The sequence below is a fragment of the Lathamus discolor genome, chromosome 5 (assembly GCF_037157495.1).
Source record: "Lathamus discolor isolate bLatDis1 chromosome 5, bLatDis1.hap1, whole genome shotgun sequence".
NCBI lineage: Eukaryota > Metazoa > Chordata > Aves > Psittaciformes > Psittacidae > Lathamus > Lathamus discolor.
In genome coordinates, this window is record NC_088888.1 from 61,398,215 (window position 1) to 61,542,393 (window position 144,179).

The following is a 144,179-nucleotide window of genomic DNA, read 5'->3' on the forward strand; positions in this document are numbered from 1 at the left end:
AAGAGCAGGTAATGTCCCACTGCTAGTTTTTGCATAATTTGGTCAACTGGATCAGAAGAGGCAGATGTGCTTCAACAAAACGTTTTGGAAAATACAGGAGATAAGCTAAGCAAAGAAGATAGTGGTGACAGAATTTGCCTTTCCTAACCAGGCTGAAGTCCAACTGTTGTTCCTGGCATCAACAACCAGGACTCAGTCAAACCCAGGTGCAGAATCAGCCAGCTTGGAGGAGAAGTGTGTTTACATCTGCCCTTTTCTGACTCTAGGGCTCTGCTCAGAGAGAGGAACATGCTGTTGGGAGATAAATTTCCCTCCTTCTAATTATAGGTCTTGCCATCTTCTGCCCACTTCAAGTGTAAATCGCCTAATCATAAACAATTCCTCTTCAAAGCTAAACACAGATTGGATGTAATTCCCTGACAGCACCAATCTGTTCACAGTATTGCATGCAAAGGCCAGAATAATATTAAACATCTTCCAGCCTGCTGAAGGAGAAAGGATTGAAGAAAGAAAATTAAAAAATACACCAATAAACTAAAAAAGACGTTACTCTTGCCACCTTTTAGCAAGGAAGAGAGCTAATAACACTGGATTAACAAATATTGACAACTGGATAAATCAGAAGACAGAAAAAACCTTCCTTTTCTACTGGTAAAAAATCTCCACCTGGTCAAACACACTTTTCATTCTAGCCCCTAAGTAAAGAAAGTAGAAGGCAGATGGAGACTGCTGATAATGATTTATTTACATCAGAAAGCTTCAATTATTCAGAATGACCAAGTCATTCTCACTACTAAACTGTACAAAGAGTGATCACATTACTGCCACATTTTCCTCTGTTTTTTCCTCCTCTCTCCTTGTTTTCTCATGTGGTATCTCACCATAAATGAGGTTCTTAATCTTGTTAGAGAGTTGTCTATCCAAGTAATGTACTGCCCATTACTGTCCTGCAGAACTGTTCCATAGAACTGGAATTGCAGACTGGCAAGACAAATTACCAAAGCATTACTGACAGGAGACAGTACATTTTCCAAAAGGTTAGGATAATGGCATATACAGTACATGGTTTATACAGTAGTATGTCAATCCTGTCATTGCTTTTTTGGGAAATATCAAAATAACAATATCAAGTTGCAACAATAGTAATAAAGCAGTGTTATTGGTATTGTTTTTGAAGTGACGGTTGATGTCAGGACATCATGATGCAATTTTACATTGATGTATCTCCACTGAATGAAACAGCATTCTTCCTGATTTATGCCAGTATAGGGGGAGAACAAAATTAGGCCTTAAATTTCATACCTGTCTTGAACTCCTGGAAAGAAGGCGAAAACGATCATCGTATTTTAAAAATGCCAAATTGCTGAGTCTAAAAGTAATAATACTCCAAAATGATCCAACCATATCTCATAACTCAACTTTGCAAAGTTTCCGCATACTGTTACTTGACAGTAAATAAGCATGAGGAGGAGTTAGAAGTCTGTGTGCGGGCTAAAGGTTATGATCTAGTGGCGATTACAGAGACATGGTGGGACAGTTCACATGACTGGAATGTGGTCATGGATGGCTATGTCCTTTTTAGGAAAGATAGGTCAGCAAAGCGAGGTGGTGGAGTTGCTCTTTATGTCAGAGAGCAACTAGAATGTATTGAGTTCTGTCCGGGGTCGGATGAGGAGCAAGTGGAATGTCTGTGGGTACGAATCAAGGGGCAGACTGGCACGGGTGATACAGTTGTGGGGGTCTATTACAGACCTCCTGATCAGGATGAAGGAGTTGATGAGGCTTTCTACAGGCAACTGGAAGTAGCCTCGCGACTACATGCCTTAGTCGTCGTGGGGGACTTTAACTACCCCGATATTTGCTGGAAGACTCACACAGCCAGTCATTCACAGTCTAGGAGGTTCCTCGAGTGCATTGATGATAATTTCTTAATGCAAATGGTGGACGTACCAACTAGGAGAGCAGCACTGCTAGATTTAGTACTCGCCAACAAGGAGGGTTTGGTCGAAGTGGTGACGGTCAATGGCAGCCTTGGCTGCAGTGACCATGAGATGGTGGAGTTTAGGATCCTGTGTGGGAGGAATAGAATATCTAGCAAAGCCACAGTTCTGGATTTCCGAAGGGCCAACTTTGGCCTCTTCAGTCAACTGCTAAGGGAAGTCTCATGGGAAAGTGTACTAGGCGGTAAAGGGGCTCAAGATAGTTGGTTAGCATTCAAGGACCGCTTCTTCCAAGCTCAGGATCGGAGCGTCCCAATGAGTAGGAAATCAAGTAAGGGATCTAGGAGACCGGCGTGGTTAAACAAGGAGCTGCTGGGCAAACTCAAGTGGAAAAGGAGAATCTATGGATTATGTAAGGAGGGGCTGGCCGCTTGGGAGGAATATAGGACAGTTGTTAGAGGATGTAGGGAGGCAATTAGGACAGCTAAGGCCTCCTTGGAACTCAATCTTGCTAGTCGGGTTAAAGACAATAGAAAGGGCTTCTTCAAATACATAGCAAATAAAACTAACACAAGAGGCAATATAGGCCCACTGCTGAACGAAGTGGGTACCCTGGAGACAGAGGATATAAAGAAGGCAGAGGTGCTGAATGCCTTCTTTGCCTCTGTCTTTACTCCTGCAGACTCTCCCCGAGGGCCCCGGATTTCTATAGCCCCAGAAGGAGTCAGGACAAAGGAGGAGTTTGCTTTGGTAGATGAGGATTGGGTTAGGGATCAGCTATGCAAACTGGACATCTGTAAATCGATGGGTCCGGATGGAATGCACCCACGGGTGCTGAGGGAGCTGGCGGAGGTCATTGCTAGGCCACTTTCCATCATCTTTGGTAAGTCGTGGGAAACGGGCGAGGTGCCTGAGGATTGGCGGATGGCAAAGGTCACACCAATCTATAAGAAGGGCAAGAAGGAGGACCCGGGTAATTATGGACCGGTCAGCCTTACCTCCATCCCTGGAAAGATGATGGAACAACTTATTCTTGACTCCATCACTAGGCATATCAAGGATGAGGGGGTCATTAAGAACAGCCAACATGGTTTTATGAGGGGGAAGTCATGTATGACCAACCTTATAGCCTTCTATGAGGAAGTGACTAGGTGGAGGGATGATGGTAGAGCGGTAGATGTAGTTTTTCTTGATTTCAGTAAGGCATTTGATACTGTCTCCCACAGCATCCTCATAGATAAGCTAAAGAAGTGTGGGCTTGACGATCAAGTAGTGAGGTGGATCGAGAACTGGTTGAAAGGAAGAAGGCAGAGAGTTGTGGTCAATGGCGCAGAATCTAGCTGGAGGTCTGTGACTAGTGGAGTTCCTCAGGGGTCGGTGCTGGGACCGGTGCTGTTTAATATTTTCATCAATGACCTGGATGAGGGAACTGAGTGCACCCTCAGCAAGTTTGCTGATGACACAAAACTGGGAGGAGTGGCTGACACACCAGAGGACTGTGCTGCCATTCAGCGAGACCTGGACAGGCTGGAGAGTTGGGCGGGGAGAAACTTGATGAAATTTAACAAGGGCAAGTGTAGAGGCTTGCATCTGGGGAAGAACAACCCCATGTACCAGTACAGGTTGGGGGTTGACCTGCTGGAAAGTAGCGAAGGGGAAAGGGACCTGGGGGTCCTAGTGGATAGGAGGATGACCATGAGCCAGCAATGTGCTCTTGTGGCCAAGAAGGCAAATGGCATCTTAGGGTGCATTACAAAGGGAGTGGTTAGTAGGTCAAGAGAGGTTCTCCTCCCCCTCTACTCAGCCTTGGTGAGGCCGCATCTGGAATATTGCGTCCAGTTCTGGGCCCCTCTGTTCAAGAAGGACAGGGAATTGCTTGAAGGAGTCCAGCGCAGAGCCACAAAGATGATTAAGGGAGTGGAACATCTCCCTTATGAGGAGAGGCTGAGGGAGCTGGGTCTCTTTAGCTTGGAGAAGAGGAGACTGCGGGGTGACCTCATCAATGTTTACAAATATGTAAAGGGTAGGTGTCAGGATGATGGAGCTAGGCTTTTTTCAGTGATATCCAGTGATAGGACAAGGGGCAATGGGTGTAAACTGGAGCTTAGGAAGTTCCACGTTAACATCAGGAAGAACTTCTTTACTGTAAGAGTGACAGAGCACTGGAACAGGTTGCCCAGGGGGGTTGTGGAGTCTCCTACACTGGAGATATTCAAGGCCCGCCTGGACAAGTTCCTGCGTGATGTACTGTAGGTTACCCTGCTCTTGCAGGGGGGTTGGACTAGATGATCTTTTGAGGTCCCTTCCAACCCTTGGGATTCTGTGATTCTGTGATTCTATGAGGAGTTATTTATTTATATATTTAGTGGGCTGACTGATCTAGAGAGAAGAATTTGAGACAAATGTTCCTCCCATTGTTTTTAGATTCAGAGAATATACTAACTTCATATCTATCACATCAAATGGGCTAAATGTATTTAGTGCTAAATAATTACCACTTTTTTATATTTGTGAAAAAATGACAATGAACTTTGAATAACAAACTCCAAAATTTAAAAAGTACAAGAAATAGAAGAGAAAAATGATAGCCCAGAGAATCAACCCACAGTTACCTAGGGCAGGCGGTTCTATAGTTATTATACACATAGGGAAATTCATTGGCTTTGCTTATTTGCACTGGGAGGTCAATTGAAACCTCTATACAAAGAATATGAAATAGCTATATCTCAGAATATAAATATTGTAGTGATTTGTATATACACAAAGTAAAAAATGCCTTTGTTAGTTATCAGAGTAGCAGATGTACGTGTGTGTACATGCAGAGAGCACTTTAATATGGGCGATTTTAAATAAAAAAATTCTTTCCTAATATTGACATTATTATTTTATACCAAAAATATTATATCATGGAAAAGTGGTTTAATGAAGACAGTCTGAACAAACTGTATTTTATCAAAAAAAAAAAAAAAAGTGAACCATTTCCTCTCCTGGCAGAAGATTTTGCTCCTAATATTGCAAAAGCTTTATATACAATTTTTTTGTCATTGTTAGAATAGTTATTCATAAACTGGGAGGGAAAACGTACTTATTTTTCACAGCACCATCTAGTTTGTGTCTGATTATTTAGCTGATCTGCTGAAGTGTTTTCTGAATGATCATTGTTTTAGCTTGTACTGTTGCATGTCATCCAAAGGTCCAGCATAGGCAGATGAGGCTGTAATATAAAACCGAGCTGCTGCAATAAAACATACTTTCTCTCCCTGCCTCCAAACACCCTTCCCCATTTACATTAGGTGGTCCATTACTGAATTTACTGGATGTGATTTCATTGTTTACACACTGTACAAACATTACAAAGGGAACAAAAAAGACAGTAATGATGTAAGCCACACTGCAGAACCACGTGGCATTCACTAATTAACACCATGTGAAGGAGAAGTAAGAGAATAGTGACTTTTCCCCAGTGCTATACAGTTCAGAAGGAATACATACATCACACAAATATTTCAGGAAGACATGCTTTCTGTCTAGTGGAAAAGTGTGAAAATATGTTCTCTAAGGAGGAGGGAGGGTGAAGAAGAACTAACCTCTGGAACCTTTAGGTACAAATAAGGAAAGGATCCCTGTGTAAAGTACTTTATAATCTACATTCATAGCTAGAAATTAGACTATTAATTATTGGAAATACCTGCATTTTTGGAACTTTTAATATGAACAGAGAATTTCAGTATAGGAATCAAATAGTTGCTCAACAGGATTTTAATAGATAAGCATCTGTAAATATGAAGTATGGATGGGGAAGCACGCAAGCCTGGATTCATCTCATCTACATTTCAGATTTAGCTTAGTTGAAATGTTGAAGGGTAGGAGCTTAGTTAAGCTCTTAGTTAAGGGATGACGCAGTCTCAGTAATTAGGATAGAAGGTATTAGTGTCAGGTGTCTTTGGATTCTACACCTAAGGCAGGTGCCCAGTGTCCCCCTTGCCAAGTGAGAGGAAAGTTACTTTTAACACCCAGTTTTAGCATCCAGCACCTGTGCCATGTGTCCAATTTGTCCTGTTTAGAATCTACTTTGAGATGAATGAAAGTCCCTATTTTTATTTTTTTTTTTAACATGGTCAATACAAAGAATTTTGACAACTAGATCAGATGTTGGTTTGTGATTCTATGAGTCTATGGAACTCATAGATATAGGTGCCCCAACTTCTGATCAAAGGAACTCCATCCTTTGCCTCTGAACTGCAGAATGGGATTCTGATTTTAAGAACAGGATGAAATGCCTTTCTAAAACGCTTATCTCCCTCCATTGACTGCAAAGGGAATTTCAATACCTAAATTGAATTACACTTAGCACATAGGAGATGGGGACAGGGAAATTAATTGAGAATACGGTATCTAGAAATATTTTATTTGCACACTATTGCAGTAGAGGTGTTTAAAATAAAAAAAAAAAAAAAAAAAAGTGACTCAGTGGCTTGAAGAAACAAGGAACTGACTCCAACCAGAATGATTTTGCTATTAGACTATACAGCAAATACCAGTACAGTACCTTCTTTCAGCTTCCCTACAAGTACTTATTTAAAATAGAAGGCTTTATCTTATATCAGAACAATGGTTTTAAATATCTTTCATTTTTAGATGCATTTAATAGACTGTATTGTCCCAAAATATATGCTTGGATTTGGATCTCTTAGTAGAATTAATTCCTGGAGATGTGACAAGCCATCAAATGCAGTAACAACAACAACAACAACAACAAAGCAGAGTAGTGCTTACTTATGTAAAATGCTGCTAGAGTATAAACAGACACAGTTTAAACATGCATTGGGCATGTCTATACTATATGACTGCAGAGATCCTGTGCTTGCACACACCATAGTGGCATGCAGAGAGTCTAACTTGCCTCTGGATTTGGGATAGCTGAATTTAGTGAGTTAATAAGCCATGCATGTCTCCATTGGGCTTATCACTCCAGGGTGATTCTTGGCCTGGTATGCCTGCACTATATCAAGGCTCAGCTGGCATTAGTTTGGTGGTATCTGCATTTTGCAGGTGTACCAATTTTCTTACCACTTTTTATTGCTACATTAAATAGATATTCTTCCCAAACAGTTGTGATTCCTCCATCTGGCATGCATCTCAAAGCTTACTGACTAGTTTTTATTCAGTTTCAAGATACATGTTCTCAATTGAGATCCTGAACATATTCCAAATGCACTCAGGCATTGCTCCATATAACAGCAGATAATCTTCATCTAACAAAATGCAGGGTCCCAGGCAAATGAATTCTGCTCACAGCCTAGAACAGCAAGTTGTGTTCCTGTAGAACTTAAGTTCGAGTTACATTTTGGGCAGAAACACTTAAAATCACTTACAAATTAATGCAAGAGATTCCAGCAGTCTCACAAAAATTAATCAAAAGGGGAAAAGCACTAAGCTAAGAATAACAAAATGTAAAGAAACAGTGAAATATTGACTGTGTACCATGGAAGGATAAAGACAAGAGCAAAGAAATAGTTGCTGTAAAGAAGGGATAGATAAGAGCAAAAGCAGATATTACACTTGATTTTCAGACTGTAAGCCAGTAATGGATTTCCCATTATTTTTAACAGCTACAGTGCACAAACCAATAAGAACCTAAGAAGCCCATCTTTGAGAAGAAATATGTTGTTTTACTAGATACGTAAATAATGAGTTGCAGCCCAGTCATTACTGTGCATTTTTCACAATGCACATTCTTTACACAGATACACACCCCTGGAACTGGCCATTAGTGTCTTGATGCCTAAATGGTAAGACACTGAGGAAATGGACTGTCCCCAAAGTAGCTTTTGCCTTTCTCTGTGAGAGAACACCTGTACAAGGATGTTAATATTTCTAGATCATGATAAATGATCAGTACTTTTGGTTCTGTTACCTCCCAGTTTTGAAAGGGAATAGTGAGACAAACAAGAGACAATAAGTCTTCGTAATCATCCAGAGTTAAAAGAAAGCTATTTTAAAGGTGCATATTCGTGTACTGTGGCATTTATACAGGTTAAAAAGTCTCCCTCATGCTAACTGCACTCAACCTCTTAAGAGGATTTGAAAGTATAAGTAATTTTAATTCCTTTTCAAGTTTTATATCATAGTATTATCCCAATAAAATGAATTCTTATATGTATATATAAGCTCTGTCTTGAATTTGATTTTTAAGAGCATCTGTGACTGCAGCTATATTTTATATAGTTACATAATATATTACAGCCTGAGAGAAGTAGTGAGCATACCTCAGCTGAAGGACATGTTGATGATTTATGGAGCTGAAAGCCCATACACCCTAAATTAGGTTTTAGAACTGCAGTGTAATTTTTATCACATAACAAGGAAATTCATTTACAAAGACTACCCCGCAGTTTTGAAAGTCACTGTAAAGATTAAGTTCTGTTTGACAGAAGGTGGGAGATTTAATTTTGATTTTTTCATTTTTTTAAAGCAGATTATCAATCATCTCTAGGAATGCTAAACATGTTAGGAATGCTGCTTTTGTTTTTCATTGGTTTCACAAAGAATTTATCAGGCATACATTATTTTACATAGATTCTTACACTATTGTAATTATCGCAAGGATAAAACCACAGTAATCTTCTTTTAGGTGGTCAGTTTTGTATCAGTGACAAAATAAGCAAGAAAGACCTGCTACAAGCAAGGGCACTGGAGGGGCTGGATTGCAGCAAAAGAGATGCTGAGGGGAAAAGGGGCACCTACCTCTCTGTTGCCTCTCGGCTTTGAAAGCACTGAAGGGGCCAAGGGTGCAGGAAGAAGGTCTAAGGGGAGGGCAATTGCAGACATAAGACTAGGGTAAAGAAAGTATTAGAGTTTCACTTTCACTCAGGCAGAATGCATTTCAAGACTAAGAAACCTACCTACTGTAGTTTTCTGTTTTCAAGTTCCCCTTATAACCAGTAGAAAACTTATCAATGCAGACAATGTAATACAAACAGCAATTCAGTTGGGTGGATAGGTGCCTGTCTTAGTGTAACTAATCAGTCTGTATCCTTCATAGTTTGCACTGATTAGGGACTTATTTCAGTTGGCCATATACTATTTGAGATACCCTAGGATCTCCAGTCTTCCACATCTAGCACTAGTCCTTAATACACAAGCGCCTGTTTCTACATTTGCCTTACCATGGGAAAAACCCCAAAATATTATTGTCTGATACCAAACTCAGATGTGAATGCTAGTAGAAAGAAATCTGAACCTCTGTGTTGGACTGGGCTACACTGAAAATTACACAAACAGGAAGGATATTTACTCTGAAGTATCCTAAAAGGAACAGATTATAGGTTATAGATGCTTTATGGCTTCAGGAAAAAAGTGACAAAAATGAGATGATCCAGAATCTATTAATCTTAACTTCATTTTGGGACAAAAATAGTCTTCAGAGGCAGGACATAACTATAAAGTTGCAAAGAGATTCACTCAAAGAGAGACTGAAAGTACAGGTTCAAATGAAGGCTTTAAAGTGTAGTACAACAAATTTCTATGCAACACACGCTTTTCAATAAATTTGCTTTGGCCATATTTGCAACACTGTTTACATCCTGCAGATATTTGCAGAATGGAATTGCACTAGCTTGTTGTTTATAGAAAGCAATTTTAAAAGTTCCATTAGTATTCAGAAGAAGCAAATGATATTTTCAAACATGTAATTATAAACCACTGGTCGTCTCTCTTACAGCCCTTAATTATAAACTCACCCTATCTTCCATCTTTTGTTTGCCACTGAGTCAAGTTGAATGCACCAGCAAATGCCAACCACCATGCATCACCCATCGAGCCAATTTTCTTTCAGATATCTGTGTGCTTTCTTCCATGATACTGGAACAACTTTGTCTAAGACTGTGCTGTGTCACTGCATTAATCACCTTCAGATGTCAGACTAAAAATCTCTCCTATACAATCTAAAACCAGGGTAAGTAACTAATATGTTGTGACTACACTTGTGTGAATCAAATAAATTCATCACTTTCACCTCATATTTCCCTTATTTCCTCAACTCTTAGGCTCATAAGGCAAGATATTGATGACTGGGAAACTTCTGAATTAATATCAGGATAATGAATAATTTTAAAGAATCAAATTTATCACAGGATGCCACCACTGTCCAACCACAAACACCTAAATCAGTTCTGAGGTCTTGAAATAGAGAAAATTTCATGTTTCGCTCCATGAAAAACAGAAATGCAGAGGAAACAGAGCATTATTAAAATTATTAAACAAGGTTCTCATTCTTCTTTTTTTAGCTGTAGGATTTGCAAATGAAAGTTCATCCCCCTTTTATGACATATTAAAATGATACTAATTGTACACTAAAGAGTGTCAGTTGTTGGGAGGAGATGAGATGAATCAAGGTGTGATTCATATAAAAAAAGTCTGGGAGGTATACTAGAAGACATAAAAGATAGCTATGCAAATAGAAATACAGCCTGACCTTACAGTCATGTACTGGAATAGCCTCAAAATTGAGGTCCACTTTTGTTCACCAAACTGCGATAAATCTGAAAAATAAAGTGGACAGTGTGGAACTGAAGGAGGAGAAGAAGAATCACTTTCAAGTCTGGAAGTACGTTAGTTAAGCTAAAAGAAATGTCCGTCCTGCAAAGAAGGACAACATAATCTGTATCTTCCTTTGTAGCACAGATTTAAGATGATGCAAGGAAGAGCATAAGTAGCCTATGGATTGCCTAGGAATTAGTGAGGTCCTCTGTTACTGGATGTCTTTCATCCTGCAGGGAGAAAACCAATGAAGAAATTACTTTGGAGAAAACAATGCAAATGGATTTTCTGCTGTGATTCACACTGTTAGGTAAAAGGGTGTCTTTGATTTTAGATACCATTCAAAACCTCTCAGAAACTCCTAGCAATCCCTCTGGAGATCTGGAAAGTGCAATCAATCAAAGAGTTAAATTTCTGGTTTTCTTTTTTTGTGTAGCAGTTCCTATTCCTTATAGTTATTCACATAATGTGGGATAGTCAGTGAGATTTGGAAATACAGTTCAAAGGACAGAAGTCCAGGTTGTCAATTTACAGAGCAGAAATGACATAAACCCCCAGTTACAGCTCAAAGCACAGTAGATTTATTTTTTTTTCTCTCATTTTAATGGCAGAACCAGAATTTTCAATTACTTTAGGAATATCCTATGGCTTTGAAAGTCACTAAAACCACGAAGTCCTGTTCAACAGAAGGTAGGGAGGGAATTTAATTTGAATTTGAGAGAAAAATCAGATTATTAATAATCTTGAAAAAAATATGGAAGAGTCAAACACATGGAAACAAAACATAAGGGAGTTTACAGTAAAGCTAGGGGGGGTTATGTGTCTCTTTACAGGACATTAAGTTTTTCTCAGTATTCTTACCAGAATTTTTATTTTTTACTTCTGATTTTTTCTTTCTTTGAGATGTGCATAGCATCATTTTCAAAAGAACACTTGGCAAATATGCACTAAAAGATGTTACAGCAACTATTGATTCAATAACTTTGAATATTCACCACAGACCCACGTGTAGCTTTAGGGGGAGAGAGTGGGAATCCACTCATCAGCAAAATAATATAACCCAGGTTTAGGACTGAGTTATGTGTTGAGAAACAGCTTTGTATAATAGTATAAGAAACTCCCTGTACACAAGGCAGTTATAAGAGGTTTCTGTGTTTGCTATTTCTATCTTCAGTATTAGCATAGTACAAGAATTCTGATAAGCATAAATTGATCAAATCTGCAATTTATTAATAAAGTCTAAGTATCACTGGTCTGAGTTAAAAGTAATTCTTAACTACATCTGCTTTTTCTGGGGGTTAACCCAGTTTGTTAAGGCATCATCATTTCTGCAATTTATCTGTATATGTGCTTATGTATATCTGTCCATCTTGTCTATCCCTATCCTGACAAGAGACTATAATACTTTAGCTAAGATCAATCACATTTAAAGAAAGTGAACATTTCTGAGACTTTGGTTTTGGAACTAGCCAGCTGAGTACAGGAGAGAGAAACCAGTTGTACACACACTAAGGGAAAGAGTGTTGCATGAGTACCAGTTAGCAGACACCACAAAATCCATGCCAGTGCAACTTAACATAAAAGCCCTTATTAAATGACAGAACTCAGCTGCAATTGTTTTGTAGTAGATACCAGAGGGTCCAAATAAAGATGCACCTTTATAAGAGTTGAGCCTTTGCTTGTTACAGAGTCACAGATTTCATAGTCTTTGGAGCATGTCATCTGCTCTTTCTTGAGGTTAATGACTCCATTTTCTTTCTTTTCTCCTTAATCCATTCACTTACGATGCATTGTTGAGGTCCAAAAGCAACCCAGCACTCTTTATTGCAAAGAGATCATAGTAGCTATACTACAGATTGTCACATTACCTTCCTTCTGCTTTCAATGCTATACTTGTTAGAGGAAAGATTAGTAAATCACCACATAATTCATACCAAGCAACTGCAGTATCTCCAGTGTTAATATATGAGGAGAATTCTTTGAGCTTGGTTAAACTCAGACAGAGAGTGAATAACATCTCAAATATAACAAAAATCATAACAGAAAGTTATGTCTTACCATAGTGATAGAAAGCTCTCATTATGAACCAGCAACACACTAGATAGGCACAGCTTCAGAAAAGATAATCACTGGCTTGAAAAGGTTGCCAGTAAGGCAATGTTAAACATCAGACTAGATACAAGTATATCTTGATCCATATCACAACTGGGATTAAAAACCCTGTGACATCCAAAAGGAATCAACAAGGATATGAGAGTTTAATAGTTCTTAAATGTCCTTAGTCCTATAATACTCTATCAACTTGGACTAGTTTAGAATGCATAACATAGAATGATAGAATCAAGGAACAGTTTGGGTTAGAAGGGTCCTCTAAACGTCATCTAGAGTAACTTCCCCGCAACGATCAGCAGCATCTTCAAACAGTTCAGGTTCCTCAGAGTTCTGTTAAACACAACCTTGAAATTTTCCATTTCTCTGGGCAACCTTTTTGAGTGTTTTACCATCCTCACTGTAAAAAGTATCCTCCTTATATCTGGTCTAAATCTCCCCTCTTTTCGTATGAAGCCATTACCTCCTTCCCTATCACAACAGGCCCTGCTAAAATGTCCCTATCTCTCTTATAAGTCACCTTTAAGTACTGATAACCCTCAAGAAGATCTCCCTGTATTTTTTTTCCTCTGATTTAGAATACTTCTGTTTTGATTTGCTAATATTCACTTGCCATACTTAACAAAAGCCATAAAAAATAGAAATGCAAATGCAAAATCAGGATTTTTCATGTTTGTAGTTTAGGGCGTTTCACAGATATGACTTGTGCTCAAGAACATTGTTAAACTTTATATTTCACCTAAGTGATCAAGAAGAATGTGTGAGCTAACAGTGTGGTCTTAGGCAAATAATTAATTACAGTTAGTAAGTATATCCTTCATCACAGAAATACTACTTATTTGCTGCAAATGTCTTGACCAGTTATCCCTCAAGCCCTTGGGAAGAGGGTTGGATTAGACACTACTGTTATAGTTCATAAAATCGTAGAATAAGGTTGGAAAGGACCCTAAGATCACTTAGTTCCAAGCCCCCTGCCATGGGCAGGAACACCTCACAGTAGACCATGTTGCCTAAGGCTCTATCCAATTTTTTTATGAAACTCATGAGAACTGCTGTGATATTCATACTAATAATGATTATTACCAATCACAAGTTGCCAGCAATAGTTAAAGGGATAGCAGAATATGTCAAGCTGTCAGCTGAAATATCTGTTTTGGCTACTTGTTTAGTGTATGAAACAGTCAATTTAGTGATTGGGTGTAAATGGCAGAGATCACAAGGTTAAGTGAAACTGGAAATCTGTGTTACATGTCACAATGCCAATCTAAAAATGAGAAGCTCTTCATTTTCTCTCACATGTTTTTTCTTTAAATATTTCCATGGCAAGTTAACCTTTCTTGTGTTTTCTCTGATTTTATCCAACGTGCCATACCATGCTGCAGGGTGTCTGACACTTCCTCCCATACGTACATATAAGCAGTAGGCTGCAGAATATCAACTGCAGGTAATTGAAATAAGAAAGTCTTATAACTTCATTTTTGGTTCAAAATAGTCAATGAAGTGTGCAACATGCAGGGTGTAAATAACGGCAGAATTAGAAGCCCTTAATATCCAATTACATTATGTGAAGTTGTATATGAATAAAACATAACGATGTGACATAATTTGCTGTAGATATTAATTGCTCTCAAGTGGATGTTCAACTCTGCAATTTTTGAAGGGTTAATTAATTAAAGCAAACTAGATCATACTGCTTAGACACTACTGAATTTAGATTGCTCAATGTACAATTTGGTTTTATCCAGCAGTGCTATTGCAAGTCCTCTGCTAGAACTGAGAAATAATTTTCATTCGAAGTAATTAATTTCTTACAACCTGCAAATTATAAACCATTTACAAACTGCACATAATATTCAAGATTGGATACAAATTTTTACCACGGGGTCCAAGAAAAGTGGCAGTCAGAACTATAAGACTTCAAAGTGCTTTATATTCTTCAGCATCTATTCCCTTCAAAGACCTACCATCAATCTGAAGTACAGAGGCATGCTAAAAAGGCTTCCAATGGTTGTGTTTAATCTGGCTGGGGGGTTTTGTTGCAGGGTTTTTTTGTTGTTGTTTGGTTTGTTTTTATGGGGTTTTCTTTGTTTGTTTTTATTTTATGACAGTAAATTCCTAGTCCTGCTATTGAATTTAATGTCAATATATTATTTGTACTTTTTTTTTTTTTTTTTTTCAGCTAGGGGAATATGCAGCAAGGACACCTATTTCTGTGTTGCAGTTTGCAGAGCATCTTTATACTTTTCTTTTGCTTTCTCATTTTCCATCACTGACACTATTTCTCTAAACAACAAAACTCAGCATGGTTTGCACATATTTTGGTAGGATTTCACTGGTAAAGGAGCTTAGAATCGATTGACCCATGTTCAACTGCTCTTCACATGGAACCCCGCTCCACTTCAGCCTTCAAAGTTCTCATTTGAATATTTGGTACTACCACCAGTTTGGAAAACCGAAATATGAATTAAAAATCATGGCTTTAGATGGAACATTTTAAATCTGACTTAGCAAAGCTGAATTCTCCAAGCTATATTTAAACACACACATGGAAAACTCTTGATTTTTTAAGAAATGTGAGCAGTTATAAATCCTTTCAAAAGTTAAGCTACAAAAATCTCAGATTTTTTTTCTTAAAATTGGACTCCTGAATATGTATTTAGAGATTACATAGTATTAACTGTAAAGTCAGTGCTTTCCTTTTGATTAGCATTTCTTTCTAGCTGTGCTTCTTTATTTCATCAATTTTTAAAATAACTATCCTTAGAGGTATTAGTTTCAGGTATAGAAAAATATTTAAATAAATAAAAGCGTGACCTATTTTCACACATTTCTTATGTTTCTGAATTAACAAATAAAACGGATATTAATCTAAATGTTAATATAAACCAAGACTCTCAGTTGGTTAATTCAACTAAAATACACTTAAAGTTTAATATTTTTTCAGTGAACTCAATGCTATTCAATGATTTTGAAGAGAAATTGACAGAATGTACCCATAGATAAAACTTCTTCAAACATTTTTAAGAATGAAGTAAAGTAGCAATTGTAAGAACTAGAGCTTGAGGAAAACATAAATTTACATGAGTTTTCCAGAACTTTATGTTGTAGCCATCTTTGACTGAAGATGTCACAAGATTAAAAATTTTGTTTGTTGATTAAGATTTATGTAAATTTTCCAGGTATGTGTTCTGAGGTAAATTTTCTTGAGTAAACAATAGCTTGGTAAAAATGTATTATATAATCTGAAATATTACATCTGGTTAAATATTACATCTGGTTATGATTTTACTTAGTAAAGTGGTACAAAATTGCAGAAAAATCACCCAAAGAATTAGACATTCCTAGGGAAGTAGGCTTTATCTTTGAAGCAGAGGACTAGATTTTATAGGATCACTGCACTGATAATTAGGCTAGTGTTGGAAACCTTATATAATTTCCATGACCGCCCTCAACAGCTGTATATAGGCATCATTAGCGGATATTAAAGGCTTTTCTGCCCATCATCAAATGTTAATTGAACTGGGAAACACTAGTGGTAGAGAATATGTTTTCAGTTTTCTGGAGATGCAATGCTGTGACACCAGCAAGAATAGCTGAAATGTAGTATTCTGTGGACATGATTTTAACTGAAGATGCTTCAATAGTTGATTATTTCTAATTTTGGACAGCTGTGTTATCTTTGCAAAGAACTCTACAGTGAACTAATAGAACTCTCGGTTCAAAATAATGGCAATCACTTTTCTTTTCCAATAACTGTATCTGACTAGAATACAGAATAATTTTCCCTCCTGAAATACAGTCCATTTAAAAAAAATAGCATTTGAGAATGCAGAAATGGTCCTTTATATAGTTTTAAAAATTTGAAACAGTATTTTGAGTGATTTCTTTTTAATTATTATTTTTCATATCCACAGTTTCGACAGCATAGAGAAGAGAAGACATCTGCTTTAACAGGCAACAAAGTGGCTGAAAAATCCCTAATTTTATTTGGAAGTCTCAAAGTCAGATGCATGTTCAGTATCCTTGAAGTGACATTGAGGATCTTAGACTACTGAATCCAAATAAAACCCTTTGGAGTTAAACTTTTCCATAAAATAAAAAATTTCACTCTGCAGCACATATCCTTCACTTTACGTAGTTCAGCAGTACTAAATCAAAATTAATTGTCTTTGAAATGCATACGCTTTACATCTTGAAGGCTAATTATTATCATTAGAAGAAATGTCTGCTATATAATTAATAAATTCAAGATAGAATGAAAGAGTCTTTCTTTTTCATGTTCTCTGATTGTAATTTGGTAGTCTAACATTAATCTATGAAAAGACAAAATTCTTAGACAAATAACTGAGAATTAGTTATGACTCAATTACTAACTTGTTACGTCACCTTGATAAAGTTAGAGAAACATTATATTCCTACTGTGCTAAAAAACCACAAGCTACTTACAAACTCTGTTTTCATTCAGTCTTCTTCTGAGACTAAAGTGCCTTTATGATAAAAGACATCCACAAGATAACTTTGAAATACTGTGGATAGCTGCACTCTATCGTCATGAGCTAGTTGATGTCTGTGCTCTTCTGAAACATTGGAGATGCATTTGCCTGAGTTAGCTTTCCAGACACCCAGATCCTACACAATAGATAGACACCACAAACCACAAGCAGCAGTGTTAACTGGAACCCAAAACTGATACAGGCACTCTACTTTTGTCCCCACATTTTAGTGGAAGATGTTGTCACCTACATATGTGTCCTGGTTTGAGCAGCAGCAGTCAGTTTTCTCCTTCTTAAGAGCTAGTACAGTGCTGTGTTTTGATCTTTTGGCCTGGGAACAGTGCTGATAACGCCGATGTTTTCAGTTGCTGCTCGAATGTTTGGTCTGGCCAAGGACTTTGTGAGCCTCATGCTCTGCCAGGGAGGAGGGGAGGCTGGGAGGAAGCAGAGACAGGACACCTGACCCAAACTAGCCAAAGAGGTATTCCATACCACAGCACGTCATGCCCAGGATGTAACTTAGAGTGACCCGGAAGGGGTAGAGGGACTGCAGGGTTGGAGGAGGTATCGGTCAGTGCTTGGCTGGGGGGAGTGGGGTGAGTTATTGGTCGGCTGGTGTTGAGGTGTTGTATTCTTTACTCTTGTTATTTCCTTTAGCACTATTATTATTGGTGGTAGCAGCAGTGATTTGTGTTATACCTTAGTTACTGGGCTGTTCTTATCTCAACCCGTGGGAGTTGCATTCTTTTTGATTCTCCTCTCCGTCCCTCCAGAAGCAGGGGGAGGGCAAGAAGGGGGGGAGTGAGTAAAAGAGGTTTGTGGTTGGGTTTAAACCACGACAATATGTTAAACAGGCTCTCCCCTTGAGCTTAGATTTCGTGTATGAACAATGTGGAAGTCATACTGTTAAACATCAATCTGCAGCTCTTGTAACATTTGCTGGCACTGCATATTAAACTTCACCACTTGTTTACAGACACTAATCTTCATTGTTGTCTATTTCCAAGTTTTATCTGAACACCATGAAAGAAGTAGAAGCAGCAAACAGTTTGTAACATCATGATCCAAAACCTCCTAGCCCTGGCAGAAATCTGAACAGCAGAAATAATAGTGGTGGAGCTCTGCTCTAGTGCATCCTGGGACTGCCGACACCTTGCTCCAGCAAAACCACTGCAGCTTGGTCAGCCAAAGGCATAGCATACGACAGCTTTTCCCTATGAACGGCATTGACAGCCTGCTGTCAACTTCAAAGATGACATAGCTGCCCTGGAAAAAAGCTTGGGTAATTTCTCCCATGCTTGCAGCATACCTGGAGTTTTTATGTTCTCTGGTTTATGGGATATCATTCACAAACAGTAGGGCTATCATCCATGGTGGGAATACTGAAGCTCTGTTCATATGAAGGAAGGTTGCATGAACAGTAACTCAGTTGTAAGCAGACAACTCACATTGCAGGGCAGACGCTAAAGAGAACTTTACAACAGCTTAATCTGATGTGGAAAAAAAGTACCAGAAAATAGTCCCAATATTATTTTTGTTACTTCTTGCTAATGGAGAGTTCTTTTAAATAACTGGTGAGGGCAAAGCTAGTGAATGAGTACAGTTGGGAACAAATGCAGCTCTAGTGCTCGAGGGTTTGGTATGGCAAATGCTGTGTGCTGACACAGACATGCGCACTCACACAGAGTAGTGTAGAAGATCTTTGGCACATATGTACAGTTAGATCTAATCTCAGCACATTGCTGGTGTGAAAGCATATAGAAAAAAGCTCAGGACATGAGGAGCCAGAAACTACCTTGTTATTCATCACTGAAGTATGGCAACATTCAACAGAATAATAATATTATGTATCTTCAGCCTATGAAGTACTGCAAGAAAAGCCTGTTGTGAGTGCAGCAGAGAAATAAAGCATAATGTATATGACAACTCAGGAGGAGACAGATTACGGGAAGACAATAGTGCATGAGTAACTAATGGGTTGTCTATTATGATAATGCAGCAGCTTCAGCAGGGGAAGTTAGATATAGATAAGCACAAGGAAGCCTGTACAGCAAATAAGTTGATATTTTAAACAAATATTTCCCTATGTATGTCAGATTTTCATTTAGAAGCCAACAGACAGAGAAATAAGCAGTTTATTGAAGTGTAGCATTTGAGAGCTCAGTGAATATACGTATTGTATAACAAAACCTGTCAAAAAAGTCAGCTTTTTGAAACAGGGATTTTCCTTGTTTTGGTCACTTAGTCTACTATTTAATCTAAATAAATTCTTTTGTGAATGTATTATTATTTCAAAAGTAAATAGATGAAGCATTAACTATTAGTTTTTCTGGCTTTTACTGAGGTTTTGGGGTATTGTTGGTTTGTTTCAATACTATATTTATTGAGCCATATATTGCTTGTATGCTTGTTTTCTTGAAATACTCAAAAATGCTTGCTTTAGCTGCAGTTTCTCTTTCTCTAAGGTTCAGACATTAAATTGAAAAAAACATCAAATAAAATTATATCTTTTTTATATAGCCAGTGTAGGTGGATGGCAGGCCAGCATAATTCCTAAAGGGGAAGGGAGCTCCTATGAGCTTTCTAAATAGAATACTTTTCTGCAAGAGTCTCAGATTCAGCTTTGTTACTTATATTGAATAGTTTACTCAGTGAGTCATCCTAGTTAATCAATGCCATTATGCTCACAGAATAGTATTAATCAACACGACTAACCAGATCACAACATGGCTTAAACTTGGCAACAATGACATTGAAAAACAAAGATAACTAAATGGTTGTTTTTATAAATGTGATTATGCTAACAAGTCTCATGTCATAACAGCTTCTAATTGTGTTACTTTGGGAATTTATTTTAATTAGCAGCTTAAAGCAGTAGCAATTATTTATTTGTGTGCTGTTCTATCTGCTATGCAAAAAGATTTTGGAGTAGCTTATGATGACTTAGACTTCACAATTGTTATTATCTAAAAAAATATTCAAACTAAACCAGCTAGTAGTCATGCCTTCGTTCTTCATTCTACAATGTTCCTCAACTTTGGGGGAATGAGATTGCTAGAGATGTTAAAGATTCTAGCAGACCCTCTTGTATCATGCCTTTTTTCCAAATATGGCTTCAATTTAATAAGAGATTGTCTCTTTAAATGTGTCAACACTTCCACGAAATGTAAAAAGGAAATTGATACTTTTACAGACATTAGCCTACTGAAGCATTAGCCCCTTGGAGTTAAACTTTTCCATAAAATAAAAAATTCACTCTGCAGCACATATCCTTCACCTTACGCAGTTGAGTAGTATTGAATCAAAATTTATTCTCTTTGAAATACATATTTACGGACATATTCATATATATCCAGTGAATAGCTCACCCAATTAATTTCTATGTGTACCTAAATCATGGCCTTGTGGATTACTGTTCTCAGGGAGCTGAGGCTGTGGTCAGACACACTGCTCCATTGGAAGTCTAGCAATTTAAGAAGCTAAGATTCCCTTTCCATCCACAAGGGTTTAACATTGACTCCCTCACAACAGGTACCTTCCCCTCAGCTATTGTGGAATAACTGTCCATGTAATTATGCCATAAATCCAGTCCCATCAAAATAATGTGGGTTAGAAACCCCTATCATTATAAGCGCGTAAGGTAGCTGTGCTTATTCTGACAGAACTAGGTTAGGTGTTACTCATGCAGTTTCATTGACAGACCCGAGGCCTGGGTAATCATTGGCAGGCAACAGGCAATTGTTTGTTTTAGCTCAAATATAACCAGAACAGAATTTCTGATGACGGCTTTATTTTCTGTTTGTTTTCTCATTTTAAAACTGCAAGTATCTAATTACTTCAGAAAGCTGCTGTTAAGATTTAACTAATGTCAAAAAAGGGATCTGAGAACTTCAAATGAACTTACAAAAAGTTACAGGAATAACATTAATGTCAAATCACTGTGAGTCAGACCAGCAAGAGTCTGCTTGTGAAGAAGCACAATAGCCAGCCCTATGTCTTCAGGAGAAATATTGACATATATTTTGAGAGAACAACATCAAAGTGCCAGGGCTTTGCATGACATGGCAAGTCAGAAATTAAAGACATTTTAGTCATCATAACAGTTATCAACTGCAATAATAATTCATAAGCTTTGAAACCTTGCCATTATGTAGATTTCAGCCTGGCTGCTCAGGAAATTTAGGTTCACACAGTCATGCCTTTGATCAATATTTATATTTATATAGATCTTTTTTTCTTCCCTTAACTTTGAGATCTTGGCCAATATCAGGCAGGAGTAGAAATCTCTGAGGAAATTAAATGATTCATAAAAAGAGCTAGCCAGATAAAGGAAAGAAACCCTATACATATATGACTAAAGGGTTTCTCAGTTTACCAAACCTAAGAAATTATCATGACTCTATCAAATTTAAAGAAATAATAAGAGAAGCAGCAGCTTGAAAATTAATCCTGAAGAGATGAACTCAAGACATGATGAGAACCAGGAGTACACACGTTATTTGGCATCAGGTATTTTACACTGCCACAATGAGTTGCAAATGTTCCAGCTGCAGGAAAAGATTCAGCTGGATATTTGGGAAGGCATATTGCACTTCATTATTCCTCCTTTTAATTTTGATATAAGAAACCAATCACCATGTTGGTGTAAGATCTGAGAGCACTTCAATAGTGGCACCTGCAGATTAAGACTCTTTCTACCTAAACCATATTTTTGGTGTTCTTCTGAGCCATGCAATACATCACTCTTCTGCTCTGCTTTACAAACTTACTGAAGTGTCTACTCTCCTCACTGAGGAGAGTAACCATTGCAGACATATTAATATGTCTATAGCAGCCTTCTCATGCAGGTCTCTTCATTTTACCAGGCTTGAGCGACTTCTGATGACTAAAAGAGTTAGCAGAAGAATCAGAGGAGCAACAACCTGCAATTTATCTGCAAGTGCTGGAGCAGCCAGTGGCATTGCTGCAAGTCAAGCCAAGGTATGATGAGAACCAGCTGGACAGCTGGAGTTTTTTCTACGGAAAATTTCCCTATGATTCTTTTCTGGGGTATTTTTTATGTTTGTTTGGTTTTTGATTGTCAGTTTGTTTGTTGGGTATTTTTTTGTGGGGAAGGTGTTTGTGTCTTATTTTTTATGTATTTTTTGTGACATTCCGCTGTATAAATGAAATACAAAGAGATACAAACAATAGCATAGCTATTTTTAGGCAAAAATGAATCTCTAAGTATTAGCTCAGGAGACTGGGGAAAGGGAAATTAATATTCTCTAAATTTTTGTCTAATTTCCCTATTTTGTAGAATTTATTAATGAAAAGATAATAGCAGATGTTTGCTTTCCTAGCAAACAATTTTCTTCTCTGTTTCATTAAACCATCATTTTTGTTACAGAAAACAATTGTAATGGCTTTCCAAGCAGTTGAGATATGTTATTAGGTAGTTGTCCAAACTGGGAACTAATCTGTAAATGTTTACTTCTGTTTTCCTTTCAAACACAATGCTGAATCATATTTATACACCTTGATACTACAAAGTATTAACACAGGCAATTTTTATTAAGAAGTTGTGAAAAACTGCGTGGGATTTTTTTGGCAACATTGCTTAGTCCAAATGTGGATAGCCAGATAGAAAGAGTGGTAACTCTGTGGAAAACTGCAGTAACACTGACAAATGAAACTTGTCACAATGCCCAAGAATTAGCACTTGTTAACAGTGAAAGAACATGATGTCTATCACTGCTTTCAACAACAAGGCTTACAAATGAATAGATTAATCATTGCTCATTTAAAAGGATTATTAAGGGTTTAATGAAATTGTTGGAACAGTGGGATACCTAGGCTAGAAGAGCCAATGATATTTCACACTCTGTATTGAAGGCGCCATTACAAATGGCATTTAAAAGATGAGTTGGCTATAGACAATTATTGGCACAGTCATTTAGGCATTTCTAGTTGAAGATCACATCACACAGCTTCTTGCATTGATGACTGTCTCAGGGTTATAGCTAGGCAGCAGGAAATCTCATACTTCAGCATGCTGACTTCTGGATATTAAACACATGAAATCGTTCTCAGTCAGGAACAAATGGTAAAAACACGGGCTTGGTGATCTAGAGTGAAATAAAGGCTCTTATATTTTCAGCAGGTTGCTGCAGCTGCTGTGTTGCATCTCAGTGGATTCTAGACCCCTTCTGCTCAGGACCTAACCTCGCCCTGGGCCCAAAGGAAAGCTCAGAACCTTTTTCTTCCCCAACAGCTAAACAACAAGCTGTTTACAGCTTTAAACAGGGATCCAACAGGAAAACAGAAGTGTTTGAAATCCTGTTTTCTTCTATGATTTTGGAGCCTATAAAAAAAAACAATGAAAAGAAATCTTATCCCTTGGGATTTGGCATTCAAAACCACACTGGAAGAGCGATACAATGTCTTTACTAAAACAGAGCACACCTGAATGTTGTTTTAAAATGATAGTGTAGTAGAAGTGATGTCCCCTTTTATATAGCAGACACGTAGGAAATAAAAGTTCTAACATTTCCCACCTATTAGAAGCCAATCTTAGAGCTAATCTACATGGGGCCAGGTGCTCTTCTCTCTTCCCGTTGAATCTGGTGATAAAACCTTCCAAACAACAGGGAAAGAAAGAGAGAGTGAGCACCACTCTCAAACATTAGTATGTACAGTATCAGGGAATGTTGAAGGAAGGAAAGAACATTGTTCTACAGTCGACTCCTCCAGCATTTTAATCAGAGCCAATCTAATATAAAGATAAGGCAGTGGCCTGCTGGTCTGAGAACTAGGAAGATATATTCTGGGAGTAAGCCCTTTTTTCAGCTTTTGTATTTCAGTTTTCTAAATATGGATGTATATAAGAAAGAATATATTTGCCTTTATAGTTGCAATTTTGTTCCCTGGAGGGCATTTTTTGGCAGCTTCAGGAGTAGCATCTAGACTATTCCCTGATGTCTTCTACATCAGAAATTAATGTGCATTCTTCTTTCACTGCAGTGTATAGTTTAACTCATCTGGAAATTGTCCTGTGTAGAATAACTCTTTTATCTGTTACACTGAATATCTTGCTCTGTGCATCTGGTGGAGGAGCTTGAAAAGATCACTCTGGAAAGGGCAATTATTTTTAAACCTGCAAAATTACCTAAATTAAAGTCAGCTGTATGCCTGACATTGTCCTGAAAGTAATTCTTTCCTTTAAGATTCTGATTTTGCTTGGTATGTATACAAGTTGGTATATGTAAACAGTAACATGCTAAAATGATTAGTAAAACCCCAGTTTCGTAAAATATACAGAAGAATGAGACGAAGAAGAATTCAGATAAGATAACCATGTTTAGGACAGCAGCTAACTATTTGGAATGATCTTCACTAAATGAAGTGCTAACATCAGTCCTTGCAAAAGACAGATAAATATATTTAATGGTCTTTTTTAGTGTAATTTATAAAGTACACTTTATAAAGTGTAATTTTTTTCATGGAAATCTATTTTAAAATTGCTCAGAAGCAGGGAGATGTGGAGTTATATTTTTTTTTTATGCACACACTTCCACACTCTCACACTAGACTAATAATTTCTTAGAGCACCTTAATAAAGAGTTTCTTTAACACTGAGATAAAAGAAAAGAAAATAACATTAATACTTCAGTACCTAAAAAAGGACACTATGACTTGTCAGGTTAAGTTTGAAGAAGATGACTCTAAAATAACCACTGTAGGAGGAATTTAGGGGCTAACTGTAGAGGAGTACTGAGTTAAACTGAATTTATCAACTTATTTTCCACAGTCCTTTATTCCTTATAAAAATCATTCCCTATATAAGAATGCTTATATTGCACCTGCTGTGTGGAATCTGTATTCAGAGATGAATGTATGCAGCTGTATGTTTGCGTGCGCACACTGAGGTCTATAAAGAAAACTAACAGCAAATAGATTCATTTGGGATTCAAGATTGAAAAAAGTGGAGAATTATATAAAAGGAGCATGAAAATTAGCATTCACACAAAAAATATTGCAACAAATCTTATTTATAATTTTTGTTCCCATCTTTCACAATAATTCAAAATGACTACTGAAAGCCAGCAGAATGGTCTCATAAATGATACAAAATTACACAGCAAAAAAAAAGGGATTGCACAAATTTTCTTCCTCAATAGATACTCTTTGTGGACAGAAATTTGCATTTTATACACCTACATGGTGTTTGGACATGTAAATACACCCTGCTGCAAAAGACATATATTGTAGCAGTCCATGTTTATCAATATACAAATTCATATAAAATTGAACAAAACATGCTACTTAGAATTCATAAACAAATTACATTAACACTTTCCCCCATGGGTCATTATTATTTAGAACATGTTGCAGTCAGACATAACAACTATAGAGAGGAGACGGAGTCACTGACAGGTATATGAAGAAAAATATTTTTGGCAGTCTTTATCAAGTCTGTGTTACAGCTTCACAGCAGCAGATGAGATCACAATGTGCTAATGTCTGTACCAACCAATGATTTCCCATCTTAATCCCCTCCTCCTAGCACCTGACCTACTTTATATCCCTTTACCCTGACGGGCTGTATAAAGCACATGAAATCCTTCAAACTGTGGAGATGTGGTAATACTCCAGATACAGATCCTCAGTTATTACTGTCCATCACATATATGCTAGAAACATCTCAATGGCCATTCACAGGCATAAATTATCATTCTGTGTCAGGCAACAGTTTCAGTCCCAGAAGCACTGCACTGTTAGGGGACTTCCTGCTGTCCTGTTCCATTAGTTGCAGATGAGAGTTTCAGTAAAGACTTTTAAGTAACTCTCTCCTCCTCTCTGCTTAGTGTTTTCTGAGCTGCTACTGCCCTCTAAGAGATATTATTATTGTACAAAGGAGAGCTATACAATTCCTCCCATAAACTAGTGGTATAAAAGACTTCTAAAATAAAATGTAATAAGCTACATTGTTCTTAACTAACTCATTTTAATTGTCAAAGAGTTTGTCTAAAGGAATACGTACATAATCTTTGCCTCTTATTAGTACAAAATAGAAAATGTAAATTGATAGAAAAATTTAAAAATGATAAAAGCTTTGGAAATTATGTCTGCTTTTCAGGAAGCCAAGTGCTTCAAATGATATAAATGTGTAATTATAAACAAATATCTTCACAAAAATGTTGTGAAACAGTTAAAAAAATCCACACAGTATACATTCACCAAAGCACAAACACACAAAATCAAAAAGCTGTCAAATGAATAGTTATTATCTACATTATGTTCCCACTGCTCCTTCACCCATGGGCATTGTACCATTATTGCAATTATTGTATATCACAAACTACAGACCAGGTCCAATATTTGCTACCTTGTCTAGGGAAGTGCCAAGTTGCCTTCCATCATCATTCAGGACGCTACTTTTGCAAGGACAACCACACAAACCAAAGCAGGCAATCAACAATGTGGAAAAACTGCAGAGAATTATACTGTAAAATTTGCCGATTCCAAGGTGTTATAAAATCCAAACCTGTACTTATACATTATGTAGTTTCAGGTTCCTAGGTGTGAATAGCCCACAGCGCTGAGAGGCACACCTAAGGGTACATTTATAGGTCCTCATGGCAGGCATGCTTGAGCTCACTTTACACTCCAAAGCTACATGATCAAGGTAGAGCTTCTATACCCTGCTTGAAATCTTCCCTTTAGAGCAGTACACACCCAGTCACACTCTTTTATTCTTCGTTGGAGTGGTGGTGAGAAGTCATGAAGTCTGGAAGGTCTCTGTGCCCTGGGAGCAGTGAGGAAGTGAATTGGGTCCCAGAGAAGGGAAAAGTAGGCAAGGCAAGGCAAGGCAAGATGTGGTTATTAAGCAGAAAACTATTTTAGCTTACTGGTAAGTAAACTTGGGGAAGTTTGGAGGAAAAGGGCTATTTTCTTCAAAGCCTTTAAGTATCAAAATTAATGGTTTCATCCAGCAGAGGCCATTTTGGAATGCACCTACAGAATGATGCAAAGTACTATTGTGATGCAGAGTGTGTTTTCCTGTGAAGCAGCAGTCCAGGATTTCTTTCATGTACATCTTGCACACAGAGTGAGAGAGAGAGGAAAGAGGCACTACACAACGACAGATAGGTGGTATTGGAAACCTGTTACAGAGCTAGGAATAGCCTGTGATTTTGCCCTTTACCTCTTATGCAGCAAATTTCATAAGAAATCTATGTAGTACATTGCTATACTTCAAATCAATAAAGAACTCTATATTTTTGTGGTGTGTTCTGTCTAAAAATTATTGGAAGATAGAGTGGGGGTTTGCTTTCCCTAGAAATGAGGAGAACAATTTCTTTCTAATTTTTGTTACCATTGTCACAAACTACAGTATTACGAAATACCTATTCTGGATAGTGGAATGAAAACAAGAAATATTCCCCCTCTGAAAGTAATGGTTGCTATTAAACCCCAAACCCCAGAACAGTGTGAATGTCTAGGGCAATTATGTAATATGATCACTTTATCTCTCCCAGTGTCCAAGGAATGATTTTCATGTGTTCGAACAAGCCCTGATTTTTTCCAGTGTCTGCCATATTAATATGTTTTGGACAACTTCATACTTAGTGATCAAGCCTGTGACTTGTAATTTATATCTCTTTACTACCTGTAGGTGGGATTGAACTGCCTCAAGGTAGGTACACATATCTATTTATAAGTGACTAAGTATTATGTAGATTTATCTTGCCATTCCACTCTTCCTCCATACCCAAAGCTTATTTAATGTTTAAATTCATGTGTAGAATTGAGATGTAAGGTCTTATGTACTGCTTATTGTGAGGGTTCCGCTTCTAAAGTGCAGCATGCTGAATACACAGAGGTCACATAGCTACCAAGGAAAAGTCATTAAAAGGAATATGGTGATTTGAATTTCTGCTACTGAGTTTCACACTCAGCAAAGATTATTTTAACATTCACAGTCAACTGCATATTTAGGACATTTCTGCTGTCCAACAGTGATTTGATGAATTTCTCGGGCTCTGTAAGGGATGATTATTTTGCTGGAGTTTGGCCACTTTTTCCTAAAATTTCACTCACGCACACACAAAAAAAAAAAAAAAAAAAAAGAAAAAAAAGAAGAAAACAAAAAAAAGAACCCTCATGTCTGATTAGAGTATATATGCAAGTGAAAACCTAAGTTGTCTTTTCATTCCCTGCATACATTTGGAATCAGTAGGCTCAGATCCTTCTTTCACATGACGCGTAATTAACAATTGTTAACAAAATACTAGAAAGTCAGGATCCAGGAATTTGGCTTCTGAAGCCAATGGCATTTTTGCCATTAGCTCCTAAAAGGCACAGTTTTTTTTGCTACTCAACTGAATGTTGAGTGCCTTCCTGAACATAGTGATGCAATTCCACACCACATTATAGTGGAGGGTTTGGAGCAGAGCCCCACCTATACAGCTCACATGTTCCTGGGAGTCTGAATGAATCAGCAGGAGGAAAACTGAACTGTCTTTGACTTTCAAATCATTATGCTTACCTCCAGGACATGTGCCTGTGACTGAGGGAATGATGACTATTCCAACCTATGTTCCCTGAGTTGAACTTCTTTTCAGATTTCAGTCTGTGATTAGTAGCTACTGTGCTGTGTTTCAAGTCCACCTTTCTGAAGGCAATTTTTGTGAATTCTTCTGGAATTTCCTTGCTATACATCAAATTTGGTGAGGAATTTCCTCACTGAGAAGCAAAAGCTGAAGATATTGGTGCTCCAAAATTAGCTTACATCAAAGGTGTAAAGTACTCAGGCACAGTCATAAACTAGGTGGAAAATCCTTCTGAAGAAGAGGAATAGGTTTTCTGAGATACTTGGTTCAAGTTCATGCTTATGGAGCTTCACAATGCTTAATGTAGAGTGAAAAATCCAGACATATATCAGCTATTTACTCTTGCACTAAACTTTGCTTTCTGTGGTGATGTAGTCCTGGCATTTTCAGTGTTCCAGTAGGTATACTTCCAAATTTTGCTACCCAACCCTAACTGTTAGGGTAGCAGGATACCCTATTTGATCAGTGCACCCATGCAACAGGGCAGCCATGATGAGTTGCTACTCTGGAATTTGTAACAAAAGGAAGAATCATAGAAGTAGGTCTTCTTCCTCTGGTGCTCATGCACTGAATAATAACAGTTGCAATCCAAAACTAGCTCCTTATTTTATGCTACATTTAACAGCCTAATGTTGAAAAATAAACTGGTCCAAGACACTTCTCCTTTTACTTATAACACCCCCTACCCCAAACCAAACCAAACCAAAAAAACCCCAAAAACCCAAACAAAAAAAGAAACACGCAAACACAACAGTAGAAAAAAAGAAATACCCCAAAACAATAATAATAAAAAATAAAGGCAAAAAAGCCCACCTTGGTCTCTATTGTTTTGTTTGTAAAAAAAGTCTTTCTGCCTGGCCTTTGTCCCAAAATTTTACCATTTGAAAGCTGTCAGGTAGCAAATAGGACTACCCTAAATGCTGAATTAATTTTCTATGTATATGAAAGATCATATCATGTCTGAAAAGGGCTGTTGAGCAAGTATATTATTTTCGACATTCTGTTGGTCCTGGGTAACATTTTGTTAATAAACAAACATAACAGTCAAATTTACTTGAGTCAGCTGTTTGATCAACCATCTTTTAGAGAAGAAAAAAAAAAAAAACAACACAACAATCCAAAACCTTTACATAAGAGCAATAGTTTATTAAAATTAGAGGAAAAAATATAGTGCTACAAATAGGGTATCTAAAAGAAAATTAGGTACTGCCTTCTGTAGTGATGCAGCACTCAGGTGTAATAAAATTGATGAGCCCATATAATAAAATTTATGGAACTAACCTGAATTCAATTTATTTGAATATGCTCAGTTATGTTTTTGTTTATTCCCATAGCAGATGTTTAATTTACAAACCAGGCAACTACTACAGCTCTTCCAAACAAATAGGAACAGATTAGTCAAACGTTCGCATCAGTTTTTATGTTTATCATTAGTTTTATGATGCATCATGAATATTCAGTGTTAAGAAAAAAATATCATTATCATACCTGGAAAACCTTAAAATTATGTTTTTCATTTCCAAATGATGCTTCATCCTGTTTGAAAAGCTGTTAATGTGTACTACTATGAGCTGTGCTTATATGTTAATAGGGATTGCACAAATATCTTCTTGATGTTTCACACAGATTAGCTTTGCATTCACAGTATTTTAGTATGGATGTGCTCAACTTTGTTATATTTTTCTTACATAAATAAAGGAATTTTGGTTTCCCTTTCAGAGAGAATTATTTTCAACGAGACAAAGCAAAACTACAAAAACAAAACAAAACAAAACAAAACCTTTTCCTCTTCCAAAACAAATAACTACCTAGATATTTGTCTTGGAGTTTCAGGCATAATCATGTCATAAGAAAACCCTAGTGTCTATCTATCATGGAAGGTGTGTGTGTGCCTGAGCCTGGCACTTGTATTGGAGGGAGCCAGTGATACTGCTTGTGTTCGCTGTGAGCAAATAAATGACCTGCTCAGGCAGGTGGCTGAACTGAGGGAGGAGGTAGAAAGGTTGAGAGCCATTAGAGAGTGTGAAAGTGAAATAGATTGGTGGAACCACACCCTAAGGCAAGGGCAGAGGGAAGTGGTTCAACAAGATATGGATCCCCTTCCCTCCTACCATCAGACAGAAGGAGAGAGCTTAATGGACAAGGATGGGTGGAGGGAGGTTCCTCCTCAGAGAGGTAAGCGAAAACCCTCACAATCCCTTCCTCCCTCCCAGTTGCCCTTGAATAACAGGTACGAGGTCTTGGAAATTCAGGGCCAGGTGAATGGAGATGGTGAGGCAAATCTATCTAGTGAGTCACCCAGGGCTAGTCACTCACCCACATACCTCAGAACTTCCCCAACCAAGAAGAAAAGAAGAGTAATTGTGGTGGGTGACTCCCTTCTGAGGGGAACAGAAGGGCCCATTTGTCGACCGGATCCACCCCACAGGGAGGTCTGCTGCCTGCCTGGGGCTCGGATTAGAGATGTTAAAAAGAAGCTCTCTGAACTGGTGCAGCCATCTGACTACTACCCACTGCTGGTTTTTCAGGTTGGCAGTGACGAAATTATTACGAGGAACATAAGGGCAATGAAGAGAGACTACAGGGCCCTGGGACGGCTGGTTAAAGGGTCTGGAGCGCAAGTGGTGTTTGCCTCCATACCTGTTGCAAGCGAGGGTGAAGGGATATATAAGAAGACTCTGCAGGTTAATGTATGGCTACGTGACTGGTGCCAAAGGCAGGGGTTTGGGTTTTTCAGTCACGGGCTGCTGTATGGGACACCTGGTTTGCTGGTGACAGGCGGGATACACCAGTCCCAGAGAAGAAAAAGGGTTTTGGGGCAGGAGTTAGCAGGGCTTATTGACAGGGCTTTAAACTAGTTAGGAAGGGGGGAGGGGATTTAACTGGGCCTGTTGGGGACAAGCCCAAGAGGAACATGCTAGGGATTGAAGGATGGCGGGCTAAGGAGGACTATCAATCTTTTGTTTCACTTGTGGGAAAGGATAGCTTTTTAGACCCTGTCCCGCAGGGGAAAAAGGGTACTAGGACTGGCTCCCTGAAATGCCTGTACACCAATGCACGCAACATGGGGAATAAACAGGAGGAGTTAGAAGTCTGTGTGCAGGCAAAAGGTTATGATCTAGTGGCGATTACAGAGACATGGTGGGACAGTTCACATGACTGGAATGTGGTCATGGATGGCTATGTCCTTTTTAGGAAAGATAGGTCAGCAAAGCGAGGTGGTGGAGTTGCTCTTTATGTCAGAGAGCAACTAGAATGTATTGAGTTCTGTCCGGGGTCGGATGAGGAGCAAGTGGAATGTCTGTGGGTACGAATCAAGGGGCTGACTGGCACGGGTGATACAGTTGTGGGGGTCTATTACAGACCTCCTGATCAGGACGAAGGAGTTGATGAGGCTTTCTACAGGCAACTAGAAGTAGCCTCGCGACTACATGCCTTAGTCGTCGTGGGGGACTTTAACTACCCCGATATTTGCTGGAAGACTCACACAGCCAGTCATTCACAGTCTAGGAGGTTCCTCGAGTGCATTGATGATGATTTCTTAATGCAAATGGTGGACGTACCAACTAGGGGAGCAGCGCTGCTAGATTTAGTACTCGCCAACAAGGAGGGTTTGGTCGAAGTGGTGACGGTCAATGGCAGCCTTGGCTGCAGTGACCATGAGATGGTGGAGTTTAGGATCCTGTGTGGGAGGAATAGAATACCTAGCAAAGCCACAGTTCTGGATTTCCGAAGGGCCAACTTTGGCCTCTTCAGTCAACTGCTAAGGGAAGTCTCATGGGAAAGTGTACTAGGCGGTAAAGGGGCTCAAGATAGTTGGTTAGCATTCAAGGACCGCTTCTTCCAAGCTCAGGATCGGAGCGTCCCAATGAGTAGGAAATCAAGTAAGGGATCTAGGAGACCGGCGTGGTTAAACAAGGAGCTGCTGGGCAAACTCAAGTGGAAAAGGAGAATCTATGGATTATGTAAGGAGGGGCTGGCCGCTTGGGAGGAATATAGGACAGTTGTTAGAGGATGTAGGGAGGCAATTAGGACAGCTAAGGCCTCCTTGGAACTCAATCTTGCTAGTCGGGTTAAAGACAATAGAAAGGGCTTCTTCAAATACATAGCAAATAAAACGAAAACAAGAGGCAATATAGGCCCACTGCTGAACGAAGTGGGTACCCTGGAGACAGAGGATATAAAGAAGGCAGAGGTGCTGAATGCCTTCTTTGCCTCTGTCTTTACTCCTGCAGACTCTCCCCGAGGGCCCCGGATTTCTATAGCCCCAGAAGGAGTCAGGACAAAGGAGGAGTTTGCTTTGGTAGATGAGGATTGGGTTAGGGATCAGCTATGCAAACTGGACATCTGTAAATCGATGGGTCCGGATGGAATGCACCCACGGGTGCTGAGGGAGCTGGCGGAGGTCATTGCTAGGCCACTTTCCATCATCTTTGGTAAGTCGTGGGAAACGGGCGAGGTGCCTGAGGATTGGCGGATGGCAAAGGTCACACCAATCTATAAGAAGGGCAAGAAGGAGGACCCGGGTAATTATGGACCGGTCAGCCTTACCTCCATCCCTGGAAAGATGATGGAACAACTTATTCTTGACTCCATCACTAGGCATATCAAGGATGAGGGGGTCATTAAGAACAGCCAACATGGTTTTATGAGGGGGAAGTCATGTATGACCAACCTTATAGCCTTCTATGAGGAAGTGACTAGGTGGAGGGATGATGGTAGAGCGGTAGATGTAGTTTTTCTTGATTTCAGTAAGGCATTTGATACTGTCTCCCACAGCATCCTCATAGATAAGCTAAAGAAGTGTGGGCTTGACGATCAAGTAGTGAGGTGGATCGAGAACTGGTTGAAAGGAAGAAGGCAGAGAGTTGTGGTCAATGGCGCAGAATCTAGCTGGAGGTCTGTGACTAGTGGAGTTCCTCAGGGGTCGGTGCTGGGACCGGTGCTGTTTAATATTTTCATCAATGACCTGGATGAGGGAACTGAGTGCACCCTCAGCAAGTTTGCTGATGACACAAAACTGGGAGGAGTGGCTGACACACCAGAGGACTGTGCTGCCATTCAGCGAGACCTGGACAGGCTGGAGAGTTGGGCGGGGAGAAACTTGATGAAATTTAACAAGGGCAAGTGTAGAGCCTTGCATCTGGGGAAGAACAACCCCATGTACCAGTACAGGTTGGGGGTTGACCTGCTGGAAAGTAGCGAAGGGGAAAGGGACCTGGGGGTCCTAGTGGATAGGAGGATGACCATGAGCCAGCAATGTGCTTTTGTGGCCAAGAAGGTAAATGGCATCTTAGGGTGCATTACAAAGGGAGTGGTTAGTAGGTCAAGAGAGGTTCTCCTCCCCCTCTACTCAGCCTTGGTGAGGCCGCATCTGGAATATTGCGTCCAGTTCTGGGCCCCTCTGTTCAAGAAGGACAGGGAATTGCTTGAAGGAGTCCAGCGCAGAGCCACAAAGATGATTAAGGGAGTGGAACATCTCCCTTACGAGGAGAGGCTGAGGGAGCTGGGTCTCTTTAGCTTGGAGAAGAGGAGACTGAGGGGTGACCTCATCAATGTTTACAAATATGTAAAGGGTAGGTGTCAGGATGATGGAGCTAGGCTTTTTTTCAGTGATATCCAGTGATAGGACAAGGGGCAATGGGTGTAAACTGGAGCTTAGGAAGTTCCACGTTAACATCAGGAAGAACTTCTTTACTGTAAGAGTGACAGAGCACTGGAACAGGTTGCCCAGGGGGGTTGTGGAGTCTCCTACACTGGAGATATTCAAGGCCCGCCTGGACAAGTTCCTGCGTGATGTACTGTAGGTTACCCTGCTCTTGCAGGGGGGTTGGACTAGATGATCTTTTGAGGTCCCTTCCAACCCTTGGGATTCTGTGATTCTGTGATTCTGTGTACATGTACACGTGTGCATAAGCACAGACATGCCTTAAAAAAAGAAGTTGTCTCTTTTCTCGTCTTCTTTAAATGAACTACAGTCTGCTGAGTTTTACATTGGAGGAACAGCAAACGAGTCTGTCTCCTCTCCAAATTCCTATAAATACATTATTAGATTCAACTATTTTGACAATGTGTCATTTTCATTAATTGCCAAGCTAAGAGAAGGTTTTAGGGTTAGATCAATTTGCTAAGCTGAATTCTTGTGGGAATCTTCTCAGTAGGAATATGCTTTGCCCACAAGATGTGTAAAATGTTGTAAAAGATTTCAGTGGAAAACAAGCATCTATTGTTAAAGGTGATTGCTATTGTAAAAAAAATCGGTCTCTGCCCACTTTGTTGACAACAACACTCTTCGTTGAAAACATGTCTTTTGACAACAACAAAATAACATCTGCTTCCTCTTCATTAGTTACAGTACAAATTTGATTAGAAACTGTCTTTAAAAATAGTTTCAGAATAAAGTTGTTATATGCTCTTTGGACATATAACATTACAGGATTTTTTGGATGTGAAAATTATGTTTTTTGGTCTTTTCTTACATCCCAGGTTAGAAGTAGAGTTTCTAATATCTTTGCCATTACAAAAATACAAATAAAAAGGTGTTTCCTGCATCAGAAGCATTGGAACAGGTTGCCTAAGCACTGGAATAGGCTGCCTGTGGAAGTCACCATCACTGGGAGTATTTAAAAGATGCACAGGTATGGCGTTTAGGGACATGGTTTAGTGGTAGACTCGGTCATGCCAGATTAATGGTTGGACTGGTGATCTTAAAGGTCTTTTCCAACATAAACAAGTCTGTGATTTATATAACACACCTTGAGCATAGCTACACCATGTATTGCTTGCATATTTTTCTTGGAGCAAATATAGTTGGTTGAAGAGATTTTCTTTCTTAAATTGAAACCTGAGGATTTATAGGATAACAGACTCTTGACAATTCATACTGAAACCCTTCTCCTTTCTTCCCTGAAAGTTCCAACAAACACAGTTTCTCAGTTTTTGCAGCGAATTTCAGTGAGGAAGGTATATTATTAATAATATATCATGATGTTGAACTGGAGATCTGGAACACTTGGAAGGAACACATAATGCAAATAGCCATAACATCAAAAAGGAGGAACTGTGATGATAAACAAGTGCAAATAACTTTTGGATTTCCTCTGGAACAAATCAAAACATTCTAATGAGAAACAGTTCATTGGAAATTTAATTTTCAATAAGTAGTAGTGTGTGAGTATATTTACATCACAGTATATGTTTTCTGAGAGTACATATACTATATGCAAAAAATGTATGTGCAGATACTGGCAAATGGGAACATGTACAGGTTTACAATAAGAACACAGACAAATATCACACCACAAATAATGCCAAGTCACAGTGTGAGACTGAACTGGGAGGGATAAACATTGATCAGCAGCTTTGTTACACAACTCACTGATGATTATCCTAATATTACAATCACTCCCACAGTTTCAGTGTGTTTCCATGGTGTCTGAGCCTCTGAACATTATAAAGACCTCATAGCAGCCCTCCAGTATCTGAAGGGGGCCTATAAGGATGCTGGGGAAGGACTCTTTGTTAAGGACTGCTGTGATAGGACAAGGGGTAACGGGTTCAAACTTAAACAGGGAAAGTTTAGATTGGATATAAGGAGGAAGTTCTTTACTGTAAGGGTGGTGAGGCACTGGAATCGGTTGCCCAAGGAAGTTGTGAATGCTCCATCCCTGGTGGTGTTCAAGGCCAATCTGGACAGAGCCCTGGGTGACAAGGTTTAGTGTGAGGTGTCCCTGCCCATAACAGGGGGTTTGGAACTAGATGATCCTAAGGTCCTTTCCAACTGTAACTATTCTATGATTCTATGATAATTACTTAGTATGTCTTAATGAAGAAAACGCAAAGGTTGGGAAGCTAAGCACTCCAGTAAAGAAATTAAGAGCCGAGGCTGCTTAAACAATCTTAACTCTTTCCCTTTATAAATATATATTATACTTTTCACCTGCAGACTGCTTCTTAATGTATTTCACACTTTTCTTTGGGTTCTATATTTTATAGAGTTCGGATAATATGCTATCCATTAAATAAGCTATTTTTGTTTTGTTATTTATGCAACCCAGCTTTGACAGGAACACATTATTTTAGAATCTCAGCAGCTGTTTCTGGTACAAATACCACTACTAACATAATTGTTAGCACTCTTCTTTCAAAGTAGCATGTTTGGTTTTATTTTTCCCGGTGATTTGCCTTGAGTATTCTTCCTTTTAAGATTTGTATATTTCCATTAAAGCACTGGGCTGTGTTATATACACAAATCTTTTTATTATTTTTTTTTTAATTATTTATTAAAAACAATAAATCTTTCTTTAAAATGCAAACAGCAGATTTATCTGTGGAATTCCATCAATGCAGTGGTCAGAGTTAACACCACTTCTTTTTTCCTATTTAACATCCATCTGCTCATACACCTAAAGAACATGCTAGTCACTGCAGCATGACATTGCCAGGAAGCAAAGAGGTTATTCTCTTGCAGCAAATACATTCTATAGAGTGTATCAGCAATGAAAAGAGGAAGAAAGAATAAAACCACAAAACCATATTCTGGTCAATATAGAGGTTTCTGTCCTCTCCAAAGAAAGAAGTCTGATTTAATTTTATGTATATCGAATTTTATCTCAGAATACTGAAATTGGTGAAAGATTTTTTTAATTGAATGGGTCAGCTGCACGGTTAACTCTTTTGGGAAAGACTGAAGTCTCTAAAATGCATAGAAAAAAAATATGCGTTTCATTAAAAAAGCTTAATGAGCTGTACAACCTCAAATCTCTTTGATTTGTACACTGGTTCCATCTAACCCCCTTCACAGTGTGGAGTTTGATACTGCAGCGATAGTACTTGATGTTTTTCTCTGGTTGTCATGCTCTGCAGGACTCATCAGACAAGGATGGACATACAAAGCCAGTTTCTAGAGAGTGCTAGTCGGTGTAGTCCCTTAAAGTATGTGAAGCTATAATGAATGCCATCAGCTGTTCCATAATGTCTGTTTTTTTCCTCTGGAGATTAGAAAAATTATCTCATTGCTGTAGTGCTCACTGGAGGATGTTTGCAATGTTATTACTCCTGTAGCTAATTTTATACTGGGTAATGTGTTAGCTTTCCTTGCCTGAAGATCTAAATACAGACCATGGTGCTCAAAATCAGAATTGTTTAATGACTGGGCAATGTGAGTAAGGAAATTTCATTCCAGTATTGCTCAAGAGATGCTTGAACTAGCACAGTTCTTTAGCAGTGATGACCATCATGTATGCTTATTTGTAAAGACCTTGTTGAAAATGACTGTAGGGAAATTTATAAGACTGCGACCCAGGTTTCCCCTTCATCACCAACAGCACTTTGGAGAAGCTGAGTTTCATCTTTCCCGTTAAACAATGTGAGCAGTTGTAAGGGAACAGAGAAAAAGCAAACAGCCCTTTCCATAGGTCTGTGTAGCAAGGGCTCTTGACAAGCTGGCCCCCGAGCAACTGCCAGGTACCCAGCCTGGCTGCTGCCCATCCACCTGCTCTTAGCTCTGCACCAGGCTCCTGCTGGCTGGTTCACAAAGAAATGGCCAGGTGTTTGCTGCCTGCTGGCCTGGGCACATGTTGGCTGCCCGTTACTAGCCTCCTGCTGGCACCAGGCTGTTTTCCTCATGTCCCAAATCCCCTGCTGAGTGGCAGGTGGTATCCTTTCACCTTGTTCACCTTCCTGTACATTTCTTTTCTAAATGTATGACTTTGCTTCTATATATAAATACACACACGCATACAGTCTCATTCATGCCCCTCTGCATGCTTTTGTCCTGCCCATGAATCTGCTTTAATAAGCTGGTGTGGAGCAGCAGATTCCATTTAAGATCCCAGCAGCACACTGACATTATCACTGGTGTCAGTTTGCAAGCACATCTACAGTAATCGTTGCTGAGACAGCAGGTTTTGCTGTGAGATTCAGCAAGCCCTGTGATTCATTCCACAGCAGAGCTTCAGAAGCCGTGCTTTGAGTACTCGCAATTTTTGGATTCCCTGTAGAACAGAAAAGGTAGCTTTGGGATTTTTCTATTCTGTGTACCTCAGGGTGGAGATTTCTCCTACAAACACAACTATTTAGAAAGGAAATTAAAGCAAACTAGAACAGATCTCACTGAACAAACAGTCATTGCACTTTTTTTTTTTTTTATTGCTGACAAAATGAGAAAACAGAACAAAACACACACAGCATGCTGTGTTCTACACACCAGTTGAGTTTATGAAGTTGAATGGCCTTTATCTGGAGAAACTGTATCTTACTGTGAAAACAGGAGTAGATTTAGACTTCTCTGCCCATGGACACAGTTGCAGGTGAAGCAATAAAGTGAAAAGGAGCAAGATAATGTTAATGTAAGGTATGCAGTTTGAACATGAGTATTAACATTAGACTGTCCTTCCTTGCACAAATCTAAGTCAGTCATCTTTGCTGGAGCAACAACATGTTGTATGGTACGCTGTGGATACAATGAATCCCGTTCACACTCTAAATTTACTGTACCACCTATGTTGTAGGACATCCTACAGGAACCAAAGACAAACTTGCTTCAGGTGATACATCCATAACTGCACAATATATTTTGTGGAAATCTATGGGGATGTTTGCAAAATGAAATTCATGACAGAGTGAGTCCTGAGATCCAAATTCAAAAGCTAGATATGGTAGGGTACTTAACACTAGACTGCAGTATGTATAATATTTCAGGCTGCTTGCAAATATGATTGATTTTTAGATACAAAGCTTAAGCTGCACATTGGGAGATTAGTATTTTAGCTAGCTGCCCATTTACTGTAATTTCTGATAAGAACTAGCTTAATAAGCCTTTGAGATTTCTAGTGTATCTAAAGCCACAGGAATGGTTAGGAAAGCTTTAAATGGCACAGCAAGCACAAGGAAAAAAAAAAAATACTAGTCCAAATTTAAGGTTCGAAGTATCTGATTCTATTTGTTAGGGGTGGAGGATGTATTGTGGGGGGGTTTATTAGTGTTGTGTTGTTTGCTTGATTTTTCTATGACCAGTTGAGTGAAGAGGTTTTATAGGTATTAAATTTATTTGGTCCTCAAATAGAATTTCTTAGGTGTTAAATTAAATTCGGTTCTCAAATAGAATTGTTCACATACTGCAAGCTCCTGCCAAGCCTGGCGAGATATCCAGCCTTGTGGAATTTTGTAGTATGGACACTGGTAAGAATTACAGCATTGATTTGGCTGTTAGGCTGTAAGGGTCAAATTCATAATGATCTCAGAGCAAATATCAAGTAATATCAAGTAGCTGTTGCACAAAGAGATATCATTATGTGCAAATAGTCCATGAAGAGGGTCTTCTATTCTTGATCAGAAAAAAAAAGACTGAAGTGCAAGATTGCAAACATCACAGCTGCTCTCGATCTCTTCAAGTGCAGTGACATTATGGCTGTGGCCTGAAGATGCCCTGTTGTGGATGTAGATGGGACCATTTAAACCCCTGGTAGTTTAAAAATGGGAAGTTCTGTAACCTCTCTGAATTGCTATCTGTCTGACAGGTTTGTTTACAGGTGTTTTACAAGCTAAAAGTCACCTACCGTGCAGAAACAGCTGCTTTAATCAGGTAGAGACAGATGACTGCTTTAATGACTAGGGCAATAGAAACTACAAGAAGCTTGTAGGGCATTTTATTTTATTATTCACTGTTTTATTCTACATCCAGAGAAGTGTTTTTTTTTAAATATCAGTAAGAGAATAAATATGCTTTATACTGTATGGTGTGATAGGAATTAATGTTTTCTTAAACATGGTCTCTGAAAATTACTTTCTATAAGACATCCCTGACTAAGCATTTTTTGACAGTTCATTTAACCTTTACAAATAAATATCAAATAGAATTTTGGCAAACTGTAACATCACCCCTAACTAAACTTGATATTTGTCACATTTAAAAAAAACAGGAGATAAGAATCTTGCCTGAATAATTTATAAATCTTTAAACAGCTATTATCATGTAAAATGCAAACAGTGCTGCTGTCTATGAGGAAACCCCAAATAGCCACAACACTGTAGGTTTTATTTCTAACGTAATGAATCTTATGAATCTATAATTTTCTTTCACAGCAAATTTGGGGTTTTGTGAATTATGTCATTCCTTTTATAAAGCTGTGCTAAGAGACTAACACTTGTTTTTTCAGCCACTTTAGGAAATAATAAAGCTAGAACAAGGAATCATAGAATTATGGGATCACAGAATAGTTTGGGTTGAAAGGAACCTTTAAAGGTCATCTAGTCCAACCTCCCTGCAATAAGCAGGGGCATCTTCAATTAGATGAGGCTGCTCAGATTGTTGGTTGGTTGATTGTTGCTCAATGGTTGGTCATTCCAGCCTCACCTTGAACATCTCCAGGTATGGCACAACTGCCATTTCTCTGGGCAATTTGTTTCAGTGTTTCACGACCCTAATTGTAAAAAATTTCTCCCTTATGCTTGGTCTAAATCTACCCTCTTTTAGTGTAAAACCATTAACTCTTGCCTTATTGCAAAAGCCCTGCTAAAATGTTTACTCCCATCTTTGCTATAAGACCCCTGGAAATACTGAAAGGCCTCAATAAGGCCTCCCCAGAGCCTTCTCTTATTCAGGCTGAACAACCCCAACTTTCTCAGCCTTTCTCCATAGGAGAGGTGCTCCAGCCTTCTGATCATCTTCGTAGCCTCCTCTGCACTTGCTCCAACAGCTCCGTGTCCTTTTGATGTTGGGGCCCCACAACTGAACACAGTACTCCAGATGGGGTCTCACAGGAGTGGAGAAGAGGGCAAGAATCACCTCCCTTGACATGCTGGTCACGCTTTTTTAGATGTGGGCCAGGACACCATTGTCTTTCTGGGCTGTGAGCACACATTGCCAGGTCATGTCTAACCTTTCATCCACAAGTTCCCCCAAGTCCTTCTCTGCAGGGCTGCTCAATCTCTTCATCCCCCCCAGCCTGTACTGATACCAGGATTTGCCCCAGCCCATGTGGAGGACCTTGCACTAGACCTTGTTCAACTTCACGTTATTCAAAAGGGCTCATGTCTTGAGTTTGTTCAGCTCCCTCTGTATGACTTTTATCCCTCAGGCAAATGAAGAGACCACACACCTATGTCCTGTGTAGTGTTTTGATGCCTGTACAAAATGTTTATGGTTTATTAAGTGTTAGGGATAAATTAAATTTCCAATCAGTAATTTAAAAAGGAAAAATAACTCCAAGCTTCTATTATCTGTATTATATGTAAAAGAAGTCTTCTTTTCTGAGTTTTTGTGACAGAGGGAATTCAGAGACAGACTTCAACCATCTGTCGTTTGAATCTCAAATTTTCACAAGCAATGGCTACTTGTATATGCTGGACACTTTTCATTCATATTGACTGATATTGAAGAAAGATTACAGGCTGTTTAGAATGGATGTAATTAATGACTGCATCCTAACTTATGACTGCAAACTTTAAGGGAAAAAAACTGAAATAAATCCTCAGTAAATGGCCTTTAACTGTGCATATGGCGTGCATGTATATGCAGATAGTAAAGACTAGGTAGCCTGATCTTGCTTCTGTTAAAGCCCACTATTGAATGTATATTGGTGATTCTGTACACAACAGAAATATGCAATAGATCCTCAAATATTAATGAGAACTAGCTCCTTTTGTATCTTGCTGCAGTACCTCTCACTAGCTCCACAGGCGCAGAGAGGTATTTGATTTGAAAACAGATTTGAGCTAATGAAAGCAAAACAATCCCTCCAAGCGGCCCCTAACTTTAGTGAAATATCTACTTGTAATATGTCATTCTATATTTTTAATTTCCCCAAGCTAAGCATGCAATTTTACTTATTGATTGCCAATAACACTTGACATTTTTTCTTTTCAACTGTGAAATAACAAAAAATATTAAAACAAACAAAAAAAAAAACTAAAGACTTTCATAGTGGTTCAGAATTCATATCTCTGTTCATGCTCATGTTCCCTGCTCACCTCTGTGAACCTTACAATAGTCATAAACACCTTATTCATATCTCCACTAGTTTTCCTTATGTAAAGGCTTTAAATATTGACTGATGCTCTTTTACTCCTAATCCTCTAGATTACCTGTACACCATTTCTCTCTGTGGAATTTCCTTACTAAGTAAGTTATTTTGGCAGAGATTTAGGGTTTTTCCATGAAAAAAGAATGTATTTCTTATATGATACCTGAGAGACAGAATTTCATATCACAGGGATGTTATAGTTACAGTTGAGCAGCACTTAAGAGTTGAGGCCTTTTCTGCTCCTCACACCTCCCCATCAGGGAGTAGGCTGGGGGTACACAAGAAGTTGGAAGGGGACACAGCCAGGACAGCTGACCCCAACTGACCAAAGGGATATGCCATACCATATAATGTCATGTTCAGTGTATAAAGCTGGGGGAAGAAGAAGGAAGTGGGGACATTTGGAGTTCTGGCATTTGTCTTTCCAAGTAACTATCACCGGTAATGAAGCCCTTCTGTCCTGGAGATGGCTGAACAATTGCCTGACCATGTGTCATGGTTTAAACCGATCCACAGAGCTTATTCACTCACTCCCCAACCTTTCTTCTTTTCCCCTCTTTCTTTCCTCCCCCATCCACCTCCCCACTCCCGGAGCGATGGGGAGGAAAATTGAGAGACTGTAACTCCCATGGGTTGAGATAAGAACAGTCCAGTAACTAAGGCATAACATAAATCACTACTGCTACCACCAATGATAATAATGATAAGAGAAAATAACAAGAGAAAAGAATACGATACCACTGCTGAACAAGTTCAACCCCCCTGAAGAGAGACCGTGCCCTTCCAGGTAACTCCCAGTTACCTCCCTGGGCATGATGTACTGTAGTATGGAATACCTCTTTGGCTAGCTTGGGTCAGGTGTCCTGTCTCTGCTTCCACCTAGACTCCCCTCGTCCCTGGCAGAGCATGAGACTCATAAAGTCCTTATCCAGAATAAACATTACTTAACAACAATTGAAAACAATCGGTGTCATCAGCTCTGTTCCCAGGCTGGAAGTCAAAACACAGAGCTTGCACCAGCTACTAAGAAGGAGAAAAACAGCTACTGGTGAACCCAGGACACCATGGGAATGAGTGAATGAATTCCTTGCTTTGCTTTGCTTCCGTGCGTGGTTTTTGCTTTACCTGTTAAACTGTCTCTGTCCTAACACAAATTTTCTCACTTTTATTCTCTGACACTCTCCTCCATTCCAGCAGGTGGGGAGCAAGCAAACGGCTCTGTGGGGCTTAGTTGTTAACTGGGGTTAAACAATGACAATATATTGTGCTTGGCTTCTGGGCTTGTAATGAAAAGAGCTTTGTGCGAGCACAATTTAGATTAGAATCACCTTTATTTCCCTGAAAGTATTTGGAGTCATTGTTTCAGCAGAAAGTGAGCCTAAACTCAAGTTTGTAATAAAAGCACAAAAATACTGTATTTGATAACAAAGATAGTGATGGTATTGAAATGTAGTTTTGGTAAAAAGGAGCATTTTCTTTACCCATCACACACAATGAAAGATGTGCCTTCCCTTTAATGCTCCCCATTCTTTCACACTCCTAGCCATGGAGGCTCTATTCTACACTATCTAGAAATCTGTAATGATAAGTGGAAGGTCAAAACTTGCATCACTGAGAATACAAAAAGACAATCTTTTATCTGTGGGTTAACATTCACACTCTCTACATTGTTTTTCACCTTATAAAATGGGAAACTCATTGTATCCTGAGAGTTTCTTTAATGAATTTTTCTGGCACTGAGACCCTCCTATGCTTGAAGGCTTTTTCTTTTCGTGACTCCCAGGGTATAGACACAAGTTTTAAACAGGCTGTAATGACATGGTATACTCAGCTCTTATTAAATGACAAGTATTGTGCAGGCTGAGGAACTGAGGAGGGTGATTCCTGATGGAAGTAGTGTCACCTCTTTCCCTACTTCCCTCTTTGTAGCAGTTCCATTGCATGTCCTGGGGTCTACTATTCCACTCCCCAGATGTCTCTGTGAAGTGCTGGCCTTCAGGACACTTAACAGACAGACCAGTAACGAGTGGTGTCCCTCAGGGATCCGTGTTGCTACCGGTCCTGTTTAACATCTTCATCACTGACATGGACAGTGGGATTGAGTGCGCCCTCAGCAAGTTTGCCGATGACACTGAGCTGTGTGGTCCGGTTGATACGCTGGAGGGAAGAGATGCCATCTAGAGGGACGTCAACATGCTTGTGAGGTGGGCTGATGCCAACCAACCTCATGAAGTTTAACCATGATAAGTGCAAGGTCCTACACCTGGGTCGGAGCAATCCCAGGCACAGCTACAGGTTGGACAAAGACGAGACTCAGAGCAGCCCTGCAGAGAAGGACTTGGGGGTGCGGGTCGATGAGAAAATGACCATGAGCCGGCAGTGTGTGCTTGCAGCCCAGAAAGCCAACCGTATCCTGGGCTGCATCAAAAGGAGCGTGACCAGCAGGTCAAAGGGGGTGATCCTGCCCCTCTACTCTGCTCTTGTGAGACCTCACCTGGAGTATTGTGTGCAGTTCTGGTGTCCTCAGCATTAAAAGGACATGGAACTGCTGGAACAAGTCCAGAGGAGGGCCACGAGGATGATCAGGGGGCAGGAACACCTCCCATATGACGATAGTCTGAGCAAGTTGGGGCTGTTCAGCCTGGAGAAGAGAAGGCTGTGTGGAGACCTCATAGCAGCCTTTCAGTACCTGAAGGGGACCTATAGGGATGCTGGGGAGGGACTCTTCATTAGGGACTGTAGTGACAGGACAAGGGGTAACAGGTTCAAACTTAAACAGGGGAAGTTTAGATTGGATATAAGGAAGAAGTTCTTTCCTATTAGGGTGGTGAGGCACTGGAATCGGTTGCCCAGGGGGGCTGTGAATCCCTGGCAGTGTTCAAGGCCAGGTTGCATGAAGCCTTGGGTGACATGGTTTAGTGTGAGGTGTCCCTGTCCATGGCACGGGGGTTGGAACTAGATGATCTTAAGGTCCTTTCCAATCCTAACTATTCTATGATTCTATTTGGGCTGGTCACACACCAGTCAACCTCCACCCAGAAAGTGAATGGTTGTACAGTGGTGCTGCAAATGTGGAAATGCACCCCTTTAAAATGCAGGCAGCCCAAACTGGCACTTTGCTGTCTTGTAGATACTGTGCACTGTCTCATGATGACCTTCAGGGACTAAAAATAGGAAGTCCTATTAAAAAAAAAAAACAACAAAAGACAGAGAAAATCCTTCTTCCTGGACTTAAACTTTCATAAACTAAAAGCTAGGTGCAGAGAGCAAAGCAATTTTTATGTTGGAATTTTGAAAGATTGATTGTCTTATTTACTTGCACAGTTATGAGGATTGAGTTATAACACCTGTATTTACCTGACCTCTAACAATACATATTCTCACTATACACTTAACAGTTCATTTACTGCTGTTACTGTTCGCCTGTAAATGTACCCACTCTTTTGGTGGCTACTGGAATATGAAGAAAAGTGTGAATTCTACAGTTAAAACCTTTTTAAGCTTTTAGCTTAAATGTATCCAGGATAGTCTAAGCTCATTTGCTTTTACACCAAAATTATCTATTTGCTTAAATATCGCTCTTCCAGAATTTACCCTCTGTTTTGTTTAAAAACAGCAGTTATACCTCATTTAGACCTCTTTCTAGGCTAGGTAAAAGAGTATATTTTAATCTCCTTACAAAACAAACTCTCCTCCCCAGGACCCTTCTAGTGTTTCCCTACTAGTCTTCCCATCAGAGTTCATCTTGATTAAAAATGTTTCTGATCATGTCAGTTCACAGAATCATACAGCCATAGAACAGCTCAGGTTGGAAGGGACCTTGAAAGATCATCTGGTAAAATCTTTCATGGGTAAAAGATTCCAGATGAGGTTATCTGGTTACCCTGCGCAGTTGCATCTTGAAAACCACTGGTGATGGGGACACTACCACATCCCTGCAATGTTGGTCCAGTGAATGTTTGTTCTTGCTATAAAAAAAAATCTTTTTTACATCAAAATGAAAGATCTCCTGGCGCAACTTTTACCCATTGTTCCTTGTATTCTCCATGTGGTTCCTCCATCTCTTTGTAGCTGTCCTTTAAGTATTGGACTGGAAAACTGCGATGAGGTCCCCCTCAATTATCTTTCTCTTCTCCAAGGAGAAAAGACCTAACTCCTTCAGTTGATAGATTTAATTTGCAAACGGATGATTAGAATGTGTTCAGCTACTTATATTTGTTTATTTATGGTTAGGAAAATCCATCTTTTGCTTTATTAGTTCTTTTCATTCTTCACAGAAGGTTTTATATCAGGATCCCTGACTGCTATAACAAATGCAAAAAGAATAAATTTTAAAGAAAATCTACACTTCTTATTCTCAACACTGAAAAGATAAAATAGACCTTGAACCTAGATTATAATGGTTTACATATATTCAAAGAATGCTCTGTTTTCCCCAAGAAGTTTCCAGAAATCAATTTTTGAGTCCAAAAAACATGAGTCTCCTGTGCATATAAGGAGAAATTATCATCTTGAGATATTTCTTACTGCTAATTTTCCTTGATCATATTGATTGCCACCTTTTTTCACCTAAGCTTTCTACATGAAATATTAAATCCGAAGACATTGTTTGAGCATGCAGAGATATACCTACTGCTCTGATAGTTATTTTCAACATATGGAATGTAACCAGTATATAATTCCAATGAATCTATTTGAATTTGTATTAATATACTGAACAATATTTGCCAGGTTTATTTTGGCTATAAAGACATGACAATAGGATTTGGAGGACATGCTCTTTAATATTAAATGGAAATAAAGAAATATTAACGTAACATTTAGTTGAGTAATCAAGCATACACAAGTCAGAAGATTCAAAATACGGCAACATACCGTGCTAGCTCAATTTAAATTGCCCATCCTGTAATTTTATGTCATGCATTATTCAGATTCATACTTAACAATGAAAGCAACAATGTGAAACACAATTGTTCAAATAGGCTATGTACACAGAGACATTTTGCTTCACAACCTAGATGAGATCTAAAAAAGCAGTGCTCAAATCCAAAAGGTTAAATTCAGATTAGGGAATAGAGTTTAAAATCACTGTAGGAATTAGAGTTTATGACACTGAGATGTCTGGATCATTCCTAGGAGGTTTCTGTCCAACCTGTCAGACAGCTTATATTTATAAAGCTCCTATGCAAAATCTGAAAACAAAGAAAGTGTGTTTTTAGATATGAGCTTTCTCAAATATCTTTGGATTTAGTATGCAAGGTGAAATGTAGCCTATAGCGACTTAGAAAACATTGCAATATCACCTTATTTTATGCTTTAGAAGTAATTACTCAAGAATATTAACTTGTCAAATGAAAAAGTTGATTTCAGTAAAGCCAAACCTTCTTTGAACATTACCGTGTCAAAAATCAAATCAAAATTACCTTTGTGCAAAAAATACCAAATGTATAAAACTTAGTCAACAGAGGTAGGGTTTCAATTGCCCATATATAAACAATTAACAGCAAGTTAGATGCCCTGGGATATTTTCCTTCCTTCTCAGCTGATTCTTTGCAGCAGCATGAGTCTTTCATAGGTCCTTGATCATATCTGTCAGCCCTCTGGAACATATTTGATACACTGCGACATGTAAAGAGATTTCTTCACACTAACACAGGATGAATCTTTCTCTGGAGATTAAACTTTTCTCAGGACAAATTCATGCAACCAGCCTTCATTGTTTCAGACATCAGAATTTTAACTTATATCTTAGAATGAGATTCATATCACCTGTTTCAGAAGCTGTCGATGTACATCTTAGACCCTACATTTCTCAACTTGAAAAGAAGACAAGATGATTGGAACAAGCTTGAACTTTTCCATACCACATTATTTCTCACACAGCAACATGAATACAGAAAGTATTGATAATTTCCTAGACACTTTTGGTCTGTGTACTCAATAAAGTCAATGTAGCCTTAGCCACTCTTCAGGCTTATTTAAGGCTTAATACCATGATGTTGCTCTCCTTTTATGTCCTCTTTCCCCGTACATAATCAGTAACTGAATTCTGGAGCTGAAAGGACACTGAAAAAGACCATAGTAGAGCTAAATTCTCTGCCCTCACAAATGGATTCAACCTGATTAATTTCAGGGAAATTGCTTCACTGATTTTAGCTGTTATTCTGGAATTATATTGATATGTATGAGACCAACATGTAATCCAGTATTTGTTGTTTGTGCACATACTGCAGCAAATAGAATGGAAATGTTACTGCTCTGTATGAAGGCACCATAGAATATTAAGCTACCTAATAGTCCAGTAGCTTCATGATCTGAAGACTATTTAGATAACAGCTAATAATTTTCTTGAAATCAAAGTGCTACTGCCTGCTTTTACAGTTTTATACTTGTCATCTACTCTTCTCATTCAAGGAAACATAATTTTCCACAGTGTGATCATTTATAAAATTCTAGTATGTGCTATAACATTTGTTGTTGATTCACACTTAGCCTGAGACAGAAAGTCTGCTGCCTTACAGGGGAAAATTGAGTTTAAGCTGTAATCTATGATGAAGTTACTATTCCTTCAAGGAACAACTCAGTAATGGGCAACTTCAAGAGCCTTTGGGTTATTTCAGCATTCCTGGACATCTGAAGTGATAGAGGTTTTCAAGAAACTTCTGCCGGAGACATGAACTAAATAAATATATTTTCCTCCCAGACAAAAAGTTTAGTTAGGTGGGTTTAGGAAACCCTGGAATGACACTCACCGTTCTAACTCATAAGAGTTGTGTTGAAATGTATCCCTAAAACAATTTAATAAGATAGATTGCCTGGTTATGCTAGAAATATATTAGAGTACTTTACAGAGATTTTTTTTTACATTCATTGTAATTTGTAATATTATTTTATCATAAGTGGAAACGTTAGACACATTGGTGTCATGGGCAGTTTGGTAAGAGAAAAAGGAAAGTTATTTCAGCCTAGCCTGTCTTAAGGCATGGAATACCATAACTTCATTAAGACAATGATATTTATACTTATATATCAAAGACTGCACCTGTATTACAGCGATCTCCTGATTACCCTTTTCTCACTGTCATGCTTGTTATTGATCTGTTATTGTATATTCTCTTTTATGAAAAGCAATGCAAATATTACATAAAAATTAAATTTGCCTGAAACTTCAGCAATATTTCAATTTTGATTGAAATAAGTCAGTGTTGAAACACTTCATAGCTGAAAAAAACATTTTGCTGACATGCTGTTAATAGTTAATGCTGAAACACTTCACAGAGAGTCTTCAAGTTTTATTAAAACCTCCCTCCGAAGGATTCAATCCTATACTCTTTTTCACATGTTCCATACCTGATGATGCAGGTACTGACCTGAGGTACATATATATTTAAAGCTGTTACTATTGAATTAGGGGAATCTAATCTCAAAATGTTTTGAAGCATAGTAACAACTTCAACAGATATGTCCCAACACTCAAGCCAGTGCCTCCACCGATAAAAAAATATACTCCTGAAATTAGAGAAGCTGTGATCTAATAGCTTTCTTCTATGAAGAGATGTGAATTTATTTCTGAAGTTACTCATTTAATCATGATTCCTTTTTTAAATAGGGGAAAAAAGTGCCCAGCAGTAACAAAAAATACTTTTAACTTTCATTCCAATGCAAAATCACATGCATTGATAACCTTGATAACTGATGCGGAATTCAGTACTTGATCTCTGGCCATCTGCAATAACAATCACAACAGGTTAACAAAATAACATAAAAATTGCTTTGGCTGCAAGTCACATTAGTTAGCCTTATCCCTCAAAGACAAGAGGTTTTCATGTTGGGGAAAATTTACAGAACTACTCACATTTTTAGATCAATGGACATGTCTTCTTTGAATCAGCTGTGTAGCTGTGTAGTATCTGTGTAGCACCTATGGTGGATCTGCAATTTGCAGCCAGTGCTTGATATTCTTGCTATTGTTCACTGTATTTTGGCTATTTGTGTTACTTAAATCTGTGAATTAGCAAGCTTGAAATCATGCTAGGTGTTCTCAGAGATATGGTCAGCTTCATAGCTCTTTACAGGTTACTTCTGCCCCTCTGATGTGTGGCCCTAGGCCTCAAGATATACATAAATATTACCCCAGTTTGAAAATTTTAGATTTCAGAGAAAAAGTGATACGTCCTGCAGTTTTTGCCATAGTAAGATAGTCTTTCTACCTGTTCCAAGATCTCCGAACAAGCCATGTAATATCATTAAAAAGGCTGTATATCAATTAATCAATTAATGTCTTTGGCTATTAGGTGTTAATTTTGAGTATAATGAATACCAATCTCCAGTTTTGAAAAGTATCCATTTCCATTTTTACTGTGTCTCTAATAGTGGCTAATTAATGGGTAACTTCTGATTTTTGCTGACCCTCACATAATGTGTTCCCCATCCTCAGAGTACACTGCAGTACACTGTGCTCTGTATCGGAGTAGAGTGCACACACACTCTGTATTCTTCAGGGAGTGCAATTAAATGGAAACAAATGGATCTTCTGAATCCAAGAAGAGGAAAAATTAACATCAAGATAGGATTAAAAAGCTGCATGAAAACAGAAACACTTTAAGTGACTTGTTTAATTAATTTGTCTAGTTTTCATGACAACAGCATTGATCATAAAGGATTAATTCGATATTAACGCAGATGTCACATTGGATGTCATGTCTGTTGGACCTCCTCTGTAATTCAGTATTAGCTAAATGTGCTATTAAAAGAAAGTGTTACTTGTAAAAAAGGTTGGGTTAGAGAATTTGAGTTTACATTATATTCTTTTGCCATTATAGAATATTTACAGCTGGAATGAAAATGAAAGGCTTAAAGCTGTTAAGAAGGCATAAAATGTATCCATTTGCAAATGTAATATTCCTTAAATGGTGAGATTATGTTCTTTTATAATCTAAATCTCAGAGAATAGCTAAACTATCTTGTATTTAGAACAATCAAAGCAATAAAAGAAGTGCATTAACTTGCTGTAATATGTTATCAGCATTGAATTTTGTATCATAACTGTGTTCTCTAGCCAGCTTTTTTCCTGCTGAAATAGGGACATACTTTTGTGTCCTTTCTCTAAAAGCATTAAGAAAAAAATGTACATTTACTAAAAATAGATGTATGGAATTATCACTACCATACTTCACAGTTGAAACAAATTCCCATTATATGGGAATTGCAATAACAATAGTCTTTTCCAGTAACTAAAGCCAGAACCTGGAGTGATGTAACTCAGCTTCTTTCCAGTGCCTTCAGTGGAACTGTGCTAATATACAAATCACTTCTTTAGTGCTTTTAGTGTTCAAAGTGTTAAAACTCATATTAGCTGAATACTTATACTTGCATGGCCTCAATCTCATATCCTATTAGCATGTATAAAGGGAATATCTTAAATCCTGCAAGAATTTGGGACACACCTGCTAAAGTCAATGTTGGAATAATTCTTAAAAATCTGTTTTCTTTTTCATTGCAGGAAGTACGACCTTATATGAAAAATGACCAGTTATTATGACATTTAAAAGACTAAGGCTTTGGTCTTGTTTGTTACTTGAAGGTTTTATCATATACTTTCCATTGAAGAGTTAGTGGATGGTGTATACATAAGTAAAAGACATCGGATGTAAAAGACATCGGATGCTGAGCCCAGAAGCTGTGAGATCTCAGGGGAACTTAAGTAGGCTCAATACTCTAAATCCCAAATGGACCACTATCCTGGGGCCAGTCACAGATCTATTCAGGAATACTCTTACACACACCATTTTCTGATAGCTAGTTTTACTTTCCTTTCCACTGGTTAGAGCACTGCTTTAAGGGGTTGACTATGAAGGTAACAGTGTATTTGAATAAGTATTTGAATAATACAATACAGAGCATACTGTACTATGTCCACTGAAATCACCCTTCAAGGACACTCTCTGCTGAGAGACTTGGCTTGAGGGAAGGATTTTGCATCCAGCCAGTAGGGTTCTGTGTAGGCCAAAAGGCAAGGAGAAGGAATTGGGCTAAAGGAAGAAACAGGATTTGTTTATATTTGCATTTAACATGTTACCCCTTGCTAATTCATGGGATCGTCTTTTGCAGAAGGATTATTTTACCACATACTTTCCACATTTGCAAACAAGTGGCCCAGGCAACCACATGTAAAATATGTATGTCAGTCACTATCTGTTTATTGAAATGGTACTGACTACAGTGATTTCACTCAGCTATTTCCTATGTGTTTTCAAAGACTCACATATGTTTTTTCCTAAGAAAAATCTGTGTGAATAATGCCATGCTGCAAAACAACTACTCAAAACAGCAGTTCCTAAAAAAGAGGTTGCCAAGTGTCACAGTAGCAAACTCTTTGAACTGTACCTGCAGAAAGGAATGCACGGGAGTATTTTTGTAGTCCTCCGCAAAAGTCTCCACTTTGGGTTTCGCATTCGACAAATATCATAAAAGTGCAAACATCTGAGTTTTAAGTGCTTAGTTTAAAACAATTATCTTGTTTTAAATAACACCTTATTTGACTTAAGTTCTGTTTATAATTTGGAATTGAGAGAGGTTAGCCGAGCTGATTTACTGTGATGGAGGGTGGGCTCAGAACACACATATTCAAACCACACAAATAACAGGTGTATAAAATACATTCCATTGAGCTCACATCGGGATGAACTGCCTCTGTGAGCTGCCTTTCTCTTCTGTTTGGTAGTGAAATACTGATTTGGGGTCAGATGAATTATGACTTCACATGTAAATATTTTACACATTAAGATAAATTGAAACATTATGACCACAATGAGCATTTTTTTTTTATTAAGGTGAGCAATTCTGAGCTAATTAAGACTACTTTCTATGTAGTAAATGAACACTATTGAGAGAAAAATAATTCTCCAAATAGCCAATGACAAAGAAAATAAAAAGATTCCAAACTTACTTTAAATTTAAAACTATTTTGCTTAAATTCATCATTTGACATTAACATTCTGAAAGTTAGCTGTCTAGTCCATGCTGTCACCTCTCCTTTAGCTCTCACCTGATGAGGAGAGTCAAGCATCTCCAGGGGGTGATTCATCCCACCTATCCAGGTTACTGTACAAGTGAGGATGATTCATTACTACAGTTCCTGCAGCTTGCAGCCTCGTTATGGCAACAGCAGTGCAGAAACCCATTATGAAGGCAGACACTGATCCAGAGAATTTGCCCTGTCTACATAGTCTCTAGACTATTCTGCATTGAAAACATAGAGAACTTCCAATACAACAGATAACTGTTCATATAGAGAAAACTAAATCCTCTTTAAAATAGGGTATAACTGTGAATAAGGAATCTATCCAAGGAGCATTGAAATGTATTTCCAGAAAGAAAATAACCAGAAAAATTAGGAGCAACTATCAAAGATATTGTTACAAATTCTTTCCCCAGCATTCTTTGGGGGCTTCTGAGTATCTCTGCTAATTTGTTTTGAAGAGCTTTTACCAGTGTTCAATTCCCAACAGATAGAGAAAAAACTTTAAACATATATGCATATGAAAAAAAAAATTACTAGTACTGTTCCATATACTTGTGCAGGAAAGACAAAAATATATCAAAAGATTTGCAGAAGCCATTTCCTCTTTTGTATATAGGGGTTTGCAAGACTGCAATGAAATATGAGTGCATCGATACTTTCTTATAAAGACTTGGATCTCAAACAGTACAGCTATCTGAACTTTTACAAATGCTTGTAGGTGTTTGAATCCATGAGCTGAAATTTCTCAAGAAAAGGTCATTGTAAAACATTTTGGATAATCTCTAATTGATCGTGTCCTTAAATTTCATAGCCTACCCTAAAGTCTGCATCATGAAACTGAACAATTGGACTGGATTTCAAGAAGATTGAACTGTACATCTAAGGTTTGTTTTTATTCTACCTAAATCACACAACTTCTTATTGTATTTCTTCTTGTGTGAAGGTTTCTTTAATACTATCTAGGTTATGAAATTATAAATATCATTTAGCATGACCATTTAAAATACTACTGCAAATTATATCCCTTGAAATATCATGTTAAGTAAGTCTCTTTAAATGAGGAAAACTATTACATCTATTTAGAAATGGCAAGCAAAATATGATGAAATTTAAATAACCCCAACAGCTGCTCATCACACAGAGTTTAATGCTTGCTGCAAAACTACCTTAAAAAAAGCTGTTATATTCACGTTTGGTAAGAAAGAGCTCAGAGCTTCATTGGTCAAAACCCTTCCAGGTAAGGAAATGTTTCCTTATATTTGATTTCACTTTTTTTCTGTTGCCTTATCCGTTTTCTTTAGATCTTAAATACCAATCAGATGATACAGTATTCAAAAGCCTGCCTGCATGTCTTGGGGCATCTCTGTCATATAAGTGGAGCCACTCTGAATACATATTCTAGAATATATTGAGGGATCCTTAAAAATGAAGTGAACCTCCTTTTTCAGCAATGCACCTGTAAGTGTGATTAATATTAATACATTTTAAGAATGCATACTCAGTATGTTATATATTCCCTGAAGCAAAACTATGCCTTCAGTGCTGTTGGAATAGCCATGTATCTCACAAACAAGCATTCTGGCTACAGCAAGAGAGGCCATCTGCATGCCTTTGTAACTGGTGCTGAGCAACTAATTCAGTGAGCAAATAATATACTCAAGTCATTTAGGTTCTTTTCCAGAATCACAGGCTTCCCGTTATTAACTTGAATAATCAGGCTTATTATTTAGCAAATTTTATATTCAGACTTCACTCCTCTGATATCTTAATCATGTTCATTATTTGTCTTTGTATACTGACAACCGTGCTGTTTCTGCATCCTACTTGGCTCATCTAAACAGAAAATAAGTTATGAGGAAACTTAAGAAAATAGCTGAATCTTTAAGTGTTTTGGAGAGGGATAGTGAAAGTAAGTAAATAGACTGGAAGAAATCAAATGAAAATGAGGGAGGAACTAAAAGGGTAATAAATAATTTCTTTCTCTTGTACAGACCACTCGCACAACAATCTTTCGTGAAAAATAACCAAAACCAAAACCTAAAACTTAATTAACTTTATATACATTGGGGTTTTTTTCCCAATTCACAGAAATACCACATGTTTACCAACTTTAACAATGCTTGAAAACAGAGACTGCCTGGTTTACTAGCTTTTCTTGTTAGGATGAAAACACAGGAAGGGAGGAAATCTATTGCTTGAATCTTTCAGCAGTGGTTTATCTCATAATAAATAAATATTTTTAAAGGTACATCACTGAAATTGCTACAAGAAAATACAGGAAGGATGGAATAAAAGAAAAAGGGACTTGCTCAATATTTGCAAGAAGTTTGAATATTGTCTTACATCTCAGGAAATCAAATCATGAATGTCAATCATGTGGAAACAGGAAACAGTAGAGCACACATGTACACAGGCCTAGAGCTTCAGTTTGTATAAACTCAGCAAAACTCCATTGATCTTAATGGAGTTTATTCAGTTTATACTGGATGGTAATCTTCACTGAAATACTGAATGAATAACTTTTAGTAGCAAAACCAGAAACAGAAAAAGTCAGAAGATTTTCTTACACAGACTTTTTTAGACGAATGCAGCGTGACTGAAGAATACTGAACCCAGTGAAATAAGCACTTGCAGACTGCAGTCAATAGTGTTCCATTGGTTTGCACTAACCAATGATGTAGATTAGTGAGTTTAATTCCTGCTGCACTTCTATATCTCTACATGTACTGGAATAAAAGATTGCTTTTTCTAAACCCTTTGCCTTGAAGTTGTTTAATGGAAAGGCAATGAAAACTCAATATGTAACAAATGAATTAAAGGCAGTTTGGGTAGATGTGGGTATTTCCATTATTTCATTATATGCTCAACTACTGGTCCATGAATAAAAGTTTATTTATAAAGGTCTGAATTGTGCAATACCAACTTGAACTGAAATATTAAATATAGTTACTATTAAATACTTACTTTTAAGCTTATTGAACTCTCTCCTTAAGAACTATATGAAATGCAACAGTAGAATTTTATTTTTGTCAGGAAAGATATTTCTCAGGAAGAATCTACTTACTAAAATCATCTAAAAAAATTAGGTTTGCCATTTTCTTGTGCAATTGCCAAGTGTTTTTATTTATTTATTTTTTTAAAGATATCACTATTTCACATTTTGCTTTTTTTATGACTACAGGAAGGTTGACTTTAATATAATGGAGCAGCTGTCAAACAAATGACCTAATATTTAATTTTCAAATATATTGCTCCTTACAAAAAGGGAGGAATCAAATTTCATTTCAAACTATATTACCAACTTTATTAAGGCAGAGATGATTACTCACCTGCGCAAAGCTGCAGGTTTACAACAGATGAAACATCCCTAGATACAGGATTTTGAAGATTAATGATTTAGTCCTGTGTCCTGGGAGCTGTTTTCCTTTGAGACTGTGAAGAGTCTTAAGAGATGAGAAAATCAGATCACAGGATTTAAACAATGAAACTCAAAATGAGAAATGTTTCAAATTAAATCTGAAAGCCTTCTGTTGATTTTGACTTTTGTGAAGTCAAGACAGATCAGCTTTACATTGAAGGGGAAAAATAAAAGATCAAAAAGGCCAGATACACAGCAACAGCAAAGCTGAAAGTTAATACTGCAAGGGGCAATGGGTTAAAACTTAAACAGGGGAAGTTTAAATTGGATATAAGGAAGAAATTCTTTCCTGTTAGGGTGGTGAGACACTGGAATCGGTTGCCCAGGGAGGTTGTGAGTGCTCCATCCCTGGCGGTGTTCAAGGCCAGGTTGGATGAAGCCTTGTGTTGGATGGCTTAGTGAGAGGTGTCCCTGTCCATGGCAGGGGGGTTGGAACTAGATGATCTTGAGGTCCTTTCCAACCCTAACTATTCTATGATTCTATGATTTTCAAAAGGGTACAGTAGTTCTCTGTATAGATGAGTTTAGTGGGAATTTCAACTTTATATACTTGCAGAGAATATACAGAGTTGTGCCTGATTTTACAGGCACCAACCCAGAAGAATTTTCCAGTTTCTCTTTCCTGTGTCCTAAGGTCATGTTTTTGTTGCAGTCAACTTTGTCATCAGGCAACGAGAGCAACATTCCTGTTCCACCAGTTCTTCTCCTACTGCCTCCTCTTCCTTCCCCAGGAAGGAGAGTATGGAAAGCAAATTGGAGTAATGCTTCTTCCTGGGAACTCTCTAGGTAGCCCAGAGGGTTTGAGCAGGACCAGATGTGGATGCAACACTGGTGAGGGCAGATGTCTCCTGGAAACTCAAGTTTGTGCTACCCAAATACTTGAGAGCTTCCCTTCACAGAGGTAATATTTTTGGTGCCAAACCACTCTGCCTGACTGATTCTTTCTTTTATAACACCAGAGAGATCAAAGTTAGTTCTTCTGCATATGCGAGAAGTACTTCTCTGAAAGTTTGTTTCCACCAGTCTTCATTAGAGTGCAAAAGCTGTGTTTGAACACAAGAGTTGCATCAGATGGAAGAGTGTATTCTCAGATTCTTCAGTACGAGACATTACACTGATTCTCATTCATCTGTTTTACCTCTATAGAACAAACTATTTTCACCTGAAATGTAACTGTAAGAAATGAGGTGTTACCACTTACGTTGCAAATAAATATTCCTGTCATCTACCTATCTGTTTCATGCAAACACCCATGTCATCTTTTAAGTTTCATCCTAGTTATTCTTTATAAAGCACAGTTTATGTCAGTTATACTGCAATCAAGCATTTGAAGGCATTATCAGATGGAGGAAAACTTCACTATGCAGCGAACTGGATAAACTGCGTACTATGATGACAGTAAATAAATAAATAAAGTGATTAGCTATCTCGTAGTGCCTGAATTGAAACCAGAATAAAGAGTAATTACATATATCTCAGTGAATGTAAGTAAGTTAGTATTATCAAAGAATAGCAACATATATACCTAAATAGGTCACAAAATCTTACCATTTTTTATTCATACTTCTTTTGTTTGTATTCTCTGAACAGTTAGAGGATGAACTTCTCTCTTAAATATCACATAACATGTAATTTTTATACAAATCCCTGCCCACATGCATAACAAATATAAACAATTATACCTTAGTCCAAATTAATTTTTCTGCCTTTCAAAAGACTCAAGCACACAAAATCCTTTAAGTTAAAGTAAGGAATGTACCTCTTAAATAGGAAACTCAGAATTGGGACACATTTAAAAGGTGGATTAAGTATGAATATGAGAAAAAATTAAAGTGGCAGTTTACAATAGATTTCAATCACTTTTTTTCCCCATTAAATTAATTTAAAATTCCATTTAAGTATTTCTAATTTCTTAAGGAATGGATTTAAAATAATATCTATTATAGAACAGTTGCCTTAAAATCAAGAACTGCAAGTGTTTGCACGAGATATTCACCAAAGATTTCGAGAGGCAAGAGCAAAATTTATAATAAGAATTATAATTTTGAAGTAGAAATTGACATCAAAGGGAAAACCCATATGAAGATAAAATTAATATGGAATAATAATGTACTAACAAGAGCAAAATAACAGACATGGACAAAATCTGTCAAAGCCATCTTGCTTAGAAAGTTGATTTAATTTTCTCATTTGTAATATATAACATGGAATTGAGCAGCAGCTGAATTACTGTTCAACTTTACATCTGCATTATGTATATTATCTAATTTATCCGTTATTTTTGTGCCTAGGGCTAGGAAAGCTATCTGTAGCCAACAATTGGATCACTTCCTTTTATTCTTTTCATTATTAATGATTTGTCAGGTGGTTGATCAAGAATTTGCACATAGTTCAAAAGCTTCCACAAACACCAAGTGCAAATGTTCGTCAGGCTGGAAGTGCCTGAGAATTTTATTTTCTTTTATAAGAATGTATTCTTTGAATGCATAAGTCTTACAGAATATACTTACATTTCCTGATAAAATTCAACTATCTATCTACTAAAAGTGCCCAATAAGAAAAAGGGACAGGAGGGCACAAAATGTCATGGAGAATTGTAAGAAAAAGGTGAGAAATGAGATAACGACTATCACCTGAAACCAAATTTTAAGCCCTTTTTTTGATAAATACCATCTTTAAAGTGCTCTCCGAAATAATGGAATAAAAATTGTTTGAAACATTGCAAGGAGTGGATCTCCCAGGATCTGTTTGTACTCAGGAACTTAGCCTGGTGAACTTCTGGTTGAGTGGAAGTACCTGTTTATACTTAAATATATATTTGATGGAAAGGGAAATACACTTTTTCAAGGTGGGAGATAGCTTTATGCATCTTTTCCTCTTAATGTTTAGCCCTGTTCTACTAAAAATTGTACACATACACAGAATACAGAATAGAAAGTCTTCTGAATCTGACTGTTAAGATGTAACATGATGTTGGATGGTACTTGTGAAGGCAAAGAGAAAATTATATGTGTCTACATGACTGGAAGCCTGGCACAGAGCCACGTATTGACTCCAAGATATGGCCAGGTATATGCCATGTTCTTCAAATACATGCAGGAGAGCTTTACTTGAGCTGAGAACTTGCCATGAGTGTGCAAGTTACAAGCTGGGATCTGCGTGGCTTCAGTAAGACAGCAGCTGTGCCTGAGGCTTGCTAAAAGCCCTGATACTCTTGAACTTTGAAGAGTGCTTTAATACATAGTGCATTCCCATCTGAAAGCCTCTAGCACGCTCATAAATGAAATTCTGCACAGACTAGCCAAAATTCAACTCACAGGCAACCACAATTAATTATCTTGGGTTCATAATGAATCTGACAGTCCCTGATGATATAATTGTAAATGAATGTATTTGCATCAGGTTTAGCTCTGCAATTAAGCAAACTAAAATAAAAAAAAAAAAAATCCCCAAGGATTATTAAATACTTCAATATATTAATTTTAATCAAAATCCTTGCTTCATAAATCATTAAAGAAAACCACTGAAGAAGCAACGCCACAAATATGCTTTGTTCTTAAGCTCATTTCTCTGTCCCTATCTGCTACTGCCCACTTATGACAGAATGTGGGCCAGACAAGTCTCTTTTGAATCAACAGTTATTATTTCTTTTGAGCTGTATAGTAGTGCAATGTCCATCAGTTCAGCAGTACTTATCTCTTCTAATATAAGAAGAGGAACCTTGTTTAGTTGCTTCTGTATTACAAATTTGGTTTTGGTACAGTTACATAGGAAAAGGTATCCCAAATGTAAAACTAAACCAGTAATAAAATCAAAAGCAAATTGGAATGCTGTTTGACAAAGGAAGACTAAATAGCAAACACAGAGAATAGAGCAAAGCATAAAGATTTCCTGCAAAAAAATCCTCATAAAAACATTTCACAAAAGAAGCTCACAGTAGGAAACAAACTGCCTGTTGGTGAGTCTTTCCCATAACCTATAAATGCAGCAACAGTGACTGTAGCCACAATCTGCAGCAATTCACTATTTGATTCCTTCGTTGTTTAACTTAAGAGTGTACTACCCTTATTAGTGGCTTCTTTTCCCATCTCTCACCCAGTTTTAAAATATACTAGCATTTAATTTCTACCCCGGGTGTATTTTCTTCACAGTCTTCTGTGAGGTCTTATCAAAAATGTTCAAGAAAATTAAATACTTATTGGAAATGCACAATCTAAAGGGCATCTAACTATAGCTGCTATGTTTTTCATCTGATACTCAAAAATGTCTAAAACTGCTTCAAGCAAGTTATTCTGCTTCTTTGCAAATTATGCGTATTATTTGGCATTAAAAGGAGGATTACTTCATTTATCCTGAGGCTCTTGAAAGTGATATACAAGACTGTCCAAATCTACTTCTTATTCATTTTCTCTTCCATGCATGACTTCTTCAGGTCTTTGAGATTTTTTTTTTTTTTTCTATTGGCTGCTTGATAGGAATCACATTTCTTCATGCAGTCATCTGCTTGCCTACAGTTAATGTCCTGTCCTCCTAAAGCTGTTCCCTTTATTGTGACTTTTCTCTGAAAACCAGCTGTCCAGACATCCCTAACCACAACAACATAATGTGGAAGAAGTAGTGACCCTAGGCAAAATAAAATGGGAGCACCAAAAGATTGTGGTTTATTTTCCACACTTATTACAGTCTATCGTATTGTATTCAGTGAAATTTATTTCCATAGGGTTTTTCCCCCCTCAGAGTGCCAAGACAAACAATAGATCATTGTAAACATGTTGGAATCTGGCATGGTAAATGTCTGAAAGTCTATGCCGTACACATCAAGATATTTTCATGAGAAGATTTTGACATATTTTTATTCTGTAGTATCAGGTTAATCACAACATATGTTGATTGATGCCTTATGGCAACAAATCTTCTCTAGGAAGCAATTCAGAATATAACATGGAGTTTCAGAGATAATGAGGCAGAAGGAACTAATTTTTAGCTGCAACTGCCTCCAGCCAAGTATGTATTCTTTATACATATACACTTAAAAAAAGGTAATGAAAAAAAAAAAGAAAAATATAATGTTAAAGTATCATGAAAATATCAATGTATTCAAAAACCCTATTACTGCATTAGTGTCTTGTCCACAGGCAATATAGAAAGAAGAAATAATCCAAGGAAATTGAATAGGCTGATACTGCTCCCTGGACCTGAGAAGCATAGAATCATAGAATCATAGAATAGTTAGGGTTGGAAAGGACCTCAAGATCATCTAGTTCCAAATCCCCTGCCATGGGCAGGGACACCTCACACTAAACCATGTCTCCCAAGGCTTCATCCAACCTGGCCTTGAACACAGCCAGGGATGGAGTACTCACAACCTCCCTGGGCAACCAATTCCAGTGTCTCACCACCCTTACAGGAAAGAATTTCCTCCTTATATCCAATTTAAACTTCCCCTGTTTAAGTTTTAACCTGTTACCCCTTGTCCTGTTGTCGTGGTTTAAACCCAATCACAAACCTCATTTGCTAACTTCCCCCCCTTTTGCCCTCCCCCTGCTCCTGGAGGGACAGAGAGGAGAATCAAAAAGAATGCAACTCCCACAGGTTGAGATAAGAACAGTTCAGTAACTAAGGTATAACACAAACCACTACTGCTACCACAAATGATAATATTGATAAGAGAAAATAACAAGAGAATACGATACCACCGCCGAACGAGTTCGACCCCCCCGAAGAGCGAGAGCCTGCCCCTTCCGGGTAACTTCCAGTTCCCCCTCCGGGCATGACGTGCTATGGTATGGAATACCTCTTTGGCTAGTTTGGGTCAGGTGTCCTGTCTCTGCTTCCTCCCGGCCTCCCTCGTCCCCAGCAGAGCATGAGACTCACAGAGTCCTTGGCCAGAATAAACATTACTTAGCAACAATTAAAAACAATCGGTATTATCAGCTCTCTGCCCAGGCTGGAAGTCAAAACACAGAGCTTGCACCAGTTACTAAGAAGGAGCAAAACGGCTCCTGGTAAACCCAGGACAGTATCCACCCCTTATTCCATACCATTCACATCATGCTCAGATCCCACATTTTTCAGTATACCATCAGTCTTATCTCAGTACACTCTTAGTGCATAGACCAGTCCTTATAAAGCTGCTGAGTCCATTCGGTCCATGATGTCAGGTTCCATCCCTTGTAACAGTCTTTTCAGGGCAGGAAAAGCTGTGTGCAGTGTTGGATTGTTGCCTGCTGGTGATGATTCTTCACTGCAGAACTTGTCTGGTTCTATCAGAATTCATTCTTTGTTGGGATGACGGTTGGAGGGAAGTCAGGGCCAGTCGCTGGTAACCTGAAAACATCTAATTGATGGTCTCTAAAAGTATTACACAGCAGGCAACAGCACACAATTAAGTTCATTGGCTGTTTTCCCCTAAAATCAAATCCCCTTGAGGTATACATCGGACTTCCCCGTTTTCCTGCATTACCCACCAACTATATCCGGGTCCCTGAGCAAAAGCAATCCCACGAGTGGGTTTGCCTTTACCTGAAGCAGGAATAACCCAGACTGTCTTCCCCAGCAAATTCTTCATATGCACCACAGGAACTTTGTCCCCCTCTACAATATGTAAAAGTTCTGACTGGGCTGGGCCAGCTCTATTGACCGATCCTCTAGTGTTAACCAACCAGGTGGCCTTTGGTAAGTGTGTATCCCAATGATTGAAAGTTCCCCCACCCATTGCTCTCAGTGTGGTTTTTAACAGCCCATTGTACCGTTCTATTTTCCCAGAGGCTGGTGCATGGTATGGGATGTGATATACCCACTCAATGCCATGCTCTTTGGCCCAAGTGTCTATAAGGTTATTCCGGAAATGAGTCCCATTGTCTGACTCAATTCTCTCTGGGGTGCCATGTCGCCACAAAATCTGTTTCTCAAGGCCCAGGATAGTGTTCCGGGCGGTGGTGTGGGGCACAGCATATGTTTCAAGCCATCCGGTGGTTGCTTCCACCATGGTAAGGACATGATGCTTGCCTTGGCGGGTTGGTGGGAGTGTGATATACTCAATCTGCCAGGCCTCCCCATATTTGTACTTCAGCCATCGTCCTCCATACCAAAGAGGCTTTAACCGTTTGGCTTGTTTAATTGCAGCACATGTTTCACAGTCATGAATAACCTGGACAATAGTGTCCATTGTTAAGTCCACCCCTCGGTCACGGGCCCATCTGTATGTTGCATCTCTGCCCTGATGGCCTGAAGCGTCATGGGCCCACCGGGCCAAAAATAATTCACCTTTACGTTGCCAGTCTAAGTCCATCTGAGCCACTTCAATCTTAGCAGCTTTATCCACTTCTTGGTTGTTCTGGTGTTCCTCAGTGGCCCGACTCTTGGGTACATGTGCATCTACATGGCGTACCTTCACCACCAGGTTCTGCACCCGGGCAGCGATATCTTGCCACAGTGCAGCAGCCCAGATGGGTTTACCTCTGCGTTGCCAGTTGCTTCGCTTCCATTGCTGCAACCACCCCCACAGCGCATTTGCCACCATCCATGAGTCAGTGTAGAGATAAAGTACTGGCCACTTTTCTCGTTCAGCAGTGTCCAGGGCCAGCTGGATGGCTCGGCAAACTGACTTGATTCGCCCTCTCCCTCCGCAGTTTCTGCAACTTGTCGCCGAGGACTCCATACGGCTGCCTTCCATCTCCGATGCTTCCAAAGCACTGGAGGGGTCCAGTGGACCAGATACTCTCTCATACTGTCCCACACACACTGCCACTCATGACTGTCCAGCCTTGGGGAAGATCTCTTGGTCCTCCCATATTGTGGTCTAACCCCAGACAAGAAGCAAACCTGACTCTGCTTAACTTTTGAGATCAGACAAAATGGCCGTGGGTAGAACACACTCTCTGTGTGTGCCAACATGCTGATCCCCATCACAGTCAGCAGGCAGGTCCCAAGGGTACCCAAAGGCCATTCAAACCCTTCAGAACTCTCCAATGCTGCTGCTGTACTTGTCCCTGGGGCTGGTGCAGCTGCCGTGCTTGCCGGCTCTCCCACCACCAGCTTCTCTTTCCCTGGGCGCAGCTCTTCCTCCTCTGCCGTGCTGGGAAATGCTGCCCGGGCTCCTGCATCCTCCTGGGGCTCGGCGGGCGGCTGCCGGGGGACGCTCTCGGCCGCTGCGGGGCTGGGCTCGGCCGCGGGGCTCGGCTCCTCCGCGGGGCTCGGCTCCTCCGCCGCCCCCCCCGCTGCTCAGCAGCCGCCTCTTTCCCGGCGTCCGGCCCCGCTCCCGCCGCCGCCTGGTCCCCTGGGCCGCTCTCCCGGGCCGCTTCGGCCGCCGCCGGCTCCCGGGGCCGCTCCCCCTCTGCTCCCCGCAGCCTCACAAAGACGGAGGCGAGGACAAGGGCCAGGGCGGTGAAGAGCAGCGGGACGGCCGGGTACAAGTCCACGGCCACGTCCATCCTTCCCTGCTGCTGGAGCCCGCCCGTATTCCAAGTCATTGCCATAAAGCACAGTGAAACAAGAACCTTAGCCCAGGCCCCATACTTTATAAACGCTAACACAGCAAATACCAGCTCTAAGTAATGTACAGCATTCTGAAACTCTGAGATCAAGAGAAACAACTTTGAGAGCCAATAAATCAACATTGTGACGACTATTAATCCGATCATCTCCGTCGTTATCTCAACCCTTCGTGCCCCACTTTGGGCGCCAAAAAGAACTGTCGTGGTTTAAACCCAATCACAAACCTCATTTGCTAACTTCCCCCCCTTTGCCCTCCCCCTGCTCCTGGAGGGACGGAGAGGAGAATCGAAAAGAATGCAACTCCCACGGGTTGAGATAAGAACAGTTCAGTAACTAAGATATAACACAAACCACTACTGCTACCACAAATGATAATATTGATAAGAGAAAATAACAAGAGAATACGATACCACCGCCGAACGAGTTCGACCCCCCCGAAGAGCGAGAGCCTGCCCCTTCCGGGTAACTTCCAGTTCCCCCTCCGGGCATGACGTGCTATGGTATGGAATACCTCTTTGGCTAGTTTGGGTCAGGTGTCCTATCTCTGCTTCCTCCCGGCCTCCCTCGTCCCCAGCAGAGCATGAGACTCACAGAGTCCTTGGCCAGAATAAACATTACTTAGCAACAATTAAAAACAATCGGTATTATCAGCTCTCTGCCCAGGCTGGAAGTCAAAACACAGAGCTTGCACCAGTTACTAAGAAGGAGCAAAACGGCTCCTGGTAAACCCAGGACACCTGTCACTACAGTCCCTGACAAAGAGTCCCTCCCCAGCATCCCTATAGGCCCCCTTCAGGTACTGGAAGGCTGCTATTAGGTCCCCACGCAGCCTTCTCTTCTCCAGGCTGAACAGCCCCAACTTCCTCAGCCTGTCTTCATACGGGAGGTGCTCCAGTCTCCTGATCATCCTCGTGGCCCTCCTCTGCACTTGTTCCAGCAGTTCCATGTCCTTTTTATGTTGAGGACACCAGAACTGCACGCAATACTCCAGGTGAGGTCTCACAGAGCAGAGTAGAGGGGCAGGATCACCTCCTTCGACCTGCTGGTCATGCTCCTTTTGATGCAGCCCAGGATACGACTGGCTTTCTGGGCTGCAAGCGCACACTGCAGCCGGCTCATGTTCATTTTCTCATCGATCGACACCCCCAAGTCCTTCTCTGCAGGGCTGCTCTGAATCTCTTCTCTGCCCAATCTGTAGCTGTGCCTGGGATTGCTCCCACCCAGGTGTAGGACCTTGCACTTGTCATGGTTGAACTTCATTAGGTTGGCATCAGCCCACCTCACAAGCGTGTCAAGGTCCCTCTGGATGGCATCCCTTCCCTCCAGCATATCAACCGGACCACACAGCTTGGTGTCATCGGCAAACTTGCTGAGGGCACACTCAATCCCACTGTCCATGTCAGCGACGAAGATGTTAAACAAGACCGGGTCCCAACACCGATCCCTGAGGGCCACCACTTGTTACCGGTCTCCAGCCAGACATCGAGCCATTGACCACAACTCTTTGTGTGCGGCCATCCAGCCAGTTCTTTATCCACCGAGTGGTCCATCCATCAAATTGATATTTCTCCAATTTAGAGAGAAGGATGTGGTGTGGGACAATGTCAAATGCTTTGCACAAGTCCAGGTAGATGACATGGACTCTATAATCACACAAAGCAAAAGTGTTTTCTAACATTCTTTCAGAAATTCAACAGTACTGCTTCCAGGTCATTCTTTCCACTCTCCTGCATGTAGGGATGCTTATTAAGGCCTTCTTTTTTTCTGTCTGATGCTGTGTGATATTCTCCAGCAGGCTCAGTCTGGAATTTATATATTCTCCTTGTAATGGTGGACTTTCCTATAGGAAGCCTTCATTAATAGTAGGAATTAGTAACATGGGCACATTATATTTTTCATAACATTTACTTATAAGCAAATATGAATTACCAAGATATATTGTCTGTCATAGCATTGGATAACTACAACACAGGCAAAGAAAAGTTGCATTAAGAGTGCCAATTTTACCTGTTGACATGGACTAGTTTTGAAACATAAACTAGGAGCAAAAATGAAGGGTGGAAAATTAATCAGGTCAGTAGTGCAAAAAATTAATTACAGCTAAAAGAAGATGGAGGTTTATGAATGCTCAAGTCTTAGCTGAGGTATCTTCATTGCCATGAAGGGGAAAAGTGTTAAATTTTAGCACTGACAGCGCATATCTGCCATTTCCCCTCCTGGCAGCTTTTCTATGTATTAATCTACAATTAGCTGCTGGAAATATTGTTCTAATCTTTTTCTGCTTTTCTATTTTGTACTTAGTTGTACATATAGGATTATGCTGTCTTACAGATCATACTATGCACACAAATCTTTCTAAATATAACTGCCATGAGTATGCAGATTTTTCAATCTCTTAAAACATTGAATTTCATACATAAGAGAAATTCAAATGTTTCCTTATGTTCTCTGTCTAACAATGACTTCATGTATAAAGTTAAACTGAAGTAACCTCTTTGTAATTTGCGTGTTATCAATTTCCAGGTATGTTGCACAGTGATTTTACATGTGGTACTTCTGAAATTGTTCCTTTACTGTTTCCTGATTTTAGACTCTCTGTGGAATTCGTCTTACTTGTTGTGGTTTAAGCACAGCTGGCAACCTAGAAATCATGAAGCCACTCGCTCACTCCCCTCCTTCCTCCCCCAGCTCCCGGAGGGATGGGGAGAAGAATGGAAAGAATGTGACTCCTACAGGTTGAGATAAGAACAGTCCAGTAACTAAAGCATAACACAAACCACTACTGCTACCACCAATAATAATAGTGAAAAGGGAAATAACAAGGGAAACAAATACAACCGCTCACCACCCACCGACTGATACCCAGCCCGACCCGAGCAGTGACCTAGCCCTTCCGGGTAACTGCCCCCAGTTTATATACTGGGCATGACGTGCTGTGGTATGGAATACGTCTTTGGTTAGTTTGGGTCAGGTGTCCAGTCTCTGCTTCCTCCCGGCTTCCTCTCCTCCCTGGCACAGCATGAGGCTCAGAAAGTCCTTTGGTCAGAGTAAACATTACTGAGCAGCAACTAAAAACATTGGTGTTATCAGTGCTGTTCCCAGGTTGAAAGTCAAAAACACAGCGTTGCGCCAGCTACTAAGAAGGAGAAAAATGACTGCTACTGCTGAACTCAGGACACTCTTCATGATCTGATTTCTGTCATGTAGCATTAAACTGTGTCAGGGGAAATATACAATAAATTAAGTATTATACCTTTCGAAGCTTCTTTCTAAGAACAAAACCACAGTGATACCTGTCCTTGATGGGCACCCTTACTGGATCACAGGCACTACAGTCCCAATTTCCTCTACTTACTCATTCTATGCCTATTAGTCTGCATTCCTTTGGTACAACAAAACAGCTTTAAGATGAAAGACAGCAAGCCATTTCGACCTTCCTCCTGCCCCTTTGTGTACTTTCCTCCAGCTTTGCTTTTAGAGGAAACTATTGACAGGAATCACAGGCACAGAATGATGTTGAGGTGGAAAGGTCCTTCTGAGGATCATCTAGTCTAAGTGCCCCGCTCAGACAGGGTCAGCTACAGCAAGTTTTTAAACGACCTGTCCAGCTGGGCTTTGAATATCTCCAAGGATAAATACTCCATAACCATTCTGGGCAGCCTGTTCCCTGGGAAGGGTGACCTTCCTCAACCTGCTGGCAATGCTACTACTAATGCAGCACAGGAGGCTGTTTTCATTCTTTCCTAGAGGGGCACATTGCTGGCTTATGTTCAGCTTCATGTCCACCAGCACCCTAAGGCCTTTTCTTCAAAGACAGTCGGCCTCCAGCCCCTACTGACGTATTAGATTATTCCTTCCAGATGCAGAACCTTGCATTTTCCCTTGCTGAACTTTATAAGGTTCTTGTCACCCCAAGTGAAGTTGGATGGGGCTTAGAGCAACCTGGTCTAGTGGAAGGTGTCCCTGCCTGTTGCAGTGGGGTTGGAGCTAGACAATTCAACCTTAGGTAAATTTGTAATGATATACCATAGGAAACAGTTTTAACAATATTGTTTGTCCAAATCTAATAATTTAAAAACAAAAATGGTATCTTTATAATAAAATATTATCAATGAAATAATATCTGTAAAAGCCTTAAAAAATAATTTAAGATCAGTGAAAGACAACTACAGAATTAAAGTGATTGTTGAGAGTTTTACAAAGCAGCATTTTTCTTTTAGGTTGAAAGTAAAAATATTAGCTGCTTTAATCACACTTTGTGAAGGAATAAAGATTCACTTGAGAGTCCCCCAAATTATTTTTTTTTAGCTTTTTTTCAAGTAGACATTAAGAATAATTTTTTTTTGTCATAGAGTGATTTGGCTCCTTGTCTTAGTTTAAGGTACAAGAAGAATAAATGTAAATAAAAAGCCATAATAAAGGCTATCTGTTGTTTTCTAAATACCAGAGGATCTGGACTACGCATGTAGTGAAGGGTCATATTGTTTCTCCTTTCCAACAGAATCACTGTTTATATTTATACATTTGTAATGGTAGGTCATAGGTCCCTTGCAAATACATTAACTATTAAAAGAGGTTTTCACATTTTATTCCAAATGGTTGTGTTTCTGCTTACTAAGCATTTTATGGCAAAATGCATACTCCTTTGAAAAAGTACATTAAAAATAAGATAAATACGTTTTCTGTTGTTCTAGATACAACTCTTTCATAAACCATTGCAAGCAGTTGTGCACATAAGAGAACACTGTAATTATTTAACAAACTGTTACAATGCAATTAACTCCCTTTAAAGTGAGTGCAGCAATTATTGGCTTCTTAGAAGCAGGAAAGGCTAGGGCCTGAGAAAGAAACATCAAGCATTGATGAGTCAGCCTAAAGCACTAATACTAATGGACAATCAAACATTTCTGTGAAAGAAAGTTTCCTTTGTGTTGGAATATGTACTTCTGAGGGAATGGAACTATGTACAGTTTACAGTATGACATCATGCAAGAAAGTAATCTGGAATTGACTCTTCCCTTCCTGATGCTGTGATTGCCTCCTCTGCGCTACCTCTGACATGGGATTATTTAGAAGTGCCCTTACAGGCAGAGAGGCATTCTTTATCCATGTTGTTTCTTGATTTGAAGACTGTTCTCTGTCCCTTCCCACAAAGACACTTCAAAGAGACCAGACCTACACAGGGACACCAAATAGTATATGCAGCAAAGCCTTTTATGAAGCTCATTGACATGCTGTTCTGACACCCCTTTTTCTGAAAGGAGTTGTGAAAAATACAGTGTTGGAAAATCAACTAAATAGCAAAAGCCATGCTAAACAGCCATGGTTTGAAGTACTTGATCTTTTCAAATCCCTTCTGAGAATTTTATCCCAAACAAGGATTGAAACTGAAATCTGTGGCTGTAGTATGAATTTTCTCTCCAGCACAGGGGACTCACTGGCTGATACTGACAACTAGGAGCACAGTGTGTATTAGGAGCAATGCAGAGAACATTTTTTCTCTCTAACTGCTCTGAATACAAAGAAACCATTTAGAGAGAACTGTAGAATCAAGTGAATAAAAAAAATAATTCTTAAAATTATAATAATTCCATAATGCCCAGACACGTAAACACACCCTTATGCTTCAGTATTTCCCTGTTTGTGCATTTGTTTCTTTAGTGATTTTTTTATTTGTAGACGATATGTGTACTTGATACTAACTGCTTATAGAAAATGTGCAACAATTCAGAATAAAGTCAGTGTGGATAAAATTAATCATACGGTCAGAAGAAACAGTCTTTCTCCACTGTAAGAAGTGATATTCACTACTGAATGGAAAGGACCTAGGGCTGTGAAATGCTAATATTTCATGTACGAATTAAAGATTCATCTCTCTTTACCTGTCAGACTGCTTGCACATTCTATACGTTTCTATCCTGAAAAACTATTTTATATTTGTAAGATTATAGTATCTTGTACCTGTCTCATTTGGGTCATGGGACAGGAATTTTGCCCTCTTTATACCCCCTATCCTCAGGCATATTACCAAAACTTAAGAAAAGATGGAAATAATTTCTTTTGCTCAGTAGATCCTTAAAAGTTCTTTGTCCATTTGACGTGAATTCTAAAGCAAAAGTGTTCCACTTTACAAAATAAGATATTATTACTTTACTATTGAATGTAGGAACTATCATTTTCTGTGTAACGTAAGTCTGTTATCCCTTAGAGAGTACACAGCAGCTTCATCTACTTTTTCCATGATATATTAACTTTCTAAAGATCTTTCTTTGCACATAGTAACTAACCACTTACAAGACTGAAACAATAGGATATCCCTAGCAGCAGAAGGAAAAGAAAAGGTGAAATGACAGAAGAAAATGTAGGGAAAACAATTAACTTTTTTCTACTGTTGGGATTTGGGGAAAATATCACATGTACAAAAAAATTAATGAATATGGACTTAAATCATTAGAAATTATAAAAAAGTCAAGGGTAAATTTTATGTTCTCTGCTCAATGAAATATTGCAGTATATTGGGGGGAGGAGAGAAGTGAGCTGTAAAGACAGGATAATGAGCTTATTCTGAATTCTTTTTTTCTCCTTTTGTAGATCTCTTCATTTCTCCTGAGAGAGAGTAATCAGTGAGTTAAAAAATTTAAATGAAGGCTCATACATCTGTTCGCCATTTCCACTCTTCTCTGACCTTAGAATCAGCCATCCTGCTCCTTGAGGTTTACAATATTAATTGTTAAGAATGATCTTTTTTATTATTATTATTTAAAGAGTCAAATGGCTATTCATACGTTGAAATATCAAGATCTGTACACACAGGTTGGAACTTAATGTCTAAAGCAATCTTACAGAAAACCATGGGAGAAATTATAAAGCTAGAATATAAGTTAAAAACTTAAAACCCACTGTCAGGAAAGATGCAGGCACCTGACATTCATCTGCTATTGATTTCTTTGTAAAACTCATAATAATTATATAGGATATTTCTGAAAATAACACTTGGCCTTGAAGTCACTTCTAAGTTCATTTATATGTTTTTGAATATTTCAGTTTTCATCTGAAGCCTCATGTCCTCATGATCACCTCAGTTAATTACAATCTAGGTTAATGGGCTAGCTTTTCCTATTGTTTTTCCTTATAAAAATCCATGGATATGTCAGGGTAAAATTGGAAAGAAAGGGTTTTTTTTTTATCAGTAAGATACAGCAACTATGTGAAATAACAAGTGCTAACTTGTACTATGTATCTTTCATGTGTTCCCAACACTAAAATCATTGCTATAAGTCCAAATGAGATAAATCTTACCTGGAATCTGATGTCAAAGAAGAAAATCTTATTCTATTTGAGCATAAATATTTGTCTTTGTCATTTTCTTGTCTGATCCACAAATACATTGTAATTACTCTGTCAGATATCTGGTATTTTGGTTTAAAACCTGAACATTAAATTTCTATAACTTCTAATGTGTAAGCATGTCAAAGGAATTAAAAATAGTAAAGGAACTTTTTTTTCCTTATTTGGTATATTATGTGCCTTTTTATGGCCCTTCTTTTCTTCAGGCCATTCTCTACAATTATGAAGTTTCTCCTTAAGTTCCTTCTTTCTTGTACAGATTTGTAGATGTGACATCAACATAACGTTAGTGGGGTCAAATGTTATTGTAATTACTGGTACTTGTGCTCCACAGAAAGATTCCTCTGTCCAGAGTGCAAGACTGAGTAAATCCCTTACCAATGCAGCAACTTGCATGACCTCAGAAAAACTTATGCTGCATAAAGTCTGTGTTTAGCTCATGCGTGAACCTGTAGTTTGAGCCTGTTGTTTAGAAGTCACTGATTACTACTAAATAGAATCATAGAATCATAGAACCATAGAATAGTTAGGGTTGGAAAGGACCTCAAGATCATCTAGTTCCAACCCCCCTGCCATGGACAGGGACACCTCACACTAAACCATCCCACACAAGGCTTCATCCAACCTGGCCTTGAGCACTGCCAGGGATGGAGCACTCACAACCCCCCTGGGCAACCCATTCCAGTGCCTCACCACCCTTACAGGAAAAAATTTCCTCCTTATATCCAATCTAAACTTCCCCTGTTTAAGTTTTAACCTGTTACCCCTTGTCCTGTCACTATAGTCCCTGATGAAGAGACCCTCCACAGCATCCCTATAGGCCCCCTTCCGGTACTGGAAGGCTGCTATGAGGTCCCCACGCAGCCTTCTCTTCTCCAGGCTGAACAGCCCCAACTTCCTCAACCTATCTTCATATGGGAGGTGCTCCAGCCTCCTGATTATCCTCGTGGCCCTCCTCTGGACTTGCTCCAGCAGTTCCATGTCCTTTTTATGTTGAGGACACCAGAATTGCACAAAATACTCCAGGTGAGGTCTCACAGAGCAGAGTAGAGGGGCAGGATCATCTCCTTCGACCTGCTGGTCACACTCCTTTTGATGCAGCCCAGGATACGGTTGGCTTTCTGGGCTGTGAACGCACACTGAAGCCGGCTCATGTTCATTTTCTCATCAACCAGCACCTCCAAGTCCTTCTCCGCAGGGCCGCTCTGAATCTCTTCTCTGCCCAATCTGTAGCTGTGCCTGGGATTGCTCCCACCCAGGTGTAGGACCTTGCACTTGTCATGGTTGAACTTCATAAGGTTGGCATTAGCCCACCTTACAAGCGTGTCAGGGTCCCTCTGGATGGCATCCCTTCCCTCCAGCATATCAACCGGACCACACAGCTTGGTGTCATCGGCAAACTTGCTGAGGGCGCACTCAATCCCACTGTCCATGTCAGTGATGAAGATGTTAAACAAGACCGGGTCCCAACACCGATCCCTGAGGGACACCACTCATTACTGGTCTCCAGCCGGACATTGAGCCACTGACCACAACTCTTTGTGTGTGGCCATCCAGCCAGTTCTTTATCCACCGAGTGGTCCATCCATCAAATTGATATTTCTCCAATTTAGAGAGAAGGATGTGGTGTGGGACAATGTCAAACGCTTTGCACAAGTCCAGGTAGATGACATCAACTGCTTTACCCTTGTCCATCAGTTCTGTAGCCCCATCATAGAAGGCCACCAAATTGGTCAGGCAGGATTTCCCCTTAGTGAAGCCATGCTGGTTGTCACCAAGCACCTTGTTGTTATTCATGTGCTTTAGCATGCTGTCCAGGAGAATGTGCTCCAAGATTTTACCAGGCACAGAGGTGAGACTGACTGGTCTGTAATTCCCCGGGTCTTCCATTTTCCCCTTCTTGAAAATGGGGGTTATATTTCCCTTTTCTAGTCATTGGGAACTTCACCTGACTGCCATGATTTTTCAAATATGATGGCCAGTGGCTTAGCCACTTCATTCGCCAGATCCTTCAGGACCCACAGATGGATTTCATCAGGTCCCACAGACTTGTGCGTGTTCAGATTTTGAAGATGGTCTCGAACCAGATCCTCTCCTACCGTGGGCCCAAGCTCTTCATTCTCACAGTCCCTGCGTCTGCCTTCTAAGACCTGGGTGGTGCAGTCAGAGCCTTTGCCAGTGAAGACCGAGGCAAAGAAGTCATTCAGAACCTCAGCCTTCTCCAAATCCTGTGTAGCCAGTTCTCCTGAAAGCTTCCTCAGGGTGCCTATGTTGTCCCTAGTCTGTTTTTTGTTTGCTACGTACCTGTAGAATCCCTTCCTGTTATCCTTAACATCCCTGGCTAGGTTTAATTCTAACTGGGCCTTAGCCTTCCTAACCTGGCACCTAGCTTCCCGGACAACATCCCTGTACTCTACCCAGGCTGCCTGTCCTTGCTTCCATTTTTTATAAGCCTCTTTTTTCCTTTGAATTTTCCTCAGCAGCTCCTTATTCAAGTTTAGTACTAGTATACCTTTTTCCTTTCATTTAAGAGATTAAATTTCCGCCCTGAGAAACAGATCTGGGTCACAGCCAGGGCCAAGTAATTGTTTCATACACTCATCCTACCTAGTTTACACTACTGATTAATATATTTTGCTGCTTTTTCCCCCAGGCTCCCTAGGTCATCCAAGTTGATCAGTGATGTCATTTTTTGTCCATGCAGAAATAACAGCTCTTTTGGTTTATCAAAAATCCAGTGTGGGACATTTAATTGTAACTCAGGCAATCTAAGTTTTTATTAATTAGAGCTAACGAGCAGCTCATTAAGCATACAAAGTTTTTCTCCTCCAAACAGCAGACAGTTACCTCTAAATATTGCTGCTATAGGTGTTGAGGACATTTGTAAGTGTGTTCATCTCTTGGAAAATGAATGCAATTGCATCCCCAGCTGATCCATGGAAGCTGAGGATGATTCCAATGCAGGCAGATTTGTCCAATAGAGCCTGCCTAGGTGGAAGTCCCACTGGATGTAGGACAGCAGCTATGAGACCCTGGCCTGTTATTGGTGACATGTCACAGAACAACCTATCTCAGGTGCTGTAAAGCATCCTGCATGAAGTAACTGGGTGTACTGCACCACAGCATGAGACTACACAGTCAGGTATGCCCTATCTTTGTCTAGCGGATTACATGTAAGGTAAATAGAGTGTAAGCAAAAAAATATAGGCAAAAAAAATTTACATCGTGGATCTCAGATAAACTTACTGAGGTTCCTGAAGTCTGTTCTGACTGTGCAATGAGATGACACTGTATCAGTTCAGGACGGACTGCACAGATTTCAGCCCACACCAGATGAGGAAAAGTATCTGGCCACTTTTCTCAGCTGAAAGGCAAAGATGTATCACACTGAAAAAAGTAAATTCATTCCTCCCCCATAGAGAGAATCCTTCTGTTGGAGTGTTGAGGACAACAGAAATCATGGAAAGAGAGCAATGCTGTCCTCTGCTATGTGACGAAGTAAAAACTATCCAGGATTTCATAAAATAATACATTAATCAAAAAGCGAAAATGTTAACCAGATGCTAAACAAAAAAATATATGCTTTAGTAGAAAACACAATTAATAAGAGCAAGAAGGGTTTGTATTATAAACAAGCTAAAACTTACCTGATTAAAAAAAACCTACGGCAAGAAATGAGTAATTTGTCAGGTGTACATTTTATAGAAAAAAAAAAAAAATATTAATTCCTTTGCCATCTAGACTTCATAAAATTTCTGGACTGTAATTTAAATGGGTTCTGATAATAGCTGTGTTGTTTCACGGGTATTAAGCGATCTTACTTCGTATGTGTGATCACAAACCACATAGAAACGTGCAGGCTTGCAGACACTGTATTTAAATAAATGACTTCTAGAGGCAAATGGAACTTATAACATAGGGGAAAAGAAGCAGTAGTTTCCTATTGTAAACTCCTTTTTTTTTTTTTTTTTTTGTGATGTAATACAGTGGAGTTATTAGAAACTCAATGTTAGAAAATATTGTCTCCATCCAAGTAGCACTTAATCTCTATTACCTGGAGGTTAAAAGTCAAAGAACAATCATCCATGTCAGTGATTCCTGCAGCAGACTGTTACTGAACCATGTAAGGTCATTTAGCAGAGAGAATTAGCTCCCAGCAGCTTCACGTGTCTGAGATATTATAGTACTATTCTGTTCCAGTTCTTCTTCCTAGAAAATTATGATTACACTATGGACTTTCTCAGGAGAGGTGTCCCTTAGGAATAAAAAAAAATCTTTGACAGATATTTCTGCAAAGGGTGACAATGAAAAGAAAAATTGTGGTGCTGACTTTACCAGTCAGCTGTAGTTTGAAAATACACAAGCACAGTCAATTACCCGCAACTTATCAAATGTATTGGTAAGATATACTGTGTTTTTGTAGTTAATACACTTTCCAAATTATAGCCAGTTTATGCATAATAAATCCTGTTTCAGGTGACCACCTAAGAGCTCAGGAAAGAAACTGCTGAGGTGAGAGGCTCGAGAGAGGACGCCTTCAACACCTGAGCCGGGGGAAGCTCAGTGTCCAGGAGCCTCAACTCAGAGCACCAACAGCTACCGAGGGAGCCTCAAGTCCTCAACCGGACTTGCCCATGAGCCAGCAGCTCAGCTAACGCGAGCAGCTGACTCACAGGGGGCGGAGCCAGAGGGGCAGCACCAGCGCTGCCTGGTTAAAAATCTGCCCCAGGGGGCGCGAGCGACCGGGACTGGTCGAGGTGGTTTGTGTGGCAGTTCTTGTGCGGTGGTGAGCACGCGCCTTATGACCCAGGGCCCGCTCTGGGAGCTCTGCTCTGGCTGCCCCGGCGGTGGCCAGCGTAGGCACCAGACAGAGCCGATGAGAGGGGAGGCTGCAGCGCAGAGCTCGGGGTGCAGAGAGTGCCTGCACTGGTCTTGTGAGGGAAAGGTGCCCAATGGGCAGGGCTGCACTTGGTGCTCCCTGGTGGAGGTCCTCCTGCAGCAGGGGCTGAGCTGCGGGACACTGTCAATAGGCTGCAAGATATCAGGGTAGCTGAGAGGAAGCAGGGCTGCTTGCTCCAGGCCCAAACTGTGCAGGGGCCTCAGGCGTCCACTGTAGTTCAGGAGGCTGCTAACCTGGGAAGCTGGGAAATAAGTAACACCCCCCCCAAAAAAAAAAAAAAAAGGAGGAAGAGGACAATTAAAAGCAGCGGACTTCCTCCTAGATTTGTAGTCCCCACCCAGAACTGTTTTGCTGTCCTGAAGGGGGCTGATGAGGAAACACTCTCACCATGAACAACTGGCGGCTGCACTGCTAAAGAAGATCTTTACTGGCGCTGCCAAGAAAAAGCGGCAGGTCGTAGTAGTAGGGGACTTTACTTTGAAAGGAACAGACGCACTCATCTGTTGGCCTGACCCAGTTTCAAGGGAGGTGTGTTGCCTACCAGAGGCACGGATCAGGGATGTTGCAGAGAGGCTGCCTGCTCTGCTAAGCCCCACTGACTATTACCTGCTTCTAGTGGTCCATGTGGGTGCTAGTGATATAGATAGCAGTAGCCTGGAGATCATAAAGAAGGACTACAGAGCCCTGGGAGAGGTAGTTAAGGGCTCTGGAGCTCAGATTGGTTTTTCTTCAATTCTCCAGGGTACAGGGGAGGACCTTAAAAAGGCTAGGAGGATTGGTCAGATTAATAAATGGTTAGAAGGGTGGTGCCATAGTCAGGGGTTTGGGCTATAACATGGGACTCAATTTAGTAGGCCAGGCCTACTGGAGGCTGATGGAGCTGGTCTGACAAAGAAGGGGAAGAACGGTTTTTGTAGGAGGCTTGCCAGACTGGTCAAGGATGCTTTAAACAAGATGTGTTGGGAGAGGGGGGCATCATTCCATTCCAACACACCCAGTCAGTTGCCAGCACCTAAAATAAATGCTCAGAGCAATACAGAGATATTCCAGCCACTCCAGCCAATGAGCTGGCTTCATTTGGATCTCAGCTCAGATGCTTCTATACAAATGTCCTTAGCATGGGGAACAAACAAGAGGAATTAGAGATGTGTGCACATCTATGGAGGTATGATATAATAGGCATCACAGAAACATGGTGGGATGGCTCCTATGACTGGAGTGTTGGAAGGTTACAGGCTCTTTAGAAAAGACAGGCCTAGCAGACAGGGAGGGGGAGTTGCTATTTGTGTTACAGATAGGCTGGAGAGTATGGAATTCTGTCTGGGAGCAGGTGAGCAGTCAATAGAGAGTTTGTGGGTCAGGGTTAAAGGGAAAACAGCTGTGGGAGACATTACTGTGGGGATCTGTTACAGACCGCCTGATCAAGAGGAATCTGTGGATGAAGCACTCTATAGGCAGATGGGAACAGCCTCACGCTTGCAGGCCCTTGTTCTCATGGGGGACTTCAACCATCCTTGACACCTGTTGGAGCGACGGTACGGCCTGGCACAAACAGTCCAAGAGATTCCTTGATTGTGTGAAAGACAACTTCCTTCTGCAAGTAATAGAGGAGCCAACAAGGAGAGGTGCCATGCTTGACCTCCTGCTCACCAACAGGGAAGGGCTGGTTGGAAATGTGATGCTCCAGGGCAGCCTTGGTTGCAGCGATCATGAGATGGTCGAATTTGAGATCCTCAGGACAGTGAGAAGCGCATGCAGCAAGCTCACTGTCCTGGACTTCAAGAGGGTAGACTTTGGCTTCTTCAGGAACCTGCTTTGTAAGGTTCCATGGGATATAGCCCTAGAGGGCAGGGGGGGCCAAAGACTGTTGGTTGATATTCAGGGATCACCTACTACAAGCTCAGGAGTGTTGCATCCCAACTGGAAGGAAGTGCAGCAGGAGGTCCAGGAGATCTCCTTGGATGGATAAAGAGCTGCTGATGAAAATTTGAAAGGAAAAAGATGCTTATGAAAGGTGGAAGCAAGGATAAGCAGCCTGGGAAGAATACAGGGATGTTATCTGGGAAGCTAGGGACCAGGTTAGGAAAGGTAAGGCCCAGTTAGAATTAAACTTGACTGGGGGTGTTAAAGATAACAGCAAAGGATTCTATAGGTACGTAGCGAATAAAAGACAGACTAGGGACAGCTTAGGCCCCTTCCGTAAGCTATCAGGAGAATGACTTCTTTGCCTCCGTCTTCACTGGCAAATACTCTGACCACACAACCCAAGTCTTGGAAGGTAGACGCAGGGACTGTGAGAATGAAGACCTTGGGCCCACTGTAGGAGAGGATCTGGTTCGAGACCATCTTAAAAATCTGAATGTGCACAAGTCCATGGGACCTGATGAAATCCATCCGTGGGTCCTGAAGGATCTGGCAAATAAAGTTGCTAAGGCACTGGCCATGTTATTTGAAAAATCATGGCAGTCAGGTGAAGTTCCCAATGACTAGAAAAGGGAAATATAACCCCCATTTTCAAGAAGGGGAAATTGGATGACCTAGAGTATTACAGACCAGTCAGTCTCACCTCTGTGCCTGGCAAAATCTTGGAGCATATTCTTCTGGGAGGCTGCTAAGGCACATGAAAAGCAACAAGGTTCTTGGCGACAGCCAGCATGGCTTCACTAAGGGGAAATCCTGCCTGACCAATTTGGTGGCCTTCTATGATGGGGCTACAGAACTGATGGACAAGGGTAGAGCAGTTGATGTCATCTACCTGGATTTGTGCAAAGCATTCGACACTGTCCCACATGACATCCTTGTCTTTAAATTGAAGAGACATCAATTTGATCAGTGTTTGGAAACTTTTGTGTTAATTGGAAAGTTATCAATGCTGATGTGAGCATATGGAATCAGTTTCCCTTTGGAAATACACCAAGGCAGTGAGTTTTCTGGTTGTGTTGGTCTGAACAGGTCCACAGAAAAAAGTCAGGACAAGCTAGAACAAGATGCCCAAGCCTGCGGAGTTGCTGTGGCCATGACAAGGAGAGGTGGGCTGAAGTTCTGTGAGGAAACTACTTTTTTATTGTAATGGTTTACAAAGGAAATGTCACTTTCATCTCCCCACCTCCAGCTGGCAATGAGTGCTAATTCCAGCTGCTTGCCTTTGTTTGGAAAACAACAGTGAAGAAATAATCGAAGTGGGATTTTAAAATCTTTAGGGTGCTTGGTTTGCTTTTTGTGTTTCCCAGGTCAGTTTCCATAGAAACAGAAACTGAAGCAGTAGCAAAGAGCTCATATGCTCACTTTTCTGTTTTGGTTGCTTACTTCAAGCTGGGAGCATAAAGGGTAGTTTAGCCAACAAAACCGCAGGACAGGGAAGAGTTGAAACTGTTTGCTGAAGGGGCCAAATACTTTTGTTTTTTCAATCTGCATATAGGTCTAGTGCACAGCAAAGAGTAAAAAGACGTTTTTCAATGCGCAGGTAAAAAAGAGTTTTAATAAAAACATTTAAAGTATAGTATATATATTAAATGAAGAAAATGTGCTTTGCATCATATCTCTCCCTACCATCTAAAATACATAGCACATTTTTTTGCACTATGCAGAGGCTTCATTATCCCTACATATAGCTCAAAAGTATGAACATTTTTTAAAGAATAATTTCTAGAAAAGGAAAATTTAGAGTTAGTTTCATCAATATTGAGACACCTCTTTAGTGGACTGCAGTTCTTAAAGACATCCAAAAGCTCACTTGTCCAAAATAAACATGTAATTATTTGCCAGATAGAATCATTGAATACCTACCATTTCTCCACCATCATCATAGCAACAAGAAGGGGAGCAGACAATTTGTGTTTAAACCAGTATTCTGTTCCAGAAATTTTTCAAGTGCAAGTACATGTGAAAGTTACTTAATGCAACATTACTGAAGACTCAGATTTTGAAGGCCAGCTGAAAACATGAGATCATCCAGCTTGCTTTAAGTTCTAACTCTGAATTTCAGTCAGATACATTTACATTGGACAGAATTTATGGAGTCCAAAGTACAGCTTTCATAATGTTTGTGTTGAAAGTCTCTCAAATACTTAAAAACTGAAAAGACTCCTGTTTTAATAGGCAGCTTGCTTCAATAGTTAATTATTTTCATAGTTAGAAAGCAATGCTGGGTAGAAGTTTCAAGGCTAAACAGAGTCAAGAATCTATGCTGTACTATTACAAAACAGACTTTGAAATAGACCTGGAAACGTCTTTGTTTTCATGCTTATTTTCCTTTAAATCCCTGTTTCTTCACTTGACAGATAACTTTCAGTGCTTTACGTGAGGTGCAGCCTGAACTGACATCACCAGAATGTCAGCCTCTGTATCATGATATGCATTGCCATTTAACCCCTAATCATGACATGTGCTACATAGCGAACAATGAACAATGTGTCATGATAGGTGACATTGCATCCTGCAACTTAAGCACTACAAAGAGAGGAAATGCAGGAAGTGATGTCATAAAAAAGAGCTAGATGTGCAATGGCAGGTAAAGATGAAGATGACATTTTTTAAACTTCTCTACGCCCTTTATTAACCTGATTCTCTGGGAACTGAGAAATGCTGGAGGGGTTTATTATACATATGAGTTGTACAATATATTAATTCTAATACATCTTCCAATAGATTACTGTTTCACAGGAAGATTCATAACCTTAAGCATCTTTTGTTTTTCTGTCTTAAATTTGTGGATTATTTTATCTATAGATTTACTCACAGAATTATTTTTCAGAGAAGACATACTTGGACTGTTTGGTCTGAGTTGGACTTTTTTTCACACTCTCTTTTATTATATTTTTTTAAAGTTAACTTCAAACAAACAGAGAAAATTATTAGAAAACGGAATGCCTGATGTAGTCTTTGTTAAAAAGTAATGAATGTCCTTCCACATTCTCAACAGCTATCAGAGGATCTGAGTAACTTTCCACTTCTGATCATTACATCATCCCAAAGATGTACTGTGTGACAAACAGCGTAAGACATCACTTGCATTTTGTATTGCCTTCCCTCTCCCTTTTTGCCCACACTTGTCAAAATGTTTTTATTTCAAACAATTTTTCTCTGTTATGTTCTGAAGAAAGTGTGGGAATGTATCATTTCCCTCCACCCCTTCGTTGAGAAACATTTTATCTCCTCTCCCTCTACCCTTCCACTTTGTGCCTCCAGTTGTAATTCAAAAATCAGGGTAAACAGGCCTAACCTCAATTTCCTGTGCTGAATTTGCAGCTTCTTGATGGATGGAAAGGCCTTATGAATTATTAATGAAAAGACCTCATGTGCATATTCATGGAGTATCTTTTTATTAATTCATAATGCAGCTGCTGCAAAGACAGAGAGTGAAGGGCTTAGTCTCCTCCCTCAGAAAGACATAAGCAATGTTTCTTACTCAGCTTCTCTCCAGTTCCTGCATCCTTACTGGCTCACCCTCAGTTATACACCACCGCTAACAGTTTCCATTTCTACTGTGTTCTGTTCTGATGTCTTGTGTGACAGTCTTCTGCCACCCCACAGCAAGAAGAACCAAGAGGGCTGTCATCAAATTGCTTAAGAAAAATAAACCTTAATGAAGTAATGAGAGTTTACAGCTCATTTCAATTATTTTCATTTGATTTTCATTCAATTCATTTCAGTTATTCTCAGGTGCTGCAGCGCATGCTTCATTTAATTCTACAATGAATACTACACGCAGCATGGTGGTGGTTGTCACTGGAAAAAAGGTGCATAAATATCTGAGAAGAAATTATGAAAAATAATCACTAGTTACCTGTGCACCTATGTTCTTCAGGAATAAGAAACAGAAGGCACTAAAGACTTGAAGTAGACAAGTTCTTTGTGAGACAATGTTCTATGATAAATAAAAAAAGTAAAAGCTCTGTGAACTTCTTGAGCATTACTGGGATAAGGAAACACCCAGGGCATGATTCTGTGTGAGTAGTTCAATTTTTCTCCCCAGAATGATGCTGGATATTTCATGGTATGTTCTGGCCTTCAGTAGAGTTTGCCTTGATATAATTGGCATTGGAATGATTAAAAATGTCCAAGCCTCTGAATTCATCATTCTGAAGGGGGGTAAGTGATAAAGAAGTATCTTACAGTTAATTGAAAAAAGAAGAAAGTTCTTCAAAGTTTCATGTGGGTTCTGCCATCACCGAGGGAGGAAATCCCTGACCACAGTGGTTCTCAAATAAGCCACTCAACTGACAATGGCTGCCGTTTCACAACTGAAGGCTGAATATAACTGAGTAATGAGAGTGCGTTTACATGGGAGAGGTACAGAGAAAGAAAGATACAAAAACCCAGCAAGGCTGAACTTCAGAATCATTTCTCAGAGGAATAAATGGGGTGCTGTTGGTGTGAAATGAGGCCTAGAACCTGCTAGCATTTTGCATGTTTAGTTTATACAAACACACACACACACACACACACACACACACACACAGAGAAATAGTTCCATTGCAGTCTAGTTTGGACTCTGATTCCAAGATTTTGAAGCCAGAAGAGATCATTAGATCATCTCTTCTGACCTTCTGTGTAATACAGATTATTAAATATCATGTACTGACTGTTGTACTGAGGTAAAAAACCTGTGTGGAGTCATAGGAGTTTCACTGACAGGTTTTGCTTTCAATATTTGATCTTAAAAGGAAGGTGATTTGGCTTTAAATAAATAGAAAACCTTGCTTCATTCTCTGTATTATTATCCTTATTTGCTCCAGCTAAGAACATGATCATTTGAAGCCATGCAATTCGGGGAAGGGCTCTGTCTAGTGGAGCTTCTTTTCGCTGGCACTAACACAACTATTAATGTGTGGTAGTGTATTAAATAAGCAACACCCAAGATACAGCTTCAAGCAGTAATAGAGCCCTTACTAAATATTTAAGTGCGCCTAAGAGCCGTCACACTTACTGTGCATCATCTGCAACACTTAATGCATTACCAGTTCTTTCCCTTTATCATCTACCTCACCTGTTCTAAGTCTTCTGCTTCTGCTCAGCAGCTGGTGGATGCTGTTGCCCTCTCCTGGCTAGAAACTATGCAGTGCAGCTGTGCAATAAATGCAGGCTTTCAGCAGGTAAAGAAAAATCGACCAGAATATCTCAGTCCAGGGCAAATAAGCATCTGCTGTGGTTGAACTCTGGGGTTGCAGGAAGCCTCAGCATGGTATAGCATAGCAGCTGAAAGGTGAATAAGTAGTGTGTCAGAGAGAAACCTAATAAAATTAAATAATACTGAAAGTGAGGTTAAAACCATCATCTATCTAGGGAAGAAAGGACTGGACAAATTCATTTAAAAAAGTGCCTCTTGGTCCTCGTGACATTGGACTTGTGCAGTTCATCTGCACAGCTGCTCTCCTGCATGCCCTCCTTTATCCATCCCCTCTTAAAGCAAACTGAGCCACAGCTGATGCATTAGCAGCAAGTCCAAGTTTCTTCTTTACTCTGCTTCCTGACATGGGCCCCTCCTGATCTCTCTGCTGTGACAGCAGCTTCAAGGGTTTAACAGCACAGTGCCTTTTGATCTTATTTCAGGAGCTGTGATTAAATAGACACACATCACTTGCTGTGCTACTACGTGAGCAACCCATGGTTCACCTTCACTGAATTAGTACCCGCTGAGCCCAGCAAATATTTGAAATGTCAATCCATTTGATAATGTCAAACGGGGCTGCAAATACCACAGAATGGCACCAAGGAAACATTCAACACACACAGTGGCATATATAATATCTCTTTTCTTCAGGACAAAAATCATAGTTAAATAGAAACAGGAAGCTATTCTAAGAAGATGTTAAGGTCAACAGATCTGATAACCTGAAGTGGGATATGCTTCTGAACTGTATCAGATTAAAATATTAAGCAAACCCATCCCCTCTCAAAGAACTTAATACTTCCATATTCTCCCATTCTAGCAAACAATTTTCTATTAGTAAAAATTGGGATAGTCACAGCATAACAACCTATGTGTTTTACATGTAGATTCTGTGGCTTCACATCAGGGAGGAAAGTAGAACTTTGTTATGACCTCTTTATTATGTTTTCCCATTCAAGAATCCTAAACCAGAGGGAAATATTGGATCTGAATAGAATACAATAACGAGGCCATATGTTCAGTCACAGAAGCTTGGATCAGCAAAGAAGCAGGTGAAAGCAGATGAGATTAAGCTGACTAGTAGGTTGCACTTTGCCCTGTAGAAAGATTTGCCTTTACAAACGACAGCAGGAAATAAGACATTAAACTTGTTGCTGAACATTAAATCAGAAAGTTACCAACCTAAAGCATGGGCAACAAAGAACTGAACTGAAATCTGGCAAATACATAGATGGAACAGTCTTCCAAAGAGTTTCAGGTTTTTTTGCCCCTTTTTTATTATTTTTTTGTGTTAGATTTTCATTGCTAAACTTCAGATTTTTAAACGTTTCCCAAAACTGTACCAGCTAATATATAAGAAATTCAATATTAGTGATGCAGGGCAAGTTTCCCTTTTCACTAAAAAGCCATTCAGTCATGTAAAGCTTTGGAAAAAAAAAAAGGAAAAAAAGTAAAGTTCCGGTACTGAGTGACACAGCAGGCAAATACCATGTGCCTTATTTGTGGCAGCTGAAATTCAAGAGCTGCTTTTCCTTTTGTATTCTGATGAAGACTAATGATTCACTGAACACAAGTACATCTGCGTGTAATTAGATGAGCAGTACCTTAGCAATATGAAGTTATAGTGAGACATACTGTTCTGTCTTATACTACTGTCCAATTAGCTTGACATTTCAAAAGGCAGCTACTTTTCAATAGCTCAGAGGCAGGTGTCCAGTTAATCTAAAGAGCTATTTTTAAATAAGACAAGAAAAATTACAAACTGAAGTATACTTAGCAAGAACAATGTTCATTAGCATAGAGCACCCCACCAAAGACTCTTCTGAAGGCTTGACTACAAGTTCCTCTCAGGTTTATCAGTCACTTGAACAGCTTCATTTTCAGTGGGTTTTTGTCCTCTAGTTCCAAATTTAGGTGAGGCTCCACTTAGTATTCATCACTTCCAAGCTGCGTATCAGCACATGAGAGATTCCTTTATTTTACCAGCATATGTGTATTTTTTCTTACTAACTTATTTATAAAGAGATCTAAGAAAAAGAAATTACATCAGATCTTGGTCTATTTAGCTAAGATAATTGAAATGCATGCAGCAAGAATTATTAGTGGCAGATATGATCAATCTTAAAAACCAATCTTAACACAGACAACTGAAATCCAGTAAATCTCTCAGAAACACTAACTTCTAATTCAAGTTTGAGAATTTTACTTACTATTGTGCCCACTGTCTTTGTTAATAACAAACAGCATGACACTGCAAATACCCCAAGCAACCCAAGTTATTACTCATTCTCCTACTTCCTGTTCTGAAATTTCAAGACAAATTTCCTCTCATTTTCTTAAAACTTAAGCAACTTCTGTTGTAGTTTCATTGTCATCACTCTATTGGATTTTATCTTTAATGTCAAAATATGCAGACACCTATACAAAGCCTTTACACTGAATTCAGTGGCATTTGGTAAGGAAGTAAAACTGAAAAATTCAAGTCTCTTTCACCACTTCCATTACTTTACATGTGTTTAATTAAACTAAAACTGTTGATCACTGCTAAATAAGTGCTTCAAAACCAAGCTTATCAATTATTGCTCTTCCACCTGTTTTTCATGTGAAAGCAGGAGGGCAGGAGATTGCAGTAAAAACTAGGCAGGCTCTACAAAGCCTTTGAGTTTTGCTCACTTTTTCTAATTTTTCCTTTGATCATATTATTAGACAACAATGACAGATACTCCTTTTCATGTGTGCAGTTTACCTCAAATCTTTGCCTTCTTATCCCCTAATCAGGAAGGGACTAACATTCTGATTAAAGTCTTTGTTACACAGGCGTTCATTAGCGTAATTCTTTGCTTGTATCCCTCAATCACCTTTGAAGTGATTCAGTTGCACAACTAAAGCATAGAATATGAATATATTACAATAAGCTGGCTTCAACAGAGGATCTCTCTCATCTGTCTTCAGGACATGCTTTATCCTAAGGCAGACTTTAAGTATCCTCAGATACTCTTCCCAAGTGACATGAAGAAAAGGTTCTGTTAGACATTTTCTAGATGAAAGCAGGTCGAGGGCCTTACTTAGTACCTTAGTACCTGATTATTTCTTTCTCTCTCTTCCTCTTTTCTTTCTTTCTTCCCCCCACAACTCCTAACCATGCATCAGCCTTTCTCTGCCATCAGCAAAGCTGATATATGAACTGAACATGGAAAAAAGCCTAATTAGAGGAACAAGCCCCTGGCTGATCATTAAAATGTACACCTTGATCCATTATACCTGAGTCTGGTTTTGAACAGTATCAATTTATTTATACTCATGGAATAAATAAAGCTAGAGCTCCCTTTGCATGGTGATGCCTACCAATGATCTTGTGTTTATTTGCTGTTTCTTATTTTATTCACATCAACACTCATTTTGCAGCTATTAGAGTTGGATGTATTCCATATAAATATACATAGCCACCTAACTATTACTTAACCACTTTTTACTCTTGCACAGGCAAGCTGCATACCTTTCTTATGTTTTTCCTCAGGATGCATAGGGAAAAAAAGGGAGGCTTACATGGGCATTTTTAGATACATGAATATTAAGATACTTTCAAGTGTGTAACACAAACTAGAAATGTTAAAACAATTAGCCCTTACAGTATTGCAAAAGATAGTCAGTCCTTATACAGAGTCGGCAAAATTGCAAGAAGTAACAGGAGTATATCTGTTAAAAAAAAAAAAAAAAAAAAAAAAAAACCCAAAAACAGAAATATGAAACAGGAGCTAAGCTAGCACTAATAATCACTCCTGTACTGCTGGTTTTCCCTGACATGCTTCATTTGAGTAGGCCAACAAGCCAACAGGCAGACAGGATGCATGATACGGAGGATTCCCTATCCTTTCTCCACCTGGCCTGAACACAGTGACTTAAGGAATAGAGGGCAATGATGACAAATTTCTGCCTGACACAGCAAGCATGTCTCCTCTGTGACAGCCCCACCTTTGCAAATGCCCTTGCATAATAGATACGAGGTTCTGCAAGTGCAGTTGAACAATAATAAATGTGATAGTTCATCTAGCTTGGAGGTGTTGCTGAGGTTAAGTCAGAATATGTCCTGCTTCAAAGAAAAAAGATGGGTCATTGTCATAGGAAACTCCCTTCTGAAGGGAACAGAAGGCCCAATGCAGACTGTATGCACTTCTTAGGGAAGTCTGCTGCCTCCCTGGGGCATGGGTTAAAGATGTGAAGAGAAAGCTTCCTACCGTGCTATGGCCCTCTGATTATTATCCATTATTGATTTTTCAGGTAGTCAGCAATGAAGCTGCAAGAAAAACTCTGAAAGCAATCAAGAGACTTCAGAGCCTTAGGACTACTGGATAAGAGATAAGGACAAATACAAGTAGTGTTCTCCTCTATCCTTCCAGCTGCAGAGAATGATGAGGGAAGAAACAGGAAGAGCCAGCGAATCAATATCTGGCTCTAAGCTTGGTGTCACTAGCAGAATTTTGGTGGGTTTGATCATGGGTTGTTTTATATGATACAGGCCTGCTGTCAACAGGCAGGGTACACCTGTTTTAAAGGGGGAAAAGGGTATTTGCACACGAGTTAGCAGGGCTCATTGAAAGATCTTTAAACTAGATTTCAAGGGGTAAAAACAGGCTAGCTAGAGAAAAGCCTGAGGGCAGCTTACCAATATTTGAGGGACAGTGTGCTAAAAAGTCCTTCAATCTGCTGTCTCGGTGGAGGTAAGGGGTAGATCTCGTGTAGCAGAAAAGACACAAGGATTACTGATGTGTTAGAAACCATATAAGCACCTAAGAATAGTCACATAGGAATTGGGGTTTCTTTCCACAAAAAGGTGGTGGATCAATCACCCAGCTGAAGTCCATCTACACCAATACACACGGCATGGGCAGTAAACAGGAGGAGCTGAAAGCCATTGTGCAGAAGGAAAAATATGATATACTTGCCACCAGAGAAACATGGTGGAATGACTCGCACAACTGGAGAGCTACAATGGGTGGCTATAAACTCTCCAGAAGGGATAGGCAAGGAAGGAGAGGTGGTGAGGTAGCCCTAGATGTTAGGGAGTGTTTTGATTGTCTAATGATGGTGACAGTAAGATTGAGTTTTTCTAATGTTAATTGCTTGGTGAAGCCACACTGTGGGTTCAACTTTGTGCCACTCACTACTAGAATGCCATTGAGGTGCTGGAGCCTGTCCAAAAAAGAGCAAAAAAGCTAGTGAAGGGACTAGAGCACAAGTTTTATGAGGAACGGCTGAGGGAGCTAGGGTGTTTATCCTGGAGAAAAGGAGGCAGGAGACTGAAGGTATTGCTCTTTACAACTACCTGAAAGGAGGTTGTAGTGAAGTGGGTGTCTGTCTTTTCTCCCAAATAATAAACAATAGGCAAGAGGAAATTGTTTCAAGTTGTGCCAGGGAAGGGTTAAATTGGATATTAGGAAAAATTTCTTCACTGAAAGGGTTGTCAAGCACTGGAACAGGCTGCCGAGGGAAATGGTTGGAATCATAGAATCATAGAATAGAATCATAGAATAGTTAGGGTTGGAAAGGACCTCAAGATCATCTAGTTCCAACCCCCCTGCCATGGACAGGGACACCTCACACTAAACCATCCCACACAAGGCTTCATCCAACCTGGCCTTGAACACCGCCAGGGATGGAGTACTCACAACCTCCCTGGGCAACCGATTCCAGTGTCTCACCACCCTAACAGGAAAGAATTTCCTCCTTATATCCAATTTAAACTTCCCCTGTTTAAGTTTTAACCCATTACCCCTTGTTCTGTCACTACAGTCCCTGACGAAGAGTGCCTCCTCAGCATTCCTATAGGCCCCCTTCAGGTACTGGAAGGCTGCTATGAGGTCCCCACGCAGCCTTCTCTTCTCCAAGCTGAACAGCCCCAACTTCCTCAACCTATCTTCATATGGGAGGTGCTCCAGTCCCCTGATCATCCTCGTGGCCCTCCTCTGGACTTGTTCCAACAGTTCCATGTCCTTTTTATGTTGAGGACACCAGAACTGCACACAATACTCCAGGTGAGGTCTCACAAGAGCAGAGTAGAGGGGCAGGATGACCTCCTTTGACCTGCTGGTCACACTCCTTTTGATGCAGCCCAGGATACGGTTGGCTTTCTGGGCTGCGAGGAGATATTTAAAAGATGTGTGGATGTTTAGGGACATGATTTAGGGGTAGACTTGGCAATGCTAGGTTAACAGTTGGACTTTATCTTAAAGGTATTTTCCAGCCTAAACGATTCTATGGTTTTATGATTCTGTTCCCTCTTATTAAAAAGGAAGGCTTGAACAAGGACTCAGATGACCCTTTTTTATCAGGGGAAACAAACAAACAAACCACTCAGAGAACACCTGCAGCACATAACAGCAGCTCATGTCTCCTGGCTACAAGGAGTCTAGCTGGCTGGACGGTCCTAGGTAAAAATACAATACGCAGCAGAGTTCTGTAACAACTAACCTGAGTAAAGGTTAGTAGATCCCAGTGAATATTGACTACTCTGACTCAAAGACTATCAGTGAAATCTAACTGAACCCCCAGGGCACAACTGGAGAGATATGAAAAGTTACAACAATGTAGAAAATACTTCACTGTCCATTCACTTAAATACCATGAAATAATACAAGGTTATATAGTTAAACTGTCATTGCCTAGGTCATTAATCTGCTAAAAAGAGATGATTAGTGAGGAAAAGCACTTCAGTGAGTGGACAAGCAAATTTAGATTTATCTGTGAAGTCAATTATTAGATCTGCTCTGGGAGACAGTAGCTGAGAGGCACAAGAAGAATTTCTTATATAGTCTATCTGCTGAACCTGACCTTGAAAGTACTTCTCATCCATTTTGGGACACAAATCTAGCAGGTGAGCATAAAGACCTTTAGATTTATACGCTACACTGTGTCCTGAATTAGCCAGTCGCAGTGACATACTGAATCTTATCCAGAGCTATGCAGCTGCAGTTTCAAGTGTGTGTTCAGTTTTCTGTCAAGAACTCTCCTCCTACTTTGCACTGCCATGTTCCATGCTTTTTTAAGCCTCAGAACACAACAGAGTTAGTACATACATGCAAAACCGTATGAAATACCTGCATGAACTAGTTATTGGTGGCTAACATAGCAATCAGAAGCACCACAGACATGGTTGAAAAATTCTGTACTTGAGCTGAAAACACTTCTGACTCTATGTTATCATGGTCTAGGGCATTGGGAGGTGTTGCCACATTTGAGTCTGAAGTAGAATGGTAATGTTGCTTCTTTTGGTTCATGCTGTATGGGTAAGCCTACCATAAGTGAGGAATATCCTGCTCAGATAGAGGATTCCTGCTGAATATCCGCATAGATTGTGGCATGAGTTAGAAGCTGCTCTTAATGAAAATTATTTTCAGTTAGCCAGAAACTGATATGATAGCCCTGTGCAGGCAAACATCTATTCTGTACTGGCAAGAGTTCTACAAGAACTGGGAGCCACTACATTAGAGGAAGCAGCTAATTTCCTGAGGGTAAGGGAGATATGCACTATATGATTCCCACTTATTTTTGCAAACATTAGAGATACTGTTCTACTATACCAGTTTGGACAATCTGTAGCTGAACCGTTACTGGAATACATGCAGCAAAGGTATCCAAACACAGCTATATATTTCCTGATATGTTGACTGGAATATACATAGGTGAGAGTACCAAAATAACCCTCAATAACAGATACAGCATCCCCAGAGACAGCTAATACTAAATGCCACCTTCCTTGAAAGCTTCTGACACTACATTCTTTTAGTATGGGTTTTATGGAGGGTAGCTTATAGTGGTAATTCAACTCTACTTTTACTGTTTTAATGAACAATCACGGGAACTAATTGAATATTTGAATGTATATGGGAATTAAGGCAAAGAATGAAACAATCGGTCACATAGTTATCATTAAATCTCAAGAAGTCTTAACTAGGTTAGGTCAAAATAATCACCATTTTTATCACCACTTTTTGTTACCACCAGTAAAATCACTTCAGAATACCATCTAGTATTGCAATTATTAGCTATTGAACAATGTCTTTCAAGTGTAGCTGTAAGCTTGCATAGGCTTTATGGTCTAGTGGGCAAGTTGTAATGATTATTTTTTTTTTTTATTTAGATAAAATAAGTGCTCAGAAGTTTTCATTTCAGTCTAACAGGGGAGGAGCATGGAGAAAAGAAAAACGAAAAACCTGTGCACATTCCTAATAACTTATACAAGGAAATTTTTCATCTACTTTTCAGTTCAGTCCATTCTTTGAAGTTACACCATACAACCCCAAAATCTTGTGCCTGTACTACAATCAAAGAAGGGATATGAAGAAAAAGAAAGATCTTAACTGTATATTTGAGCTCAGCCCCATAAAGAAGAGTAAGATCAGTGCCTTCAAGTTAAATGAATTGCACATGTGCAAAGAGTAAGCGGCAGGAAAGAACAAAGATGGTTAAAACTGTGTAAACCAGTGGGCTTGGCAGCTTCAGTGCTTCAGCTAAATGCCTTTAGATGGAATGTTATTGACCAAAAAGATCTGCTCTTTATTTAACTGATACAAAGAGAGATGCAGATGGCACACAGTTAAACAGATAAATACTAAATATGTAACTCTCCCATCAGTTATGATCATCTAATTCCATCAACTTTGATAAAAATTTCTGTACACAAACATGTACTTGCTGCATATTTTGCAAATGCCTATTACACGATTGCAGGAAAATTCATTTTTGTACAAAACACAAGGAGGCATAGAAAGACCACTTTGTTCTGCTAAGGTGGTACATCAAAACACTGAGTCCAGGCATTTTGGTTGGCCTGTGGCAGATCTATGTCTCATGGCTTCATTTCCTCTCTATCAGACCTTTAAAACAAAGAAAAGTAGGTGAAATGAGCATAAAATCGCAAAGAAAAATGACAAACTGTTAATAGATAAATAATGTCTTCAGGATTTCTTACAGCATCCATTGTAGTACTTGTCCTGAATTTCCAGTGTACAGCCTAAGTTTTGAATGGATGCAAATCAAGACTTCTACTGCAGAAAACTGAACACCTTTTCTGTTCAACTCTTCTGTATAGAGACACTTCTGTGCAGCTGTGTTGACTTCATGAGTGAGACTGTTTCTTGTTTCACTATGTTTAGGAAGGCAGTCATTATTGGAATGGGTTAGTTTAAGTCAATAGCTTTAATAAAATACTTTTTTTTTCTAAGGTAGGAAAGTACTCTGTTCAATGCTTTATGCAGGTCATTTATCAAGGATAATAGTAAAAACTGTGACCCATATCAGGGGTTAAACAATTATTCTCTCTCTATTCCAACAAATGAATAAAATGGATGTTTGCCAATATCACTTTTACTGCACAAGGAACTAAGAAGTCTACAGAGTAGACCAGGAGTGATTGTTCAAAACGATAGAAGCAGCTAATTGATAAGGACCCCACAACATACTTCCAAGCAGTATGAAGTACCATAAAAAGACTTAGACAAACTTCCACTGATTGAATAAGGTTTGCAAGGACTGGAAAATAGCCAGAATAAAGCTATTATTTAAAGCTATTATTTAAGAAAGGGACCAGCACTTTTTTTTTTTCTTTTTCAGGTTGCAATTTACTGAAAGATTTCTAAAGGTTTTAAAAGGATTAATTCATGCATCTATCCATCTGGTCGGTGTTCTTAATGAAGAAAATTAATTACTTTATTGAATCTATCTGCTCAGCTTAAAAGTGATTGCAAAACTCTGAGTTTCCAGACATCTAAATGAGACTGCTAATCTTCTACCTGAACATAATAAAGGTTTGGAGTTAAAGAAAAGAGAAACAATTGTGTTATCAACATTGACTGTAACCAATGACTCAAACGAGTTGCCAAGGGAGGTTGTAACTTCTCAGACTTGTGGGAGCAATCTCTCTCACCTGTCTGAAGCATTTAATTCAGAAGGGGATGAATAGTCTTCTGGAGAAGTCTGTAATACCAGTGAACATAAACCCCACAGAAGCCAGAGGTGTGCTTACATGTCTGATTTAAACAATGTGCCAAATTTTTAAATAGCAATAGTTATACAAAGTAGAATAAAGCCACCACAACACAAGTACCTAAAGATATACTATAACTCAAAACAAAATATTTTGTTTTGTAGAAATGATGATGCAGTGCACTATGTCATCTGTTAGCAAGAAGTCAGCTTAGATAATAACAATGCCATTTTTATATCCAGAGTTTTATATGGGTGGTTTATCAGTCATCAATGCCATGCACAATACTGCTCAGTATACTTCTACCAACAAACAGGGAATGATACTGAAATAGATCAGGTAAAGAATGGGTGATAGTATACTGAGAAAGTTAAATATGAAGTTATAAGAGATCTGGTCTTCAGTTTTGATAAATCTGGTCTTCAGTTTTGATAAGGATCATTTAAAATTGAAAAGTTTTAGAGAGGAAAGAAGTTGTTACCACCAGGCAAAACTTGTAAGAAAATATGAAAGAGACATAGGCGTTTCATGTCTGAAGCAGAAAAAGTAAACTTTAAAGGTAAATGCAATCTAAAACCAAACTGGTTTAGATTTCATTAGATATTGTATCAGGAAGACTATCTGAGAGAAAAAAGAAAGGGGGGTCTTAACATGGAAGTGAGGGAGGTAAGATAGTTATCTTCCAGGTAGGGGAAGAAAGAGTCAACTAAAATGTAAGTTAACTGCACATTATGCATGCACGTGTGTTTGTGTGTGTGAGGGAAAGTTGCTTATGTCCCAGAACCAGTATTCCTATTGAATTCATGATTTATTGTCTTTCATAAAATTATGAATATAGATGCGCAGTTCATCTTTATAAGGTATTTTGTCACGATCTAGACTGACATGATCAAGAAATTATTTTCCCAGAAACATTTTTCCCCTGCTCATAGCTGTGTCATTCCATCCTTTATTGATTGTCTGTATGATTTTATTCTGGTGCATAATAATTGTTGATTTCCACGCACATAATTTCAGTAATGGCACAGTACACTGGATGAAATATACTGTCCTTCAAGAAATGGAAGTAAAGCATCTGAAGATTTTGATGGCTGTGCTGCAGGGAGTATTTTTTGCAGTGGTTGTGAAGTCTTTGGCAAGCTTAAATTATGACTTGAGGCACAACCTGGATTCATTCAGTGCACATCAGACTCTGGAGAGCTTGTTTCAAAAGATGGATTTAGTGACAAGGCTGTTGGAAGAATTCATCTCCCAGCACAGATTCTGGAATGTGCCTGCAGCGGTGGCAGCAGTGTAAAGACATGGGCTCCTTCTCATGTTGAATTAAATTCTAACGTGGCTCAAAACTGTAACCAGCCTTTAAAATGTTCATCTAATTGTCTGGTGGAATGCTCCTACAATGTATGAGGCTTTTTAGACTGTGGAGGTGTGTACTTCATGTGTTTCCCTTGGAGGCCATGTGCTGTGATTGGAGTTGCTGGCTGTGTATTATGGTTTCTTTTGACCTAATGAGGATGGTTGCTGGCTTTATAAGGGTAAGAAATAGGTGGACCTTGAGTTTTCTGCATGTTGTGATTTGCAAATTGCCACTTATTTATTATGAGTGTGGTCTAGGAAAGTAACTTTGATATTGTGGTATTACAAAAACTGTTTGATAGAGAGTCATTGGTTGGATTTTGGAAATTAGTAAGAGAGTCCAGGTTTCTAATCCAGATGAGGATAAATCAAATGGGTATTTTAGCTATCATATAAAGCTACTTATTGGGCTACTTAAAATCTCTACAAGGTGGCTCATTAAAACATTGGCCTCGTCTTGTGCCTGTTATCTAGAGGTCATGTTCATTACTGAAAGTAAAGTTGTTGGTAAAGATGAAGAGAATGATAATGGCATCCTTGAATTTATGCAATGAATATTGATCTTTCTATTTGAAGCACGCAGGACAGGATATGTTGTTCAAAACTGTGAGGCATTACTGGACAAACTGTCATGAAGATGTTTCACAGCTGATGGAAGAAATCATCTGCATCTTAGAGAAACTTTTGAGTCTGGGTGACTAAAGGTGTGAGAGTGGTTTTCATGAATGGTGTTTCAGCTAAATAATAATAATGGTGTTCAGCTAAATGTTGTCAGATTTCAGAGCTCTTTTTTTTAGTGATGAAATTAAAAAGTCCTGCAGGGGACTGGGCTTTACTAATTTTCTTGGAACTTAGACATGTCTCCCAACTGAGAATTTAAACACATGTTGGAGTTCTAAAATGAGGAAAGTGGTATCTGCCTTGGCACACTGCTATATTACCTCTCACTGCTAATCTGTGGGTGCAGAATTGTTTTTTATAGTGTTGTCCTCACTTGACCTATCAAACCATTTTCTGTGTAGGTACAGCAGCAAATTTATCCCCTCTGTAAAATTTTCTTTCATTCTTTCTTTGCCTAATCTATTTCCAAAAAGCAATCAAGCAAGCATTTGGCTTTATTAATCTTTTAGAAATATAATTCCAGGTATCTAAATTAGTTAAACATTGGACGTGTAAATGAACAGAAATATTATAGCGTGAAGTTTATTTAATACTTGCTAATATCTGAGAGAGCTGGTAGAAGGTTGTACACATTTCATTTAAAAACTTTGGACAAAGTAAAATGGCAAGTGACAGACACTCTACGAAATTATGTTTTAAACAGAAACACGCTCTCATATCAGTCATCTGCTTCCTCTGCTTGTCCCTATGGCATTCAGAAGCTTCAGCATGCTGTACTGAAGTATCTTGGCTATGGACCTTATCTCCTGCAGGGAGAAATCGCTTGTGTCCTAGCTTGCTGCATCTCTTAATATGGGTTTGAGTTTCAGTAATCAGGACACAGCTTGTGCAGGCAGATTTGTATTTCAGTTTCTTCTAGATGACTAATGTTCAGAATAAAGGTATTAGTTCCCAGATAGTTTCCTTTATGTCTTTAAAAGTCTTCTCTCCTTCTACAAGCTACTGCTGTACTCCCTGTCTATTTGGACCAGTTTCTGTGCAGGACTCATGATCTGTTGTTTTTACAGGTACAAACTGAGCAAAATAAGAAACAAGTACTTCACTTCTATAATGAAAATTCAAAGTACCTCTCCTCCTGGTATTGTCACTTACTACATATGGATCCTCTAGTCTCTCCACTCACAGAGTTAGCATGGAAGGAATAGTTTATAATACTCTAAATGTTCCAGTCTCATGGGCCAGGAGAATGAAGGTAAAAGGCTCTATTTTTAGTATGGAAAGCTGTTCTTACTTTTCGAGTTTTAGCTTCCCGTGTTGCAATACTGTTCAATTTAGTGTATTTTCACCAGCAATACTCACATGTAGTTGCTTTTGCATGTTGTACTTTACAGTTCCTTCATTCTTGGTTTACACTATGTTTGCTCAGCTTTATTGTAACTTAAATCAATTAAACAACATCCTGTCATACTCCTGCCCTTCATCTACTACTTCTCTGTTCTTACTGGCTGCATGATGTTTTAATGTTATCTTTTCAATTTCTTCTGCTCCCTCTTCTCTGCTCAATTGCTCCTGTACTATGTTTGGAAAATCTCCAAGCTAAATCCCAAAATATTTAGCATTATATTGTACTTTAAGTACTGAACTTGGAGCTTCTGTTTTAATTGCATTTAATAAAAAAAAAGTGGAGCTTTCTGTCAGTGCTCATTACCTTTGCTGAAATTGTCTTAGGGTCTGTGATGGTCAAGAGATGCTTTTTGTGTTTGTCTCAAGGCAACTCAAGTTTTTTTTTTTTCTATTTGACTTTGTACTTGTTTATGTCCAGACACTGCACTCTGTTCAGACTGTATAAATTTCAACTTCTAATCTAGCCCTTTATTAAAAGCCTTGTTATGGCCGAATGATGTAGAATCTCTTCAAGAAAATGTGGAAGATGGAGAAGCTATTAAATTCAGGTTTCAAAAATAAAGTTTCTTTTCTGCTTACTGAAAGACCTCATTTTTTTCTCTTACTATTGATTATTCAATAACCGTGCCCAAAGAAAATGCAACAGTCAGTTCAGAGGGATACCTCTTTAGGCACTTACCTGTAGTGAACCTTCAGAGTATGCATTGTGTCGTGGTTTAAGCCCAGCCGGCGGCCCAGAACCACGCAGCTCACTCCCCCCACCTTCCTCCCCCTGCTCCCTGGGGTATGGGGAAGAGAATCGAAAGAATGTAACTCCCACAAGTTGAGATAAAAACAGTCCTGTAACTAAGGTATAACACAAACCACTGCTGCTACCACCAATAATGATAAGGGCAATAGCAAGGGAAGAGAATACATCTGCTCATCACCCGCCGACCAATACCCAGCCTCCATAAAGTACAGTGAAACAAGAACCTTAGCCCAGGCCCCACAGCCTATAAACACCAAAACAGCAAATACCAGCTGTAAGTAACGTACAGCATGCTGAAACTCCGAGATCAAGAGCAACAGCTTTGAGAGCCAATAAATCAGCATTGTGACAAGTGATTATTAATCCGAAACAATGAATGCTTATCAGAAATACTATTAGACACACTCTGGTCAGATCTGTTGTTATCTCAACCCTTCGTGCCCCACGCTGGGCGCCAGAAAGAACTCTTGTGGTTTTAGCCCAACCAGCAGCCCAGAACCATGCAGCCGCTCTCTCACTCCCCTCCCTTCCTCCCTCTGCTCCCGGAGTGATGGGGAGAAGAATCAAAAGAATGTAACTCCCATGGGTTGAGATAAGAACAGCCCAGTAACTAAGGTATAACACAAACCACTGCTGCTACCACCAATAATAATAATAATAATAATAATAATAATAATAATAATAATAATAATAATAATAAGGGAAATAATGAAGAGAATACAACCGCTCACCACCCACCGACAGATACCCAGCCTACTGCTGAACCCAGGACAACAGGCCTGTGAAAGCTATTTTAAGCTAAAAGAAATCCCATACAGTGTACCTAACAAGTGACTGATTAGGGTAGTCACAGGTGAGCATTTCTCATAAAATCACTGATGAATCTACCCCATCTTATGTGTGGCAGCAGAAAATAAGTAGTTTAATTTGTGATACTGACTAGAGATCATGTTGGATATGTTGCCATATGCATGCCGTATACAGAGCCCTTCCTTCAACCTGGATCAAACAATAGTTTGTTAAACATATGTAATGGGTGCATGCAGAATGTGTGCAATGCCTTTGGAAAAGCAGCAGAACTTTTACTGCATTTTCTCTCACCTCTGTCAGCACATGAGCTAAAGGTGTCCAGAGAAACAGACACAGCTCTTATGCTCTGGCAGCATTTGCAGTTGCAAGTATCTACACTGATCTCTCACTATGCTAAGGAATCTTCCTGGATATTATTTTTTACTTGAAGCTACTTACCTTCTTGAAGACTGTAGTATTAGTTCCTCCTCTGGCCCCTGTACTGAACTATGGCTAAACTGTAGCTTTTTGAATTAATGAAGGAATGTGCAGGAGAACTGAGTATTTCAGGTATCTTATGCTCAGTTTATAGATATACCGTTGCGTCTGGTAAGGAAGTCTTTACTGTTATCAGTTTAAGTAAAGATTACCTTAAGGTACAATGCATGTAACTCTTGCTGCAGTGCCACAGTTGCCAATCTAATTTATTGATGTTTTTGTAAAATGAGTGAGAAAATGAAAGAAAATTTGCTTATTTACCCATGCTTCTATTTTCCATTTTGAAGTACCCCAGAAAGTCTGACTTTTTTTTTTTTAATTTTTTTTTTGAGAATAGCCCTGTTTACTCCTTATTGAAATGATAGGCTGCCCATATACCTTTATTATAGTAATAAAATATTTTATTTCTTTGAAAACAGTACCTTCTTGTTAGGGTAATATATTGTCTCCTGTATTTGACTTAGCAGCAATAACGGTTATCCGGAATTCTGATGACTCACCTGCATGTCTTAGTGTAAGATATCTTAAACCAGATGTTACTTAAACATCTAGATGAGATAAACATATATATCTTGCACCTTGACTGAGAGCAGATGTAATGGTCATTAACCCGTTTAAAGATTGCAATTAACCCACTGATCACCAGCATCTCTATCCTAACCACAACACAGCTATACTCAATCATTCCCTTATTTTCCTTAGTGTCAAAGCAGAGTTTTCAACAAAAAATAAGTGCCTTCAAACAAACAAAGATTATAGTATTTCAAACAGATTAATGCTAAACTCTGGTTTAGAGCTTTATTACCCCAAATAATGATTTATATTTTTTGCATGTTTTGAGTAGGTATTTTTAGAAAGTGAAGGAGTATAGTTTTAATTTACCACTGAAGTTCTGATGATTTTTACATGGCTTAAGTTTCTTTCACTGGCTACAAAGGCTATGTCTTGACAGTGATATATACTTTTGTTGGTAAAACCATAGATGATTGGTTGGCAAATCAATCAATAAATATATAATTTTGCTGGTAAAAGCATAGATGATGTTTACAGATGACATCTAAATGCTGTCCCAAATTTGTACTGAAATATAAGAAGCATAAAAATGTCAGCAGTGCTTCAATTTCCAATATAAATAGTCCAAGAAACAACATTTAGCCCTTCTTGACAAAGTATCATCAACATGAAATCCTAGTTTAAATTTCTTCTCTTGTATAATCAATACACAGTGCAGCACAATTATACTAGCTTATGCTGCAGAAAATCTTCATTACTGTTTTTCAAAAGCTTTTTAGGCAAATTACTCCATTTGTAGTGTGCATCTATTCACTTCAATTTAATTTGCTTACAGTGGTCACTTCCTGGTTTTTAGCAGAATTAATAGTCACCAGAGTTCAGTAGCTGTATGCTCTCAACTAGTTATCACTGTCCTGGAGGCAGTTCTGAGGTTCCTGTCCTTAGGTTTTTTGGTTTGGGGGTTTTTTGTTTGTTTTTTTTTTTTTTTTATCTTTTATTTTATTTTATTTTGGTTTTGGTTTGTTTGTTTGTTTGCTGTTTCTGTTTGGTTTAGTTTGGTTTGGTTGGAGGTTTTGTTTTTCTGTTTTCCAGGATTTTTGAAGTACTCCATTTTCTTCCAAATGCCTGCTGTCAGTGTTGTGAGACCCATATCGCAACTACTGCTTGCACCTTTTGTCCTTCCCCTTTCATTCCTATCAAAAGTGATTCTTTTGTGGACCTAAGCTCCGCTCCATTACTACCCAGCTTCACTGAAATAGGATAGTATTCAAATCACATTTTTCTCATCTGTAAGTGAAACAGTACAGTTGGCTTGTTTGACGCAGGCAATACGCTTCTGTTTCATGTGATTTATTTTCTTCTCATACTGGGCAACAATGAATGCCAACAACATACAATTCCTCTTATTAGCTCTTCTAATGAAACACAGTTCTAAAGGGGACTGGAATAACAGCTGCATGAAGCTGCTTTTCAGCCACAAGTGTGGATTTACACAGCCCAAGGAGTCAGACTTGTCAGGGAAATCAGGAAGAAAGAGGACAAACCAAACTGGCTGTGCAGAGCTCTTCAGAAGGACTGCAAGCAAGGACATGCTTGAGCTGGTGATGTTGCCCAGCATGATTTATTGAGGTTGGTCATCTTCCAAAGGGTGATCTCTGTATAAAACTGGCGTTGCTGCAATATTTGTCCAATGTCAAAATGCCTATTCATGCTATACAGATAGTTAGCTATCCTCAAGGAAAGCCAAAACCTTGGTATTTCTGCCTTTTTCTAAGACACCTATTATGATGCTGGGCTAGATTTGAGTCATTTTATGATCATCAGGCCATCAATCTTCTTAAAGGTTTGTTTGTTTGTTTTGCTTGTTTAAATCCTAGAATCCTGCTTAGTCCTGGAAACACAGTAGATATACATGTTAGATGGAGCAACCTCTGTATATACATATGGCCAGAAAAAAAGGGGAATTGATTAGGAACCACTTGTTGGGTGTTTTTTTGGATCTGCCTTAGGACAAATGGTTTTCTTTCTGCTATCCTAGACTATCTTTCAGGATGAGGATGCATGCCAATTCCACCAGAACTTGTTAAAAAAGCTTTAATATCACTAAGCTTTCTATCCAATGTTTGTCCAAAACAAAAATAGATTTACTCCAATACCATTTTTAATATTAATTATATGGCATTCTCACTTTACAGTTTTTTTGTGGTGTTTTTTGTTTTTTTTTTGGGTTTTTTTTGTTGTTGTTCTTGGGGGTTTTTGGGGTTTTTTTTGGTTGGATTTTTTTTTTTATTTACTTTCCTCATCTATCTAGTAGCCATTGCTGGCTGCAGCAGCTGCAGGATAGGTCATGTGTAAGTTAAATGCCCCACCAACCTGTCTTTCAAAGTACAGACTTTACGTTAATGATAGCAGTCTTCTAGCATAGTGATAAAAATGTGAGCACTCAAGAACAATCCTGACTACCCTCAAATGATAAGAAGTGATGCACTTAGTAACTATAAAGTCAGGAGATAATAGCTGACTGATGTTTCGTTCTTCATAATCAACTTCCTATGACAGGTACCATAAAAGTTTCATTGGTTAAGACTAGAAATGGCCAGAGCCTTTCTGAATTATAAATACTAACCCAAATATTTCATATTAACACTAATGCTGGTATGCCAACACTGGTGTCTTGGCAAGTAAGCTGAAGTTTGCTTGGAGGGGGAGAAATTAGGGACCCATAGTAAATATAGAATTCTGATAAACCTAGGAATATAAAGAAAACAACTGTGCTTACATTTGAAAGTAAAAGGTATAATGGAGATAAAAAAGACACAGAGTGATTTGTATATGAAAAGAATAAGAGGATCAAACAGAAAAGAATGAGAGACTGAGGGGAAAAAGAAAAAAAACCCTAAGGAGGGTTGTTTTTGTTTGGGTTTTTTTTTTTCATATCAATACAATTCTTGTATCCCCTCATACCCCTATCACTTATTCTTTTGAACTTATTTTAAGTTTTGAATATAAGAAGGTGGACTTGGTTCATAGGAATTCCTGTTTTGTTTTTTGAAGTTTTTACAATTACATGGAATGTCATTATAAATCTGGTGTCACTGCCAAGAAAAGCTATCCTCAATACTTCTGTGTCTGCCTCATTTTTAAGACTGTTTGCAAAGACGTAAGCAGAAATTCTATTCTCAGGACCTTATCTATGTGTGTCTATGCATACAACATTTATGAGTGACATTAAAATATTTTTATAATATTTATGTGTGAAAATATATAACTATGAACTCTAGAGGGAATGAAATAGTAACATAAAAGAGTGATTATTATATCTGGAAGGAAAGTTATCTTATTCAATACACTGTAACATAAATTACTAGGTTATTTTTAATAATAACGATCTGACAGCTTTTGGTGGGGAAATTCAATTAGTGCTAGAGTCCATTATCTGAATATTTCCCTTGGACTGAACGGTTCAGTACCCTGCATGAAGAGCAAAGAAATACTGGGCATAGGTAGCAAAATTATCCCTATGCTTGTGACACTTATGATGTGATTTAAAAAATCTTAGCTACTACTCCATTGCTAGCTATAGTAATACTTCAATTTTATGTAGCATCAACATCTCTCAAAGCACCCAGTAAATGTTCAGAGGATATACCACATTTTTGCAGATGGAGAAGCTGCTGTGCAGAAAGGTTATGATTACAAAGCAATTTCATACATCCAGGAACAGATATGATTTCTGATCTCTTGTGTTAAACAGTCCTACGCCATCTTATTTTTCTGTTGGCGTCTTTCGGCTGTTCATATTTTGTTTAATTTCATTCCCAATTTGCTTGTTACTTCTTGACATCCAGCTTATTTAAAGCAGTCGAGCTCACATGATAGACGCATGTTCATTCATCAACATTTAACTTTTCCTGTTCTGTGGAAGCTATCTTTTCTCTTTTTGTATTCCGATGTCTAGTTTTTCTTAGCCATTTTTGTATCATCTCTGTGAAAAGTCAGATGTAATCAGAAACTTAAGTGCAAGCTATAAACCTCTTCAAAATGATGCTTACCAACAGATAAATACCAGCTGGGTATTTAATGATGACAAGTTAAAAAAAAAAAAAAAGAAAAAAAAGTTAATGTATTCAAACAATTAAAACATGAACTCTTTGATGATAGAATTTGAAGTTATCATTGTTATTTCAAATCTGCAGTTAATGACTTGCTTTTCCAATGTTTAATTTTATTTGTATGTTATTAGAAAGTTTAACTGATATGATCAAAAATTTGTTTTCCCGCAAACACTATGATGTGTTATTTTGATATAATAAAATATAGGATCTCAAATTCTAATGTAATTTAATGTTTGAACAACTTAGAAATATTTGTATTGAAACCTAAATATTTTGGGTTTCTGAATCAGGCATAGAAATTTAAATCTAAATAAAATTGTTTATTAATTAGAAATCATATTCTGGTTTTAATATCTTATTTTTGCAGGAGAAAGGAGGGGACTTTTTTACATGTTCTATAACCTTTGCAATGAACTCTTACAAAATCACATCCAGACCATAACTTAGAAGTGTTATTTGTGTTATAATGACAGAGTTCTCATTCGTGACGTTATCTCCTGAAGTCTGAGTTATTGCCAAAGGCTGTGAAGAAAACATTATATGAAATTAAGTATCATACAGACAGGAAAAATGCCTATACACCTATCCTAGCAGCATATATGAAGGGTAAATATGAGTGCCCTGAAATATGTATTTTTAAATATTTTGTCTTAAAATACTTTTTTTTTTAAACAGGTCCAGAATGACAATATTTCAACATGCTTTAGAAGAGGTGCTGCCAGTAGGTTAAGGAAACTGATCCTTACCCTTTTCTCAGTACTGGTGAAACACACCCGGACTGTTGGATCAGTGCTGGGATCCTTAGTTCAAGGGAGAAATGGGCATAGTGAACTAAGCCCAGTGGAGGGCCATGAATATGACCAAGGAGTGGGGGCATCTGGTATATGAGGAGAGAGACTTTGAGAACCCAGAATATGTAGCCTCAAAGTGAAAAGGCTCAAGGTAGTGGTGGTACCTTATCCATGCATCTAAATACTTATAAGAAGAAAGTCAAGAAGACAAAGCTTCTTCTCAGTGCAGTGGGAAAGGGGGAAGAATCATAGCCAGCCTCATAAGACATGCGTCATATTGGAGCTGAGAAAAGAGATGAGGGAGAATTCCATTCCCTAGTTCAGCACCCATGTACTGTCAATGTAAATAGACTCATGTGTGAAGACATTAGTAATCAAGAAGTGTGTGTGGCGGGGGGGGGGGGGGGGGGAGGGTGTGAAATGGCTGCAGTATGTGCTATAAAAAAGCATACAGTTGTACAATGTTATATTGGACCCAATTCATGAAGTAGATAGAACAGCAAATATCCAGTTGCATTCTGAGGTTCTGCAATACATGATTAAGAAACAAAGGACATTTATCTGTGTGATTTAATATGAGAAGTAGACAGTTGTAACACATATACTGCTGCTTATACTACGGTCTCATTTGTCTTACAATTTCATAATTCTTTAATTTTTCAATATTCTTTGAAAGGCTGTGTAGAAGCTGCAGTCAGGTTGAACTAGGTTGGTTGTTTTGGAATTTGTTCTTCAAGGCACATTCAAAGTTACAGTCTTATTTTTAAAAATAAATTCTTTTAGAATTTGGTAAAATATGGGAAAAATGTCTCAAGATTCTAGCCTTTCAATGTCTATACTCAGAACTGGAGAATGTTGAAAACAGAAAAATTAAAAAGAGGGTGTATTTATTTTTGTGTACTAATGTAATATATTTAAGTGCGTAATTGTTATTCTTGGACAAACAGCAATATTGAGAAATTGGTCTTGATGTCCTCTTGAGTTATACAAGGAAGCTTGCTAACAAGATATCACAATTAATATAATTGTATTTGGAAGTACTTTCTTGATGAGCATTCATATTCACAAACTCCAAATAGCATGTTTTTTTTTTTCCTGGAAACCTTTTGGAAAAGTCTGGAAGACTGCTGAGATATATTCTCAGAGTGTACATGGTCAATAAGTTTCTACAAAGAGATGGAAATAATTATCCATAAAATTTGTTCAGAAAAGTTTAGGGGGAAAAGACAACCAATCATGGAGTGGTTTTGGACAGGAACACTGACCCTGTTGAAAGTAGGTAGCAACCCAGAAATTCCTTTTCAACCTTATAACTGTGTCTGTGTCTAAGCTGGAAGTAAGGCTCTGCTGATGTCCAGTCTTGGCTTGCAGGTCTGTACTGGGGGCATGGGGTTGAGGAGAAAAACGTGTCAGATGCCTTAATGGGAATAGCCCAATTCAGCATTTGGCAATTCTTGAAACGTGGCGTGGAATGAAATAGAGTGCACTCGTTAGTATCTACCTAATTCAGTTTTGAGAGAAATGGTCATTGCTTATAATCAGATAGCTGAGAACACTGAAAGGAAAGCTGTAGCTAGCAAAGATGGTACTAAAGCAGAAGTGGGAACTTGGAGACATGCTTCTGCTGTGGGAAGCACAAGGGTCCCTAGTACCACTGAGATTAGCAAGAGCAGAACAAAGACCAACTTGGATGATTCCACCATCTGAGTTGTCCTTTTTCTTTCTTTGTTAGTTGACAGCTCATTGAGTTGTCAGTTCATATTGATCAACTCCTGAGGAAAATTCTCATTTACTGCTGTGAGATACCTTTTGTTTTCAATCTTGCTGCTAGCTGATTTAAAGCTCTTGCAGCGCTTATGGTTTTATTGAAATGTTCTGACAGAGGAACAATTCATTCTGCCACTTGTGTAGGAAGTCTGAAGTATCACAGATGTTCAGACTCTTACGGTCTGAACCAGAGCTGGAGATGATAGTAGAAACCTTTATTTTATGTCTCAGAAGTAGGATAGGGATGCTGCTGAAGCAATTCAAGGACTTAGAGAGCTGCTGTACTGCTCCATATTAGTAATGAGCCAAGATTTCTTAGTAGGCATAATGATCCTTGAGAAGGAGCAAAGTCTGAAACCAAGAGGCATTTACATTTCACACTTGGGGCCAAATATTTAAGGCTTCAAATGTGTAAAGGAAACCCTCCCTGCTCCAGAATTTTTATTTATCACACTCCACTTATTTGTTTGCTTGTTTATCACAGTAGAATGAAATATGGTCTTTGCAGTGCTGGAAATGAACCAATCTGTGGGTTGCTACAGCTGTTTGTTTAGAGAACAAAGGAACTGAAGAGGAGTTCAAAAAGCTTTATTGTCTAAGTTTTCTGCTCACAATGCAAAGAGACTTGGAGAGCGCATACACAACCTAAATTCTTCCACTGAATTAGACAGAAAGTTTTCACTGTGTCTGGCTGCAGATACTGGATAAATTATTTTTACTTTGTGAAAAGTCTGAAAACATGATGAAATATTTTTTCATTATCCACATTCTGACTCAACTTTAATCTCTGGTAATGTGTCCATGTCTGGATGATCAACAGGAGAGCTATGAAAAAGACATAACAACAGGACTAAGAATATCACATAAAGCCAGTGACTAATTCAACAATCTTGCTATGTGTTTTCAAGAAGGGGTAGAACTGACAAAAAGGCACCCCAGTTTCTCACCAGATGAAATGCCAAATATTTTTTCTTCTTTTTAGCAAAGAAGGGAGAAAGGTTAATTTTTGCTTATGTAATGAAGTCTTGGCTTTGATTTTTTCTATCTTGTCCTCAGAATTCAAATATACTAAAATAGATTATGCTGCATGTAAGAGTCTATTGGGATTTACTGGATTTACTTTAATTTGCATTTTTCCAGCTGAAATTCTAAATGTTTCAGTGAGGGGATATTCTCTTATTCTTAGATTTTATTCATTTCCTACTACCTTAAGTAGATCTTAATGCTGGAATTTTCCCTTCCTCCTTCCCTCTCCCCACTCCTCCCCAGTTTGTCTTCCAGGAAGCATGTGAAACCAACAGGACCAAGGTCTTCTTGCTGTCCTAATGTGAAGGGAGTCTAAACACCAATGTTTTACAAGTGTGTGCACATACACAAACAGGCCTGCAATAAAACACCATATAGTTTCAGATCATTTCAATTAAAGTTAGTTCAGAGCTCATTGTTACATGTGATTTCACAAAGTGGTAATTTAGTGCACTAAATTACCACTCTGTTCCTCATAGAAAATGACACTCATGACCTCATAATAAAATACTTTATGGTCTGTTGTTCAGAGTCATAATTCCACTTTGCTGTAGTAGGAAGAAGCCACAAGTCATTCCACTGTAACTGCCATTAGCGGATGTATTGCCTTCCCAGCCTATGTGCTACGATGAAAAAAATCTGACAGCCTCTCATCCACAGATGGCAGAAGCCTCTAAAGCTGTTGAACTGGCACTCAGTCAGTTGGCTTTTGATCTGGCTGTTCAGATGTAAGAGTCTGTTTAAACAGAAAAGAAAATAGGATGTTCATGTTCAGTTAGTATATAACTCTCTTCCGATGGGGCTTTGTGTCTTTGTCTGTTCCTTCAGCTGCTTTTAACTAATGCTTTAAAGACACCATGTATTTTGGATTTAAGGGTGAAAATAACTTTAGCTCCACATTAAACGCCTTGATTCTGAGCAGCAGCCCTGTTTTTTTCCCTAGTGGACTCCCCACATTGTAACTTGTTAATAAATTTCTTGAAATAGGTACAGATTTTCTCACTTAACAAGGAATACAATCCCAATCTATTTATGGTTGTTTGGAGAGCCACAGCTTAGGGTAGACTAAATGTAGAGATAAATAAAAAGCTGGTTCACAGTTTTGTATGGAACAGCCATTAAACTTCAGGGGTTACAGGAAAGCCCATCAGCACAAGGCCTATAATTTGCAGGGAACTTGTGTGATCCTTCTGGATGAATCCTAGGTAATAAGTATCTGCATTAATATTTTTTTTTTATCAGCTGTCCCGTAATGTAGTGTAAAGCAATGATTAACACAGTGCTTTTCTGCACTGGAATAAACAAACTCACTGTGTGGCTGTAGAAAATGTAAGCACAAGACTCTTAGCTGATGCAGAGGGGTATAGAGACACTTTGCACTTTTAATGGAGAATGTGTTAAATGAAACAGAGCAAGCATCTGACAACAGGACACACAGGTAAAAATTATAAAGGTTAAGGAAATGCAGGCAAAGGTGCCAGATCTGGAAGGTAGTGGTGCACTGCCATCTGCGATGCTGCCATGTTGCTTGCTGTGCTCATCGCTGTGGTATTTCATGTTTAAATAATGTAAAGCAAATAAATATTAATTTAAAATATAGAAAAGGAGAAATCACTAGAAAAAGCAGCACTTGTCAGAGCACAGCAGGGCAAGGGGCTCCCTTGTGCCGGAAGCAGTGGCAGCTCCTTCAGGACAGGGCCTGGCAGCCAGGGCATATCCCACCGCCCCATCTCTGAGCATCCAGCACCTCCCTGTGGATGGGCTGAGGCTGGGACGTGGCCCCAGGGATGGGCCCAGCAAGGCAGGGCTGTGGGGATCTGAGGACCAGCGCTGATGAGATGGCACTGAGGCGGGAGCCCACGGTGCTGGGCGGCTGACATCAGTCCTGGGCCATGGGCAGGAAGGGAGGTCTGAGGGTGCCTTCAGGGAATTGGAACAGGGTCTTAATGAGGCTTTCACAACTTGACAGGAGCACTGGTCACAAGGCAATTTTCTCATAGGAGCAAGGGTTTCCTCACATTTCTACTGACCACAGATATACAGATGCACGCTTGTCACCTCTCTGATAAAAGGATTGTTCACTTTTGGGAAGAGAGAGACATTATGGGAACACTCCTTAGGAGGTGCACCAGGGAGTCTTCAGGACAGTAAAGAATACGTACATTCAGGAGATAGATAGACTTGAACTTTTATACCTCAAAAAATCCCCCTCTAAAGTATTCAACATGAAAATAGCTTTGTGCTGAATATGTTAAAATGAATAACAAAAAACTCTAAGATAAAGTAGCTTAGAGGAAACTGTTAGAAGATGAAAGCTATAGTCCTTCATATTGCATCTGCCAAATTAACACTTAATGAACAAATAATAGTGTTGTTCAGTAGCCCACTAGCACTTGACTATAAACGAAGTGTGTAACCAACAGAGAGTTAACTGAGGGAGGGGAGGTGGGGGGAAAGGCTGATCAAATAATTAACTTCTTTCTTTTAAGAAAGTTTGTGCAGGGGTTATCTCGTGGGAAAATGAAGTAATTTGTGGTTTAATAAAAATCCAACATAAGCAAATGCTTCTCTTGCTGTTACAACTGCTGTAATCCAAACACTTAAAGTCATCTCTGAGCTATTTAAAAAGCTGATAAAACATTTGTAGCGATCAATTAGAAGGAGTTAAAATGTTAACAGTTACCAAAACTGGCAGTGGTATAAATATTTGGAAGTGTTTTAAATGTAAATATCTTGGAAAATATTTACCTTTCATGTGCAATGTTGTCTTAAGCTGCTTGTCAAAGATGAAAACTTCTTCCAAAATGTAGCAGACATGTTCTACCATTCCAATTACAAAGCAGTGTTGCAGTCATACAGCAGCTGACAACTCTGTGTTACACTTCATTGTGCTTCAGTAGGGTTGAACTGATTCACAAAGAACTGAAAACACATGTATAGAGCTTGACAGCTAGCTGACTCACATTGGGGGATGGAGAAGGGTAGTGGCAGAGAAGAGCCATGCTATTTGGTAGATTCAGTAAGAACTAAGTGTGATTCACCCTCACTTTCACCTCTGGCTGATTTAAGGATAACTGGAGCTCAGGAAACCAAGAATTCACTCATCAAGGTTGCTGATACAGAAATCTAAGGATTGCTATGTGTCTGGAGAATTTATTCACAAATGTATTTCCTAATATTCATAGCACTGCTACTTCTGGCAAGGATACCCTCAGAGTGCATTCACCTCCCCGTGGCAGCTCCTTGAACAAGCAGTATGCATACTCATACAAAAATGTGTATCGCATTGTGGGTCCCAGGATCTTAGCTTTTTATTCAGCAATATCAGAGAGGTGGAGAGAGTGTACCAAGGCTCCCTTTCATTGCAAATGCCTAAGCTTCCTTCCTTCACAACAAAAAGCATAAAAAGGAGGTGAATGAAACTGATATATGTGCAGACATGACTTTTATATAGGATCAGGATGCTGTAATATCCAGATGCAGAGACTTACGAACAGTGCTTGAATTACCAGTTTACATATAGCCCTTTGTAATGGAGGCAACAATGAGAAGACCAAGTTATTAAAGAAAATAGAGATTTAAAAATAGAAATTGATTAGGATGGTTTGTCTAATACTGCTTATACACATTAAGAAGTCCAGTGTTGGCCCTTTATGTCTTTTACTGTCTCTTTATAGCTTTTGGTCTTTTTCTTCGGGTCTGATTTTCATTAAGAGATACTTGGAAGTATTTCATAGCCACTCAATAGTATACAGCAGAGTAGCATGCCAATAAGCATTGTTCTGATGTTATTTTCAGCTTGTACTCCAATTCCGATGTTTTTTAGAGTTTGATTTTAACAATTTAAATGAATGAAGTGTGCAAAACACAACCTGTGATTTCTGTTTCTTCTTCTACCTGAAGCAAAGTACTCAAAAGTCTTCTTTTTTCCTCCAGAGAAAGCTGAACATCATACTTCCAGCCTGCATTGAGCTATCGTGTTGTGAAAATTTTGATTTTGGTTGACATGTTCCTCTCAAGATGAAGAACATGCCTCTTTAGGTTCTTCTTCAAACATGGAACTTATTTTGAGTATGCTTGAGTATATTTGAGAAAAAAGCATTTCTGTCTCACCTTTGGACTAGTCTTATCCTTTTTAGACATTAATAACCTGAAGGCTCTTCTTTGCCACTCTCTTTCATACCAGTCAAGTGTATTAGTATTTACCTTCCATTTAAAATTCTATTACCCTTGAGTACACTGACAGTTGTTGCTGAGCTCACAGAAATGTTTTGAAAGCTCTACTTCAACATTTTTTTCCTTGCTGCACATATTAGGAATATATTTAGCAATTATACTGATTTGAAACAAAGATAGCCAATCAGTAGATGGTTTCAACAGGCTTACTTCTGAAAATTTATATTTTAAAACATTGACAAACCCTTATTCTCTTATGCACTCATTTCACAGGCATTTTTTCCCAGTTTTACTTCTGCAAATTCACTGCATCTAGCCTTGTTAAAGCACGTGTACTCCCCTGGAGTGATTCCTGTAAAATGGAATTTTGTGATTGGTTTCATCAAATCCTCTCCCTTGCATATGGTCTTCTGTCAGACTTCTCCCGTTCTCGAATCCCTCTCTTCTGAAATAATACCTGTGAGAAAAGTATCAATCAAAAATGTTCAAGAAAGAATCATCATGCTAATTGCTTACAGTTCAGTCAGCATAGTCATGTTTACTAAAGTGAAGGTGATCAGATTCATGCATTGCACACATTATCCTAAATTTCTACTTTCATTCCATCCACCGAATCATCTCCAGAAGAATATTGCTTCACAGGGAGACAAGTAGAAAAAAAACCCAAAACAAACAGAGAATCCCACTCAAGAGTTCAGCTGTCTTTACAAGTTACTGTAGACTGCTATGCAAGCTGAATATACTTCCTCCAGAAACAGTGGCCCAATAAAGTCCAGGAATGCAGTCCTAGACATGAAATTACTAGAACATTAAAGCCTACTTTTTATAGGAATTAACATTTACTTACAGTCTAACTAGCCATAAATGACACCTAAAAAGCTGTGGCAGGTTTTTTTTTTTTTTTTTGAGAGAAGAGACTGCGATAAAATAGTAATGTTGGTAATTTTCAGATTTATTTTCAAGTATTTTTTTTTTTTGCTCTTACTCTGTGAGTATTTCTTAGAGAAAAGAACACAGCTGGAGGGATATGAAAAATAGTTATAAAAACGCATCAAACCACTTCTAAACTACACTTATGTTCAGTATGTTGCTTAAGCAGAATATACATTGGGGTAGCATAAAAGGTTTATTAGTTTTTGGAATAAGTTACATAATTCATTCATTGCTTCATCAGTTCAAATTAAAAAAAAAAACAAGCAAACACAACTGTACAAAGCTCATAAGGAATAACTGCCTTTTCAGTAATGCATCTTTTTTTTTTTCTCAGATATGTTCATGCTTGTTAACAACAAACACAGCTGAGAATATCAGCGTTTGACAAAATAATTGAGGATTCTTTCGAAACTGTTAGGCTACATATATTCTGTATTATAATATATTCAATATCAACCAGTTTTTCATATACAAAATCAATTAGGAACAATTACTTCCTGAAATACAAAATACTTGCTGTCTATAAATTTGATAAATATCACTAAGTTACAGTGATGATAAGTACAGCAATAAATAATTGTTTTCCTCCATGAACATGTATCTGGAAAAGTTTTCAACTCATGTAAATAGTGAGCTGATAATAAATAAAGTTGATAATAAACCCCGCAGTGTTTCTCATGCTTCTCCAGAGTTCTCCCAGGACTATTTCCAGGTAGGGGCTGGGAACCAAATAATTCTTTTTAGGGGGGAGGAAGGATGTTGATTGCCTGGAAGCTCTGCAACATTAGCTTTGCTCTTTTCAAGGAGCCCTCACCTTACTTGTCGCAGGGGATCCTTGCATAGGAATGCAGCCTATCCTAAAAGTCTTTATATAGGCCATCAAGTGCTTGATAAAGCATTAGTTGAGCAAATGAAAGTAATCAATTAAAAGTCTAGTCAAACAAGTTGATCTTAAGCAAATATTTCAAATGGCCGTGGGACTGAGTTCCCAAGCAGTCTGTGTATGTTTGAGAGATGGTGGTGGCAAGGGGAATTAATAAGCATGATGTGCATATACTTTCCTTTCTAAAATATGGACAGACTTTGGAGCAGAAAAATCAAATAATAAATGCAAAAGCACCCCAGAGACCCTTCAATGAGACTTGAACTAACAAAGAAAAAACAACAAAAAAAACACCAAAAACCAAACCCAGAAAGCAGCATTCTACCTTTTGCTACAGAGCATAGAGCAACCCAGTAATAGCCTTACCAGTACAGTGGCAGCTAGTAAATATTACAGCATGTATGACAAAGAGTATTAAAACAACCGTCTTCTGTTCAAAGAAAATGTGAGCATATATGCTCTATTTCACAAAATTAATAGCAAATATATGCCATATTTGGGTGGTTTATTAGCCTTGGCATATTGCACGTAGCTCTGCAACGTGTGTCTTGTGATCTTCTGAGATTAATTTTGAGAATAGCAGAAGCAAAACTAATAGAACACTTCTTTCTTCACAGCTTTTATTTCTTAGCTTCTGTATGTAGCCAATTCCAAGTGGATGTCAGTGTAATATTAGTCTGGGGCACAGAATGGGAAATTTTGATCTAGTAATGTTCTCTTTGTTAGCTCAAAGATTAAAAAAAAAAAAGCGTCATAAAAATCCTTAGACTTCTCCCATTAAGGGGTAGAGCACATCACATTACTTATTTGTATTCATGCAAGCTTTTGGAGAACGGGGAAACTTTGAAATCAACTGGGAAAGTGTAGCACCTTTTTACCTAATGGAAGATACACTGAATAGAGCTACAGTCATTATTGTGTTAGTTGATGCCAGTAATGATTTCTACTACTGGTATACCGGACTGTCCAGCTGAAATACAGACAGCATCATAGGCTATCCAATATATAGAAAATAGCATGGGTCTGATAGCCATTTTCAAACTATGCTTGAAAAAGAAACTTTATTTCTTATGAGAAAACAAAAGAGGAAAGAAGTTAGGCTCACTCTCAGCAGGGGACAAAAAAAAAGCTTATATCTGCTTTGCCTAGCAGCTCTGGGGATTCTGCATATCGGGAAAATCCATTCACTCCCAGAAAGTTGTGTGCATAAATGAGATTCTAAATTCTCATGTTTACATATAGCCCTTCATTGTGCCTCTGCCACAGATGAGAAATCAAATGAAGCTGAAAATTCAACAAAATGAGAAAGAGAGTGAGGATATTGATATTCAAAAGGGAGGCTATGATGTTTGAAACAGTGTCGTGGAATTTTTTTTATTCTTGTCTTTTTGACCTTGAAATAGTCATGTCTGTCATCTTTATTTCAGTTCTTCGTATGGAAAGTAGCAATACAAACACAAGAAAAAAGTTTAGGGTGATAAATTCCTTGCAACAGCATTCAAATATTGTTTCTACGTCCTATCATCTAGCCTGGATATCTTACTACAAAACAAATAAAGAACCTGAAGGAAAACTCACATCTTCAGATAAAATAGCATTCTTCTTTTACAACAAACCTATCTTGTTTAATTTGTCACATTTAAAAATCAACAATAACATATTCCTACAATCAATGTGTTTGAGTTCAATGGTATTTTCATAGAAAAGCAAGTGTCTAATTCAGATACAGGATCAATACCAGTCATGGTCATCATCTAAATTTAATAAGCTGATTTGCTTTGTCTTCATTTTCAAGGTATACTCTGGGGACTGATTTTATAGATACCGAAATCATGAGGAAATATTCAGAGAAAGACAAAGCTGAAGGCCCTAAAAGCCTTTTTTAGTAATTACATTCATGCATTTAATAAATAATATGTATCTCTTCAGAATAAAGCAGCTATTGCATATTTAATAACGATAACCTATGTTTATCTCAAGTAGTACAGAAAACTTCATACAGCAACGTAACTGTTCAAGTTCAAGAAGGCTATAATCTGTTTACTGAGATAAGTACGAGAAAAAAGCCAACAAAAGAAGAGTTTTTCAATCGCCTTGTTTCCAAATATCAGTGTTTCTTCAGCTTTTGATTTCTTAGCTGTAAATCTAGTCCTTACAGATGCTGTATTAACTGTTACAAGTCGGGGTGTAGCATGGGATTCTAGCTATATGTAACTCAGAAACAGGTCAAGTGAGAATCTGATGCTGGTGTGGTGCAGCATTCAGGTATGAGGAGTACTGAAGAGCACAAGTCTCTGACTTCAACAGAAGGAACAACCACCTGCTGCACAGTAGCACCTGAGGTTGGACCTTCACCTCCCACCTGTGCCCAGTGCATGCTGTTTACCTGTGTTTCTCAGCTACAGGACATTTTAGGTTTTGTTTGGGATTTTTTTATGTAAAAATTTTAATTTTTTTTCATCTAGCATGTAAGAACACAGATCTGTACTTCATTTCTCTGGTTTACTGCTACTGAAACTGTTTCCAGATGCAGAAAAGATGCTAATTTCTTTTTACATAAATTCCAATGAAAGCCAGTCTACTAATAATATTTTGCAATGTATTTCAAATACAGTGCGCAACAATAACATCAAGAACAGATGTTGATTCTAATCTTTAATGTCTTAGCAACAAAAACACACTTAGAAGTAATTATCTTGCATTTACAGCAGTAAAATTCTTGACTTTCTGCAAAATTCTTGACTTTCTGTAAAATTACATTGGTGCTTATGAATCTGTAAGAGAAGTTATAAAGATTTAAAACTTAAAAATGAAAGGCGAAATGATGAGGCCACAAAACCTTGTAAAGGGATGCTAAGACTAACTTTTAGACTCTGAATTTTTAGCTGTTTAAAAATTCATTCCTTGGTGGGTTTTGTGTTGCTCAGCAAAGTTACAAATTTCCTCAGGAAATCTTTCATATAACTAAACGACTATGAAATTAGTACATTAATAACATACAAACATATATTTGTATATTATAAACACACACAGTTTCATAGACTGACCATTTTAGTCCCACTCTACACAAACTCTGCTTAAGGCACTTAGACTTAACACAGTGGAAAAATAATGAAGTTCACATCATGCAGCAATAGATTACTGCTGTCTGGGAAAAAAAAGAATGTCTTCTGTGGGGAAACATAAGCATGTTCTGTTTCATCAAGTTACAAAGAGAATTGTAGAAATGTGAAGGGAGGTAAAGTAAGTAGTGTGAAGCGTGGCATCACAAAAAAATGATTGATTATATGAACAGCATCAGGGAAAATCAGAATGTCCTGTAGTCGCCCTGGATTGGTTGTGGGTTTTTTTGTTATTCAGTACAAGTTTATAAGAAAAAACCCAACTTCTCCATTGTATTTTTGGTATGTGCCATCCAGCAACTGTCAATGAAGTCATTCTGAAAACCAGGATATCTTAAGGAGCTCTCAATGACCTACAGAGGTAGGTCGTTTCACAAAGTATGATAGCTGAAGCAATTTCAGTAACATTTTCAGAAATTATTATATGTGACTATGGTTATTCCAAGGAGACTGAGATATTTCAGTACCCATTAAAATTCTGAGGGAACTATGTTTCAAGTTTTCTTACTTTAGATAGAAAAAAGGTTTTACTTACAGAACTTCAGCCCTTTTTTTTTTTTTTTTTTTATAGAAATCATTTTGCAAAATATTGGGTGACATTTTCAGAATTTATTTCAGACATGGTACTGGTCTTTCTTTTTTTTCCATCTTGTTTGTATTCACTTAATGGTTAATTATATTGACAACATTTAAAGCTTGTATTCACTTAATGTATGTATAGTACATGATTAGACATTTTTGTTAACATGTCTTAGAATAGCATTTAAATGCTTTGGTAATTTTTTTTTCAGGACCCAATCTCAGGCTGTGTTTTTCAGCATATCATCTAGTTCTAAGGAAACAGGTGCAATGAGATGTGAGAGGAGTTGTAAGCTCAATGCTGTTTACCAGGTACAGCACTGAGGACTAATAAGACATAATAGCGAAGGTAGTGACTGGGGCAAACATCTTAAAAATTAGAATACATTAAATCTAAAATGCTTGCCAACCAAGATGAGACTGGCATATTGTAAACATATCAGCCTTTGAGGATCAACCCTGAAACTGCTTTACAGACCTACTCTGTGGAGACTCCTGACTACCACATGAAGATGCTACTCAGCAAGCTGACACAGTCACATTGGTGAAGTTTAGTCCTGAAACGAGATGGGCGCATTGCAGCCTTTAGCATGATTCAGTTTGGAGTGAAAATACTGACAAGATACAACTGTTTCAGACTCAAAAATTGAAACAACTGGTTGATTTTTCAGGTTTCAGTAAACCTGAAAAATATCTACTGTAAGACTAAATATCTGCATTATTGTCATCCTTCTTAAGACACTTTCAAGATATTTTGGGGGAATACAATGAATAATGTCAAAGCAGCTCTGGTGTTGCTATGAAGAGCACTGCTTTGCAGGGGTCTAGCAAACAAAAAACAAACAAACAAGCAAACAAAAATGAACGTGGGGGGAGACAAGATAAATCAGCTAGGCAATTACTATTTCCGAATACCTAGCAGGAGTAAAAGTTGCGAACTTTTCCCTTCTTTTTTTTTTTCCTTAAGATTTGCTTACTAAGATTTAGAATCAAGGGTATCATCTCCTTTAATTTCACTTCCTTGAATATTAAAGGGTCTGGAAATTGCGTGATTGATTTGGGTGGTGGTTGTTGGTTTTTTGTTTTTTTTTTTTTTCCTTTTTTCACCAACCAGAGAGCGAGGCTGAGGCAGTTTCTGTGGAGATGCTAAATAAAGCAGCCAAATCAGAGGGCTGGGATTCAAGCAGCAAATCAGTTTTGAGACCATTACTTTCTCACATAGCAGCTACTGAAAAATTGCTTTACATTTCTGTTGCCATGCCTCATGCCTGAATGAATAATTCCTAGAAGCCACCTGTAGCATATATTATGTAGTAACTGTAAAAGAATAATAACAATTATGTAAGTTAGCCTGATCGTACTGAGTGTGCAGAAGTGGTCTAAAAATGGCAGGGGAGATAGGATACTTCTGTTTTGTTCAGTGTCTGCACTGCAGAATAGAAACGTAAAGGTTAGAGGCAGTTTCCTATACATATACTGAACTGTAGACGCTTGGCATAATGACACATATAATGTTAACTTATTTATATACTGCAATGTAAAAAACCCTCTGTCATTAACATGACAGTGGTGGGGTTATAACAGTTAAACATCACAGCCTTTTTTTACTTAAAAGATGAAGTAATGCATCTCTGTGTTATCAATTGGGTAGTTACTGACAACAGGTTTTTTTAAAAAACAGTAATTAAATATGTTGAAGAGATGTTAAATTTTATTTTACTTCGTGCTTTTCTTTCATCCTGTCCTGCAGCAAACTATCCTTGTTCACCTCACTATAAAAGAAATCTTTAATCCAGTACATCACATTATAAATGAAAAGAAACTATTAGCATTTTTATTTACTTGTTGACATAGGTGAATTCAGTTGAAAACTTGCATAAATGGAGGCTAAGATAGCACTAAGTAATAAATCCCACCCTCAATCTATAGTGTCTTTGTAAGGATTGAAAGGGAAGGTAGTATAATTATGACTGCTGTAACATTATATGTGAAAAGAAGATTATTTAAATAGTACAATTATGAATGCTGTAATATTATATGTGAAAATAAGATTATTTAGATAAGTGAAGTAACTCAAAGAGGATTTATTACATATTTAGTACTGACTCTGGTATGCGTAGTGCAGACTGCAGCTTCAAAAAATGCTGCTTCGTTACAGGTAACGTAAAAGTGTTTTCCATTTGATCTTGGTATTATAAAGACACTGAGTGTTCCTCAGTTCTGGCCCCATTCAGCGAAAATCTATCATGTCATTTCCTCTCTGTTGCCCCACACTATTAAATCATTACAGTTTCTTTTTAAGGTAGCAGCTGAATTAGGGAAACTCATGTGAAAAGATCTGTCTTGCGACTTGCAAATCAGGTTTGTCAGCTACTAGCAGACAAGTAACTATTATTAGCTGTTACAGCAGGCAAGATATAAATGTCATTTTTTATGAAAGGTGAAGTTAAACTTTTCAGTTTTACTAAAGAAGATTTCTGTCACAGTTTGGAGCAGTGCTATATGTGGAAACCACCACTGTACCATCTGTCATAGCAAGTGATATTTTGGGGACACAGTGTAACCCAGCTGATGACTAGCTCACAACCTTGACCAAAATACTTTCTGTGAATTAAAGTCATGTATGTGCTTAGGGTATAAATTCATCTTATTCACTGATAGGTGAACACCTCTGGAGGAGCTTTGAGGGGCTTAGAAAAGACAGGAATATACTGAATCATGTACAAAATTTTTGCATTAGGATTAATGGGGAACCTAAACCTGAACATGCTTCTAACCCTTGAGCTATCCTGATAGATAGGGTTATTCATGTACCATTCTTGCAAGCTAAGCAAATCAAATGGGGACAATATTTTGCCTAGTATTTTTAGCCCACCTTGCACAAAGAGATGCAATTTTCCTGAGCTTGTGTAAACTGTTAAAACTATTCATCCTTTCAGTGCTGAGAAATCCCAACTTTTTACGCCAAGTTAGTCTTTAAAAGCCATTTTTTGATGCTTTTGAGAGGTCAGACTTTGCAAATAAAAACATTTTGAAGATTATTGTTCTGAATCATACTTAGAGATATTGTATATATGATTTTGCCAAAATGTATTACTGCTGCAAATGTGATACATAGCTTTGATATCCTAGGTTACTGCAGGAAGGTGAAAAAGGCAAAAGCCCTTTCTGAAGCCTGGGGAAACAGTTTCCTGCAGTTTAAAAAGTATCATACACAAGTTGGTGAAAGGACTGAAAAAAGGTCAGCCTGTATCTGGGGCAAAGCGGGGAAAACTGGCAATACAGACAAGAGAAACAAGTGATTTATTTTTGCCTGTACCATGTGCAGCTGATGTGCAATAACTGAAGAGAGACTGCTGTGTGATACACTTTTCTATAATATTTTTTTCACTCTTAAATAAATAGCACTAAATTTTCTGAAAGTTGTCTGATCACAGATAAACTCTGACATTGTTCTTATGAGACTGATAGGAAAACTGACAAACTTTCATTAGGCATCCTGGGGTCCAGTGGGAGGATGAGGGGACCATGACTGTAAATTCAAGTCTGGAGGCAAAGAACTGCACTTCATCATCTGAAAGAAACTAAGATTTGCACATGTGAGACTGTAGCAAAATAACATACGGTATCTTGTGAGGGACAAAGCTGTAGTGAATGAATATCACAGGAACTATGAAGGTGGCTAAAATAATTAAAAATTAATTTCATTTGTAAAAGAATCTATTGACCATTAAATCTTGGAACAAGAATTCCAGATTTCAAAATAGGTTCATCTTTTGTGTTATATGGTTGATACTGATTCAGAAATATCCAGTGGCAAAAAAATATTTTGAAATTTTTTAGTGCTTACTTATAAAGGTATATTTTCACCTTATTATTATTATTTCAGCTTATTTCATAATTATTTCAACAGCACGTGGTTATTTCAACAGCACATGGTTATTCCAACAGAAAATAACTCTGAACCTCAGATCTGGAATTATCAGCCTAACACCATTTCACCTGTGTATCACAGAATCATAGACTCATGGAATGGTTTGGGTTGGAAGGCGCCTTAAGGATCATCTAGTTCCAACCCTCCTACTATGGCTAGTGACACCTTCCACTAGACCAGGTTGTGCAAACCCTCATCCAACCTGGCCTTGAACACTTCTAGGGATGGAGCAGCCACAATTTCTCTGGGCAACCTGTGCCAGTGTCTTACCATCCTTACAGTGAGGAATGTCTTCCTAATATCTAATCTAAATCTACCCTCTCTCAATATAAAGCCATTACCAGTCACTACTGGCTCTTATAAAAAGTGCCTCCCCAGATTTCTTTTAGGCCCCTTTAAGTACTGAAAGCTGCTCTGAGGTCTCCCCTGAGTCTTCTCTTCTCCAGGCTGAATAAGCCCAACTGTCTCAGCCTATCTTCATAGCAGAGGTACTCCAGCTCTGTCATTATCTTTGTGGCCTCTGGACTCACTCCAACAGGTCCACATCCTTCTTACACTGGGGGCCCCAGAGCTGACTCCAGTACTCCAGGTGGGGTCTCAAGAGAACAGAGGGGCAGGATCACCTCCCTTTACCTGCTGGTCATGCTCCTTTAGATGCAGCCCAGGATACGGATGGCTTTCTGGGCTGCAAGTGCACATTGCTGGGTCATTTTGAGCTTCTTGTTAGCCAGACCCACGTCCTGCTCTTAAGGGCTGCTCTCAATCCAGTCTCTGCCCATCCTGTATTTGTGCTTGGGATTTCCCTGACCCACATGCAGGACCTTGCGTTTGGTCTTGTTGAACTTTATGATGTTCGCATTGACCCCTCTCAAGCATGTCAACGTCCATCTGGATTTCGTCCCTTCCCTCCAGTGTGTCAACCACACCACAGAGCTTGGTGCCATCTGCAAACTTGCTGAGGGTGCACTCAATCCCACTGTCACTGACAAAGATGTTAAACAGCACTGGTTCCAATAGCGACCTCTGAGCGACACCACTGATCACTGGTCTCCACTAGTGTAAAAGTGAGGGAAGAAACCTCAAAAAACCTACTCACAATTTTAAGACCAGCTGTTGCTTAGCAACTCTACTAAGGATGATGGGATTTCATTCAGACACAGGCCAATAAGCATCTGGCCGGTGATGGGCACAAGGGACTTCTCTCCACACTCCGGCAGACAACTAAAATAAGGTCCCTGACTCCAAAAACTGCTTTCAGAGGTCCAATGGAGCATTTCTTTTCTATTTTTCATAAGTTACACTTTGCTGTTGCCTGGACTTTTAGGGGTTTGTCTTTGTGCCATTCTGGCAGCTACACAACGTGCCTACAGACACACTTAAATAATATTTATACCGTATGAGTTTTCTCTTCCAGCTTCTACTATGATGGTGTATTGCAGTTGTCATTGGGCATGTAAGTAAACTCCTGCCAAAAGAATAGCTGCGCTGAAATGAATAAACATTTTTGACTGTAGTCAAACAAGATCAGGCAGTCCTGTTCCTCACATTGGAACAAACCCGTGCCTCAAAAATCATCACACTATGGCAGCTGTCCACCCACTATTCTATGTCTTAGTATCTTCTTTTTCACAATCCTAAACAGTTTCTTTGTAAGTGTGGCATATGAAATCACATCACTGGTTAGAAAGAACAGAAACCTCTATATGATGTCCCTGCTTTGCAACATTTTGCCAGTAGATTCTCTGCCCAGGAACATACCACTTCTCCATGAAAGTTTGTCACTGGATTTTAGGAATTTCTCTCGGGAAGGCATGGGCAAGAGTGATTCTTTGCTGGCTTATATATCATTTTGACAATATTCTAAAATTTAACTAGATTTTTCTTTTTCAATGGGAGTTGGAGTGAGTGGGAGGATTTTGACAAGTCTTGAGATTCTTTACCATCTCCCTTTTTTAAAAGCTGCTATAGAAATTGATGAAAAAAAAAAAGATTAAGCTTTTGTTTGGGGAAAAAATACCAGCAAAAATCAGATGAGAAATCTTTCTCGCAATCAATTCAAGACAAGGTTTTTCATCCAAGACCACAGAACATACCTGGATTTTTACTTTATATATACCGAATCCGCAGTTTCAGCTTGAAACCTTTCCTAGCCTTACCCAAAATCTCAAACCATTTTTTTTTTAAATCTTGGCAAATCTGGGCCAAGCTTCGTCTGCCTTTAAGAAAGTTTCTAACAACTAAACTGTGTCTCTGTTGACAACATGATGATGCCTAAAAAGTACTTTATGTGGAGGTACAGTGAAGTCAAATGTCACAACTTACTGAGCTACTTCAATAGTTTTTTTCACAAATGTAAGGCATTATAGGCATGATTAGTACTTCTTTCAGGTTTTTTCTTTTTCCTCTCTTCTTCCAATATTTGCTGCTCTGAATAATTGAGAAGCAGTAGGATTGTTTCAAGCCAAGAGGACTGGTGCGAACTGACAGGATATCCATATAGAGATTAAAAATATCGATATATATGCATATAGAAATTCTCAGTTTTGTATGAAAATACTGCTTAGCAATGATTAACTCAGAAATTGTATCTATATAAAACAAGGGTAAAAAAAGTAATTTATATTCCCTCTTTTAAAATGCTTTAAGTTAAATGTGTAACTTTACAAGGAAGTTACAATAAACAAATAAATTATCTCTTAACAACAAACAATAAAATATTCCAGGTACAGTGGAAATGCTCATTATCACACTAGAACAAAGGGGGGGATTTTTGTTTGTTTTATTCTATTTTACCCTGCACAAATTTTAATTATAGTATCTAGAAATAGAGACAGGCAGTAGGCCTTCAACAAATTCAGCACGAGAAGAAAATGTCTAATAGAAAAAAATGTTTTCTTGCTATGGCACTTGGTTCAGACTTGAGAGATTCAGGCTGAGGTCTTGACCAGTAGCTGTTTCTGCTGCAGTGCTGAGCCCAGGTCTTCAACAGTGTTCAGTCAGAAGCCAAGAGGGCTGATCACAGCATGGCTGAGGTTGGAAGGGACCTCTGGAGGTCATCTGGTCCAACACCCTGCTCAAGCAAAGCTACATAGAGCCAGTTGCCCAAGAGTATTTCAGGTGGCTTTTGAATATCTCTATGGATGAAGACTCCACAACCTCCTTGGGCAACCTGTGACAGTCTTTGGTCAGTGCTGTCAATGGGCATCACTGAAAGGAGTCTGGCTATGTTTTCTCTGCACCCTCCCTTAAGTGTTTATGCACCCTCCCTTAAGTGCCATGCTTGACCTTGTGCTCACCAACAGGGAAGGGCTTGTTGAGAATGTGGTACTCCAGGGCAGCCTCGGATGCAGCGATCATGAGATGGTCAAATTTGAGATCCCCAGGACAGTGAGAAGAGGGTATAGCAAGCTCACTGCCCTGGACTTCAAAAGAGCAGACTTTGGCCTCTTCAGGAGCCTGCTTAGTAAGGTTCCATGGGATATAGCCCTGGAGGGCAGGGGGGCCTGAGACTGTTGGATGATATTCAAGGATCACCTGCTACAAGCTCAGGAGTACTGCATCCCAACTAGAAGGAAGTGCGGCAGAAGGGCCAGGAGACCTCCTTGGATGGATAAGGAGCTGCTGAGGAAAATTCAAAGGAAAAAAGAGGCTTATAAAAAATGGAAGCAAGGACAGGTGGCCTGGGTAGAGTACAGGGATGTTGTCCGGGAAGCTAGGGATCAGGTTAGGAAGGCTAAGGCCCAGTTAGAATTAAACCTAGCCAGGGATGTTAAGGATAACAGGAAGGGATTCTACAGGTACGTAGCAAACAAAAAACAGACTAGGGACAAAATAGGCCCCCTGACGAAGCTTTTGGGAGAACTGGCTACACAGGATTTGGAGAAGGCTGAGGTTCTGAATGACTTCTTTGCCTCGGTCTTCACTGGCAAAGGCTCTGACTGCACCACCCAGGTCTCAGAAGTTAGACGCAGGGACTGTGAGAATGAAGAGGTTGGGCCCACGGTAGGAGAGGATCTGGTTCGAGACCATCTTAAAAATCTGAACGCGCATAGGTCCGTGGGACCTGATGAAATCCATCCGTGGGTCCTGAAGGAGCTGGTGAATGAAGTTGCTAAGCCACTGGCCATCGTATTTGAAAAATCATGGCAGTCAGGTGAAGTTCCCAATGACTGGAAAAAGGGAAATATAACCCCCATTTTCAAGAAGGGGAAAATGGATGACCCGGGGAATTACAGACCAGTCAGTCTCACCTCTGTGCCTGGCAAAATCTTGGAGCACATTCTCCTGGACAGCATGCTAAGGCACATGAAAAGCAACAAGGTGCTTGGTGACAGCCAGCATGGCTTCACTAAGGGGAAATCCTGCCTGACCAATTTGGTGGCCTTCTATGATGGGGCTACAGAACTGATGGACAAGGGTAAAGCAGTTGATGTCATCTACCTGGACTTGTGCAAAGCGTTTGACACTGTTCCACACCACATCCTTCTCTCTAAATTTGAGAGATATCAATTTGATGGATGGACCACTCCGTGGATAAAGAACTGGCTGGCTGTCCGCACACAAAGAGTTGTGGTCAATGGCTCAATGTCCGGCTGGAGACCAGTAACGAGTGGTGTTCCTCAGGGATCGGTGTTGGGACCGGTCTTGTTTAACATCTTCATCACTGACATGGACAGTGGGATTGAGTGCGCCCTCGGCAAGTTTGCTGATAACACCAAGCTGTGTGGTCCGGTTGATATGCTGGAAGGAAGGGATGCCATCCAGAGGGACCCTGACACGCTTGTGAGGTGGGCTGATGCCAACCTTATGAAGTTCAACCATGACAATTGCAAGGTCCTACACCTGGGTCGGAGCAATCCCAGGCACAGCTACAGATTGGGCAAAGATGAGACTCAGAGCAGCCCTGTGGAGAAGGACTTGGAGGTGCTGGTCGATGAGAAAATGAACATGAGCCAGCAGTGTGAGCTCGCAGCCCAGAAAGCCAACCAAATCCTGGGCTGCATCAAAAGGAGCGTGACCAGCAGGTCGAAGGAGGTGATCCTGCCCCTCTACTCTGCTCTTGTGAGACTTCACCTGGAGTATTGTGTGCAGTTCTGGTGTCCTCAACGTAAAAAGGACATGGAACTGCTGGAACAAGTGCAGAGGAGGGCCATGAGGATAATAAGGGGACTGGAGCACCTCCGGTATGAAGATAGGTTGAGGAAGTTGGGGCTGTTCAGTCTGGAAAAGAGAAGGCTGCATGGAGACCTCACAGCAGCCTTCCACTATCTGAAGGGGGCCTATAGGGATGCTGGGGACGGTCTCTTCATCAGGGACTATAGTGACAGGACAAGGGGTAACGGGTTAAAACTTAAACAGGGGAAGTTTAGATTGGATATAAGGAGGAAATTCTTTCCTGTAAGGGTGGTGAGGCACTGGAATGGGTTGCCCAGGGAGGCTGTGAGTGCTCCATCCCTGGCAGTGTTCAAGGCCAGGTTGGATGAAGCCTTGGGAGACATGGTTTAGTGTGAGGTGTCCCTGCCTATGGCAGGGGGGTTGGAACTAGATGATCTTGAGGTCCTTTCCAACCCTAACTATTCTATGATTCTATGATTCTATTGATAAGATCCTCCTAAGCTTTGTCTCCTCCAGCTATCAATCTTTCCTTGTATGTGAGATGCTCTAGTCTCTGATCTTCATGGCCATTTGCTGGATTTCCTCCTTTTTGCTTGAGGCTTTCTTGTGCTGGGGAGCCCAGAACAGGAGTCAGTACTCCAGATATGGCCACACCAGTGTTGAGTAGAGGGGAAGGATCACCTCTCTTGACCTACAGGCAACATTCTTGATAATGCAGCCCAGGATACCATTAGCCCCCTTTGCCTCAAAAGCACATTGCTGGCTCTTGGCCTGATGACTAGGTATGTCAAGCCAAGACACCTATATTTAAACACTGTAGGCATTTAAATGTTAGTAACCTGAATGTTTCAGTGGCTTATTTGTAAATTGAACACACTAAGGATACTTCTGTGTCAGTTTTGCACCTTCTTTGAATTTCCCACTATTTAAAAGAGGTTCACAGAGCACCTTATAAAAATGTAGTTGATATACCCACTAGAGAGAATATTACAACAGTAGCAGCAGCAGCTAGTTTTTTGGGGGTTTTTTTTTGGATTTGTGAGTCAGTTTCAATTGAAATAATTCTCAGGCTTTTGGCTTAATGCAGATGTTTAACAATATTTAACAAACAGGTATCAGAATTCCATTGAAACCAAATTAGATACATTTTTATTGCAACAATGTAACCAAAACTACACTGCCAGTTTATGACAGTCAAATTATCTGCAGTTTGAAGAAACGCCAGATTTCACAATATAGCTGATAGGAGCAAGATTAAAGAATAATCAGATGTTCAAGAGGAAAACCTCAATAAGCTGAAATATTAAGCATTCTCATATGCCTGTTCCAGCAGCAACACATCTGCTCCTCAGATAGGCTGATGCTTACATTACCGTTAGCTGTGCTACAATTCTAATTATACACCGAGTATATTTGTAATACATCATTTTTTCTCTACTGACCTGCAGAGTTATCACTCACTAGGTAGTAAACAGAAACACTGCTCAGAGTGGGAACTGAAGATATTAAAGCCTTTTTTTTTTGTCCCTTGTCCCACTAGGTTTAGTCCCTTTCCTGTGGAGATTTCTGTCTTCTCTCAGTTTGAATTTGGGCCATATTCACTCCTTTCCATTTCTACCTTATTGGACTTGACTCCTGAGTCTGTTTCCAGTTCAGTCACTTTGCCAAGTATTTGTGTAGTCTTTTCATAAAAAATGTGTGTTCAATTTTACCCACTACTACTTTCTAATCCATCTCTCACCTCATTTAATTTCATTCCATTTTGCTATTTTTCCACTACCAAGTTTTCCTCAGTTGCTTGTATTCTGATTTCAGTGGAATGCAATTAATTTCTCTTCTTTTCTTGCTCAGTCTCACCTACTTGAAAGTAAACTAAAATAGGTAAGAAATTGCAAAGGAATGCATTATTCATAATCAATGAACTAGAGTGGGAAAAGTAAATTAGTACTATGGGCTGAACCATTACAAGGGAATAGTTCTGGTGGGCTGAATGCATAGCAAAGGTGAAGAAATGCATAGACTGGGAATTGGAGATAGATTAAAATACAAAAATGAAATAAAAAGAGTAAGAGAAAGGGAATGAGTCAGAAGAAGAAATAGAAATAAGGTAGTAAGGAAAGAAAAAATAAGATAGAGCAACAAAAAAACACCAAAGAGAAAATTAAACAGATTGAGCTGAAAGAAAAGCCCAAACATAAATTAATACAAGATTAATGGAAAGATACTAGTATGAAAACAATTATAGGATTAGATTTTGTTTACATGGTCATGATGCAAATAGCCGAAAAGAAACAGAACTGAATTATTTGCACAGCTATGATGATTTGTGCACTGGTACGATGTCTGCTGCTTTTTCTGTCGCTGTTGTAAGGTACTGAGCTTAGGGACAACTCTCAATTGCCTGGTCATACTGGGTTTTGCAACAGTGTCTGTCAAATGGGCTTACATAATATCTGGCAAAGAGAAAATCCTCTTCTTCTCTACACCTTTATTACCTCAACTGGAAATTATTGCAATGCTTTTTACATGGGCACTCCCTCAAACCACTTACAATTTAAATTGTGGATGGAGTAGAACATCCCAGCCTACTTCCTTAGTAGCACTTCATGCAGAGTATTTTGGTTTGACCTTTTAAATAATTTTTTAAATGTTTTGGGACTCATCTAAGCAAGAAACATACTGTTGCAGCTCCTGCACAGCTGAAGTCACCTGAGGTACTTAAACTAAAAGCCCCTGTATGGTAATAAATTAACAGGAGGAGGCTGATGGCAAAGTGTGCCCAGTGTGAAGCCCTTGATAGCCCTTCACTTTCAACCAAGCCTTTTTCTTTTTTTTTTTTTTTTTTCCGTAATCTCTCCAAAAGTAGATCTGATCGTATCAGGAAATATTAAATGTCCAGGGAAATAAAGGGGAACAGGAGACATCAGTAAGGATGAACTGGTGGGACACTGCTCTTCAGAAGAGGAAGAAAAGGGCAGAGGTGTAGGGATGAAAGGTGAAGGAGAGTTAGTTAATACTAGAATTTGAAAGATGTGTTCAATGGTGGGTCTTATTCTAGACTGGATATGAGAATGCCCTGAGTGTAAACCAGAGGGGTGGAACCATTTTATATATGATGAATTTGACCTTGCCAGATTATTTTAAAATTTTAGTACAGTTTTGCACCATGTTTTATGGAACTCTATGTAAACTAAAACATTATCTTTATTATGGAAATAGTAGATGTTAATTAAGTCATGCTGGTCCATACATAAATAAAATAAATAGCTCAATGTATTGCTGTTTCTTCTCGGTTACCTTTCTAAACTTTTTATTTCTTTCTTGTCAAGAACTAGAAATCATTTTAGGGTTTGATTCTGAGACACTGGCTATTGCTCACTATTCATTTTTTCCCAGTGCCTGGAAGTGGAAGGACTGACTGAAGGTTTTTATTGTTCAGTTAGACCTTTGCACATGAGAAGGGCAGGATTCTACATGCATGATGATAATGTGTCAAGCAGTGGCTGTCAATGAAAGAAAGAAGTAAAGGCAGCCCAAGCTTAGGTGATACCCCTATGACAGAGGAGTGCAGAGAGAAGGATCAGACATCTTGTTGATGTCCCTGTGGAATGAAGGCAGAGAAATGTTCTTGACAGTGGCAGCCGTGGGATTTCTCTCTCTGTCAGTGAAAAGAAAGCACAACTGACAGTCTTAGCCGAGAGTACAGCAGCAAAAATGGAAATAGGACTGCAGGGTAAATGAGCCATGGGAGGAAGTGCAGTCCACAGAGTGGAAAGGTAATTTTTAGAGTTTTAATTTAAAAAAGAATATTACTATCACTAGTAAATGCCCTTTTGGAAAAAAAAAAAAAAGGCAAAAAATTATGTCTTTCACTTTGGTAGTTTAGAGAGTTTAGAGGATGATGGATGAGATGCCATATGTCCATTCCATATCTGAAATTGGAATAAAGCATAAATATTTTCAATAAACTTGCCATGTTTTGCAAACCTGCTGGAGAAATCAATGTGAAATATCCTTTGTTGATTATTTGCCCATTACTTTACATTTACTGAGTACCAGCATCAGCTACAACATCAGTACTTCTCCATATCATAAGATGTTAGCTGCTGTGACCATCATGCCCCTTGAACTATTTGTTTTCTTCTATGAAAGAAACACACTTATTTAGATAAAAAAGCATTGTGTTAACAGACGTTAAGCATTTTAAGTTTACTAGATTAAGTATCAGAATGGTTTCAGGTAAAAAATCATTTTGCAAATATTAAAATAACACAAACCTCACCTCCCCTGATGAGTCACAGTTTTAGGCAGACACTGAACTAAATCTAAATATGTGTATAAATTCTTTGCTGGTTTGAAATATCTTTGATCCTCAAAGATAGAGAGATTAAGATGCTCATGTGGGTGAGGAAGAGTTGGCTTTTCATTCCCAGTTACATTATTTATCCAGTACATCTCAGTCCTTGGCAGTTCATTTGCCAAACAGTAAGGATAGAAGAGTTATATTCTCTTAATCAGAGAGGTCTTCCGACTGTACTTAATTACAGAGTGAAAGACAATCCTTTGCTATGGTTACTGAGACCATATAAGCACCTGGTAAGTTAATACAATCAAAAGCCTTTATGTTTTTATTAAGTTTCCATAATTTTAATTAAATTTATGAGCTCTCATTATCAATTAAATACATTACAAGACAGCAAAAATCCATCTCTTGCCATCAGGTTCTGCTTAAGGCTCTATCAATATTGTCTGTCATGACATTTGCCAAAATACATAATTGTTCTTTTCAGTAAGATTATGTGTGATTTTAGCTATTTGAAAATATTGATTTATCAGAAAAACCTGAGAGGATACTATAAAGCTGACTCATTCTGCACGGGCAGCAGCATCATAACTTAAAATGCTACTACCAATATTACACAAAAAGTTTTTTCTCTTTCTGTGAAGATGCATTCTACAGAGAAAAGAACTTTAGAAGGATATTAATGTACTGCAAAAGAGAATACTAAAATTCTAAGGAATTTTTTTAATTTAGATTATATTCTTGTCTCAGTTCAGGTAATCTTCACAAATCTATATTATGTCCTTTATTTTGTTGTTGTTTCTGATATTTTTTTCTCAATTGCATGACCTTCTGTTTCATTCAGTGTATAGGTATGTATACCTAATGACCATAAGTCTGTATTTACACTGCTTCATTTTTGGTCTTGGGCTTTATTTTCTATTTTGTGCCCTGCTCCATCTACAGCATTGTAAATTTCCTTGTGGACTTTCCTATAACACTTATCACTACAAATGTTTCACAGCTGTTAATTCATTTTCACAGCACCTCTGTGACTTGAAGGCAGCCTTCTTGTTATGTTTATTAGAGCAAATGACAAAAACTGGCTGTAAAAAGGCAGAGATTTTTAGACACTATAATTGCTGTTACAAACAATACAGCACCAGTCAGAAACTAAAGGCAAAGACAAAACAAGATGAAAAAGGATTTAACCATTCATGACACACAAATCTGATTTTTCCTGTGCTTATTTGTTTTCTGTAGGGATAAGGTATCAGAAACAGCTATATTACAGGCAATGATGCAAACTCACTTGCTGTTGCAGGAAGCTATGACATGAAGACTGAAAGCTGAAGTCCAAAGAATATTTATTCTGCACTCAGGCTATGGAAGAGGTTCAGCTCATGTTAGCTTTAAAAAAAGTTTCTCAGCAGAACTAGGAGCCCACCTCCAAATAAATTCAAGCTTTCACCTTTCATGAAACAATACCATAGAATTAGCATCAGGCAGTATAAAATTCTTTGTGATCCCTTGAGCATGAATGTCTGAGGGGTTTTTTTTCAGTTCACCACTGTGCATACCAGCTTGCACTGCATATCAAGATGTCTTGTTCCAAACTAATTCCTATATAATGAGCAGGTTACTACTGACTGCTTGCATAAAGTCTGGGTTAAGTGACCTGCTCAGTGTCATCAGCCGTATTAAATCATGGTGGCACTTTCTTCTGGTACCTGCTTCCTCATTCACTAAGTTTCTTGTTTCCAAGTACAGTTCTAGGAAACTCCAGCAAAAGATATATCCTTGATTCTATTACACTGAATGTTACTTAAAATGATAGGTCTGAAGTAATTAAAACTTTCATTTAGATGCATAAATACTGCAGTAATTCTTTTGTTGTTCATGCTAAGAAGGGGTGCAAAATATGGCAACATACTTTCAGACAAATCATAAAGCATAAGCTTAGAAGGTAACTGCATACAAATAAATGTTTTCAGTCTGTAGACTAGATTTCGGAACACATTTCTATCTGGGATCTGTTTACCTCAATGGTGAAATTCCCAAACTCCTAAATAAGTCCATTCTGTTATCAGTGTTTCCAAGAAAAATACCTTAGACATTTTAAGATCTTACCTCCTAAAAAAAAAAAAAAAAAATTAAAACCAGTAAAGTAAAGCTCTTTTTCTGTGAACATCACCTTAGCCAGTCAGTTTCTGTGAATTAGTATGATGTGGATTACTGACAGATTGCCAAAGCAAGCTGAAGTTTTTTGTTGTTGTTTTTCTTCACTTTATTTGGCTAACTACTGCGTACAAATAGGCCTTCTCTTTCAGCATTCTTTCGTGTTGGATGAATTGAATTACCTGAGCAAAGGTTGAACTCCAGCCTGAAATATGCTACTATGCTATATTAAACCACAAGAAATCACATCATATTTGAAGGTGGAAGACTAAAATACTTGCTGTTACTGCATAGCATTAAACAGTACGCACAGAAAGCATGAATACAAGATTTAAGAAATAGCACTACAGGCGGGGAGATATCGCGCTTGCAAGCATCCTCTTTCATTTTATCAAATGCACATTCAGGTACCCTTGCCTTGCACTGATGAAACACCATTTTCCTATGTGTCACTGGTGTGGACGGCTGTCTGGCAACAGAGAAAAATTCCAAAGGGGTGACAAAGTGCTTCAGACAAGTGGAAAAGAAAATGATTCCAGCAAATATGTTAGCAGACAGGTACATTTCCCATCAATGCCCTGGATGGCCACCCAGCCCTAAAGTTAAAGAATGCCAATTGAAATGCTGAATAGCTTCTCTAAATTCAAAAATTCGATGTCTGCTCAAAATCCTGAATGCTTTCTGTAAGAGTTCCATTTAGCCTTACTGGTACAAAAGAAAAGGAAAACGGGAAATCTTACTGTCTTTTATAAGAAGGTACAGTAAAACTATCCAAAGGCCAAAATATTTAAGCTTACAGCAAGCTGTTCTGTGAAAGCAAGGTTTATTTATTTGCTTATTTTTTATTCTTATGTTTCTGGACTACTACAAACACAGTGGAGCTAAGGACCCAAGATTTCTACAGTGTCTCAGTGCTCAGTGATGTTCCTTGACTGTGTGTAGTGAAGTCTGAATACTTACTGAAGAAGATGTGTTCCACTCTTTTCATTATTCCCTGTAAAAAAGGAGGAAAACCCACTTTAAGATTTCTTGGCCAAGTACAAAACTCTGATTTTTTGAGACAAACAAGTGAAAAGATGATACCCCAACAAAATAAAACAAAACAAAAAAAAACCCAAAAACCATTTTCCTCTGAAGATTACATTTAAATACACAGGGGTTAAGAGCACACAGTGCTTTTATAGTCATTTGCAGGGTATAGCAGATGTGTTTTGCTGACTGACTCTGCAATCTCCTTAACACATCCGTTTCCCATGACTACTTATTCTGAATTCCAAGAACCATTCTTCCACAGCAGAAGGAATGATACCCACCCCCATGCCCCCCCATTATTCCCTCCTCTATATTAAACTGTGCCAAAGTATGCAGATAGTGTGTGTGTGTGGGGGGGGGGAAGTTACTGCAGCTGTGTGCAGTACGGGTTTCAGTCAAAGAGGGTAAGAGGATTTAATGATTTTGAAAGTGTTTTGTGAGTGCTCTTGTCTCTAGTATATCAGGAAAGCGGACAAATCCCTAAACTCTGCACTCTGTGGTCTCACAATTAGACACTGAAAACTCAGCTAGCATTTAAGGCAAGTGGTTATTTGAACCCAGCAAGCCTATGTCTATTGTGTACAGAAATGAGTGGTTAACAAAAATGAAGAGAGTGGAGACAAGCAGGAAAAGATATTAGGGGAAAAAAAGGGTGGAAAGAAAATCTCTAGGATCATTGCAATTGAAACGATAACCTATTTTTATGTCTTTAATCTCAATAACTAACAAGACACTTCTTTGCTTGGCAGGTCAGAAATTTTTCTGAATTCTGGAAACTGCTTAACTCTGCATCTTTCCACCCTTGATAAGCACAAGCTACACAGCTTTCTAAGGACTTTGAAAGCACCATTGCTCTCTTTTACCAGTGTTTTGACTGAAAGCCTTGTCTTTCCTACTGTCTTGGTGGGAATTTTTTCCCATCTAATAGCTCTTTAGTTAATATGAATCTAATGTTTCCTGCCTGCTAGTCTGAATTCAAGACCAGATTGCAAGGAAATACTAGTGAACTTCAAAGGCATTTTGAAACCAAAAGACTACATTATTCTATGGCACACTAAAAGCTCTTGAAAAGACGCAGTTGCATCAATATCCCAATAAGTTCAGGAAGACTTGTGAATGCTTTGCAGTAGAACTAGTGCAAAATGTTTTTCCCTGGTAACACAGCAGCAATTATGAACCATTAGGGTTCATCCAGTGCAGCTTTACTGATGACCATCAGCCTCATACTACTGACATTATCACACTAATGTAATCTAATAATCAATCTTGACACAAGATTTTCCTTTCTTTGTAAATAGCCCTGGGTAAAATCCTATTGCCACCCAAGAGAACTTGCCTCAGTTGAAGAATCACATTTAGCAAAAACTTTATTTTAACATATTAATTACACATTAAAGACATAATTTTCCATATAGGTAGGGTTTTAGTAGTGATAATTATTGCGGTTTAAACCCAGCCACAAAGCTCATCCACTCACTACCCCACTTCTTTCCCTCCTTCTACTGCCGGAGGGAAGGAGAGGAGAATCAAAAAGAATGCAACTCACACGGGTTGAGATAAGAACAGTTTAGTAACTAAGGTATAACACAAACCACTACTGCTACCACCAATAATAATAATGATAAAGGAAAATAATAAGAGGAAAGAATACAACACCTCAACACCAGCTGACCAATAACTAGCCCAACCCCACCCAACCAAGCACTGACCAATACCTCGTCTAACCCTGCAGTCCCAGCCCTTCCGGGTAACTCTCTGTTACTTCCTGGGCATGATGTGCCGTGGTATGGAATGCCTCTTTGGCTAGTTTGGGTCAGGGGTCCTGTCTCTGTTTCCTCCCGGCTTTCCCTCCTCCCTGGCAGAGCATGAGGCTCAGAAAGTCCTGGGTCAGACTAAAACATTCGAGCGGTAACTAAAAGCATCAGTGTTATCAGTGCTGTTCCCAGGCCAAAAATCAAAACATAGCACTGCACCAGCTACCAAGAAGGAGAAAAATGACTGCTACTGCTGAACCCAGGACAATAATCTAAGCAGTTTTCAAACAAGCATGTATTGGGCAATGCCTGAGGAAAATAAAAAAATTGTGAAAGATTTCTATTACAAAGTGTCACTGCTGAGACATCAAGAAACACAGGAAGAAAAGCTGAAAGGAGAGTTGATACATTTTTGCCAGGGAATTTAAAGAGGCACCTTGTGGGTTCAGATTGGTAAATCTCATTGGGTAGCCAACCTCCAAGGTGCTTTTGCAAAGCTCAAGCTTTGCTTTCGGCTCAGTAATCTGCATAGGTGACAAAACAACAAACCTTTAAGAAAGTCCATGCCCTTCAGATAATGCTCTGTATCTGATGTGCAGTGTGAAAAGAATATCTTTGGAAATGTGGAATGTGACATGAAGAAAAAACACCTTAACACTGTGTAAACAGGTGGCATTTCAGAACTTGCACAAATATTCAGTAGTGTGATTTTGCATATATTTTCAGTTTCTGCCATTTGTATGCCCATGAATACACATATAACACATTTTTTTTTAATATAAACTACAGTGTTTCAGAATTCAGGAAGCATTTTTTTCATGTTTTAGGGATGACATTTTTTCCTAATATCTTCATGCAGAATTTTCAGAGAATTAACCCTTTTTCTTATAAAGAAAATTGTGTTCTATCCTGATACAGATAAAAGATGGCGGGATGGGTACTGCACTCTGCTGTCTCTGTCATATCATTAGACAGTAATCCAAATTATTCTGGGAAATCTCTTTCTGAAAAGAAAATTGTAGTCATGGAATCATTTAGGTTTGAAAAGACCTTTAAGGTATCAAGTGCAACCGTAAACCTAGCACTGCCAATTCCACCATGTCCCTAGGTACTATGTCCCAAATCATTATGTCTACATGTAGTTTAATAGGTCCGGGGATGGTGACTACACCACTTCCCTGGGAAGCTGGTTCCAACACCTAACAACCCTTCTGGTGCAGAATTTTTTTCCTAATATCCAGTCTAAACCTCCCCTGGTGCAGCTTGAGGCCATTGCTTGCTGTTTGGGTGAAGAGACCGGCACCCACCTCACTACAACCTCTTTTCAAGTAGCTGTAGAGAGCAATAAGGTCTCCTCTGAGTCTCCTTTTCTCTAGGCTAAACAGCCTTATTTCCCTCAGCTGTTCCTCATAAGACTTGTGCTCTAGTCCATTCACCAGCTTTGTCACCCTTCTTTGCACATGCTTTAGCAATGAAACATCTTTCTTGTAGTAAAGGGCCCAAAACTGAACATGGTATTCAAGGTACCACAGCAGTGCCAAGTAATTTCAATTACCCTATAAAGTTATGAGAGTTTCAGTGAGATGCCACTCTATAATACCAATCGTGTCAGCTAGGGGCTGTGAAAGTCATGAAAGTTCTTCACAAAACTTCCTGTATGTAGCTGTAAGTACAGTCTGTAAAGGCAATTTTTTTTTTTAATTACCATTGGGAAGTTTAATGAAGTTGCAGGGGAATATGTGGTTGACTGTATTAAGAATGATCTCATAGAGAAGTCAGATAAACCTCAAACTCCAAATTGAGTTCAGGTATTTTCATTGTTCCATTTACAATATTCTTAAACACAACTAAAACAAAAATCTTTATTTCCAGTTTAGCCAAAAGGTTTTCAGAAGATTCATTAAATTATAAGAACAAATTTTGATCCTTAACACTTTGGAAAAGAAAGACATTCTGAGGTTTTTATCAGTTCAAAGATGATATTTTCCAAATATGGACATGAGAATTTGAATCTAGTTTTGTTGAAAGAGTTAAGAAATGGACTCATGGGATAAACTCCACCTGTAAAATTGGTAGATTTCCTCTTAAGGACCTCTCCTATGACTCTTAAGGAACCCAATCTCTTGCTTTCTACCTCTGGGAGGAAAGGTAGTACCTTAAGAAATCTCTGGTCACCTACCCTCAAGGGAGAGGATGATTATTCATCTGGAAACAGCCGGTAACATAAGACTATACTTTTCTTTCTCTCTTTCACAAAATGGAGGAAGGACTAGGGAGAAGCTAAATAAAATAAAAAAAAAAAAAAAAAACAAAAAAAAAAACCAAAAAACAACAACAAACGAACCCCCCCCCCAAACAAAAAAAAAAAAACAAAAAAAAAATGTTGCTTTCTTTATTTACACAAAATGTTCACACCACCCTCCCCCACCCATGCCTCCATCCACAAATTGCAGCTTGTATCCCACATACTTGTTGCAGAAGAACAACACTGTTTGGGAAGTACATAACTTTCTTTTGTCTTCTTTCCCGTTTTCCATTGCCTCTCGTTAATGACTTCAGAAAACAAGCCTGATGAAGTATGTAATTTTTTTTTCTTTTTTCCTGCTCTTTAACTTTGCAAATGAGAGGATGTGGCCCCAGCCCATCATTGGAAGGCAGAGGCACAGTGTTTGCAGATACAGAGATGTACTGCCATAGTTCTACCCATCAGAGTATAAAGTGATGCTAAAGCAAATGGATACTAAAAAACTCATCCAAAACCAGGGAATGAACATTCCTGCAAGTAGTGTGAGAATCAACAAAAATCCATGTTTTCTGTTTAAAATAATCCATCTTGATTGATCCTTTAACTTAATTTTCTCTGCCTAAGATTCAATATCTAAACCCAGCAAAACACAGCTTTCTGTGATGTTCTCAGATCATGTTCTCTCCTTCAAAGACTCAAGGTATTTAGTTTACTCCCAATATATGTATATCTTGACTTCTCAACACTGACTTCAGTCTAGATGAGACAAATAGAGCAAGATCTGTTTCACATGTATTGTGTATAGATCAGACTTGGAGATGGCAGGGAAAATTAAACACAAGTTGTCCTCATAATATAAAATACAGAAGCTTAGATATCCAGCGTCTGTACCTATAAATTTAATCTAGAGTTCAATAGCTGCCTACAAGTACAAGCTTTTACACAGAATTTATTCTCACTTTCTAATACTATAAGTAACTCACCTATTTATAGTAGTAATGGTCTTTTCTGAAGGAGGGCTACATGAAACCATTTGATACAGTAGGAGTTCATACAATCCTAAAGATAACAGGTTAGTTTGTACTAGCCCCTTGGCACTGGGACCCACGTTGGGAAACAAAGAATGGATCATGGTGTGCTCAAAAGAGGCAAAGGAAAAGCAACAGCTGCAGAGCTACAGAGCTGCCAGGAGAGCCCATCAATCTTGCTGAAAAAAGAAAGGGAAGAGGGAAATTCCAGGTATACGGAGAGCTCAAACCACATCTATCTAGATAAACAAACAAATAAACCAATGGTTACAATAAGATTTAAAATGTAGGTGTTTAGAAGGAAGTTAAACAGATGCTGCAAGTAGATTGAAAGAGTGTCACCAGTGGTATCACTCCAAAACTGACTTTCAGGGCACTTTATTTGGTGTTTTCATAAATAAGATCTACACAGGAAAAATGTTATTGTTGACACACAGCTAAGAGGTGATGTCAGAACTCAGTAGATCCAAACTAACAAACGGGAAGAGCTACAGTGAGGAATAGAATGATAGAAAGTGGTGCAGTTGAATGGTAAGTCTATCAGTTGAAAATGATGCTAAAGGTAAAGGATTTGCAAATTAATTTTCAGAAAACACCAATTACAGTGATGAAAAATGACAACAGGATTACAGATATTTAACATAGAATACTGTGCAAAATTCTGGTTAAGTGCACTTGAAAAGTTATCTTTCAGCTGCAATGGGTGCAATAAAAGAGTAAGTTGAATAAGATAAGAGGAACAATAATAAACAACTTGCAGGACTAGCTCATCTTGCTTAGCTCAGAAAAATGCAAACTGACAGGATAAGGTTATTTACCTTAAAAACATTGAGAGGTAAATACCCAAGAAAATAACTTCTAAAAAGCAGTACTCACAGCAGCAAACTCTCTATAGATATATTTAAGTAGACTCACATAAAAAGACTTTTAATCATCAGATGAATGAAGCCCTAAGGCCATGCTTGCAGTAACATAAGAGAGGTGAGAAATTCTTACATGACTTAATAAACTTACGAAGATTGCATTTGACAATGCATTATTGGATTCAGTGACCATGGAGATAGTTTTCAGACCTGTGTCATGACAGTGAATTCTCTAGGGTAATTTTAAAATTTCAGAATTTCAGAACTATTTTACCTGTAAAAACCGATTTCCTATAAATTAATCTTTCTAGATGAAATTTGAGGATAAGAATGGTTTCTTTTGAAAGTTTTCTTTTTTTCAAAAAATAAAAATTATAACATATTTTTCTACCAAAATTGTAAATTTTAAAAATCCAAATAATTGTGCTGAAATCCAAAGCAATAAAAATTAAAATAAAAATTCAGACTGAGTCACCTAAATATGAAATGACCTTTCCCTTTGAAATCAATCTATTCTATTTAGAGCAGAGAAAGTACAAGCCATCACCAGTTTACAAGCATTTATCCACATGAAGTGTACAAACAAGCACTGAGGATGATACATTGTTAATTATTCTTTTGGTTAACAAATTTGAGATGGAACAAAGTTAAAAGCAAGAAACATCTATCTGTAAATGTGCATTTTCAGGGGTGGCGGAGGGAGAGAGGGGAAAGTTGTAAGTGGCGTTGACAAGGTCTTGCGAAGAAGAGCATCTATCCCATTTACTTTGCAAATAAAGCAGATACTATGTATTCCAGGCTTCTCAGATCAGTATTTTTGTAAGCTTTCAGTTCAGGAGAGCCAGACATTAAAAATAACTGGGGGAGGGAAACAAGGAAAAAAAAAAAGGAAAAAAATGTTTGGAACTTTGTTAGCTAAATGAAAAATATCATCCAAAATCTGAGTAAACAACATCAATCTTGACATAATTGCAATAAATATAGGAAACATTAAACCTATTTAGAAGCCCAAGACCACTGATTAGTTGTTAACACAGTTATGGTTTTCTTCCTCTCTGCAAACATTTAAATACATCCATAACAAGCCTCAGGTGAGTAATATAATTAAACCTAAATGGGGGTTTGTGCCCAGAGCCAGAAAAAAGTATTTGATTCGTAATCAATTAGTCTTAAATCTGAGTTTGCCTACAGTGAAAAGTGAGTGAATGAACCAGTTCGTCACTGCAATGAGCTTTTGACAGAATGTCTGATATCCGAAGTCTTTCAGTTTAACTTCTGAAATTTCAATGAACTCTGATGATGTCATGTCATATATGCAGTGATTAACATCTGGAGAAGTCTTTCCAATGTTTTGGGGTTTTGTTTTTAATTTTCTGAATTTCTGTGATCCAAAATCTCACAAAAAAAAAAAAATCTAAACGTTTTTAATGCTAGATACAACTATAAACCAAATGATTGAAGGGTTGTTTCAAACTTCCACAAATCAGCGAGCATCTTCCATACTAAACAGAGCAAATGTCAAAATAGGTTTTATGTGTTGTAGGCTTATCATGGGTGGCTTCTTAGCTGGCTTGGCTACTAATCTTATTTCAGTGATGGAGGCTTACATGCTGAAGTCCTTTCCTTGTCACATAATAGTCTTACCTCACTACAGATGATTATGCTACACCCCTTAGGTATTTTTATATTCCCCATAGCAAAAGAAGTGCTTGGAAGTGATCCTTATGTCCCATTAATTACCCTGCCAGCTCTGCCCATATGCTCTGTAAGGCAGGGAATAACTTGCACATTTATTAGCTCAGCTGTTTGCATATTTAAATTTAGGGTTTTAGTTATTTTCCTAAACCTATTTAAAGTCATATTTGCCATTTAAATGTTCCTTTACTGAGAAAGTCTTGACAGCACAGATATTCTATGACACAGCATATGAAAGACATCACTCTTTCAGTGTAATAAACAAGTAATTGACCAAATCAAGTGTCATGATAGAAAACAGAACAGAATATTATCCAGTTAGGTCTTACCACAGCCTCCTTATTTTAAAACCCTCTTAATTTCACCAGCAAATGTTCAACTGAGTGGGCCTTGTTCCCGACAGACACGCAATGAATTTTCATGCTTAGATCCTGCAGCGTGGCTTCTTCTGGGAAATAGCCATGCCTCTATTTTGCCAAATGGCAGAATTCGAACAGTCAAGGATAGGCATCCCACTGCTTATACTGCTGACAGCTCACCTTCCCAACATTGAGAGCCTTTTGATGGCTCTTGGGCAATAAGATCCCACAGATGTTCAGAGAAAGGACTGCTTTCGTCTGCCCAAGCCTACAAAGGCAGTTAGCACTTCTGTGGTAGATGTGACCTTTGAATACGAGCTCTATGGGTTGGGGATTGTCATGGTTTAAACAAAGTCACACAGCTTGTTCACTCACTCCCCCCCTTCTTCCCCTCCCTCTACTCCTGGAGGGACGGTGAGAAGAATCGAAAAGAATGCAACTCCCATAGGTTGAGATAAGAACAGTTTAGTAACTAAGGTATAATACAAATCACTACTGCTACTACCAATGATAATAATGATAAAGGAAATAACAAGGGGAGAGAAATACAACACCTCAACACCAGCTGACCAACAACTCGCCCAACCCCATCCAACCGAGCACCGACCGATACCTCGTCCAACCCTGCAGTACCCTAGCCATTCCGGGTAACTCTCCGTTACATCCTGGGCATGATGTGCTGTGGTATGGAATACCTCTTTGGCTAGTTTGGGTCAGGGGTCCTGTCTCTGCTTCCTCCTGGCTTTCCCTCCTCCCTGGCAGAGCATGAGGCTCAGAAAGTCCTTGGTCCGACTAAAACATTTGTGATATCAGCTCTGTTCCCAGGCCGAAAGTCAAAACACAAGGTTGCACCAGCTACTAAGAAGGAGAAAAATGACTGCTACTGCTGAACCCAGGACAGGGATGCTGTGTGAAGAGAACAAAGCAACTCTTACTACAGATGAATTCAGATTCCCAAAGTCAAGGGAAAATATATTTTAATAATATTACAGCATATGTGAAATCTTTGGATGCCCAAGCTGCAGAGGCCTAAAGAGTAGTTAAATAAGACCATTGTATGTCTGAGGGACAATAATTGCAAGAAGTCTAGCAAAAAACAACTGCTGACAGAACCAACTTGAATGATGGAAAAACTTTGTTAGCTATAAACTTATTTTAGTAAGTGTAAAAGCATAGATATGCCTTCTTTCAAAACTATCCCTTTTGAAAAATTCAGCTTTGAAAAGCCTTTAGAACACCTTTTATCTTGAAAAACGCTGTCAGCAAAACATGTCTGGAATAAAAATATTCCAGTGATTTTCAAAACACTAAAAATATAACTTTATTTTAGATTTTGTACAACGCATTAAGGAGAAATTTTGTGGTGTCGTCCTTGTGATGAGATTAGTTCAC

At 38.8% G+C, this 144,179-nt stretch overlaps 1 long non-coding RNA gene across 1 annotated transcript; it reads left to right on the forward strand.

Moving 5' to 3' along the window:
• The first annotated feature begins 21,976 nt into the window (after nt 1–21,976).
• On the forward strand, nt 21,977–72,303 carry LOC136014400 (uncharacterized). The gene is made up of 3 exons (XR_010612681.1): nt 21,977–22,063; nt 54,536–54,608; nt 72,230–72,303. It is a non-coding gene; the product is annotated as an uncharacterized LOC136014400 (long non-coding RNA).
• The last annotated feature ends 71,876 nt before the right edge of the window (nt 72,304–144,179 follow it).